The 144,179-nt window shown below is 38.2% G+C and overlaps 1 protein-coding gene across 1 annotated transcript; it reads left to right on the top strand.

The window, feature by feature from the left end:
* Window positions 1-43,263: 43,263 nt before the first annotated feature.
* Window positions 43,264-110,971, top strand: LOC149288904 (platelet-derived growth factor D-like). Its single transcript, XM_089491173.1, has 8 exons — window positions 43,264-43,348; window positions 51,926-52,114; window positions 59,028-59,232; window positions 59,949-60,129; window positions 88,791-88,850; window positions 97,747-97,945; window positions 99,796-100,010; window positions 110,840-110,971. Exons 1-8 carry the CDS (start codon window positions 43,264-43,266, stop codon window positions 110,969-110,971), a joined length of 1,266 nt encoding a protein of 421 aa, XP_089347299.1.
* The last annotated feature ends 33,208 nt before the right edge of the window (window positions 110,972-144,179 follow it).

Here is a 144,179-nt window from a genome sequence, read left to right as displayed (position 1 = left end):
ATGAAACCCAGCTGGAGATTCTTCTTTCAATATGCATCAAATCTTAGTATACACCAGTGAGCAACAACTGGGGAACAATAATTTGTGATGGAATAGACTCAAACTTTGGTCTGTACGTGCCTAAAGCAGAACAAATATAGTTATATGGTAACCAATGCAACTAGATTAGGGCTATACATATATTTCATGAGCTTAGTGGTATTAAGTAATATTCATAAGATATTTTGTTTTTATTAAAAAACAAATTACAAATATTTTATTGATATATATATATATATATATATACATATTTAAAACTCCATTTTCTGTTGCTGTTTATGTACAAAATACATAGATAAAGACTGATAAACACTTCATATGAAGTAACAATCATTATTGTTACTTCATATGATGTACTATGATGATGTACTATCCATGGAATAAAAAGTATCTATTATCTAGTATCTCGATATTTTAAGAGTTGGTGTCGTATGTGCCATATTTTTAGCTCTCTAGCCTTTTTGTTTTTTATAAACCCATTTCACATGATTCTTAAGCATAGTGAATGGGCACTAAGAAACTATGATATTTGCTGTAATTTGGCTCTTAGTACACCAGAGTAGTTCAGTAAATAAAATATCCTTTAATCTTCCCGAGTTTCCACCTTCTTAATAATTGCATTCTCCCTTTACCACATTCAGTTTAACAGTGTGCTCTTTATGCGAACCTGTTCATTAGACATTAGTTTTGTTCTTGATAGAAAATCATTAAAGTCACTATGCAGCTTCAAATCCTGGGCATTACAAATGCAAATTAAATCAATGAAATATGACCTTGAACAAAAAAATAGAAAAAAGTTTGTACCATGTTTTGATGAATCCTGAATAGGTCTCATTATTGAAAAGAGATCCTATGTAGACAATAATTACCAAAGTATACTTCAAAGTCTCTCGAAAACCAATCTTTATTCTGGTAATAGTAGTAGTACAATACTAATTATTTACATTAATGATACAAAATAAACATTTTTCCTCTAAATTGCTTTGTTTCCTGTTGTCACTTGCTGATCCCCCAGAAGTAATAGGGTTACTGTCTGACTTCTCGGAAGAGACCTGAGACAAAATGAGGGTGCTTCCATTACAAAATAAGGAGACTATTGTGGAAATAAACACATTATAGTTATATTAGGAAAAAACACAAATTATTATGAGAAAAATCAAAACAGAGGAGGAGACTATATATCAAAGGAGAAAAGATCTTAATACTTGACCGTTAGAGTTTTATGTGTAATGTGAACGATTTCTGGGTAAGCAAATGGCAATAAAATTAGAGTCTCATTGGGTTAAAATGCAATGCGGTCCAACTGATTCAGCATCTCGTTAAGCAATATAGGCATTAAAGTGAGAAGGAGACCCTTTATGAACCACAGGGCACAAAACAAGGAGAACTGTTTGCTATTTCAAGAGAATCCCAGTAATTACATGTTTTGGAAAATGAATTCAAAGTAATTTTACCCAAAGAAAATTCTTGCAACTGGAAAATAGTTCATCTTAAATCTATATTGTTTTGCTATAATTCTCAAATTATGCATATCCTGTAGCACTGACTTTACACTCTAGCTATCTGTTATTATTTGAAATCAAATTAAAACTAATAAACCATCACAGTGTTTTATTTAGTCATCAATCACAGCTTAACTGTGTCTATAAAATGTATTTGGAACCAAAAGTTAAACACATTTAACAGTAAGAGAAAGTTACAAAGATTATCAGCAATCAGGTTTCCTCTGTTACCAGGCCTTGACTTGCCATCTGGCAGATTGGGAAAAGGCCTGGTGATCGATGGCCGACAGTGCCACACACACTCACCTGACGTGGGTGCTGTAGCGTGAGACCATCGGCTGGATATGTCCGGCTGCACTCTACGTGAGAATAAAAATGTTGCATGCTTACCTTAAACTTTAACCTGTCTGTCACTATCTGACAATTCCAGTTAACTTCCAGGAAAGTCTTAATTGTATTTACTGGATCATGTTGCTGCTGTGCATACAATTCACAAGGCTACAATGGTGCTTTGCGTTATAATTATACCTGGGAACCCTCTCTGTTTCACCCAGTGTCTTTAGGTAAAGCATACATACACATACCCACTTCTAAAGTTCTAAAGTTGATCCAAAAAAAGGCAAAAAAAATGCAGTTCCTTTTCAGTGTTCCTGGGCTGCAGTGCTCAGTACCTATCAAACGTGGCCCAAGGAAGGAAAAGTGGTGAACCAGCGACAGGGTCATGGCCAGCCAAGGCTCATTGATGCACGTGGGGGGCGAAGGCTGGCCTGTGTGGTCAAATACAACAGACAAGCTACTGTAGCTCAAAAAAGTTGCTGAAAAAGTTAATGCTGGTTCTGGAAGAAAGGTATCAGTGCATCACAGTTTGTTGTGTATGGGGCTGCGTAGCCACAGAGCAGTCAGGGTGCCCATGCTGACCCCTGTCCACTGCTGAAAGCACCTACAATGGGCATGTGAGGATAAGAACTGGATCACAGAGCAATGGAAGAAGGTGGCCTAGTGTGATGAATCACGTTTTCTTTTACATCACGTGGATGGCTGGGTGCAAGTGCGTCACTTACCTGGCATCAGGATGCACCCATGGAGGCCCCACCTTGCAACGTACAGGACTTGCAGAACCTGCTACTAACGTCTTGGTGTCAGATAACACAACACACCTTCAGAGGTCTAGTGGAGTCCATGCCTTGAGGGCTCAGGGCTGTTTTGGTGGCAGCACAGTGTGACCTACACAGTATTACGCAGGTGGCCATAATGATATGGCTGATCTGCATAGGTACAGTAAATACGCCCCTTTCTTTTTATGATGTCAATGCTGGTTCTCCATATGGCAGTCTAGGCATGCCCCTAGGAAAAGTTAAAAGTGTTAAAGAAGAGTTAAATCTGAGCTTTGATGACATTGACTAATACAATGGACAGGGGTCCAACTGCATCACCAATCCTGTCACAAGGAAGAAATGCACTGGGATCATTATAAACGTAACAAAACAACATGTAACAAATGATGGTGGGTTTGTTTCTTTGTGCTACTTTTACCTTTTTGTTCCAGTATTAAGAACATGCATCAACCTGCCTTTTGCAAAATATAATTCAGACTGTGTACTGCTTAAAATTGGTTTCCTTAATTTGTTCTAGTGCCATCCATCTCAATTGGGAGCAATTGCATTTACTTCCTAAATCTATTTTCCTAATGAGCTATCTGGTTTTGTGAACAGAGTGAGAACTATTGCATGCCAGGTATACATTCTATTATGTGTTGTCTTAGGTTGTGTTAAGTATATGCCATAAACACAGGTCTATTAGCAAGATATTTATTTACAGAAAGTTTCCCTGAAATCCCTGGTGACACATGATAGATTTCTCCTCTGTATCTGAGATAGAGCTGAGAGAGCAGGATTCTGAAAAGAATAAAACCTTTAGGTTACCTTCAGTTTTTCTGCCCTACCTCAGGCCAAGCCCTCCTGGCAGGGGTGGGGTGATTTCTCATACCAGATGCCTGGGTTAGGCTGGTGGATCCTCTCACCCTGTGGTTCATCCTCTTCAGGCATCCCTTGGCTTTGTTTGGTCTCTGGACGTACTTAGGTTGCACCTGTGTTTCTGCTGGTATCAGGCAGATTGCACAGTATATCCAGGGGCCCACATCCGGAAGCCTTGTTTGGTCTGGAAGCACTGACGTAACTACTGCGACCCCTTCTTCCTGTCTCCTCGCACAGATCCAGGTCGGAATGGCCCTTTCTAAACTACTCTTGTCAGGGTTCCACCCTACCAGCTTGGACTAATGTGATAATCATAACATTGTCATGTCTACCTGCAGCCACTAGTGGCCACCCTTCCCTCTCAGGAGAACCCCTTTCTAATTACTTGGGACAGCTGAGCCACGTTACCTGAGTTTAGCCCTGCCCTTATATACCTGCTCTGCCCTTCAGTCTGGGCCTTTGCATTGTTTGGCTTGGGTTCCTGTTAGTCTGCTTGCAGCTGAAGCTCCGTGTACTTCATTCTGATTTCCTGTGTATGACCTTGGCTATGTTCTCGATCCAGATTTGTGTACCAGACCACGCCATGTCCTAGACTTACCTACACCTGCGTGTGCTCTGCCTAACGGCTTCAAAGCCGTGTGCCTTGCCATTCTGAGTTCCCTGTCCTCGCTACAGTTCCTCTGTCCTCGCCACAGTTCAGCTTGTTTCTTCAACTCCAGTTCTGCTTTAGGTTGTGTGCCTCAGTTTCACCTGTCGCAGTTGTGACAGGGCCCGTGCCAGTTCAAAATTATCAGGACCTGGGCCAGCAGGTCGGGTAGGAGCCCAGTTGCAGGGGATACCAGGGGCTCTGTCTGTACCCCTTGATGAATCATGACTGGTAGGTAGGTACAGACAGAGCCCCTGGTATCCACTGCAACTGGGCTCCTACCCGACCTGCTGGCCCAGGTCCTGACAATTTTGGGGGGTGAGATGGAGTGTGTATTAGTGAACATGAGTAACTGTGTGTAATTTGTAATTTTAAAATTACGACTACTCAGAGAGACATAAAAGAGTAATATAGAGATCATACATCAAAAGGGGATACTGATGATGTGCAGAGAACATTAAACATGTTGTCATATTCATTACTCGGTAGGTAGGGGTTTCAGTGATGATAACCGGAGTAATTTGTCTAATTCTAAACACAAATGAATCTCTCATTTGACTTTATGGCCCAATGTACAGTAGGAATTTTAAAAGGTTTGCATAAGTCAGATAATAATTCCCTTCAGATGATGTAAAAGAAGTTGGTTACCTTTTAAATTAATTTGATATGCAAAAACAAATCATATTTTTACTGTGGGCTTTAGGTGCTCAATTATTGATACCTTTTAGTCTCTCTCTGAAGTGAAGAATTTTATTAATCTGAGTGATTAGGTCTCCTGAGGACACATAAACATAACTTTTTAGTTTTTAGAAGCTGACTTTGATAAAATGATATTAAAGGTACAGGCTAATCTAAACAAGAATGCATATTACAGTACCCCTAGCTGATTACTTTAATATGCGTTCCTTAAAAAACAAAAAAATAAAATGAAAATGTAACACAGAAGAGGGTTCCCTGCAGCAGCCCTCCTTCTCCATGATCCGACTGTTCTTGCCTCTGACTGGCTGTTAAGCTATCAGTCACTGGTAGGAAAGTGCTCCCATTAAAATGTATGGCATAACTTGTCACACATGTGCATTGGGGTTGCCTGTGGGTGAATATATCTGGGTTAGGGAGTTCTGCACAGTTTTCAATTCCTTTTTTCTGTGGGAGACAATGAGAGTAACAACCCCATTTAAAGTAAATTAAGTTGCTAGAGACGCCACTGATAAAATGGATTCATGATAAGTGCTCCTACTTAAATATATACCTTAAAGAAGTTTTTTGAACTGTGATTTGCTAAAGGAACCCAAATAAAAAATGTAGCTTTAAGAAATATATTTATGCGTCAAAGTGATGGTCATGTTCTGATTTATGCAGTAAAGCTCCCAAAATGCATAAAAATCAATTACATCTACTCCAATCACCTCTAGTCTGTGACGCTTTGCAATAACATTGTAATTTGGGGTACTTTTGTGTACTTAACTAGTTCCCCTATGTTACCTGTTATCATAGGGAAATAAACTATATTTTTCATTTTAGTTTTGAAAATTCTATAATATTATAATATTTCTGTAATATTTTTTTACATTATTTAATGTATGATTCATAATAAATTTTAGATAATTCATATAAAAATGCCAACTATTTGTGTGTAGGCACAAGACATGAAAAGAGGGAATCAGAGTTCATCAAATATATTTCCTAAAACGCCAAATAGTCATTAGGACTCAAAATACTCTTGATCTTGAAATGATTTTGAGCTAAATGTTGACAACTCTCATTTATTAAAATAACAAGTGTACAAATGTTTACAGGAACATTCACCTTTCCGTTGAAGAAAATGTTCATCATTATGCGTGACTTCAAATTAAAATGCATAGAAGATGATGTTGAAATGTCTAAATGGTTTAAATTTTTACTGCTTATCCAAGACAACAGGATATGGCGCCTGTCTCAGCTGTGTAGGCCTTGGCATAATAATATATCAAGTAGGTATAATATATTAAAAACAAAGTACATGATAATTTTGAAAACATAAATTGTAAGTAGGATGTGAGATGTTTAGAATTGAAATCATGAAATGATATATATATATATATATATATATATATATATATACTGTATATTTGTTTAAGTACCCTCTTTACCTAATGTATCAGTTTGCCTTAGTCTGTCAATTATAGCTTTGTTTGCTAATCTTTGAATTTATATACTATAAGAAGTGCTGCGTAACTTGTTGGCGCTATTTTAATAAAAGATAATGATGATATTATCTTTTATTTATATAGCACAACACAATACATATATTCAAGGGGTATGACAAGATGGGAATTTGACAGACTAAGACAAACCGATACATTAGGTGGAGAGAGCCCGGCTCGCAAGCTTACAATCTTGAGGGAATGGAGTGACAAACGTAAGGCACAGAGAAAGGTGAGAGGTAGTGTGGTGGTTGTATCAATGACAAGGAGGTTCTAGGAGGTAAGATGGCGCGGCTTCTCTGAAGAAGTGGGTTTTGAGATGTTTCTTGAATGTTGGGAGGGAGGGTGAATGCTAAAGGTTCAGTGGAAGTAGATTCCAGAGATATGGGGCAGCCCGAATGAAATCTTGGAGACGGGAAAAGGAAGAGGTGATAAGCGAGGAGGAGAGCCTTAGCCCATTGGAAGAAAGTAGGGATTAAGTTGGAGAGTATTTGCTTATGAGGGCAGAAATGTATGAAGGAGGAGTGTTATTGAGGCCTTATATGTTAGTACATTGTTAGTACAGTTGTGGCATATTTGGCAGCCACACACAAATGCACCCTATCTACTCATTTCCCCAAAAGATTTGCCTAGAACACAATACAATGACCAAGAAAAGATCCAGTCAGGTAGCAATTTCTGCCTAGGCCTACTCTAGACCACCCCTAGCCAAAGACAGCGATTGGCTTCCTGCTCCACTTGCCTTCCAATCCCCTTTGCCTCCCCTTGTGAAACACTATGGTATACCCCTACGCTGCAATTAAACACACTGACCCAAAAGCTCTGATTTCTGGAGCCTCCAGAAGTTGTTTGGTATGCCCACGGCTATCTGTATATTCTCCTGTTCCTTCCGGGCTATATATTTTATTATTTTTATTTTGTTAAAAAATGTATTCTTCAGAATTTGTAGGACAATACATCAAAACCACTCACGTAAAGCCCATGCTATCCACCTTGCTTGTAAACATATAAACGTAATTTCAAAAAGCCCAGATATAAAAAAAAACATTAAGAAAATTAATTTAAAAGATTTCTTTTTAGAAGATTTTGATTATAATTCTGTAATTTGACTTTGGCATTGAAATCGGTATATATAATATTAAACCTTGCTGTTCCTGGTTTTATGTCTCAACACAGCGAGATGCATATATGTGTATATTTGTACATATCTGCTATCAATGTGTGAGAGAAAAATCCGATATACATTATATATTATATTATAAATGACATTCTAAGTTTCAATGCAATGGATTTATTGCCATTTCGCAGTCCATGTGAAACTTAGTGGGAAGAGATATTAAAAAAAATACAATATTGCAAGGGCAAAAGCTGTTATATCTTTTGGAGTCCACTCATGATCTTACTAAATCATGCTTAAAATGTACCCATTAACTCCTAAACACTATTTTTATTATATTTATCTACTGCCAAGTCTAAATAATTTGTGCATTTTCAGCATACTTGATTAATTTACTTTTATTTCCATGATGGAAACCGCATTATATGCTGAGAATGAAAGAGATGACCTTGGACCAGGTGGGTGAATAGTTTTGAATAGTTTAGCCACAAAATGCATAGCAAGGCACAGAGCATGACGCTGATAAGGTAAATGGTCCCTCAGCAATATTTCTTTGTATCTCTGTAAGACGGGGGCGAAGGTTTAAAATGTTACCTTAGATCCATTACTGAATAAATATTGCCATTTTGCAACCAGAGAAAATAGTATTCTTCATGGGTGTGATACCTCTTAGATATGTTCATATGTTTCCCTCTTCCTTCTATCTATCCTATTGTTGTCCTGAATACCTTGTCTCTTAATTAGTCATTTCACATACTGTATATGAAGTGAGAAGTTACATTGTAGCACTCCAGGTGTCAGATTTGCATATAAATACCCCAGTTGTATGATAACACTTTGTATATGTCTGGTAATATACAATCACATTAATTAGCAACAGATGTCATTAGGGTCACCATCATATAATCCGCTCTAAAATAGAAATATATGACAGCAGATAAGAATCATTCAGTCCATCTCGTCCCATTTTCCTTAAGATTCAGACCTCAATCACTCCTTGATTCAGGATAGCCATCCCATTCATGTTTAAATCTTTTCAATGGGAAGCTGTTTTATTTATCTACCATCCTCTTGATAAAGTAAAAAAAAGATTGTTGTGGTCACAGCTCTTGGGTACTCCCTTTCACTTATAGTCATGCCTCCCAGGTATACCCAATAAACCGCGGAGTCCTTTGTAACATACATGAGCACTAGTACCTATCATTCAGCTTGGCCATTTCATCAGTTGCCTGCCGCAACCATTAAACTGTAATTTGAATATCCTTCTTCTGACCCTTTAGTGCCTTGGTTATGGATTCTACACCTTGTGACCCAACACTACTTATCTTCCGTTCTTAACTTGGGAATTTTGGGTCAATGTGCTAGGAAGTTGGTTGTGTTTGTGGCTTGATAAAAGAAAACAACTTTGTACTTTGCTTCCCCAACCTGGCATTTTTTAACCCTTAGTCTAATCACTACCATCTCCATTTTTTTAGTACATTTTCAGTTTTCCATACATTTCATTTGGCTTTACTTAAAGCAGTTGAACTGATTGAATAAATTCCTTGAGCACTATTATATTTAATGTTTAACACAAAGGAGATCATCGTGTGGATAGCTGCTGGGAAGCAGAAAGCTGACTTCTGGCAGCAGGAAGCGCATAGATCAAAGGATGCAGTAATTGCATGTGCCAAAAAGCGTATGGTGCCCCAGAAGAATGCTGGGCCATTGCTGATTATATGTATTAAGCGTGCCTTATATATATTAAATTCAACAGTAAATCTAGCAACATCAAGGAAAGGTGGAAAATCAAAAAGCACGCAATATCCATTCAAAAGACTAATTGAAATTAGCAATAAATCATCTCCCACCATTTTTATTACTAGTGTGAAATAAAAAAAAACAAAAACGTTGTTTGTTTTTTAACATTCCTAGTTTCTGCATATTCTAATGCTTTCTGGTAGCTGCATGTTATCCATTTGTATATATCCTTCCTTATTATCTTTTATCTTAGCCCAATCTACTTGACACCCTGACTCCTTATCATACCGTCTGTGGGGTTTTTTATTTTTTTTTATCTTTAGTTCAAAATTTACTAAAATGGTAAACAAATAAAAAACTAATTATGACAAAAGCTAATTAATGGGCAATCACATCATCTCACTGTAGCAGACTGCATGTATTCTTCTCTGTTCCTGTCTATTAACAGACTGCTTCCTAACTGAAGACCTTTACATGTTGTTTTATTGCAAAACATGGCATTTGGGAGACATCATTATTTTGGACAAAAGAAACAGCTGATGAAAATAAATACCTGTTTCTTTAAGTATTATGTCAAACACAAGGCTGAAAATGTTTAGATTATTTGTTATTAATATTCTACCTGCCTATTGTTGGTAATATTTACAAAAAGTCCTTGCTTTTGCCTGTCTATCGAAGATACTTATATACTTATATATATATAGGCTGCTGGATATGATGGCGCTATATCAAACAATTAAAAATAACAGATACATAAATGGCAGAGCATCCTCGCGGAAGCTCTACCCCCACTTGACCCGGGCAGGCAGACACCGGCAGATAATATGCACATTAAGCCCCTAAGTGCAGGACTGAATTTCCTCATTATAAAAATTTAAATAATTGAGTAAGGAAGGCGGTAGAGCAGCAGCACTAGAATCTAACTCACTATGAATATAAAGTGCTGGGCAGAGCCGGCCTTAGGTGTTCTGGCGCCCTGTGCGGACTACTCCTCTGGCGCCCCCCCATCCCAAAAAAAGAAAGGAATAAAAACTTGTAACAAAACTTGTAACAAAACCCCAATCACTATATACTACGCCAAACATTGATGTGGTCTAGGCCTACCACTTCATTGTCTGGCTTAGTAGTAGGGATGCACCGAAACGAATTCTGGACTGAAACCGAAAGTGCAGCATTTACCTGGCCAAAACCGAATATGACCCCCCCACACCATAAAAAAATCTAACACTTTTATTTAAAGTAAGTAACACACCATAATAGGACAAAACAATTAAATTATATTATATATATATATATATATATATATATATATATGATTAACAGCAATCACATTCCTTTCATGCCCAGGCATACCCAGATTCCAGGATTTACTCGCAGACTTGGCATGATAGGAGTATGATTGCCCTATCTACCCCTTCTCACTCTCTTCTGCCCTATCTACCCCTTCTCACTCCCTTCTCCCTATCTACCCCCTTTCCCCTGTCTCACTCCCTTCTCCCTATCTATCCCCCTCCTAACTATCTACCCTTTCCCTCTTTGAAGTTCACTTACCTTTCAGGAGTCCTGCGGTGGGGGTGCAAGGCCTCTGCCTCCCAGCTCTGTATGGAACAGTATAGAGTGATGGGAGTTATGATGTACTTTTAGAGCATAATTAGATCATGAAAAAGACATTGGAAATGGTACAGCATAACAACCATCACTCTCACACATTTACCAATCCACACATATACCAATCCACACGTATACCAATCCACACGTATACCAATCCACACATATACACTAATCCACACATATACACTAATCCACACATATACACTAATCCACACATATATACCAATCCACACACATACCAATCCACACATACTAATCCACACATATATACCAATCCACACACATACCAATCCACACGTATACCAATCCACCCATATATACCAATCCACACACATATATACCAATCCACACTTACCAATCCACACTTACCAATCCACACATATACACTAATCCACACATATATACCAATCCACACATATACACTAATCCACACATATATACCAATCCACACACATATATACCAATCCACACATATATACCAATCCACACACATATATACCAATCCACACATATATACCAATCCACACATACCAATCCACACATACCAATCCACATTTACCAATCCACACATATACACTAATCCACACATATATACCAATCCACACATATATACCAATCCACACACATATATACCAATCCACACATATATACCAATCCACACACATATATACCAATCCACACATATATACCAATCCACACACATATATACCAATCCACACATATACCAATCCACTCTCACTGAATGCTTTCCTACCTTTCCTCTTTTCTCCTTACATCTCCTTTTCCTCCTCTTCGTTCTTCTTCTTCTTCAGTTCTTCTGTCTTCTTCCGGGTCAGAGGGCAGGGACAGCGGTGGGCGCGGCTTCAGTGTTGTGCGCCGGGATCTGACAAAACAACCCCCGGCGCACAGCAGCTGTTGCCGCGCGGATCACAAGGGAGCGGTATCGGAGGTCTTTAACAGACCTCCGGCTCCCTTGAGTGAGTTTAAGACGGGTTCAAGGGAGATCCCTTGCGAGCCTGCTCCTCCAGCGGCGGACATTACTGTCCGTCTCTGGAGGGGTGCCGGGTGCCCCCCTGATGAGCGGCACCCGGTGCGGACCGCCCCCCCCCGCTAGGTACGCTGCTGGCGGGAGCGGAACGTCACGGTGGCGTCGGACCCCGCGGCGGCTGCGGACCCCGCGGCGGCGCCCCCTGGAGTGTGGCGCCCTGTGCGGTCGCACAGGTCGCACACCCCAAAGGCCGGCCCTGGTGCTGGGTATCGTAATTTCAAGAAAGATATCTGCACAACCAGGTGTGTGGACAGCTGTGATTCCTGGGGGTTGAGTATGTTACCTGTCATAGAGAAAACCCGCTTGCTTTGGACACTGGTGGGTGGGCATGAAAGCAGCTGCTTGGCCACTAAGGAGAAGCATGGCCAGATAGCAGGTGCCTGGTCCCAATAACCTAGAAGATCAGTTATTGTGTTACGAGCTTGCACCTAAACTCATAAAATATTTGTTTCAAACCAATTACGACAACAAACCTTCAATAACATGTCATTTCTTCAAATTACCATATCAGGGGAGCTAAAGAATGAAAAAAATTGTGTTAAATCTAGGTTCCAATGTTATCCCCTCTGCCGACCAACGCTGTGACTCATGCACTGCTCAGGTGGTTAAAGGGTTTATGCTTATATCATTGTAATAAACCTGCATATATATCCTCAGGCATACATTCCAAAAAAGCATCTTTCTTAACGATATTCTAATCTATTCTGATTTTATTGGTTATTTAGAAATATTAATATCATGTTTATGGAGGGTTACTAGGTCCTTGAGTTCTGCTGGGTTTGTGCTTCTATTAAGAAGGAAGAGAACATGCCAGCAAGAAAATATTAAACCAAACCAGACTGACCAGAGAACGCTTTTAACAAAGAGTGCTTATAAGAGAATATTGGAAAACCTTAGGCTTTAATGTTAAGGACAGATTACTTAAAATGCAGAAACTGTCATCAGCATCCATCCGGAGTGAAAACATTTGGATAAGCACTAGTGTAAGGTTGACAAAGGCTGGTCGGAGGAAGATATACCAGAATGCGGAATGGCATCCTTCCCAAGTCAATTAAATCTTATTACTGCGGTATACTCTCTTTTTTTTTGCCTCCTAGAATTAAAACGTAGTCAAATCAAGCCAACTCTTTAAATGCAGAGGGCTGGAGAAGGCTGCTCATTCACCACAGTCCTTCAAGGGTTTCTATAGTTAAAAGAGAACTAAAAGACAATTGTTTTTTGTTTTTTTGTTTTTTTTTAACGACAACAAAAAATAAAAATACTTTTAAAGGTAATTTAGGAGATAAAATCTGGAATGTGATGATCAAAGCACAGCTGCAGACATGTAAATTTTTTATGGTTCTGTTGTGTAAAATTCAAACGTGATGGAGTAAGGAGATCTCATTGGCAAAGTTAACAGTGGGGGAGTGGGGGAGAAATGTAAAGCATCTGTTTATGAATGCTACAGTTCTAATGTGTAAAACTAATAAACTTTAATCAAAGTGGGAGTAGAACCTAATTTCCCGTGCACATGGCCGTGAATAGAAGAAAACCATGCGATTTAAAATTATATATTTTAAATTATATTTGTATAATTATATATTTGTACATAATTATATATGTATTATATTTATATTTGTTGTCCTCTAGTAAAATTAGTGCAGATGTGTACCTACGTTTTCTATATAATTAACTGACATAGTTTTGATTAAGCCAGAGAGGTGTGAAGCATGGAAAGCATTTCTTTGTTTAAATAAGCTTACTTCCTCTCTGTCCTGCCCCGTTCGGCTGAATTTATTTGACGGCTAATTGCTCAGGCCCCAGACCTCTTGACCCCTTCTCTCCACACTTTAAATGTAGATGACTTTAGGTTCATACTGTACGAGAACCATGCAAATTAAAATTAGTAATTGGAGGCTATTATAGTTAAAATGGATTTAGATTTTTTTTTTAACATAATTCATTTAAATAGTAGAATTCAAATCTTACTAACGTTTAAAGACCAGGGAAATGTGTATATTTTAGTTTTCACTAAAAGTTCTTCAACTTTTCTTCAAATCCTAGCAAGCAGCTTTTTTACATGTTTTGTATACCATCATTTTATACGTTACATAACATCTGTACATTGAAAGAAAAGTAGTATTAGTAGAATTAGTATATAACATAACAAGATGACATACAGAAACTACAAGTGAGGACCCTGCTCAAATGAGCTTACAATCTAGAGGGGGTATTTAAATAAAATAACCCTTTGGAAAAATTGTTATTCAAGATGCACTGCCATAAGAATTTAGAAAATTATTTAAATATAAAACGAAAACTAGTCCGGCCCTGACTGGGCCTATTTTCAGCTCCATCAGCCCCTACGTTAATCTGGCCTTGGTTTCAATGGGTTTGATTGAAAAGATTGATGGGTGAAATGTGGGCATGTAGACGGGAGGCTGAAGAAAATGTTTGCATATTTTGTGTGAAGACTCGCATTTACTTTTTGAGTAAGCCTACATAGCTTTATATATCATAATCGGTAGCAATTATGATTCATAATATTATGTAGTATTGGGAAATGTTGAGGTATAATCAGGGCTGGCCCAATATATTGTTCAGCCCTCCCTAACCTGCAACCACAGGTCGCTAGTCACCGAGGACAGTATAACATAGTTATGGAATTGTAGTCTGCTAGCCACCGATGGTGGTTTAGTCTCAAACTGAGCATATAGCCATAAAATATGTTTTGGAGCTAAAAATTATTGCAATGGAATTTTTTAATCAACTGAACACGCAGCACACAGATGCTGTTTCTGAGAAGCCCTACACCGATAGGTTGCAGAGTGATGTGTCAGCCAATCACTGCATTGCTTTTATACAGCAAGGAGCAGGGGAAGCCTCCACAAGAGGCAGAGAAGCAGCTTTCTGGCAAGATACCGCCCCCTGGCTATGAGAAAAAGCCTAGAACAGAAAGAGAAAATTAGTACACAAGAACACCAAACAGGAACATAATAACTGGAAACAACTCAAAATAAAGGGAGGGAGGGTGGGACAAAAACACAGGGTAAGCTGGTACAACAAACAGCCCAGAACCCCCTTTCACTTAACCATATATACCCCCCTCACCCCACTGAACTTTACATAACCCCCTGACCTAGCCCTGCTCCGCATCCCTGTCAAGGCCCCCTCTGGTCTATGCAGAACCCATAGCCATTGGTCTGCATTTTCTGGAGAGAGGGGAGTGTGGGTTGCAAAGGTCACTGATTTACTGCCCCCATCCTCCTTCATGTATTTAAGCCATAAATACATTTTTGGTAGGAGGATTTCTTTTTACATGACTGGTAAACCGTATAGAATTTATTTATATGTTATATAAAAATATATGTGCCACTTTAGCATGTGCTCTCCTGATTTTCGTGCCACCCGAAGCACTCCAGCACCTGAAGCAGCTTTGTTGCCACTTTGATGTTCACAGTTATTATTGCTCTTCTAAAATGATCTTCTAGTTGAAAGAACAATGCTGACCAAAGATTTCTATTGCTACATAATATTAAATGAAGAGACTGCCTTTACATTTCTCTGACATCATAATATGAGCCGATAGATACAGAGCCGTGCCATGGAGCTATCATGCCAGAAAATTCTCCTTTTATGCTGTCCACAAAAATTATTCTAAACTGCAAACTCAGTGAGAAGTGGTAATAAGTTTTTCCATTACACAGATTTAAATGGAAAACTTCATTGCAACCTCATTTTATGTGATATTAAAGAAAGTGTTTATTTTTTCGTCCTGGAGATGCCAACAAATGTGATGACTAACCTGACGGGAAAGTCTTCTGCAACCATGTTTTAACATGTGCAGGGAAGTTTGTACAGATATAGTCTCTGTTGAAGCAAGGCATCAAATTGTCAGAAACAAAGAACCTCCCATTCAAATAGATGAAGCCAGGTTTGCAGGTTGATGGAAATACAATCATGAGAGAAATTTAAGACATAATAAGTCCCCTTTGTACGAAGATGAAGATGCAGTAATTAACAACAACAGGAACCATGGAGCTACAATTGATGGATCATGGGTGTTTTGGCTAAAACAGGGAACAGACTGCCGCTACTTCTACATAGAACACTCTGGCAGCCTGATGTTGTTTCCCATTATTGAAAGGGAGTGTGTGGCTCTGTAATACACACTGGCATTCAGCAATTTCAATGCAAGAAGTTTCTATCAATTTACTGTCGATAACCAGGAAAACAACGTTGACCCAAAGACAGTAGCTCACACCCGGGCCATTGAGCAACTTTGGCTCGCGAAGAAAAGAAAAATTTTAAGGAAAAATTAGAGGTATAAGTCAACAACTTTTCCAATAGCATCTAGATAATTTGTGCTGAAACATTTTAAGAACTAGTCTGAATTTATTAATTGAAAGGCATGAAAACCAAATATGGTTATTAAATAAATACATTGTTCCAATTTTGGTTTTCTTTGGTGTTGTTGAAATTTGTGAAACAAATAGGTTGTTCCAATGACACATTTTCACGTACAATTTAAAGGTAAATGTATCAAGAAGATGAAGGCAAGTGGGTGAGGCCGATATAGGGATAAGGAACAAGGTAGTGTTATGTCACTGGGACCCATCGCCGCAGCAGGCTGGGCAGTCCAATCAGCTGAAGAATCCAGGAGGCGGGGCATATATGGTTTCAAATATCCAGAACTGCAGCTCCACATCACCCTGTTGTGGTCCTGTAATTCTTGCGTTTGGTGTGAGACTTCTGTTTTTTGGAGGTTTTGACACTTGACTTGCCTGACCACTCTCCTGGTTAGTGATTCTGCTTTCATTTGATATACCTATGCACCGTATCTTGCTTGTCTGACTACCTGCTTCATGAACCGATCTTTGGCTTTTATGATTACCTGTAGAGTACCAAACCTGTCTTTGTCTGACCATCCATTCTGTAATAACCTTTGGTATCCTGTGTCATCGGTCCGAGACGCCTGCCTGAAGTTTACCTATACAAGTATCTGGATCCATCTGTGCTTTGCCTATACACTTAGTGACAATCTTTACCTGCCTACACATGAGCCTTCTCACTGTTCTCAGCCTCTTGCTAGGTGATTTAGGACAGAAGAGCATCCCCAGTGAGTGATTGACGGTGACAGCAGATGTGACAGGTAGGTAGATGGACAAATATGGAAGAAGGGTGGTTGGGACTGAAGTTGTAGGGTGGAAGCAAGATGAGGCAGATATCAGGAGCAGGGAGAGAAGTTAAAGTAGAGATGAAGAAACAAAAAGCTAAAAAAGACTCCTAAATCACACCATGTAGTATAGCGCAGTAACAATATATCGGTAAGCACCATTATATTTAGGGAACCTAGCAACACTGCGCTTCAGTCTTATTCTTTGAGTCTAATGCAGATTTGGCAAAATGTTGACTAAAGTACAGAAATAGTCATAATACATGGTAATAGTACCAAATTTGCGGGCTTCATCTTTCTCTTCTTTTTTTAGGTGGTCCTAGGTACACCAGCGCAATTTATTAAAATATGTATTTTTTAAAATGATTTACTGTCACCAGAGGTTTAAACTGTGAAAGCTGTAGGCAAGGACATACGAGTTTCAAACCACATGTACTCATTTATAACAGGCACTGTTTAAAGTACTCAAAATATAATATAAGACATGCTAAGGTATGGAGGTAGATTTAAAATCTGGAAGCCAAGTAAAAATATTTTTTAAATCCCAGAGTGCAGTTTATTTTTAGGTACCCCCCCCATCATATAATTTTAATCACAGATACAGAATCTTAAAAAACATGAATCTAAACTTAGTAAGTGATTAATTGAAGTGGTGAAGATATTAGCATAAATTTACATGAGGAACTTACTGAAGAACCCGAAAGGTGTAAGGTGCAAATGTTTGACAAAAATATCTGTAAGGTTTTAAAAAAAAGATCCGCTGTGTAGACGCTCATGAATAAATATTGGGCCATATTCACTAAAACGCTGGTGCAGAACATTCCATTGGTCGCCATGGCAATTACCATACATTTGCAAACTTTTATCAAGAAATTATTTTAAGTATGTCCTTTTGTGCAGTATATTTTAAATCAAATTACAAATTTTAATTAGTGTTAGTATATTTAAAATGGGGCAAAATATTTCCAGATTTGCAGAATCCAAACAATTTCTTACAGGTTGTGGACATACTAAACCAATTGTACAGGGTATGAGCTTAAAATGGAATGAGAATGAAAACATAGTATATTTTAAAGGATTCCCAATCAGTATAAGACTACTGTATTGCCCTGATTATAGGCTGCATCTCTGATTTGGGGGCTTTTGGTCAGGGAAACAGCTTGTAATTGGAACAGAAGTTGCAAGTAGAAGCTAATGTGTAAATGAAAGGTTAAGTTCAAAATATTAATGCAACTATTAATGATATACTTTGTGTATGCAACAAGTGTTCCTACTGGAAGAGATGGACTAGCAACAAACAGCCCAGGAGATTCATTCAGATTGCCCAATATTAAAAATCAATAGGGTAGTGGCCCAAAAAATCTTCAAATCAGAGCAGTCCAGAAAATAAGTGGCCATTGATCCTCTTTTGCAGAACCAACCATTGGCCACAAAATTGTGGCTATCAATGCAGTCTGTACAGTCACATAATTCAGTGGAAACAAGGGCACAACACAAGCCCCAGCATAAAGTATAAGCCTTTAGATGCCAATCATGATGCAGTAGAAAAGGGCCTTCTTCAAGCTGTTCCTAAAAAGTTAGAAGCATAGCATTGTCCAAAATGTCTTGGTATGTCCCTTTACCAAGATATTTGAACAATGCTATGCTTCCAACTTTGTGGGAACAGTTTCGGTAAGGCTCTTCTATTTCAGCATGACTGCGCCCCAGTGCACAAAGAAAGATCCATAAAGACATTGTTGGATACGTTTGGTGTGAAAAAACTTGACCGGCCGCACAGAACCCTGACCTCAACCCCATTGAGCACCTTTGGGATGAACTGGAATGGAGATTGAGAACCAGGACTCCTTGTCCAACATCGTTGCCTGACCTCACAAATACTCTACTGGATGAATTGGCAAGAAATTCCCAAAGAAACTCTCCAAAAACTAGTGGAAAGCCTTCCCAGAAGAGTGGAAGCTGTTATAGCTGCAAAGAGGGACCAACTTCATATTAATGTCTATGTCTTGGTCAGGTGTCCCAATATGTATATTTATATACATTTATAAACATATAAATGTATATAAATATATAAACATTTATATACAAGTGTAATTTAGACAGGATAAAGGATATCTTCTGTTACCCTCACTGCAGGCTGCTGGTAGTGCAGTACTTTGTGTTAATATACACGTGCCGGCAAAATATGTGGTGGAGCATTTGTGGATATAATCACAGTTCACTCTGTAGGGGAGCTGGGCCTAGCTTCCCATGGCAGTTAACAAGGATGCTTTGCATTATCCACCAGAGACATATGTCAGGTTTGTCATAAGTTGTGACACCACAAATGCCACAATGTGATATACAGTAAATCCGTTTCTGTGAAAACATGAGTTTTAACAGGGGAGAAAAATGTTACTTTCTGCCTCATTTTTTCAGGCAAAATGTTTTAATGATTTTATACATACAACATATACTTAAAATCGTATATACTGATGGAAGAGCTATTTGTGTCTAATAGAGAATACACATCATTTTTCTTTTGATAACTGTCAGAGACATTCATTAGTATGTAAATATGTAAATGTAAGCATCAGAACTAAATTATTTAATTATGTAATTTTGAAGTTTCATTTATTTTTATATCTGGTGACACAGACACATTTCATAGATTAATTATTGTTACAAGTATTTCACCCCAACTGCTAATGTGACCCACCACAGTTAGAATTTTTGTATGCAAGAAATACTGTATATTATACATATATATATACTGTATGTTTAAAAAAATCTCTTTTTATCCCTATGGGCGGTATGTGTCTTCCTCAACCTCAGGTCCTTTGCTGTTCCTAGCACTGCACTTGTCTGGACAGGGTGTTCTGATGTTGTTCCTGGAATCTTTCGACTCTCCCAGCTTAGGAGTCACAGCCCCGAGTGCTCTTATGACCACTGGGACCACTTTGGCCTTCACTCTCCACATCTTCTCTAGTTCTTCTTTCCGGTCCTGGTACTTCCCCAGCTTCTTCCTGATGTTGCTCTCACTTGGCACTGCTACATCTATCACCATCGCTGACTTCTGGTTCTTGTCGACCACCACAATGTTGGGTTCATTTTCCAGTACTTGCTTGACTATCTGGATCTGGGAGTCCCACAGGATCTTAGCCCTGCTATTCTCCACAACCTTCTGTGGAATCTCCCATTTGGAGACGATTCCAGATACTTGGTTGTGCTGTTCAGTGTACGCTGTTGTTGCGAGAATCTTATACCCGGCCACTATGTGTTGGACTGTCTTAGAAGCCTCTCTACACCTTGGGTCCTGTCTGGCGCAGTAAATGCCTGTCTCAATGGATCTGGTGCTTGGTGCCTATAAATGAATATCTGTGTGTATATATATGTGTTATTTTCTACTTGTTTTAAAGTTGTTTATTATATACTTTCCATTCACAAAAAAGGCAGTAGGGAGGAGTCAGGCCAGGCCAGTTAGTCTTACACCTGTAGTGGGGAAATCAATGGAAACAATGTTAAAGGACAGGATTGTTGAACATCTGAAGTCACATGGGTTTCAAGATCAAAAACAACATGGGTTTTCCTCAGGAAGATAATGCCAAACAAATCTTATTGATTTTTTTGATTGGGTGACTAAAGTAATTGATCAAGGTGGTGCAGTAGACATTGCATATCTGGATTTCAGTAAGGCCTTTGACACTGAGCCACATAGAAGACTTATAAACAAACTGCAAATAAATAGATCCCAATGTTGTTGAATGGATCAGGCAGCGGCTGAGTGACAAACAACAGAGGGTTGTAGTCAATAGTGTATATTCAGAACAAGGTCTTGTTACCAGTGGGGTACCTCAGGGATCTGTACTTGGACCCATTCTCTTTAATATTTTTATTAGTGATATTGCAGAAGGTCTGTCTTTTTGCTGACAAAACGAAAATTTGCAACAGGTTTGATGTTCCTGGAGGGAGAAGCCAAATGGCAGATGATTTAGGTAAACTGGAAAAATGGTCAGAGCTGTGGCAATTGGCATTTAATATGGATAAATGCAAAGTAATGCATCTAGGGCATAAAAACCCAAGACAGAGCAGGGGCGTACCTAGAGTATTTGGCACCTGGGGCGGATCCTGTATGTGGCACCCCCCCCCCCACACACACACTTTAAAACTGCATAGCTTCTACCGTTATATACCGGCGCAGACACTGAAGGTGGTACAGCATAACACTTATCACTATATACCGAGGCAGAAATTGACAGTGGTACAGCATAACACCTATCACTATATACTGAGGCAGACATTGACGGTGGTACAGCGTAATCCCTATCACTATACATTGAGCCAGACATTGACAATAGTGCAGCATAACTCCTATCACTATATACTAAGCCAAACATTGATGTGGTGTAGGCCTACCACTTCATTAGTAGTAGGGATGCACCGAAACGAATTCTGGACTGAAACCGAAATGCAGCATTTACCTGGCTGAAACCGAATATGACCCCCCCACACCATAAAAAAAAATCTAACACTTTTATTTCAAGTAAGTAACACACCAAAATAGGACAAAACAATTAAATAACAATATTAATATATATATATATATATATATATATATATATATATGATTGTTAACAGCAATCACATTTCTATCATGCCCAGGCATACCCAGATTCCAGGATGTACTACCAGACTTGGCATGATAGGAGTATGATTGCCCTATCTACCCCTTCTCACTCCCTTTTGTCCTACCTACCCCTTCTCACTCCCTTCTCCCTATCTACCCCCTATCCCCCCGTCTCACTCCCTTCTCCCTATCTACCCCCTCCTAACTATCTACCCTCTCCCACTTTGAAGTTCGCTTACCTTTCAGGAGTCCTGCGGTGGGGGTGCAAGGCCTCTGTCTCCCAGCTCTGCCACTGTATGGAACAGTATAGAGTGATGGGAGTTATGATGTACTAGAGCATAATTATATAATGAAAAATACATTGGAAATGGTACAGCATAACACCCATCACTCTCACACACTTACCAATCCGCACATATACCAATCCACACACATACCAATCCACACACATACCAATCCACACACACACCAATCCACACACACACCAATCCACACACACACCAATCCACACACATACCAATCCACACACATACCAATCCACACATATACCAATCCACACATACTAATCCACACATACCAATCCACACACATACCAATCCACACATATACCAATCCACACACATACCAACCCACACACATACCAATCCACACACATACCAATCCACACATACACCAATCCAGACATATACCAATCCAGACATATACTAATCCACACATACGAATCCATATATACCAATCCACACATATACCAATTCACACATACCAATCCACACATATAACAATCCACACATACTAATCCACACATACCAATCCACACATACCAATCCACACATACCAATCCACACATATTCTAATCCACACATATACCAATCAACTCTCACTCACTGAATGCTTTCCTACCTTTCCTCTTTTCTCCATACAGCTTCTTTTCCTCCTCTTCGCTCCTCTTCTTCAGTTCTTCTGTCTTCTTCCGGGTCAGAGGGCATGGACGGCAGTGGGTGCGGCTTTAGTGTTGTGCTGTTGCCGTGCGGATCGCAAGGGTTGAACCCGGCTTAAAATCACTCAAGGGAGCCGGAGGTCTGCTAAAGACCTCCGATACCGCTCCCTTGCGAGCCTGCTCCTCCAGCGGCGGACATTACTGTCCGTCTCTGGAGGGGTGCCGGCAAGTTGGCACCCCCCTGATGAGCGGTACCCGGTGCAGACCCCCCCCCCGCCCCCGCTAGGTACGCTACTGAGACAGAGTAAAGAATATTTGATCCTAACCTCCACGTGTGAGGAAAGGGATTTAGGGGTAATTATTTCTGAGGATTTAAAGGTAGGCAGACAATGCAGTAGAGCAGCAGGTAATGCTAGCAGACTGCTTGGTTGTATAGCGAGAGGTATTAGCAGTAGAAAGAGGGAAGAGCTCATGCCGTTGTACAGATCACTGGTGAGACCTCACTTGGAGTATTGTGTACAGTACTGGAGACCATATCTCCGGAAGGATATAGAAATGTTGGAGAAAGTGCAGAGAAGGGCTACTAAAATGGTTTATGGATTACAGGATAAACCCTACCAGGACAGGTTAAAGGATCTTAACCTAAATAGCCTGGAAGAAAGGCGTGACAGGGGGGATATGGTAGAAATATTTAAAGGGAATCAACAAGGTAAAGGAAGATAGTTTATTTAAAAGGAGAAATACTACCACAACAAGAGGACATAACCATAAACTAGAGGGGCAAAGGTTTAATGGTAACATCAGGAAATATTACTTTACGGAAAGGGTAATGGACGCATGGAATAGCCTTCCAGCAGAAGTGGTAGATGTTAATACAGTAAAGACATTTATGCAAGCATGGGATAGGCATAAGGCCAAGCTAGATATAGGATAAGGACAGGTACTAAAGGAAAGTACTCAGAGGTTGGGCAGACTGGATGGGCCTACTGGTTCTTATCTGCCGTCACTTTCTATGTTTCTATGTTTCTTAATTATTCAGTTTCCATTTTAACATTTTATCTTGATTTAACATACCCCTTAGTCATATGCTACTTTTTAGCGACAATTTCTTATTTCTTTAAATTTGCTGGTCTTTTTTTGGCTATAATCAACAAGAAAAAAAGTTCAAGCTTCATTTACAAGGATTTTATTTTTAGCAATATATCTTATGAGAACGCTACTTCTAATAAAGTAATATATATTTAAATTATTGTTATTACTTAGACATGTCTCTAGTGGAATTAAGTAATACGTTCCAATTATACTCTTTTAGCTAACTGTTAATAACTAATTTCTATATATCGTGTACTATGGTAGTTTTTAATTAAGAGTTTATTGTTATCTTGTCTTTAAAATTATACAGAAGATGAAAAGAGATTTTGTAAATAACTGGGGTTGACTTAGTAAAACTTTCATCATCAGTCAAGGTAAAGGGTTAAACTTGACACAGTTAGTACATATTTGCATGAAACATTATCTGCTTTTGCATTGATGTAAGCGCATGCAAGTTTGATTAAACCTGATTACCAATTTGCATGCTCTCGACTTCTACAAGCAAATTCCCCAGTCATTAAAAAAGCTAAATATAAATAAAATGAGGAAAAATGATTGCCACCCCTAAAGTCCTTCAGCCCAATAGGTGGACCCACCTGGGAGGAGCACTTATTGGAGTGAAAGGTGTTCATTCAGTTGGACCAGTAGTGGGGCATTTGTTAATGTTTGTTAAGGAAGGTTACTTTAGGATTGTACTATTGTTGATTATGTGATATTTATTGATCAGTGTGAGCAGCCGTTCTCCAGTAATATCTTGCGTATAACACAGGTGTTCTTTGTACACACTACATATTTTTCTTCTTCTCTTGTATTTGCACCATGCTATGGGCATATCAAATGTGATCACAGGATGTGTATCTCCAGTTTTAGTTTATCAAAGACCAATAATATAATCAGTTTTAAGGGTAAAATTTGACTAGCCAAAATAAATCTTGTCCCCTTTCTGTGGTCTCCCTACCACTTTTGTCTTCACATTCATCTCCCGGCAGCTTCCTGGTTCTTTTTGATGCTCTTAATTTCATGGTATATTCAAGGACTGCCACAAAATCACCCTAAATAATTTTTTAAATGATGGAAAAGTTTCCTCTGAGTTGTGCTATAGCCCAATATTTTGGGATTTTTTTATCTAAATTTTTTTTCCTATTGATGATAAGAATGGATTTCATTTAGAGAATTGAATCGAGAATGTTTTATACATCCAATGAACATACCCTTTTTGTGGGGTTAGTTTCCTTCGAAGTTCTGTTTTATGTTTCTTATCAAACACAATGTTTTTGTTATTTAGGTGATTATCAGGAGGGTCATGTGAGGTTGATTAGTGGAATAGCAGTTGAAGGGCATCATTTAACAGAAGTCCTGCTTTAAGTTATTCACAAACTTGACATCTCAGTTCAACTTATTGTACTCAAGTTGCATTGTGATTAAAAAAAAAACCCCAAAAAAACGCCAACTTGGTTATTCATTGCCTCCAGAGTGGATGGCAGGTTTCATAAGAATCCCATTAGAATTTTATTTATTTGCTAATTAATGGGGTTATTGACCGGAGGGTTTTATTCTATTGTTAAACATTTATTCTATTGTTAAACAGAGCCAGGAATATTAAGAGCCCCCTGGCCAGTTATTTTATGACTCCTATCCTTCAGCAGATGAGAAGGGGATGGTCTGGGGGGTAATTGAGCAGCCCTTTGACCAGTTGATATTTCCCCAACACAACCAATGCTCTTAATGGAGAAAGGGCACAAGGTATTATGAAATTGGGCAGCTCATTCGCACACAGGCAAGAAGAAAGGGGCTATCATCTCTGAATTTTAATGCTCTACATAAAATTCTTAGAGTGGGATAGTGGAACACCTACAGACTGCATTGGTAAAGAGTCAACAGTGACAACTGTTTTTTTTTTTTTTAATAGTTATTTTTTTAATTTAAGAGATTCGTGCGTTGAGTTCAGAATTATACACGTTCGAGTTATATCTGTTGTGTTGACAGAACTATTGAGAGACAGATTGAGTTATTCTTTGGCCTTTAGTACATAGAGTCACAGCCCAGAATGAACTGACCTGATGATCTTTTCCTAGACAATCACAGCTGGAAAGATAACATTGGCTAGCGAAAACAAAATGCTTAAATACAATAAATTGCAAAGCAATTTATAATAATCTGATCTGGCGGTGAGATCAGAGCTCGATACTGATCTGCTGGCAATGAGATCAGAGATGAATTTGGATTTGGGCGCTCAGCACAAAACCTGTCTTTTCTTTGACAATTCTTCTTACTGGTGAAAAGCCAGATAGATTAGTTATCTCAGATCCGCAGAGGATGAAAGATAATTAATACACAGATTGGAGTGCATGGTAAATGTTCTATTTCGCGTTGACACTTTTTTTAAACAGGCGTTTTATACTTTAGTGCATGTTCCATGGATACTCACAGGCATTTTTTTCAGGTGGGACAAAGATGTAAGAATGGTTAGTGAGTCGGTAAAGTGAAAAAGATATAAGGTTTTTTCAAAGATCTTCTTGGACGAGCTCATGCCAAATATGCCCAAAAGGAAAGAGGGTCCTTTATGACCCCATGGCAGTCAGACCATTAACTGATGAGGCACTCATTGGTGATTACCTACATTGATGAACATATCTCAGTATTCTGGATAGACCTATGGAACACTGGTGTAACATATTTTCAGGTACCCTGTTAAACAGAATTGTAAGAGAAGAACTTGGGTGGAGAAGCTTGGGGGTCCCCAACATAAGTCGCGGTGATGTGGGAGGCATTTTTTGTTAGGCCACTCCTATGGAGTCTGTATACTTCAGTACTGCCATGACCTGTTATGATGGCCACCATATAGTATGATGGACACCGTATATTATATGTCTGCGTCTGGAGAGGCGGCGTAGTCACCTACAACTCACCTACAATTTAAAAACAGGTAATGTATCATTCCACTACACTTTTTTTTTCTAATGCTATTTTAGGGAAAGTCAAACAACCAATGCAGAGACAAGAATAATTCTATACTATAACTACAATATAGCTGCTATATTACTGAATTATAGGAAACATCTTTCTGTACGTGTTCTGTAAGTGATGCAGAAAATTGTCTTTTTTTTTTCAGAAAGATGGATATTTGAAAGTGTGATATAAATTGATAAATATTTAAGTTAATTTTTCTATTTCTACAAATGATTTATAAAGCCTGTTTGAACTTGATGCAGGGGCTGAGATAGTTGATATAAAAGTTTGAGTATCCTAGGAGGTGAATGAGCAAGACTCTGGCATCCTCCTGCCTCTGAAAGAGTTAAAGTGGTTTCCCTGCAGTTGTCAGCCCCTGGCTTTTTTCCTGTTTTTCTCTCTGCAGTAATAGTGCTGTTTCCTTCAAGTCTCACACACCAAGAGCCTTATCCTCATCTGGAGCACTGGAGGAACACGTTCAATCCATCTACAGTTATGTGCTGTTTCTGCAGAAATGCATGCATTGCAGGGGGAGCTTTGGAAATTGTAGCTACCAGCTGTATTAAAAGTCCCAGGATACACAGTCTCCTCCATTAAAAAGAAAAGAAGCACACGTCTGCAAAGACTTCTTGCCAGCAAGTTTTCAAAAAAAAAAAAGAAAAGAAAAAAAAGAATTCATTCTGCATTGAGTCCCTACATGCTGATGAGGTCTGTGGATGCAATAGAACCACTGCAGCATACCAACCTGTTACAGCTCCTGTCCTCTAATCTTCATCAGCAAGGAAGACACAAGAGATCCTGGATAAGTAGAGATTGTTTTGCAAGAAGATCTTTGCACCAAGGGCTACTCTTTTATTCCCTTTTTTCATAGAACCTTGTGAACTGCAAGAAATCCCAATGCAGTTGCCTTTGTTTTCAATCATCATCATCTTTGCAAACTTTTGCAGCCAAGGCAGTGGAAACCAGAGTGGACCTTTAAAAGTTATCAGACCTTCAAACCTAAAAAGAGATGGTAAGGATACAATTTATACAACAGGATGCATTGTTTCAATACATTGTATTTCTTTGTTGTTTTTTTTGTGGTTGTTGATCTCTTTTGTGAGAGCTTCTTAACTTTTTTAAGTTTATTGCAAGGCTGTTCTCATTAAGATGTCTTGTACACTAATTCCATGTAATCTAAATGTTTGTGCTTCAATGCAGATGTTTATCTTTAACCATGTAGTAACAGGAGCATTCCAAATCCACAATAAATTGATTTCTTTCTTAATGTAACTGATGGGGTGGGGGGTCCATCTTTAGTTACTTGAAGTACCCTTTATTACTTTTGTCTTGATATAATATTTTTTATATAAATTTAGTAGCTATTTCAGTGGGGTCTTGGACTGCAAGACCAGTGGGTACCAAGGAGTTAAACAAGTGAAGGGAATCCTGTTTGTGCATTTCTTCAGACCCCTTCTAGTAGTTTGTAGGAGTAGTTTTTTTTACCTCCTTTTTGCTCGGGGTTGGATCTAGGTGTAGGGATCTTGGGGTTTTATGAGTCATTATGAGACAAAAAAAAAGTAGAAAAAAAGCAAATAAACCAGAAACAGAACCAAAAATGTAAAATATGTGAGGGGGTTACAAACTCTCATGGTGATCATGTTTCAGAAGTTCCCAGGTATGCTAAAGAATCCTTGGCAGACCAAGTAGATCTCTTTAATTTTAATTGTAAAGGGTTTTTTTTTTGTACCAGGTTTAAATTAATGTAAAGTGCTGAAAATACTGTAGTTTCACATGACTGTGCTTTTTTTTTTTGTTCTTCATCTGCTTTTTCCATCTCTTAAAATGGAAACTCTCTTTTTTTTTTAATTTTAAGTTCTATGCCAAAAAAATCCACATATGGAAAAGATTCAGTAGGTGTTATAAGAGGAAATATTTTTTATAATGTGTAGAATGTATCTATCTAATGTAATCTATATATTCTATCCTGAATTACCCAGATCTATGGATAATGTATGTCAGTTTTATGGAAGGACATAACCTAAGTAGAATGCTTAGAAGGGGTTACTTATGATTACAGAGGCAACCTGGAAACACATTAATATTAAGTAACAATATAAATATTAAGTAATGTAGTTTATATCCTCTCTGTAACATGTAGGTGTCAATGTACATTCTGTCTTATGTTTGAGATGGCTGTGTTCCTGGAATCCACCTTTCCATGTGGCTGACTTTGCAGTCCTTTTCTGCTTGCGAATGATTCCTTCTGCAGATTTGTTTTACTGAGAATTAAACTGCATAGTCCACTGCTCTGATAAAACCAAGTATCCCATTATGCGTAGCATGGTCTTGTTTTGTGCCAGAAAATCCTTTTTTTTTTCCCACTAAAGATTTGCAGGAGGGCTGCAGTTTCATGGAGATGGCTATATATTGTAAGGCTGACTTTGGCAAGGTTTTTTTTTGACTGGGCTAGCTCTGTATAATGGATAATTTAAATCACTGAGATGTGTCTTTAAAGGGACATTCTAGCCATCACATTCACCCTTTATGCATATGATAGCTGAAAGGTCCCTTTAAAGTATGATGGTGCCCCCCTTGAAAATGCATGGGGGGGGGGATTCTTTAGAAATCCCCCCTCCCCGGCTATTTTCCATACATGACATATGTGCCGGAAGAATACAACTCCTACCATGTGATAATATGCCAATCAGCTCCAGGGCTGGCTCAAAGAACCTTGCCGGGAATATTATACTGTCTCTTTAAAGAACACGCACAGGATTAACTATGCATTATACAGGGCCAACAAAAACCAACTCCCAGTTTAGTGAATAAACTACAGTTCAGCAAGGGATGTTTGTTACATCATTAATCATTAACTAGCCTGTTTTAGTGATGGAGAGAAAATGCATCTTTAATGTGCACGCTCTAAAGAAATATGTCATCAGACATCATCTTGCCATACAGCCAGCCCTTCTCCGCTAAGCATTGCTCAGCATTCTAGCACCCAGCTGATGAATGTCTCTGAAGACAGTACAGCACCGACATAGAATAAACCTTTGGGGGTTACGGATGTGTTAAAGCCGTACTGGGTTATAGAGTTAATCCCAGACTAGTCCAAACTGCTTGTGAACAGCTGGTCATTGGGCAACTGTCTCTCCCCCCAGAAACACTTGGAAACATTCAGATACAGGTGTTTGCACAAGGGGCTTTTAAAAACAGATTTCCAGTTTTGTGTTTTTTTCATTCCATCATATTTTCTTCAACATGCTTCTTCAGATTTAAATGGAATTTATTTGAAAGTAGCTTCCTTTGGCCAATTCAGTCACAATTGTGCTGTGTCCTTGAAGAGAGTCTTTAGTGTTTGCTGATCGTGAAACTAAAACCGCTCTTTTGCTTTCTTATTGTGTTTGTCATGTAGAATAGTTAAGAAGCACTAGCGAGTTGTATTACGTTCGCAAGAGACAATATTTCTTCTCCCAAACTTGCTTTTTCAACTTTTTATAATTAAATATTGTGAGGGCTGACAATCTGTAAATGTAGCGGTTTGCAAAAATAAAGCTGTCTAACCCCAAAATGGCATAAAATTGGTTTATGATTGCGATCAACAGTGGAGCCATAAGAAGGGCTCATGGCACCTGGGGAGGGTCAAAGATCTTCTGGAAGTGGGAGCAGGGTACTGCTGCTGGGCAGCTCAAGTGTGCCCTTCACCTGGGGCAACTAGCCTGCTTGCCACATGGAAGTTACAGTCCTACTGAACAGGGTTAAAGATGAGTTCAGTAGCCATCAATATTTATTGTATTTTATTAGTTATTTGTAATGTGGTATTCTAGTTAGGTTATCCTAGTTTTGGAGATTATTTTTGTATTTCCAGGTGCTGAGTGGAGAATAAAGCCCCAATTTTTTCAGATGAAATCCAATATCAGGGCGTAGGGATATCTGAGTCTAAGACTTGAAGGATGTGACTTTTTAAGTTTTGTTTTCCTTTAACAGGTTTTCTATGTAGTCATGTATGCTTGTAAATCTGTTTTTAGCTGCAATGCCTTGGGCCATGTGTTTCAAATTCAACTGAAGTAGGATGTTACGTTACATTACGTTTATATATAGCACCAGCAGATTCCGTAGAGCTGTTACAGTGGAATAATTTAAAATCACACGCAATAACAAAATGGTACAAAAGAAGAGGGCCCTGCTCTTGAGAGCTTACAATCTAGTCGGTGGTTGAGGGAGAAATGAAAGAATAGGAGAGCTTGCAATGAACGCGTCTGTCTTTCATTACAGCTGAATGTGGATGACTCCAATATTAGGAGCTGCATACAAGTAGATCCCAGACCTTTGTACACATGAACATGTATACAGAAAACATTCCAGTATCATATATCCACCACTCTGTACAATGGATACATTGGACATAATTAGATTTACAGAAGCAAAAGGTAAGGATGGCCCTGTTCAACCAAACTTACATTCTATTAAAGGGGTGCATATATCCAGTCCCTGGGTGTGCAAAACAGGCACCCCCTTATCTGAAAACAAGGAGTTTTAGGTTTCTTTTTAGTTGCGATGCCTGGGCTCAATCGGGCAATCCAAAAATGGTGGCCTCTTAGAGCTAGGCACCCCTAAACTGGAAGGATGTATGGGTTTATTACACAAGAAATAAAAGTGCAGGTGCCTTCAAGTGCTCATCACAGCGCGTAAACCAGATTTACAATCAATCCCACTTTAAAACTCCATACAATTGCAGACATTTGATATAAATGGGGTGGCTTAATATACTGAACAACTTTTAGAGGATGACCATAGGTATACAAATATAGGTCATGATTTACACAAAGTTTATGAGATTAGTTGTTTTAGATCCCACTGGCCATCTGCTAAAAGATTTAATGCATAAAATCTAAAAATGTCATAGTTCCAATTCTGTTGACAAAATCAGGATTATTTTAATTTTATGATATTAGTATGCAAAATCATGCTGATAATGAACATGTCCTGTTATTCTCCCAACAGTCAAAGTGTTTCGTTCTAGTGTTTAGTTCTTTATATAGTATACCAAGGTGTTATGATAACATAATAGAAGCGAAATGACTAAGCTTCTAGTATTCTTATAAAAAACATAATACATTTCCAGTGGGAAAAAATATAGCTTTTATTCTCATAGGAACCCCCATACCCCACTACACACAAAATAAATGTATTCTTCCTGCGTTCATTGTTTTTTTACAATGAAATCAAAGGTGCTGCTTCAACAGCAGACCGATGTTACATACAGTATTTCATTATAAAATTTCCTTTTATAATGCCAGGCAGCTTTTATTTTTTGTGATCGGTCATAGTTGGGGAAGATATGTGATTGGCCTCCTGGGCCTCCGTTTAGCCGACCTAATATCCCATAAGTGGTTAAAACTCAAACTTATTCAGAGATTGTCTCTGAATAAATGAAGAATTGTCTTACTGTTAAGGTCAGCTTGGCCATGGGCAATTGCTTCACGTACACACATTTTAACGTTGCTGAGAATTTATTCCACATTCACAAAATATTTGCAAGAATGCGTTGACCTTTTTTATACAATTAGCCAAAAGTTAGTACAACATAATAATTATTCCTTCCTGGTTTGCAGCAGTGTACCTGCAACTTGGAATACCTATTACCAACACCTCAGCTGTTATTTTATCTGCTATACATTTTGTGTGCTGCAGATTATAGTCCGGTTCCTTTGAATGAAGATGAAAGCATTTTGTGCTCTCCAAAATCTATAACAACCTTCAACAGAAGCACAATCCACGTGGCTAAGCTGAAAGGTCTGCGGTTCTGCTCTTTATGCCATGACTAAGCTGTATCTGTGGGCTTTAGCTGTTTCTTTTTATAGCAGATGGGATTTTATCTGCAATGTGATTTACCACTATGACAGTTTTAACCCAACGGGTGCCAGAGGGGCAGCGACTTCTGTGTCGTTAGACTTGCACTAGTATAATGAGTCTTTTCTTAACAGTTTCAATACTGGACTACTCACCTTTAGAGATGGCCCTGGATGGGCCACTATACATCATGAAATACAAAAACAAAATGTTTTACATGAACAGATTACTTACCTTCCAACTGCCGAGACCCAGGTATTCATTCTGTACCCCTCCTATTGGGTCCCATGCCCCCCCCCCCACTCCACCATCTCAGTATCATGCATGGTGTCATAGCATGCTTCTAATCTTAGTGCCCTTAAGCTCTCTTGCCATCATGGACCCTTGTTCTGCAGCAATTTTACCCCCTTTCCAGGCAGCTTTTATTTTTTATGATCGGTCATAGTTGGGGAAGGTAGAGAACCACAATGCATGAGATCTGTGATTGGCCTCTTGGGCCTCCATTTAGCCGACCTAATATCCCATATCTACTCTTGAACACGTTCCTTTATTTTTAGGCGCCTACAAGCACATGCTGGTGCACAAGTGCCTTTGGCTATGGCAGAGATGACGGCTTCTGTTATTATTTATTACCAGGCATGTGCAAAGTGGCTGTTATCATATCACTGGCTAATTCTTGGAACCATATGATTATTTGCTCCATAATATAATTACACATATTGTATGTGAATACAATTTTTTTTTTACATGCGTAATGTTTGAGACAGTCATTTGGATCCAAAGCAGAAGGCACCTTCGACACAGTTGCAGTACAGTGCATCAATGACTACAGTTGCATCCATGTTGCCCGGCCCAGACTGGACATCTGGCACAGCGGGCCATGGTTACCGTTAGAGCCGCTTCGGGGGCAGAGCAGGCCATGCAGTGAGTGGCCTTGAGTATCCAGCTACCGCACGTATGTCACTTGGCAGCAGTTGGCCTTAAAGTGCCGTCATGTCATTCCCAGTCCAGCTCTTCATGTTACCATTTTTGTTACACAACTGTTCAGTATATGTTTGTATTATATGAAGTATATATGGTCTGTTAATGCACGCATGCTCCTCGATGTTATGAATTCTATCTTCAATAATAGATATATCTAAGGCACTTCTTAATAATATATTTAAGAAAGTACATGAGAAAACAAGTGTATAAGCATGTAAATATAGACACGGTAGGGACTAACATTTATAGGAGTGAATGGACTAGGGTTGAGTGGTGCTAGGCTGTGCTGAGGCTCTATGTGATTCTTAGCCTTTGAGAAGGTAAAATGTCCTAGGATGTCTGACATTCAGCTGTAAGACTTGAAAACTAGTTAACGTTTATATTATTCAGGATAATATTTTTGGGAAATATGTTGGAGACCAACCTCTAGTATTTATTTGGTTTACAAACAGACCACAACACCACATTGATTCAGCTCTTTGTTGGGCCATGAACCATGAAATGTTCTCTCACAACTAGTAAAGACATCAAACATATTTTATCAAGTTCACCAAAAGTCCTATGTGAGGGGATCCCTGATTTAATCTGAGTTGTATCAGTATGAGCATGATTTTTGCCTAGTAAATACCTCCATGTCCCCTACCTGCTTGGGTTCTCAAGGCCTTCGGTGAGAAGATTCCTACCCTATCTTTATATTTACATTACAAAATATCTGAAATGTTCCAATGTTGTTTTCCATTTGATAAAATCTCTTATTTCGGCATATGTCTTCATTCCGCTTCATTTACTCTTAACCCATAGGGCAGAATCTAGTCCACTAGAAATATCCTTTTGAATTCTACATCATGTGATGCAATATGTGATTTGGGGATGTAATATGTGGCTATAGGAGTGCTTGTGTTGTGTACGCTTAGAGCATATGTGCTATTTTGTAAGTCTGGCTATGGGTTTGAACCACAGGTCATGCTTGAGTTTATTTACACTGTTAATTCAAATTATCTCCAATTATACTTTACTTAAACTTGAATATCTATATATCCTTATTCCTTCTCCCGTTACCAATGGGTTGTACCTTTAGCTAGTGTTAAACCTCTATTAGGTTTGACAATACAGCACATGGCAAAGAAAATTTTATGGTATTCTTCGTATGGCTGCTTTCTGAAATAGTAAACTAGAGGAACACAAAGAATGTATCTATGATTAGAGTTATTCTGTATGAGAAGCCTGGTCGAAGGTTTATAGATCCTGACATATATCTAAAGGGAAAATATGAGGCTAAATTGTGTCTTTCGCTTTTACCATACAGAACTTATTGCACAGTTCGTTCCTCAACTGAACTGCGCCTTCTTAAAAGGACATAAGGTTGTGACTCAAACTCCCAATTTAGCTCAAATCAATATTTCATAATATAGGGCTTTAGAAACATCTTTGTTGGTAAGAATGCTCAATGTGATGTCTGCATTATGGGCCTTAGGATTGTCAAAAGGAATTAGGTTATCTTTGAATGCATCTCAAAGTGACCTACAAAAAATAAGAGAGTGCATCAAATGCATTTTAAAACTGTTGGTTTATTTCGGGATGACGGCTGAAGGTTACTTGAAATGTCTACTTTCATGGAGCGTGGTGTTTAGATTTGATAACCTGGTAAAAAATTGAAGCAATAAAGTCGCGTTTCCTTTACTGTTGATAAAACATGAATGTTTGAAATATGAGAATATATGGATTCATGCAATATAGTCTCAGGATGATGCACGGTGGATGTTTTTATAATGCAGTCCTGGGTTCACATAGGCATCACAGAGTGAGAAATATGGAACCCTAAGAGCTCACTACAGTTACAGTTAAAGGTGCTGTTCCATTGAGACAAGGGACACTCCAGCTATAATTAACATTCTTACCTCAATGCGAATGAATGGAAGGAATCCCCTTCTATGCTTACTTTAACTGCTATTTCAAGTCAGTCTCTTCTTTCATCTGGATATTTAACCGCATAAAAAACATAACAGAAAACGACTTCCTATCAGTGCCTGGTTTTGCGTCAAAAGACGAAGAAGTTTTCTCAGAAAAAATAAGATAAACTAAAATTTTACTGGATTTAAGAACGTTTTCTGGGAATGGCTTAGGCATTTGCTGCAGTTAGTTACAAAAGTGTTAAATTCACCAATATATGTGAAAAGGCACCTTGAATTTATTTTTATTTTTTAAATACGTCCTTGAAGACTTGTACTGTGCCAATTCAAAAATCGGAGAAAATAGAGGTAAGACAGATAAGTTATAGATAAAACAGACGGATCAAATTGGCCAATTGGCAAAAGGTCTATTTCTTGCCATTAACGTTGTACATGATATGATTAACTGGCGCATTTTTTTCCAAGATATACGGATACTCCTCTGCCAAGAACTGTCAACTCTTGCTACCTCTTTGTTAATTGTTAATTGCCAATTGATTTTGCTGTTTCCTTGGCTATAATATATTAGCCATTCTGTGACTCTATTGATAACCATTGCCGTTTTAGACTTAATTTCATTTGTTGACAATATATAATTTTTTTTTTTTTTAAATATCCCAGTGTTTAAAAAAAAATAAAAAATAAGACAATTCAGCACAAAAAATGCTTGAAATATTGAAATAAGTGATGACTGATTTGTACATATTGGTGCTGAACGCTTATACAAGAGGCTTATCTCTTCACTCAGGGGGAAAAAAACCAAGGTCCGCTCTACCCGATGTCCCAGTAAATCCCCTTGAAACATACTGCTGGGAGATGGGTTTTTCAGTATAGCCCTCGTCGAAATAGATGGGGGGGTTGAATTGGTTCCAACTTGCAGAAACACTCCCAACACTCGGATTTGCCATTTGATTCAGGTTATCCTCAAAGTGGGAATGACAAATTGTGCTCTATCAGTCCAACCATTGAAACCAATGTTGCATTGTTCACTAAGATCATATAGATAAGATAGCGGAGCAAAATATGAAGATTTATGTAAATAACCCAAATTTGGCCCAATCTGCAGACTAAAGACACCTATAAAAGCTGGCAGAAAATGGCAGTTCACGACATCGTACAGAATGTAACATTCCCTGTATTATTGTCACAACACACTTGATGGCAGTTGATGCACACAACCATGAAAACACAACTTAGAGAAACAAATTTTTTCGGGGTGGAATGTGCTGTTAGCTCTAGTGATAAGAATGATGTGTATTAGAATATAAGTGTAGACATGGCTGCTGATCACGTGAGGGAGAGTTGAGTTAATGCTAAAATTAGGAGATGTGGACAGTAACTCTGAAAAAGTTCCAAAAGTTTTCAGAATATCCTCACATCTTGTCTGAAAGTTCAATCGGCCGCTAATCAGTTGCTAATTACAGAACGAACTGATCGTTTGTAAAGATATCCCCAAACCCTTAATTGGTTGAGAGAGATTTGGAGAACATAGATGAAAAAACTACTGCTCTAAAATGTAACTATAGATTTTATACTCCTTTTATAGTTTTCATGTAGGCTTTTATATATATCTATAGTTACGTGGCTGTAAATGAATCAAAAAGGGATTTTTTTTTAACTAGTATTACTGATAACAGACGGTGAAGTAATGAAAAATGATCACACATCCAATGACATCAGTAAGAAGGCTTAGAAAGGAAATCAGATGACATGGAAGGAAGTTGCTATTGCACATTTAAATAGTAAATAATTAACAATAATGGGAAAGGAAGTACAGACTGTGCACAGATACTAATTAGTACCTAAATAAAGATCCTTTGAAGATAGGATAGAAGGTTTGATTTTGTAATTGTTTGAATTCTGCTTGTATGTTGTGGATTGTTAAATGATAAACTCATAATGCCGCCTAATGTCTTTTGGGTAATTGTATATTGAAGAGCTGCTTGGGTTATTGGGATGGTCGGAACGAAACAAGGTTAGTCCATTCTCGCACTCTAGACGGCAATAGTAGTCAAGGAATTTAAATTGTGTGTCTAAGCCGTGGAGTCCATGTAGATATGGACTGTCAGGTAGGCTGCCCAGAAAAACAGAATTTCTGCTGTCAAGACAGTCGAGATAAAATTGCAACAGCTGGCAGCTATGACATAATTCTAAAACACTGATTCTATAACAATGATAACACAGCGCAAAGGAAAGCATACTAATATATTGTTTCTATTAATGTTTAATTGAATCCTAATATTTTTTAAAGTGGATCAATACCCATTTTTAAATCTTGAATTTTGCCAATAACAACCCTGTGTAATATTGTTTACAGATGACAAGCAATGGGTGGTTAAAAAGTGGAACAGCTTCCCAGCAGAAGTGGTAGAGGTTTACGCAGTAAGGGAATTTAAATATGCATGGAATAGACATATGGCTATCCTGAATCATTGACTAATTAAAGTCTTTACAGCAGGAAAAATGGGCAGATTAGTCAGGCTGAACTGTTCTTATCTGCCATCACATACTGTGTTTCTATGTTTCTAACACACCTCATATGTGTAAGTAAGGAATCTCAGTTACCTTTCCTCGAAATCTGCATTGTTCCTCCCCATCGAGTTATCTCTCTCCGTTATTGTTGTTGGCTCAGGCAGCCTTTGGAATGATTGAATGAGGAAAAAGAGAGACAATGTTAAGGCAAGGAATTGATTTAGATGATGCAGGCCCTACAGCTGACTAACACAGATCTAAAGAACATCCAGAAGGTAAACTCAAATGAAATGTTCTCCAAGTTGTTTGCAAACAAAAAGCACAAGCTGTAGCTAGTCTAAATATACAAGTTTAGTGATTCCAAAAGCTGTGGCTTTATTGGGCACACTGAAATGGCCCGGCTCAAAGATGTACCAAATAGGGCATGGGCAGTGGATCCCCAAATGCCAAAGTTCAACATTGAAAAATGTGCATGCCCCAAATGTGGCCCTTTTGCCCCCAAACAGCCAGGCAAAATCATTCATGTGAGGTATCGCTGTACTCAGGAGATGTTGCTAAACACATATTGGGGTGTTTTGTGATAGTGACATATACCAGAACCTGTTTATTCATACCTAAAGTAAAATGAAAGTAAAAAAAATTACTACCATAAAGTTTGACAAAGGCTGATGGTAGAATTAGTGCTTGGAAAGGGTTAAAATACCAGCATTTGGAATACCCTGGGCTGTCTAGTTTTCAAAAATATATGATTTGATGGGGTAAATTGCATTGGCCGGCTTCAAAGATACCCGAAATGGCACATGGAGGGAAGAATTACCAGATTTGGAAAAAATGGCTTTGAAATAGCAAAACGCTACCTGTACTTATTGCTCCATAACGTGCAGAAAAAAGCAAAAAAACATAAAAACATTGGGTATTTCTAAACTCAGGACAAATAGTAGAATCTATTTAGCAGGTTTTTTTATTACCTTTTATAGATGAGTAAAAGATTTTTCAACTAAAAGTTAGAAACAGTCATTTTTTTCTAAATTTTTTACCATATTTTATACTTTTTTTAATAGTAAATAATATGATACAATCAAAACAATGTCATCTAAAGAAAGCCCTTCTTGTCCTGAAAAAAACCAATATCTAATGTGTGTGGGTTCAGTAAACGGGAAAGAAGAAAATTACAGATAAACACGAGCAGCGCAGAAATGTTAAAACGGCCATTGTCACGAAGGGTACAAAAAGTAAAATCAGCCTTTGTCACGAAGGGGTTAAGCAACATTAGAAGACAGCTTGTTATGTTGGCATTGTGTTGTCCTACTACAAAATAGGGCTGTCTACATTGGTCATGGCACTCATTATTGTCTTAGATCTATCTTAATACTTGTGAGGTGAACTCTTCCTGATGGACTATTTTGGACCACCGTAAGGATACTCTAATTCTGCCATCTCCCTCCACCATTTAAGGTCTCCAGATCAAGATGCTTTTGTTGGCTGGTGTGTCAAGAGGCAGGGATGACAGTGCCAATGCCAAATGTTGGTGAGATCAGAGTGCAGCTGCAGAGCACCAGGCGGCAGCCATGTAGGAGGTGCAATGGAGGTCTAAGCTCCAACAGCACAGACCTTCATTGATTCTAAAGCTCCATGGGCCTGTCAGGTGAGATCAGAGGATCTGTCTCTGAAAAGAGAACTGTTTCAGGTATGCTTTACTGCCAGTTTAGGTCAAACCTTCTTCCCGATCTCAGTAAAGCTACTGAAGCTAAGAAAATGTAGAATTTGAAAAAAATTTTAAACAAAATTGCTATTCCAACTCATGTGCAGTAGCAATTGATATAGTACTTGATATGTTTTAAACTGTCGGCAAAGTAGTCGGTGAAAAACCAATTTAAGATAAACCTAAACCATGAAAAGATGCATAATTTACAAAATTAATCACAATACACAAAATATCAGTTCCATTGATTGAGCAGATTGTTGGAAAACAGGAAACCGTTACGTAACACTCAAATTATTGTGTTTTTTTCCAGTCATCAGCCATGGGGTTTATCTTAATCCTCGCAGCAAATTATATTTTCTATGGGGGACTTAACTTCCAAGCTTCAACTGAAACACAGAACTTAAAATGACTCTAAAATCATGAGAATTATGTTCGTTTTTAAAGCCATTATAATGATCTGGATTAACCATCTGTTGAATTTAATGATAGATTTTTTTCCCGTGCTAATTACACAATTTTGTGTTGAGCTTCTGATATCTAAACATGTTTCTAGCTCCCTAGGTGTTCTATATGTCAGACACCCCATAGTGCATACATTTGCCTGCTAAAAAAAAAAAGTCTCACGGTGGTGCCTACTAGCAAGCTCAGTACCATGGCAAACCTCCTAGTGTCCTGATTTTCAGGAACTGTCCCACTTAGGGGCCTCATGGTCCCATGTTTGCACGTATTGAGGATCATGAGCCTGCTGGGGAAATCCTCTGACCCCCTAATTGCCCCAGGGAGCTGTAAGATCGATGAAAGCCTATGCAGCACAAACCTCATTATAGCTCCTCTGCATGGCTGGAGGTGGGTGGGTTTGCGGGCAGGGTAAGAGACAATCCCGAGCCAGGACTTTGGACTTACCCTGGTACTTTGCATCGCAATGAGGCAGAACGCCTGGGTATGAGCTTCAGTATATTGCAGTACACTACATTGGAGTTGTGGATAAGGTCTGTGCTGCAAAAGCACAAACCACTTTGGATTTTAGAGTCCACTATGCCATTGTACAGATGCAATATACAATATGATGCTGCTATATAAAACAATAAATCATAAAAAATGATAATAAATCTCAGTTCTCTAATGGGCACATGATTCCCAGTGCCCTTAAAAGTGGGTCAGCCCACAGGACAAGCCTCGGATAATTGGGACCATCCCATGGAAAACAGCATGGTTGGAAGATATAAAGTAACAATCGTGTAAATTCTGTCGTCAGGGAGTTAACTTTTTTTTAGTAGTTTCACGTTAGTGATATTAACTTTCATAGCATATTCTACCTTCCTGTGCTGTTTCACATTCATAAGGAAATGCAGCCAGAAACATAAGCCTTGGTCTTGAAATACCTACAAATTGCATAAACCATTAGGAATTATGTGAAACAGATATTGTTTTAGTCATCATTACTAAATTATCTTTTGTTTATATACTTTCTATCTTCCGGCTCAGATGTTTCTTTAGCCTTTAGATAAAGATAAGAATCCTGCACTAGAAATGAAAATGTAATCTAAACAATGGCTTAGTTTGAATCCGTATTATTAGTCATCTCATTTTAAATAACCCTTTAAAAAAACTAACTTGCACCATTTTTAAACAGTGGCAAGAAGTAAGGGATCCTTTTCACAGTAATGGTGCAAAAAGTGAACCGGTTGAACCTCCTTTGGCAGCAATAACCTTAAGCTCCTCCATATTGCTAGAATGTCTTGTGTGAACCGCTCTTCTGATGTCATTCCAAACATCTCTAATGGGTTTAGGTCTGGGGTCTGTCTGGGCCACGACTTTTTTGCTTTTTTTGGAAACCGTTGTATAGTATGTTTTACTTTAATGTGCTTCACAATTGTCATTATGTTTTCATGTGTTTTTACACCATACGTAATGCTGAGTGTTCTTCACAGACAATTCAACCTTGGTTTCATCAGTCCACACATTTTCCCCGTAGTGTTCGGGGTGTCAAGGTACTCTTTGGCAAACTTCAGGCAAACTGTGATTTTAATGTAATTAGTTAAATTGGAGAACAGCAGCTTCCTCTGTGGTGTCCTGCCATGGACTCCATGCATCAGTAAAATGATATATTATAGAATACACCCAGCAGACAATGTATTTTATTGAATATCATCCTTAATCGCTAAGTTAAGGTTATTAAGAACTTTTAGAAACAACTTTGTGATTGGGCCACATATAGTATATGTATCCATATTAGAACCTTCTGTTCTTATGAATGCTTATTGTGTCCCCCACACTCCAGCCCAGTTAGTGTATCTAGCCCCTCTGTCTCATCAGTAGTAGGCAGAAGGTCCTATTGGACGATCAGGCTCCTTGGTGCACCATTGCTTCATGGGTCGGCTGGGGAGAACCCCTTTATAACTGGCTTTTATACACTATGGAGGACTGTGCCAACCTAATGCAGCTTCCATAGCAAACATACTCTGCACCAAATTAACCTAGCGTTCTCAGATATGACATCATGTCTTGGCGCACAGCATAGAGGATAGCAGCTTCGGAGGTAAGTGGTATGGAGCAGCTTGGTCACTCCCCTGGGTCAGGCCTTGAGCAAAGTTCAGCCAAATTATGTTTTCTGAGCCAATGTATAATTCCCAGGGGCAGGTACTGTATTCCACCGTTAATTTCCTCAACATGCAGAAACAGATTATGAAAGCAGATAGGAACTGTCATTATTTATCAACAATCAAAAAACTAATTATTTTCTAATGATTGCTTTGTGTGTAGGACGTTGCATTTCTCGAGTGCCAGTAAGTCTGAACTTTTTTTGTGTGTGTTTCCTAAAGGTGTCTTTTTACAAAAGCATTAAATCTTCGCAATTGTACAGTCCTCAATACATTTATCATTTGATTGTTCCCTTGTGGAGTGGGAACTTCATGCTTCCTTATCCATAAACTTAATTTATGACAGGCAGCAACTCTGATGTGCACATGGCTACTAGGTTTCACTTTATTTAAATGTACCTATTTTATAGAGACAATTTGTGTCGTTAAAAGGAATGGAAATATAGGGCACAATTCAATGGACATGACTAAATCTTGCCGTGGTCAGTATGTACATAGCAGTTCAAAAATGTAAAAAAAAAAAATGAAAAGCAAAAATGCAGTAAGTGACCAAAACGTGTGCCGATTGCCATTACATCTAATTGGGATGGGAAACTTGCAACAACCTTTCCATATAACCCATATAAAGTTCTGTAACCACCAGTTTTCATTTTAACATATTAAGCATATTAAACTTTTATTTGAACAGTGTGATTGACGACTGACAGGGCATTTTGTTGAATGTAGACTTGTGCATCTGGATTTGTACAAATTGCTAATTTACAGAATTTCGTAAAATTTTGCGATTCGTACAAAGCCACAAAAACGAGGCCAGACCCCACACAAAGTGGTCAAAGCAAAAAACTGAATTTTTCACTCTCTCAAACTCTCTCGCTCTCTAAATGTTTCCCTACCTTCTCTGCCCTCCGCTTCTGCCGACCACTTCTGGTTCCGCATCTTCTTGTTCTTCATCTTCTCCCTTCATCCTCTTTCTTCTATTTTTGTCCGGATCTCTGCAGACATTACCTGGCACAAACTTCCATTTTGGCTGAAGTTCAGCTTAGTCCAAATTTGAGGCACTTTTGGTCAAATTCTCTCCCGTGATTGGAAGCGCCACCATTTTGGCGAAAGTTTGCACCTGATAATGTCCGCAGAGATACGAATGAAGATAGAAGATAAAAGACAAGTGGTAGAAGAGAGAAGATGCAGAGCAAGAACATGTGAAAGTGGTGAGTGAAGGAGAGTGAATGTGGGCCTCGGACAACACATTTCATTCCCGAATTAAAAACCCCCAATGATTTTTGGCCGAACCGAATGAGCAGGGAACGAAATCTGTTGCCCCAAAATGAATGGGCCAGAAACGGACGGGAAAATTTGTTAGAATCATTTTTTGGCCCATTTGCACATGTCTATTAATAAGGGGTGATATGTATATGCAAAGAGGTAGCGGTGCATTTGACAGTCATGATGTGACTTGTAAGAGGCTTGAGCACGCTTAGTGATGTGTAAGTAGTGCAGGAGTAGCGGTGTGTTGATGTCTTACGGTACATAACATGTGTTAGCTTTGAAAGGGTTTATTTTTGCTTGACTGCGCATATTGTAGGGTGTCTATATTAGAGATTGGATGTCTTCAATGTATGATCAAAAATGTATCCATTTTAGGTGCTTGGATATGGTGCGCTCTTCCTTGAATCACTTTTTTTGTATGATGCAGCACTCGATATATCAACTACTTTTTTTCATTTTATTGGGCAAAGTTATCTATATAGTTTAGGTGATATTGGCAGTGCCCTGCACCTGAATAGAAGTTTTATGCTTCTAAGATGCAACGCCAACTCACCAATGTGCTATAAAACTAAACTAAAAAGTAGATGGATTTGCTGAAACTACTTAGGTAGTCAACACTCTATTTGAGTATCATGACTTCTACCTTTAATGACCTTTGAATATAAGGAAGACCTAAGAAATAATAATAAAAACAAATATATAAGGTTCCATTTAATAGGAAAATAAATCTAGAAAGCAATGTTTGCTAAATAATTTGTAATTTGGAGTTGTAATTATTGGAGAAAAGGTTGAATCAGCTGAGCAAGATCAAATTTTATCCATTGAGTGATGATTAAACTGCAAATTCAGCATCATCAGTCAGCATCGTATTGTATGTTGGGAATTCCCCTTGAACCATACATTATGTTGACCATGTTCACACTCTTGACACACGTCTCCATCCTCGGCATGAATAATTGTAGTTATGATCCCACACAGTCTGTAGACTACCTAACATTACAATGGCTGCTGAACTTCCTCAACACATGATTCCTATTTACAGGATGCCACTTTACTATTATTATATCTTGAAGCCAGACGATTTATTGAGGAACAACTTAACAATAGACGATATGAGCGATGCTATTACTTCCTTTCCTGGAAATAAGTAACTTGGCAATGAATCAGTTCTTATGTTTAAAGCCCATAACTTTTAAATTGCTTTACTTCTAGATTCGCTTGTTGAACATTTGATTGACTTTTTCGTAAACCTCGTTCACTATTCAATAATAATTGGGCATTTAGTTACCCAAAAAAGGCTGGTCAAATACAACCCTCTATTTTGAGTTTAAGTTACCTATTTCATGAAATAAAATATCATCTTAATAACATTTATTCCAAAATCCATACTAACCTCCTTCTTTTGACTTGGTTTTGACCACTGATATTGGATCTACTGTGCCAATAATCCTACTCTTATAGCCTAATTGACCAGAAATATTTAAGCAGGCTAACACGCCAAGTCATATTTGTGTTTTCACACAAAGATTAATAAGAAAAAGGATTTTGCGGCATTAGCTTATTAGAAAATTTCTTTAGACAAGTTTATACCTTTTAGTTGGCCAGCATAAAAATGCTGTAAAGTTACATAAGCAATCAGAACATCAGATCCCTCTTCTTCAGATGAAGATGAATGGTCTCTTCTTCCATCTGAAGAAGAGACTTCTTGGGTTCAGAAATCTTACATAACTTTACAGCTTTTTCTATGGTGGCCCACCTACCCAGCCAACCACCTACCCAGCACTTCTTACAACACATATTTTCAAATGGTATAACAAAACAACAACTGGCATACTAAGACAAACCGAACATTAGGTAAAGAGGGCCTGTAACTACGGGGTACTTACCTTCCGTTCCCCGAACCGCCGTTCTACTGAAGCCCCTCGTCGCCTGTAGCCGCTGGCAGGTTTCCTGAACGCAGACTGCATGAACTCTGGCTCTGTACACACGCGCACCACCGTGTGGCCTCTTATAGACACTACACCTATGCGTTCCAAGCCTCCGTTTCATGCGGGGCGGGAAATACAATTAGTAGGTCTATTTAAACCTGGCTGTTGCACTAGCTCATTGCCTGTGATAGTGCCTTGTGCATGTTGGCTGTGCTTATTAAATACTTCGTGATTTTGGCTTCTGACCTTGGCTTGTTTTTGACGTTCCTGTCTATCTCCTGTGTTTGACCCGGCTTGTTTTTGATTATCCTGTCCTTGCCTACTCCCGACCTCGGCTCCGTGTAACGACTACTCTTTTGCCTGCTGCAACCAATATACTGCTCTGCTCCCATACCGGTGGATGATACCAGGTTCCTGCACTGCTGGTCCTCTAGCCGTGACAGGGCCCTGTTCACAAGCTTTTACTGTAGATGTAATCAAGTTCACATGATGAATCCAGAAAAGAATGTTACCGAGTTCACTTTAGTAAATGTATAGGCTTCCATTCAGCAAGCTGTCCAAACAGTTATTGGTATTAACAGTGTTTGAGATTCGACACCCTAAATGAACCCCTTAATTGTGATCTTATATTCAAGGTTGGGTCTGCTACAAACAGCTAGATTAAAATCAGTAGACTTCTTCAAGTCCACTTTTCACATCTCACCAATCATAAAGTAGAAAGAAAAGCAAATTCCACATATCTTAAAACCATAAATAAATACTCATTAACAACAGAAATACCACTAACTTTTACCTGTACCATATTGGCTGTAATGAGCTTCTACTGTGGCAACAACATGTCAATTAGAAATGTCCCTTTGTTAGGATGTGATAACAGCTCATGGTGGGCTGTGATTATGAGGTGCACTTGCTAATGTATATATGCTTTTGCAAGGATAGCAATCTTTTTTGGGGGGGCTTGCATCCTTAGAGTGCAATTGAATTGCAAATTGGCATTGAATTGAGCACATACTTTCATAAAAGTCAGATGTACATACAGTTATCATCAACTTTGAGAAAACTCGGTTCGGTTCATAGACATGATCACTATTTACAAGGCATTACATGTTTTAAATGTCTAAATAACGTAACAGGTTTTTACAAATAATTGTGTTGTTTAACAAATAGAACATTTTCACATACTTAGAACTATCTGCCTTTGGAATACACAGAATGGTCAGAAGGCCCAAAAGGATAAAAATAAGTTTTCTAAACAGGGGATTATAACAGCGGATAAGGTATTTCCTTTGCCTCAAATATGTATTCTTTGTTTAAAGAATTTAGGTGAAATGTCTCAGTATTACCGAGATATGAAGACAATGCTTGTAAAAGGGAAATGTTACTGTGCATTTAGCATGAAGTCATTTCTAGTTTATAGTAATTCAGTGTTAAGCTGGGCTAAAACGAATCAGAATTTTTTACCTAGAGCCCACCAGCATCCTCTCCAGACTGGGCGCTCATCAAATTTACCTTGTAGTGAGTTCTTCTTCATGCTGGTCCAGAGGAGGGCTGCTTTTCTGCCTCTTCGGGCGCCAATCTCTAGTGGCTGTCCTGTGTATTTATGGCATTGTATTCCGACTCTCTTGAAGTGAATGTGGTTCAGTGGGTTAAATGCCATAAACATCCACCTTAGGAGCATAGACCCCTTCTCCTAAACCCCAGTGGTTACAATGTGACCCATTAATCCCACATGTCACAGGTCTCAATTTGCGGTCCATATGGGCATGATTTATGGAATCTGTACCCTACTGCTGGTAGTCATCTCTGCTCCAATATCCAACTACGGTACTCCCAGGTTCCATATATGCAATTAAGTGAAGAGCACACAGGAGGACCATATCCAAGTTCCCAGATATAAGTGTGGCCCATACAGTCACAGCGACTAAAAATAATTTAGATGATAATAATTGACAAACATTAAATTGCTAATCTCCTTTCACTGTAGCACACGTCAAAGGTTCCCTACTGCCCTCAGATTGTATGCTGAAATTAGAGAAATCCTTTCATCGTTATAAGTATTTTTATTTTGCATTATTTCAAAGTCATTTAGAAAATGTCACCACTTGATAAATATATAACAATACAAATAGAATAATTCTAATTCTGACATTTTATGCTTTCTATAGACTCCAGAGGACGTTACCCAGCTTTAAATTACTCTGTAAATGAAATAAAAAATTTGCAATAGGTTTTCTCTACGGCAATTCACTTTACAGAGGCAATTATATTTTATGCATCTTTTATACATTTGAGACTCAGACACATTATTATTCAGGTTTTTTTTCTCTTTTGGAATTCAATTATTCTACCTATACCCTCAAATCTTGTAATCATCCTCCCTATTTGTGGATTCTCTCAGATGGAATAAGCGTATAAATAACACATAAGAACATATATAATATGATGATATGACTTGCACATTAGTTTTACTTGATTTATCATAGCTCCAGACGTTGTTTTCAAAGCTTAAAAAAATGCATTTTATTTGTAATAAGTCTGTGTTTGGGAATCTGTAATACCTTTTTTTTTGTTACCATGACATTGGCATATTGGCAATGAATGTAAGAACTGGACTGACCAATTTTAGCCTCGTTGAGTGCATTAGTATCAATAGACGCAGAAAACCTGCCATGCCAGGCACAATTTGGGTTTTCTTTTATAGCCACCCTGGTAAGGTTTGCAGTTTACAGAACTATCAACCCAGATAGATTATCTCGTGGGAAAAACCTTGTTACCACGTCTGAATTTCTGCCGCCGTATACGCCACGGGAACACTCACAATGTCAGAATGTATTTGAGGATTTTAAAAAATTATAATTTTTTATTGTTTTATATAGCGCCATCAAATTCCGTAGCGCTGTACAATGGGTGGACAGGACATAACAAGTAGTATGTAACATAACAATTTGACTTACAGAGACAACAGGTGAGAATGGCCGTGCTGAGATGAGTTTACAATCTAGAGGGATTTAGGGTGTATTACACAATAGGTAAAAATGCCGTTGTTGGCGATAGGAAGCGCTACATGCAGTGTGATGTCAGTAGACAGAAACTGCCTGTTTGTTCGCACTTTTGTGTTTATAAATACTTTCACAGTAACTCATGCAAATACATTTTGTTACTATTTAATCAACCTAAAGTCATCATCACGCATCAGGGCAAGTTTAGCTTTGGGATATCAGCGAGCAGGCGTGAAACCTAAGCTGAATCGGTATATATATATATTTAGGCAAAGACTGACTCTCTGAATGGATCCTTCTCCATCACAGATCTGTTACTTGCTCCTTCACATAGCTGAACTGGACAAAGTATACTACTACGCATAGTATGGTCACTAGAGGGCAACAGCGGTGGAAATCAATAATGGAAATGAAGAAATTACTTGATTGAAAGATTGGGGCAACCTTTAGATTACAAGCTCCTTGAAGCAGCCTTAACGTTCCTTCTATTATATCCTTAACCACATTAATATTGTGCCTCCCCATTGTATAGTTCTGTGAAATAATTGGAATTTGGTAAATAAAGCATATATTATTGACAACAATATAAATCAAAATATTCCAGGAGTGCCTCTGAAATATCTAAAGTGGCATCCATGTTTCCAAGACTATTTGCATGGCATGCTTATGTCTATTTACTTGCTTGTTTTTGTCTATGAATTCCCGGCAGATGTGAAACAGACATTCAAGGAATGTTCTAAGGAAGCTAGCGTTAACCAACATAAAGCTGGCAGCCAACCAATGCTGTAACCGATGGAAAAAGAGGTTGTGACTTTCTTTTACACTAATTAGGCTTTTACGCATAACGCATATAGAAGAAAGAGCTTCTAGTAAAGTCTGGTACATAACTTACTTTGTCAAAATCCAAACAGGTAGATACATTTGAAATTATGAATTGGGATCTTCAACATTTTAGCTGATATCCAAAAAAGAAAACCGCACTGAACTTTTATAATTGACTTTTTTTTTCCGTTTTGGAGGCTTATGACTTCTATATGTCTTGGTTTTTTTTTACAATGTACTTCTATAGTAGTAACATTTTACGAACATTGTACAAACCCCCAAGAAGCGAGTGCCTACCGCAAATCTTGGTGAGCTATTTGAGCCATATATTCAAATACCAGACCACACAGGAATCGACCAAATGAGTTAACATCAAACAGAACCATGAGCTTTCTAAATGATCCATCCCCATGTAATTTATAGAACATTTCACTGCCATCTGCCGCTTATGTTTACCAACTCAAGGAGCCTGTTTACAAAAATGTCTAAATAATTAAGAAAACGCAAAAAAAAAAGAAAATGTATACACGTCTATGCCCTGAAACTTATTGCACTAAAACATTTTGTTCTAAATCTATACCTGTTTCATTACTTAGCTAAATCTGGAGATTTTATGTAGCAGTAAAAAGATATATATTTGGTGCTAGTTACTTATTCATTAATATTGTCCTCTTTGCAGAAAAATAGACGGAGAATGCCATAATAGTGTTTTTTGACAATACCAGTACACACATATAAAAAGATGTATTTGTGCTGTTAATTTATACATTTTTCTAGGACATCGCCACTAAAAAACTGGGAATTTAATGTTTTAGGGAAAATTTGGGTTTTTATACATTTTATACACCGTTCATCGCTTTTTTTTTTACGGCAAACTTAATAGAGTAAGTTGAAGTTGAACTCTAATCCTTGGTACTATGAGGGAGCAACTGTTCAACCCCAAAAACTCCTGGGCTAGCGAATGCATAATTAATTACATGCGACCATTTTGGAAAAAATTTGATTGGAGGTGATAGGGTTTATTCAAGTAAATTATGAATTAGCAGGAGAGTTGAAATGTTCTACTCTCCTGTTTTACATTTTGAAGGTAGGGTGACCACATTCAGCCATTTTCCAGGATATACAATGAAATTAAACAGTTCAATATCTTAGTCGCTCTTGCAGAGTAATTTGCCAAGGATTCATATTGTAGTGAGTTCAGAGAGGTGAAGTCGTAACTCCCCATTTAACTCTTCATTAAACTCTTTATGAAAAACTATAATTAAATAGATTACTTGTTTTGCATGTATTTTCATTGTTTTTTTTTTTACATTATTTCACTTTGAAAAATAAGAGACTTATAACAGGCAGAGTAGCAGAGGACATGATTATTTGAAAAACAAAAGAGAAATAATGCAATACTAGGCAGGACTAGCAAGAATGAAAAGGAAACATAATCCAGTTATCGGAGAGTCAAAAGGCTTCGTTATTAGAAGACGGGGGCTAAATGGTTAAAAACCTGAACATCTACATCAGCCTCGGTAGAATATAAAAAAGACGATTAAATATAATAATTCTAAGAGGAAGCGGGCAGAGTGAATAACAGTTGCCGGAATAGCTCTATATTTTATGGCCATTTATCTTTAGTTTAAGATTGTTAGGCATGTTTTAGATTACATGCTACCTCTTCACATGCTCTGTTTAGATATCTCCAATAATTGGCATTTTGTTACTGAAAATGCACTGCTTGCACAGGACATAACAGACATATTTCTCAGAAACGCTTGAGGATAAATAAAAGTGCCGATTTAAATCAACAATCGGATTTTTCTAAGAAGAGGTTTGCTGATGAGGTGCTGGAGACCGATGAATCACAAGCGGAGATGTTATGTGTTCTTACACATTTCTTTTGCAGGTGCTAATGCTACACTGGCAGAAAACAGGTAAATAAAAGAGAAAATGTATTATATATTAAGGAACACTTCATTTGTAGCACAACTTTGTTTAACAAATCAGTGCCAATCGCACATAGTCAAGGTTTAGAAGAAGCATGAGTTTTTATTAGATGCTATGATTAGGGACGAATTGTACTGAAAGCAGACTAGGCACATGCAGCCAGGGTCTATTTGTTCCTTTTAAACTGTTTTTTTATATGCCTTGCCTGTTTTTAACAATTTTTATAACAAGTGGCTTTAATATCTTTCCATGGACAGTAGAAGACTACTTAATAAAGTGAGTATTAGGAATAGGTGGGATCCTTCTTTATTTTAAATATGCGAATACTAACTTTTTTTCTAAAAAAAAAATCTGCTCCCTGGAAGGAAATGCCAAGAATATGTCTTTCAGGTGTGGGCAGGACATTAGTCTAATATGGGTGGGGTGTGATGCAATATAATTACACAGTTCTTCATTGGCTTTATGTGAAGTCACGTGTGACCACCACTCGCATTAAAACCGCAACTTGGCAACTATTTTCCAAGTGTGTACAGGAATCACAGCGGGGACATTGGTTGCTTGATCAGGTTATTCATTAATTTACCTAGTAAAGGGATCCCTGACCTGATCCTCACCCCCAATAAGGGGAGAGGTGACATGACCAGGTTGGATATGGGGTGAATATAATGGAGTGACAGAGCTTGATGGGGGACAGTTATGTGAGTAGGGGATGGTACCGTATCTTTATGTCCTCCCCATGTGAAATAGTATTTGAAGGGTGAGGGCAGTAGGCTCAGTCCTTTGTAGAATTTTGAATTGAGTATCCCACCCACTATCCCTGTTTTTCTTTGTGTAGGTGTAACCGCGTTTGGTGAGGAGGTAGTTGAGGAGTCCCCATATTCATTTTGGGTGCAATCAGATAAAATTGGCTTGGTTATTAGTGATTTGATAACCATGGCAGTTGAGTCTGGATGTGGGCCCAAAGGGAAATATGAGAGTCCAATCCATCTGTCGGTGAAGTGCTATGGGTTGTGGGGAAAAGACGGTACCATAGTTGTTTGTGGAGGGCCCCTTGAGTGACCAGCATGGCGGCCCGTTACAGGGCAAGCTGCCCATAACTGCCCATATATACATGTTGTGTCACAGTGTGGGTTTTCCTGTTCAATAAAGCGATGTGGGCTACACACTCCAAATGATTATGTTCTACTGTCTTTAGTGCTGTGAGGTTATATAAAATAATATAAAAAATAATATAATAAAATAATAAAGAGTAGATGGAACCTGATGGACAATACCTGGGGCGTGTGAGAGTAAACAGATAATTGGTGGAATCTCATACCTCCCCTTTTCCTCAGGTTATTCAGAGAGGCTTCATCTTGGGCCCCAATCAATATATAAGCCCCCATTAATCCAAAATATACAGTGTACATGTGCTTCAGTCATCACAATGTATACATAAATATATTCTGGGAACAACCCTGTTAAATTTTGGATCAAAACACATTTGGTACACTACCTAGTCTCGTCATCAACACATTGGGGTTTATTTTCTAAATTTCTAATAATTGAGATTTGTGGAACTTCCTGAATTCCCTGTGCATTATAAAGGGTCAGTCCTGGCATTTTGCATTAGGAGTGGCTGAACTGCCCCCGATAACGGAATAGTTCACTCAGTGAGATGTTTTTTAAAAGACTGTGTGCATTTAAAGATGCTCTATACAGAGCCATCCAAGCAATCGTTGCACAGAAGCTCGCCAGGGCTGGATTTTTGATAATATATAGTTAAGTCAAATCCCTTATAAGTAACATAGCCCAATGGTCTGCTGAGGAAACCCATGAAAGATGCGCAAAACAGATCAAGTCACGGTGTCAATGCTAATGCTAGATCCCTCCATAGCCATGTGTAGAGAAGCCTGTAGAAGACAATAATCAATGGAAACCTTCCGCGAATGGCCTACAGCCTTCAAATCAAAGTAGCTTAGAGGGCTTTTTCGTCTTGGCTCCCCTTTCTAAACATTTCCATGAACAGGGCCGGTCCTTGTGCCTGGGCTCCTTTACCAGGGTGGAGGGTACTGGTTGTTACCCCACAAAATGCCCCCTGCGTGAAATTATATCTGCCCCCTGTCAGGAGCGCAACAGAAGCCTCTGCAATGAATGGGGGGAGGTGGACACATAAGGTCTATGCGTACATTGACACTGTAGGTGAGTGCAACAAGGGCACAATTTTCTTGGGATGCTATATGATTATGATATAGACCTAGCCCTGCCCATGAATGCATTTTCTATTTCTAGGCTTATCATATTCATATATATATATATATATACAGTAAATACATGTATACCGTGTGTGTGTGTATATATATATATATATATATATATTAATCCAGCAGTACGCTCAAGCCTTCTTTATAGTTATATATTATAGAATTATGTTAGGTATAACATTGAATAGTAAATTTCTGAAATATACTGCACTGCTTAATTCATAAGGGTAATAGTAGTAACCTCTTCTGTGCTGTAATTATTCATAAGAAATACAGTTGTGAAGGCGTTTATTTGTTTCTGTACACCCCCCCTGTTGTGTACAAAGAATTTGCCTATTTTCCCCTTCATTGAGTCAAAATATTTTGCATTCAAAGGATTATTGCTTCACAACACCATTTAGGTGCTTCAGCGGTTTCATGATTTCGAGAACAGAAATGTTTCCACAAACCAGAACAAACGCTTTTAGGAGTCGAGTTTAATTAATGAAATTGCATTTTCTTTAATGGAGATAATCTCAAAGAGAAATGAATTCAAAATATGAATGTATTTTTTTAACAGTTGACTGAAACATAATATTCCTCCCAGATTTTACATGCTATTCCTACAGTACAATATGTTGCTCAAATTAATTTTTTTTATGTTGTTTTTTTTAAAGAAACATTAAAGTTTTGCTCCTTAAGGATAAATTCAGAAAACATTAGTAAAATGTTACTAAAATAATTGAATCTTGATATAATTAGTGGTGATAATGAATCAGTTTATGAATAGGTGTAATTCGTCACAGGTCTGGACTGGCTTTTGGAAATACAGGGCAAATTAGAGGGGTCCCTAATCAAGCCCAGATTGGCCATCTGGCACACTGGGCCGCTAGCCAACAACGTTCAATACTCACCCGATCTGCTGCTTCCACTGGCTGGATATGCTCAGGTGCCCACTGCATGAGCATAAGGGCATAGCCTCTCGTATCCAGCAGTCGGTCATAACTAGATCATTGGAGGCCGCAGGCCTTAAAGTCATACCTGGGAACTCTCCGGGTCAAACCGCTGCTCCTCCGGTTATCCGGGTCAAGACCCGAATCCTCCGGGTCGCGGGAGTGGGGTCTTGACACGCCCCGCTCTCCGCCCATTTCCCCTTTAAATGGGGGTGTTTCCCGCTGCTGTGAGCAGGACCGCCCACCAACGTCCTGACCGCGTCCCGCAAGGGAAGGCTCCAGGTAGCCGGAGCCAAGAAGTTTCCAGGTATGCTTAAAGTGCCAGCCACTTACTCCTGACATTAGTTCTGAATGTAACGTTGGCTCTCTGAGTTACTTAAAGGTTCGGTTCCACCTACACTGCTGAATTTAAAACTTTTGTAACTAAATGCAGAATTAAAAACATCATTGTAAATTACTAAACCCTTCCTAGAAATATTTACTTAACCATGTAAAATTGTGCTTGATTCATAATTTTCGCCATGAACACTTATGTAACACAAAAGCAGGCTCTGGCAGGTGGTTGCCATAGAAACTATAAAAAAAACTTTATAAACGGTATTTTTTTTGTGATTAAACTTTAGTTTCTATTGAACGAGAATTGCAGCTTCACTATTCATTGGTAGGGTCTAGCCCTGGCATTTTTCTCATCGTAGAAGAGTTGTGCTGGCCCTATACAATGTATAGTTAGATATCTATGGCAACTTTCAAACTGTGAACTTTCGTAGGTGGGGATTACTTTAAAATCATTTGGTTTTGACACATAATCTGTTATTTTGCATACCACTTAAAACACATGAGTTTTCGTATTGTCAATACAGTTGCCATTCTACTACAGAATAATAAATAAATTTTTTTCAAGGCTACAATTATGTACATTCTTAGAAATTGTAGGAACAACAACAAAGGATTAAATTCCAAACCTTGACAAGATGACGGAGGAAAATGTTTTTGTGGCGGATAAACATTGCATCAATGAAAACCTAAAAATATGTATGTTAATAATAATACTTGATAGTGGAAAAAATATAATTAATAATAATGGATAATACATTATAAGAATAATCTCATTATACTAATTCTTACATATTATACAATATAAAAGTTTCATTAATGCTTCAAGGCATTGTAGACCAGGCTTGGACTGGTCATTTGGTTTGCTGGCCAAGAGGGCTGCATACCATACCTGGGAACTCTCTGGGTTTGCCCGAAGATTGCAGGGTGAAGCACCGCTTCTCCGGGTCAAGACCCGAATCATCTGGGTCACGGGAGCGGGGTCCTGACACGCCCCGCTCCCCTGCTCATCAGCGGAAACGCTCCCGACGTCAGCAGAAATGCCTTGAACATCAGCGGGACCTCCCACTGACGTCAGCTGGACCTCCCACCGACATCACGGGACCGACGTCAGGGGGCAGTCCTGGCCGCGTCCCGCAAGGGAAAGCTCCAGGTAGTCGGAGCCCAGAATTTCCCAGGTATGCCGCATACTTACTGATACTGCAGGGGCGAGCACTTTATGTGGCCATGAATATCCAGCCGGGCGTCACATACACGTCATTTAGCGGCTTCTGTCTTTCAAGTGCTTAGTCATCCCCAATCTGGGCCTATTATAGACTATAGTTTCTTTTTGTGAAGTTTTAAATCTTAATTCAGTGTTGTCATTCTGTGTCCCTTTAGTACATTTTAAGGAAAACCTTGTCAGATTATGTGTTTATTATGTTGTTCGTTATGATTTATTTTCTATATTAGTGTGCCTGTGTTTAGATACCTCTATTTAAACATAAAGTATTTTCCCTTCATGTAGCACAGTATGTTGGGTGAGTGAGAGGCTAAGGAAGGGAGTATGTATGAATGTATGTATGTGTGTTAGAATGAGAATATATGTATAAGTGTGCTTTAACATGAAGTGTTTGCATGGACGTGTATGTGCTTGTGTGCTATGGATGTTGTGGTGATGCTTATTCTCAAGATGACTAGGTATTTGATGTTTCTCTTTTTTTTCATATGTATTTTCCATTTTATAGTCTCAGCTAGCAAATAAAATATAATTCTAGAATGTACATAATAATTATGTTTCAAAATGACATCCTGTATATATTATTTTAATTGAGTTTAGTAACAAATCATTTAAAACCCGCTGACTGAATGAACGTGCTAGCGGAGGGGAATGGAAAATACAATTCTACTTTGAATATATTGTGTTATTATTTTGTTTGTTTGTGGCTAAGCTTGGTACAAGGTATTCCTGGATCATTCCGACTATGAACATTGCTATTACTTGCCCTCTGTGCACTGTAAAAGTCAGTGTTACGTTTATGATGGATTGCATCTCTCGCACCGTGAATTTTATTTCTGCAGGTCTTGCTATAAAAAAAAAGTCCTGTGTTTCAGAAATGCATAATCCATGAGCTGCAGTTTCCGTCGATGCAAAAAAGAAATGTCTCTGGTACTGCTAAGAAAACGTCATGTAAATCTTAAAACTGATCTCATTCATGGTGTTTGCCAGAAGTAAGAGCCACGCAGATGGTCTTTTTAAAGTGAGCTGTGGATGCACTCCATACTCTGCTCGCTTCCGACCATGATCAACCCCCACTAAGCATTTTTGGGCAAATTCTTATAGCTTTAACCATACCTGGGAACTCTCCGGGTTTGACCCGGAGATTGCCAGGTGAGCACTGCTCCTCCTGTTCTCCAGGTCAAGACCTGAATCTTCCGGATCGCGGGAGCGGGGTCCTGACACGCCCCGCTCCCCGCCCATTTTTTCCTTTACATGGGGATGTTCCCCCGACGTCAGTGGGACCGCCCACCGACATCAGTGGGACTGCCCACCGACATCAGTGGGACCGCCAACCGACATCAGTGGGACCGCCGACCGAAGTCAGTGGGACCGCCCACCGACGTCAGTGTGCAGTCCTGGCCACGTCCCGCAAGGGAAGGCTCCGGGTAGCCAGAGCCCAGAACTTCCCAGGTATGGATATAACCTATAGCCCATTTAAACAAAAAGGAACATGGGGCATGGGGTAATAGCCATTAATCTTTGCATCTAGGGGCTTTTAGAATGATTCAATTATGTTTTATGGACGCAGTTGGCTCTTGTACTGTAAAGAGCTGCTGGGGAGGAAGAAGAAGGTGTGAAGGAGGAAGACTACATCGCAGCCCTAAACTCTAAACAGCTGTGCATACCTTACTTATAAAATAAATATGATTTCCTTAATTAATTTAAATGAAGTTTAATGACACTTTCATTTCATAGGTTGTCAATCTACATAGGTTGTCAATTTAGTCGAATCTTTACTATGTCCGTTCTCATGTGTTGGTCAGGCAAGATCAACTGGACTTTGGATTTTCCATGCCCACCCTAGTTATTAGTGGGATCCAAAACAAAAAGCAGGATCTGAGAGGGAAGGAAAAAACAAAATCTTAGAATGTCATTAATTACAATGATGCTGAATTGCTTTTCATCTTGGAAGGGGGTTTCTGGGCTGTCTATGTAGTCTTGTTGTGTTTTCCGTATACTGTGCATCGAAAACAGGAATAAGGAAAATAAAGGGAACGGAACAGGGATATTATTATGACTCGTTATTAGAGGAAACTCGGTAAGATGAAAGGAGAGCCTTTCCTTTCTTTTGTTTAGGCTTTTAATTATTATTGTACTTTTATTATATTGCTGTCTGGGTGATTTTAAATATTTTGGAATATTGTGACTAAGCGCATAAAAGTACAGAATGACAACATTTCTGAAAAGAGGAATATTTAATTTCTTCATTGACCAAACTTAAATATCGAAGCCGACGCAAAATAACACTAAGGGAAATCAAAGTATCCATTCTGTACCATAAGATGCTTTCTAATTATTTCTACACTGGACTCAAACTAGCAAATTTTATATTTCCTAAAATAGAAAGGCGTGTATTTTTGTAAGGTGGACCAAACTACGCAAAAAATAAGTTTTTCAAATTAATTTCTTTTAAAATGTATCTTTAAAAATTGGGCCTCTAGTGTATTTTAGTGTTTTTCCACACCTAAAGGCTAGATATTCTAAGATAAAGTAGGGTTGTAATCTAAAAGTTTTCTGCTGGATTTCATAATGCAAATAAATCTTTCTCAACTAATTGAATAGCAACCAACACATGCTGGCCCAGATTTATTAAACTTAATATAATATTAAAAAAATAATAATTGCAGTCTATGGGAGAATTAAATTCAGTCCATTATCTGGTATACACAAGTTTGCTTTTCTGATCACGAGTTTAGTAGTAGGACATAGTGAGTTGCATGTTGGCTTTTTACTAAAAGAAGCTTTCCAGCATCTACAGTGAACAAAATATAGAAATTACCAAAAAATATCTTTATTTCGGTATTTTATACTGCAGTGCCATGTATGCATTTTGTGGCTGGACCATTTACAATATTTTGGATTTGTTGTATTGTAATTATTATTATTTATTGTTTTATATAGCGCATTATTATTATATTATAATTGGACATAGAGGCACAAGATGCAAAGCGGGCCCTAATCAAACGGGATTACAATCTATCTTGTCTCTTATCTACCCATACACTGTAACAATTTATAGCTTTATACAAAAAGATCATACTTGTCAGCAGTGATTTCGGTTTTTTTAGGAATACTTTCCACTTTCCAGTTCAAATGAGGTTAATTAGCACATGTTAGCTATTTCCTATGTAAAATGTCCATTCAATAATGTTGTTTTCTTTCTCATAGAAAGCAACCTCCTTACCAAACTGTACCGGAAAGAAGAAAACATTAATGTTGTTGGAAATGGTTGTATAAGTAGTCCACGGTTTCCGAACAGCTACCCAAGGAACCTACTACTTACCTGGAAACTTAACTCTGGAGAGAACACAAGGATACAGCTTACTTTTGACAATCAGTTTGGATTGGAAGAACAAGAAAATGAGATATGCAGGTAAGGAAGACTAGCCGTACCCAACTTTTTCCTAAAACTCCAATTGTTTAAATGTTCTTTGAATGCGCATCACTTCAGGAAACCCTATCATATCCATCATTAGGTCCATAAATAAATAATATATATATATAATAATAATAATGAACTATACATGTTATTTAATAATACACAAGTTTGCAGTAATGTGTTATAATTATCTTCATATCCAGCAGTACTGCTATATGAACTAATGTGCACTAATGACACATTTGAATATTAATGAAGAAAAGTATAGAAAGGGATCTCCATTGAGAATTTAAACTTGAAAATAACTATATATTATTGTAAGTAATCCTAGAATTCATTAATCGTGTAATATTTGATGACCAATCTTCTTAGTCACACAATGCCGATGGCGCTTTGCCATAAAAAAACCCTGAAACCTTCATTGTCTCCTTTTAAGGGCAAACTACCACATTCCAGGAGACCTAGTCCCAATTCCTACAGTAGTATACAATAAATTAATTATATCATATTGTCGTGGGACTGAGGAATCATGGGACACTTGCATAAAATATGTAATTTTAGATAACAAGGAAAATTTTATTCAAAAATTTAAAAAATGAAATGTTCTTTTAACAAAGCAGACTTGTTCTTTTACTGTTCTTTTATGTTGCATAAAAGATGTAAAGAGTTATAGGATATTTAAGTAATTAATGGATATTCCACATTTTTAGATATGATTTTGTGGAGGTGGAAGAAGATTCTGAAACAAGCACAGTTGTTCGTGGACGGTGGTGTGGACACATGGAACTTCCACCAAGACTTCTATCCAAGAAGAATAAAATAAAAATCACTTTTAAATCAGACGATCATTTTGTGGCTAAGCCGGGTTTCAAGATTTGTTATTCTCTTGTGGTGAGTAGCAATTTATTATTAAACTTCTATGGACTGATCTGGCTAACTTTTTATGGGGGTTTACTGGTACCTTTATCAAGTTGCTGGATACATTATATAGGGACAAGCCCAGTGACCTCCCTCCATAAGGTTGAAGACACTTGGTAGGAAACGTTGCATCCAAGAAAAAAAAACGGTTGCAAAACAGTGCCTTATTCTTATTCTTGCAATTTTACTATAAGTTATTTGTAAAATTCTGCAACACAAGTATCACTTTTACTAATACCACCTTAGTGCTACAGAATCCGCTTCCATTCTATATATAACATGTAATATGAATCGCCTTTTCAAAAATATTGTGCTGTTTCAGAACAATTTTTAGTAAATATTTTTCAGACGGGTGCATTTGTATATGTTATAGTCCAGGAAGCTTAGCCCAATCTACTACACTAGCCTTGTGCCTTATCACATTGTTTGATGGTAAACAATAGAATAGCTCAGTCTCAATCACCCAGCCTGACAAATTTATGGAGCAAATTATTTATGTAGAGAAGCACTACACCTACATTTACTACACTTTACCAAATCGCCATTCACTCTTTAAGATAAGCAATGACAAGCTTGATTATTCCAGGTACCAAAGCTTTCAATTTTATCTGACATTAAATATTAAACATAATTTCTAAGAGCACTTTGCATGTTACATCATCAGTAAATACAATGGAGCGAAGAAGTATAAAATGCCTAATAGATACAGAGTTACATAAGTGTGCTCAGAAACATCATAAATAAAAATACTACAAAAAATTATACAAAAGACAAAAAGTGATTATGAATTAAAAAAAAAATGCAATTTACTGTCCTGTGATTTGCTGTAATAACCTTTTCCTGGGGCAACAACCTGCACCGACTTCATTTAAATATGTTGCTTTTATCTAATTAGAAGCTTGGTGGTCAGGGCATGAACACAGCGTGTGCTGTGTCTTTGAGATACTAAACATCTACAATCATGAGCAGTTAGTGATCGCTTTTGATCTGTGTCCTGGAAGTTGAATTGCTTACTTGTGTTTGTTTTCAAAATCTTCATTTTACAACAGTCTAAATTTTTTTCATCAAATCAAGACCCAAATACTGACTATTTAAAGTGTGCTTAAGTTCTTCACTATATATTCCTTCAATAGGATCATTACTGTAGTATAAGTTAGATTTTCGCTGACATACCAGGGTGGGACAACCCTATTCACGAGCAGATTGCCGAGAACTTCAAAGGTATTCAAGAGAAGTCTTTGGTAACAGATGCTGCTAGTTCAGTTGTGGATTCTCTACTGACCTCAGCACCACGGACCATGCTAAGTTTACGTCAGGGTCGTCCCTAATCATAAAGGGGCCTTGGACAAGCTTCCCCTGGTCCACCTCTTAATTGTCCCAAAGTGGGCTCTTGCCCAATGACTAACCATCTCAGTGATACCTGCTGCCAGTAGACTATACTAATTAAGAGAGATTGTGTCCACTAGATTGGTGGGTAAAAGTCTTGTATATTACATTTTCATTGTATTAGATACAAGGTTTGGGGCTGTGTTTAATGCTTGACCCAAGGGTCAGCTGAGCTATAAACCCATAAATTAAGCCCTGGCTTTTCTTGTCCTGCATTAAAGATGCCCATAGCCTAGGTATAACTTGGCTACATGCACATTCTAGTGAATACACAACATGATTCATTGTATAAGAATCAGAACAATTTTGGTAATGAACCTCAAAGCACTTTTTTTTTTTTTTAGGTTTTACTTACAACCAGAGATGATCTAGTCCAGGACATGATTATGCATTCACTGTTCCGTCTTTGTGATTGTTGATTTTAAAAACCCATCTCGCTTATCCAAACATGTTTTGAGAAATTTTTCTTAAGATAGCTTCTCAGTGTTCAAGCCGAATAAAAAACAAAACAAAACAAAAACTGAAAATCATGAGAAACCCATAAGAAAACAAGTTCTGAAAAATAAATAGTAAATATTTATTCCAAAAATGACTACACATGGCTAGATAAGCAGCTACCTCCCTCGAATAAGAGTAAGAAGTACATATTAACATCTTATTCGTCTTCTATTTAAATATTCACAGTGTTTTACAAAGAGAAGGACATTTCTGTTCTGCGCAATTTATCATATTTGAAATGGCTTTAACCTGGAAGTAATGTTTCATGCTTGCTGTCTTCTACTATAATTTAGATAAATAGTAGTCTTAACAGAGTGCAGTAAAATGATTCCTCTGTAAAAATATTTGCCTGGTGCTTCTACTGCGTAGGGAATACAACTTATTTCTCAAAACTCTAAGGTGGCGGGGTTATAAAATTTAGGACTGAGGGATTCACTGCTTCTGGACCAATGCATGTATTTATGTATAATGAAAATGTATGTGTGCGAGAGTGAATGTATATCATTGAGACGGCTCACAGCCTCCTAGATAAAAAATTACCACGCCTCAACTACCATCACTTCCTATGTCCATGATCTTCTTGACAGGCATTGTGATGAATGAGACAAAGGTTTCTTTTATTTTTAAAAAATTTGGGTTTTTTTCAATTTTCAGGAACCTTTTTTTTTTTTTAATATTGCTAGTTGCAACACAGAATATGGCAGATTAATCAATAATCAAAAAAAAAATGAGGCTTTGGGCACTGATATTTGATGACCGTGCCACTTTAAAGGGAAGTCCATGGTAGCCTCCTGGTCTTCTGATAAAAGACATTTATTGGAACAAAGTAAGACACACCATGTTTTTGTCGATGCCGACCTACATTCTTATATATCCTACAGGATTTTATCCTCAAGGAGAAAATATTTTTTGCCATGAGAAATTCCCCTTCAACTTCTTATACGATCGATGATATAAAGATCCAGCTCTTTACAAAAAACGATTACCAGTTTAAGTTTAAAAATATAAAACATCCCACTCCGTTTCTGATAACACGTAAGCTTTTATTCCCAATTTCTTGTTACTGCTATCGAGATGCCTTTTGTTAAAGATTGTGGAAAATAATGAACATTTGTTTTAAACAATCACAATACCCAATTAAAATTAATGATATCGAAAACCGTAATCTGTACATAACATTAATGTGTAGGCCATAGAAGTTTTGTTTAATCATTGTTGATTTATATGAGGTTTTGCTTTTATCCTATGTATTGCTAAATAATAATTATTTTTAGCATAGCTCTGAACAGAGCCGAGGTCTTTAATCTTTTCAGACTTTGTTGGCGGCACGTAACAGACATCTGTTACTGTCATTTCATCTCGTCTTTTTTTTTCTGACTTAATTATGTACTCGGTCAATAAATGCAACGGTCGTCTTTCCCCAACTCTTTGGAAGATTTTAATGCCAGTTTATTTGATTGTGGTTTAGAGAACTTTATGAGAATTGTTAGAAGCAAATTGCGACAAGGCCTAGTAAAAATATACGGGATTTCTGGCCACGTTGCCAAAGTATCAACAGGGTGACCCATAGAGCGTGAATAACCCATTTCCAGTTACAGTTCTTTGCCGAAATATTTCTACTTTCAATTTTGTATAGTTGTAAGTGTTTAACGGGCCTTACGTACCACAATCCTAAAAAAGAGACAACAATAGAAAATAGGTCTGTCTATGATATAATTATTCAAATATTATTATCCCTGCTTTAAAGAAATAAATTCTAAATAGCTAGTGTTAAAAAATATTACAAAGTATTATGTAGTATTTTTCCAGATTTTAGAAGCACCTTTAGAAGCCCACTTTAATCTATTTTGATAATTACAAGGCAAGTACGTGAAGATATATATCACTGTTTCCAAACTATACATTTGTGTCTTAGAAACATAGAATTTGATGGCAGATAGCTTAAAGACTTAAAAACCATCTGACAAAAGTATATGTTTCTGAAAAGTGGAGAAGTGTCATAGTATGTGGTAAAAATAAAACTGCATTTCTGTACACCCTTTGCAATTTATCTAAGGAGTTCTTCCACAGGATAGGTGCGACTATATCAATTTTTGTTTCCGAGGACGTGAAAGAATGAGCTGAAACTCTCCCTTACACTATATAACATTTTTTAATACTTTTGGCCAAAGTGACAACTTCAGGTATTTTTATTCTTTAAGTAATTTATCTTTGCAGGGAGTAGCGTGGAATGTGTGGAGTCTTAATTACATTTGTTCGTTTTTTTTATTCTTATAAAAAAGCATTGGATCTTTAACTGGAGATCACCTTGAGTTCTTGGTAGATACCAGGTATCTCACTGGAAACACATTAATACATGACATTAAATCACTGAGATCCCTTTATAAATTCAGGTTTATATTTATTTAATTTTTATTTTCCTTTTTTTTTTTTTTTTTTTTTTTTTTTTTTTTTGAGAGAAGAAGGAACTGTGGTTCCCCCACTTCCTACTCTGATCTCTCTGCTTGCTTCCTGATTTCATGTGTGCTTAGCCGTCAGAGGATCATTAACCTGCTCACCATTTTAGCACTTTATCTGCCTCTCTCCAAATTATGGAGGACAGAGGTAGAGGTTAATACATGCAAAGGTGCTTACTGGGGGTCGGTAAAGGCTCATTGTACCTACTCCATTGTCTATGTAAAATCTAAGCTGGTTTTCATTTATGGAAACTATGTCCTGGTTTCTCTTCTAAAAAGAAGTGATGTAAATAAATGAGATCAGAGCAGTCATAGGATTTAAATAAAACAAAAAAAACAAATGATATAAGTAATCTCTGATCCTCATATCATATCATATTGTACAGTGCTTCTGAGTGTGATGGCGCTATATAAAATAAAAAATAAAAATAAAAATAATAATAATAATATCATGAGACATATCACTAGATTCCAGGTAAAACCATAGCATTATATGAACATCTCTTGGGTCACAAATATGTGTTCTGTGTCTCAATCTCATGTGATCACTGGAACATTCCAATATATTTATGCAATGTGCTGAATAACACATTTAAAAGTCCAAATGTTCTTTGGTTTTTCTTATTTTTCTGATGAGACGTTCCTTGCCCATGACTCATCTCCACAAACAACAAGAAAAGAACACAATAATAGTAAGAGCTTTATACCAAAGTTCTCTGGTTTGGTTGGGAGAAAATAAGCTTAACTTCGTAGGGGGGGCATTTTGCTGGGAACTTAGTTTAGAGTAAGGAGGAACAACATTGCAGTTTTACCTGCATAGGTAGAACTCAACTATAAACTAGTTTTGGGTACTCAACATAGTTCCCAAAACTAGAGTTTGGCACTAAGAGAATAAACACATGTACGTTGACACCTAGTAGAGGGGATTCATGAAAATAATACTCAATAGGATTACATCAAATTGATTGTTGAATTTAATGAATTATCTGTGACAAATACAAAATAATGAAATTGTGTGGGGTTGAGATAGAAGGAATAACAATTATCCCATTAACAAGTAGCCATGTTGAATCAACGTGACAGTTGAGCCCAATTGAAAAACTGCCCTAGTTATCCCAAACATACTCAATGCTTCAACAAATCAGATACTAAGCAACTCAACACATTTTGTTAAAAACTAAGAAAAATTGGCATCTCAACTTATTAACTAAAGTTTTTTGGTGTTCTTACAGGTTACACGTGCAATTTTGACAACTGACTTTAGTGAATAGACCTGCCAATATTTGTTATAATCATGCAAATGGCATTATACATATTGTTTTTACATTATACACCTCTATTCTTATTGGTTGTAATACATAGCCATAGTCATGAATTACATCATTTTTAGCTTTTACAGATGCAATGTGCAAACACATACATAATTTTTCCAATGATGGATACCGTTTTACATATAAATATTTAGCAGACAGAGAATTTCCATTAAACCTTTGACAAGTAATTAAATTGTTGCAATGCACAGTTTATTTGAGATGTTGTACCAACCACATTGTCTGAAGCAGAACTGTCTGGAAACAATGCTCGCAAATTCTAAAATCTCCAATTCAGAATAACGTATATTTATAGTGCGGCGATATTAACTCAACATCTATATTTTTTTTAAAGTGGTTTATATTGATGCTTGTCCTTACTTGAAATTTTGTATCAGCATGAGGCATATTCTGAAGGGACAGCAGCTGTGCTAATGATAATTCACTTGAGAGAAAAATTTGTCCACACCGAATTTTTATTTTTGGCAGGTAAATGATGCGTAATGAGAATAAGTTCTGTTTTCTTCTTTTACTGAAAACTTCTTTTTCGTGTATTTTATTACTTTGTAACATTTCAAATCTATCTTGCTCTCAGTAAACAAGGATGTTAAAGGGACAAAAAAATATATACCGTATTTGCTCGATTATAAGACGACCCCCCAAATCTGAATATTAATTTAGGAAAAAAAGAAAAAGCCTGAATATAAGACGACCCTAAAGGAAAAAAGTTTTACCAGTAAATGTTAATTCATATAAACTATTTTTTTTAATAAAAGCTATGATTGAGAAAAATATTTTGGTTTTATTTCATTCTATTTTCCAACCTGCCCCCCCAGTTATACACATCTGCCCCAGAAATGCCTTATACCCCCTATATGCCACTGTGCCCCATGATATGCCTTTTAACCCTATATGCCACTGTGCCCCATTATATGCCTTTTGACCCCCTATGTGCCACTCTGCCTCCAGAAATGCCTTATACCCCTATATACCACTTAGAGGGTTAAAAGGCATATTATGGGGAAGAGTGGCGTATAGAGGGTTAAAAAGGCATTTCTGGAGGAAGAGTGGCATTTAGGGAGTTAAAAGGCATTTCACAGAGCACTCTGCCTCCAGAAATGCCTTATGCCCCCCATTTAACACTCCCCCGCACCCCCCCCAACTTACCGGCACTTCTGACTTCCCTGTCATGTAGCCCGGGCAGCGTGTAGATCCCACGCACTTACGCTGCAGCCGGAAGGAGGCGTGGCTAGCAGCGGGGGTTGTCTGCGTCCATCGAGCAGACCTTCCCCGACTGTCAGAGATCAGAGTTCCCTGCACCGGTGCGGAGCTTCACACCGGGGGACTCAGAAGTACCGGTAAGTGGGGCGGGGCGGGGGGGGTTGAGAGACAGGAGGATCCAGGTCCCCTGCAGCTGCGGGGGATCTGGATCTTAGTCCTCTCATAGTCAGACCTATTTGAGGTCTGATTATAAGACGACCCTGATTATAAGACGAGGGGTATTTTTCAGAGCATTTCGAGCAAATACGGTATATATTTATTTTTTTTTTGTCCCTTTAACATCCTTGTATATATATTTAAAAATAATTTTAAAAAAAAGCATCAGGGAAGCAAACTCTGCCCAACGTCACTGTTGATGCCCTTCATTGACGTATCAGGGAGGCCGGAGTCAGAACCGTGAGCAGAATCCAACAAATCAGACAAGTCAAGTTCAGAAAAAGAGCACCAGTGTGATAAGCCAAAGGGATGAAAAAATGCCACCCTCTGAGAGACTAAAACTTTTTGAGCGCCTACTGGTAAATGGTGGATTAGGAAAGTATAGGGAACCATGCCTTTCCCTAGACCTGTATGTTGCCAGAACAACTCGTGGCACCCAGAAGTTACACAAACGATTATGTTGGCTTCTATGTCGACCTACGATGGTATACTTACGACCTACGACCCAACATGACAATCCCTTAGCGGCAGGGTTTAGGAATTGCATGATGCCGGCGCCCGTTCATGCCGGTTGCACGCTACCACCTTGCTAAGAAGTATGTATCACTTACTACAAAAAACTATAAAACATTTGAAACTATCTTAAGCCCATATCAACCTCTGTCGAGCTCCGTCGAGCGATAATTCATGATACGGAATAGCAATAAGACTTTACAGGATGTAACATAACAATTTGCTATCAACATACTGGTTGATAACACTTCTAAAAAAAAAAACCACATCAATGTGCAAAAGTATATGCATTTGGGTATTATTTTGTAATAAGGACCTATCTATGAAATAACATACATAGGATATGGCTTGTAGTACTTAACAGCTTCACGTGAGTCTGGCAATATACCCATTTCAATGTATACTTCATCAGGAGGGTAGACACAGGCAGCATATAATAAACAACCACATTATACTGATATAAATTATTGGGTCTTCTGGGTGTCATATCAGATGATTACGTACCTTTTCTTAATGCAGAAGAGAACTCCTTATATCGGCAGATCGGAATTTCTCTTTGCTGCCTGCATCCAGAAAATCTCATTTGTTTCTAGGTGTTTTATCATTTAGCTTCTAAATGAAAAACCAGCACTGTGTCAAAAATAAGGGCATTCTAGGTAACACAGCAATTTTCTTATATGAAAAAATTAGAGTAATTTATCACATTTTCAAATGTTCTCTTGTAAGGCGGACTTGGAACATTTAATGCAATAAAGGAGGAAGTTGAAATTGTCGAATTACGTACGGTAAAGAAAACTAATTGCGTTTAACACTTTATTGAGCCAAATTATCAATGTGATTATGTGTGTATCATTATTATTATTATTATTTGGTTATGTGTATAATATTGATATATTTCATGAATAATACATTAGATCCTTATAACCACTTAGAGTTACTGAACACAATTGCAATTCTCTACACCTTTTGCCCTGTGATCGTTCCCTCCCTGGCACCTAAAGGGTTAAATGTATTCACACAAAAAGTGAAATTGTTCTGTATTTTTTTTTTTTTTTTTTTTACTTCTAATACGGACAGTCTTCCTTAACAGCTAAATGCCGGTGGGCAGATAAGGCTTCATACTTACCCCTACTGGGTCCTCAGTGGTAGATCGGGACCTAATAGTGTGCAGCCAAAGGCTGAGTGTGTTGGGCTGCAAGCCGTGAGAGTATAAAAGCTTAATGCGCAGCTGCACATACGTCATTTGTCAGCTGCTGGCCTTAAAGTGCCAGGGGCACTTAATCATCCAATGTCCAGTCCTGCTCCTTAGCTCCCTTGAAGGATTAGATGCTATAGACTTAGTTTTAAAAGGGGCATCCATAAAGGATATTATTGCAATGATCACTAGCTCAATAGATTGACCCTTAGTCTGAGACGACTAGGTCAAGCCCTGACAATGTATTTTGCTTGTAACAGTCGTGTTCTTGTTCAGTTGAGCCTCCAGGCACCATGACTGTCAGGACTTCAGCTACTTATGGGCCAAACCTAACTCCGAGTCAAGAAATAGGCCAAAGGGTCAGGTCAGGCTGAGTTTAAATAAAGTCACAAGGCTGTCCGATGTCAAAACCTGGGTACGGAAAATATTATTGCACCCAAAGATCACTGAAGCTGGCTAACTACTTGGCCAACTAAAATGTAATATAAAAACCCCATCAAGGGGCAAAAGACTAGGTGCATAGGTAACAGTTTGGGGCCATGACTATAATGACTTGAATTTAATAATGAAAATAAATGCTGACCACATCATAAAAGCAAAAAGTGGGATTTTATCAAGAGAGTAAATGTCTGTACATAAGGCTGTATTATTATTTTTTGCTGCAATATTGAAAGGACTGAGGTTTTTAGTCTTCCATTATACTTTGGCAGCGTGACACAGTCCTACAGTGTATACTTAGTACAAAGTTAAACAGAATCCTTTGAGAGAGGACTGGACAGTGTTTAAATAAATGGACTTTCAAAAAAAATCAATACACAAGCAATTGTTAGTTGGTTCAGACAAGGACCCATTACTTTGACTATGCAACTAAAATACCATAGTAGCTTGCTGCAATTTTCAATTATAATGCTTCACTGAACACCTTGTAATTATATGTATCTATCTAGGAGGCTATCTGTTATATTTGGTATATGGAATTACGAAGGAGAACAAGTCTTATCATAATATGCAATATTAATTCATAATAAAAGTAGAAGGATTTGGCTTAAGACCCTTTGGATAGGATGGTCTGCATAAAGATTGTGACATGAATTACAAGGAATGCATAATAAACCCATATGTTGCATAGCAATGACCTTCTTTCATAAGGATTGCTGTCACACATCAATACAAATTGATTTTTTTTTCAGGGACTTTTAACTCTGCAATCATTTTTGCTGATCCACCAGCAATTTTGTGCTTCATGCCAGGTTCCCAAAGTTTTTTTTGTTTTTTTTAAGTTTAAATAGGATAAGCTCTGAAAAGTTATAGAACGCTTTAAAGCATCAATATCCATAGATGGGGTAAATGGATCTAGTCTGGTGCTGGAAGTATTGTTACAAGTTGTCCACTCCAATTTCTTTTTGCTGTGAAATGGACCCAAAATGACTTATGGATTTGCTAGAAGGGCATTTTCCCCATGTATAAGACGCTCCCATGTATAAGACGCACCTTCATTTTGGGGCCTGAAATTTGAAAAAAATGTATTACATAGTTATTGAACTCACTCATACTCATCATCCTCATCACTCCCATCCATTAACTGCCCCTAAATTAACCCTAAAGAACCCATCAACCATAACTGCCCCTAAATTAACCCTAAAGATCCCATCAACCATAACTGCCCCTAAATTAACCTAATTGATATATAGAAATAATATATATATATATATATATATATATATATATATATATATATATATAGTTTCAGAGAACATAGAAGGTAGGCATCACCAGAATAACTTAATACATAAATCCTAAAAATCTTAAGCATGACAAATCAGAATCTGTTCTTCTTACTTTAATTCTTGCAAACAAAACATCCTATTTTTAAATATAGGTGTGTGCTTTCCACTCCACTTTAAATGTTGCCACGATACAAATGTGACTTTTCTACTTTAGCATCCCTCCCTTTATGCTGCAATAAATGAAGAATGGAATCATACACTTGCTTATTGAGTATTATTTATGAAGAAGAATAGTAAAATAGTTACATGATCTAATATTTGTAAATGGTTAAAGTGTAACAGTATTAACCATTTGCTGACGGTACTAGCCCAAAATAAATTACTGTAGCGTTATTTTTTATTGGGGTAACATATCACTTTGGGCTAGATATTTTCTTTTCCCATGGATACTCAAGGCTTTGGTCCTTTGTCAATGGATACAACATATATAAAGCAGATTAGGATCACAGGCTCCTAAGAAGTTTTGGCATTTGTTATGCAAAGGCATAACTGGTGACCTTATATGGGATGGAAGAAGTAATCTTCTTTTTACATGGTTCATTAAAATGTCAATGTGGTGTATCGCGTGTGTGGTCCCAAATTCCCATATACTATCTGTCTAATGCCAAGAAGAACAGATGAAGCAGCAAGAGGAGATGGCTACCAGGTGATTTAAGGACACAGGAGTGTTAAACGGATGACATACCTGCTGTGGTTGACCACTTTTTATCTTGTTTGCAATTATTCACTGCTATTAAAATGGCATCTTAAAATTAGTCAGCACTGCAGCGTTTATATGATGTAGAAGTAAACAGTGCTTCTCATCATTTTAGCTTATATCGCATCTCATGTCAACTGCAAAAAAATATACATCTCTAATGAAAGATGCTGTACTTGTCTCTTGTGCGCTGAATATTTAATTTAATACAGTTGACCTAAACCATTTTCTAAGTCTGGTTTTCAGTTTGTGATTTTATTAAATCTTTATATTATACAGTAGAGTGGCTTTGATTTAATTGAGAAGGGGCCACAAGTAGACCTTATTTGTTCTCATCTAGAAAAGCATTATTATAACTGTCTTGTATGATAAGGCTGATGCGACAAGGAAGGAGATATCAGAAGAATGGACATCATGCTGGAAACCAGAAGAAAACCCCTACATATGCCTATTTACCACTGGCATCCCATGCTTCTGACAAACCTTTAAGTTCTATTTCTGGTGGAACATCCCGAATTTTAGGAACTCATTGGGAGGTAATTCGGTTGGATTCTTTTGAGATACGTAATAACCATAAAGAACACCCATGCCAACACAATCCCAAAAGTAAAGTTTATTGAATTCCCCAGCTTCAAATACAAAGGCTGGATGTGTTTTGTGTCTCTTAAGGGGAGGTTTTTTTTTTTTTAGACATGACCCAGTTGTTGGTAAGCTATTTCGTGGAGTCCTAGCCAGTGACCACATTTTAGTAAATGTTCTGTATTGTACAAGCCACTGTACAGCTGGCACATCAACCATTTCACATAATTAAAAACTAATTTTAGTAAAACAATCCAGCGTCCTCCTGTACACTCTGGTAAAAAGTAACCAGGAGAAAAAAATGTCTCCTGACTTAGGCCACTGAAAGGGTTAACAAATTAAATTCATTAGCAGTGTGGATGTGGATCCATGGCGTATATCTTCACCATGAAATCTTGAAAAGGCCGATAAATGGCAAGAAATAATAACGAAAGGGCAGTGCGGTTATACAACGGGAAAAAATTATAGAACAAGCGAATGCACACCAGAAATTGTAGAACCAGTAGCCCGGGGCGTCATGACGTAGGGACAATCCTACGTGCTTCCTCCTCCCTCCTCCCCTCTCTCTCCTCTCTCCCTCCTCTGCCGGAATTCGCCGGTCACAATCCAGGTTTGGTGGCTCGGCGACTCGGCGGCTGAGTGGTTCGGCGGCTGAGCGGTTCGGCGGCTCAGCAGATCGGCGGCTTGGCTGCTTGGCGGGATGCCGATAAGACAACACGCTGGTGCGGTGGTATGACAATACGCCGGTAAGCTGATACGATCCGGCACGTCATCACGGCAATACGCCAGCACGGCAGTCTTCCTGATCTTCCTGAATCTAATCCACTGCAGTAAGATCCGGTATCACCGTCTGTTCCATCATATGATATATCTATTTGAGCTGGTGGTGAGCTAATCTGATTACAACTGCAATCCCTGCAAAAGGAGTTAAACTGGAAGGCTAATGAAGTGTTTGTTGGGGCTTATTGTTTAAATTTCTGTTCAGTTATAAAATGTACTGCGGTCTGGATACTCTTTTACCTTAGATTATTTCAATCAAATTCAATCCAATTTTAGACTGGAAGTCTATATATTTGAGAACAAAGTAAAAGAACAAGGAGAAGAGGGCTTGTGGCTTGAGCTTGCTCCTGTGAGATATATTAGTAGGACACTGCTAAGAGACAGAAAATGCCTCCTAAAAATCCAAACCGGAAGTCTGCAGGTATTACCTCTCCAAAAGGGAATATTGTGGCAGGTAAAATTGAGAAATTCCTTGAAGCCTCCCCTGTTATGACGAAAACCCGCTCGGCTAAAAATGTGCCCTCAGTGGAAGGAAGAGAAGATACAGATGGGTCAAGATCTGCATCTCCCCCAGAAACGGAGAACTTTGGGGGGGAGTATAGTCGGCTAAATGAACCAGGACTCCTTAGCACCATTCTTAAAGAAGTTCAAAATTCCAATCAAGCCCTAGTGGAGCTAAATTCAAAGGTAGAAAGCTTATCGGTTGAAGTCTCCTTTATCAGAGATGACCTAAATAAGATACGAGAAAGGATTGATAAGTTGGAAACATTGGTCCCCTCTTTGGATAAAGAAATGGTGGGGATAAGGAACACTACAACTTCTCTGAATACGGACATGGGGAAATTGAAAGAGAAAATGAGAGATATGGAAGATAGATCCAGAAGGAATAATATTCGTATTCTGGGCTTACCAGAGGGGGTGGAGGGATCAGATTCTAGAATGTTTTGTCAGAAATGGATTGAGGGGACTGTTGGGGTACAAATACTCTCCCTGTTATTTTGTGTGGAAAGGGCCCATAGGATCCCGGCAAAAGCCCCTCCACCGGGGGCTCTAGTCAGGACTATGATCAGATTGTTAAATTCATCAGATCGTGATGTAATTCTTAGACGTGCAAGGGAAATGGGTACAATTACATATAATTCGGCAAAGATTGCCATGTATCCAGATTTCTCCATGGAAACACAAATGCAATGAGTGGTGTTTGGGGAAATTAAAAAATGGCTTAGACTGGCGAATATTCCTTATTCTTTGTTGTTTCCCACAAAGCTTCGAGTGTAATATAAGTCAGGGACTTTATTCTTTTTAAGTCCTCAGGAGGCGACTAGGTGGTTGGAAGAAGAGGGGTTGTAATTTCTAAATGTCTAATTTATTTTGTTCTAGGGATAGAGGGGGGAGGGAGTAATTATGACGGTGTGTAGAGATACGTGTGGAAATGGTCCAGCACGCATCACGAGATGGGGGGGTGGGATATGTGTCTGCAGGGTTTGTTTTTTTTTTATTTTTTTTGTTCTGAATGCAAGTTAAAGTCTTGTTTTGGAATGTGAGGAGAACGGGAGAACGTAGGAAGAGGGTAGCTATATTTGATCGTGTTCAGAAACATCTTCCGGCTATTATTTGTTTAGTGGAAACACATACGGTAGGAGAGACTCAGAGGAGGTTGACAAGAAGATGGGCCCAGGTGGAACTACACTCCTCCTATTCTAATTATTCGGCTGGAGTTTCACTACTTTTCCATCGAAATATTCCGTTAGTGATTAAGAACAAAAAAGTTGATGGGAGAGGTAGATTCATTTTTGTACACTTAACAATATATAACCAGGAGATGATTATGGCCTTCTTTTACGTCCCTCCCCCTTTCTCCCCACACCCAATAAATAAATTAGTTCAATTTATTCGAGATAAGGATCATCTCCCATTATATTTGTTTGGAGATTTTAATTGTATACTGGATTCTGCGAAAGATGTGATCCGAGTGGGTAATATACGGAATACTAATGTAAATACTCAGTCCCCATTAGCAAGAATAATGGAAGAACTAGGTTGGAATGATCCATGGTGTTTAATGAATCCTGCTATACAAAGATTTTCATGTTTCTCCGCCTCGTATCAAACCGCATCTAGGATTGATTTAATTTTATGTAATGATTTGGGGACTAGGTTTATTCATAAGATCGTATATGAGTCGAGGTCAATTTCAGATCATGCACCACTAGTGGTCGATTTTTCATTGAGGGAGGAGAGGAAGAATGAAGGGAAACCTTTTAGGTTCAATCCCCACTGGCTGACACTACTTGATACCAAAGAAAAGAATATTAATTCCTTAAAAGAGTTTTGGGAGATAAATAAAGCATCTGCAACTTTAGGGTTGGTTTGGGATACACTAAAAGCATTCCTGCGGGGGTTGCTCCTTAGGGATGTGGTTATAAAAAAAGTTTTTTCCAAAAAAAGAAAGATATAAGAGAGAAAGTCCTTAGTAGCGAAGTAAATTTTGCAAAACACCCTTCAAGGGATAATCATAACCAAATGAAAGAATTACAGGATCAACTTGCAGCTCTGATGATAGATAAGGCACAACATAAGTTATTTTTTAGAGGCCAAAGGAACTTTGTTGAAGGGGGTAGGCCGGGGAAATTACTAGCAAACTTGGTAAAGGCCCAGAAAGATAAAAGTGATATCCTAGTAATTGAAGATGAAGATGGTAAGATGGTAAGGGAACCAAGTAAAGTACAGGCTGCAGTTGTTAATTTTGTTTCTAAATTATATCAAGCAGATCTAGTAGTAAATGAGGGAGATATAGTGGATTATTTAAAGAAGTGTCCTCTACCAATGATTTCGGATGAACAGAAGGAAGCATTAGAAAGGGAAATTACGGTGGATGAGATGAGGGTGCACTTTTTTCTTGTGCATCCTCATCCGCCCCAGGAGGGGACGGTCTCCCTTTCGGGATTTATCAGGAATACGCAGGTGTTCTCTTACCTATGTTATGCTCAGTTTTTACTGAAGGTCTGAAAGAGAAGCAGCTACCAAGTTCTATGTTGGAAGCAGTAATTATTCTTATTCTTAAAAAAGATAAAAATCCAGCAAAAGTGGAATCATACCGGCCGATTTCCTTACTTAACACTGATGCGAAAATCTTAGCCAAAGCGCTCGCTAGAAGATTGGCAAACTGTGTGTCGGATCTGATTGGAGAAGATCAGACAGGGTTTGTACCAGGAAGATTATTACACTCTAATCTTGAAAGAGTTTTTGCCAATCTCCAGTTGGGCAGGAACTCTTCCCACTCCATCCTGTCTCTGGATGCTATGAAGGCTTTTGATAGGGTGGAGTGGAGTTTTTTATGGCATACATTAACAGCTTTTGGTTTTGCGGAGGGTTTTTTGAGCTGGGTACAACTTATGTATAGATCTCCAGTAGCAAGGATAAACTTAAATGGTAAGCTTTCGGACATTTTCCCGTTAAGTCGAGGAACCCGGCAGGGATGCCCACTTTCCCCTCTTTTATTTATATTATATATTGAACCACTAGCTCTTAGTATTAGGAAAAATACATATTATATGCGGATGATCTATTATTATTTTTGGAAGATACTGAAAAAATGCTCCCAATAGTGATAGACAGGGTTGAGAACTTTGGTAGTCTGTCAGGTCTTAAAATTAATTGGGATAAATCAATACTTCTCCCATTGAACCCAGTAAGTAGCCCCAAGGTTCAGGGGGTTAAGATTTTAGGTCAGGGGGATCCTGTGGAATACTTGGGGATTAAAATCTTGAGTAAAGTTGATCTTTTTATGAAGCAGAACCTTATCCCATTAGGTAAAAAGATACAAAAGAAGGTGTAGATCTGGGCAAAACTCCCATTGTCGTTGGCAGATAGAGTGAGTCTAGTAAAGATGATTGTTCTCACGCAGGTTTTGTTTGTTCTATCTGCCTCACCAGTGTGGATTCCGGATATATGGTTTAGAGGACTAGAAGCTACATTGAGCAAACTTTTGTGGGGAAGAGGAAGAGTGCTTATGAAATATGCCAAGTTTACATCACTGGAGGGCGAGGGGGGTTGGGCATTACCGCATTTCAAATTATATTTCCTGGCTACAAAGACCCAGAATCTGAGGTTAAATGGATATGGAGGACTAATACGGTTTCTTTTAGAAACTAGTGGGACCTCTAACCCCATTGAAATGTTGGAGACAGATTTACAAGTGGAAGGGGAAGTTGATTACACAACTTTGGTGAAACTATATAGGAAAGTTTGGCAAGAAACTAAACGTATTTGTAAAATTGAGGGAAGTTTACCCCATACACGAATATGGCACAATTTAAAATTTAAGGAGTTTCACAAGGGTTTAGGGAGTGATTTTTGGATTAAAAAGGGTATTAATTTTGTTGATCAGTTGTTTACTGCTGGTCATATTAAGGATTTTGATGAGTTTAAATCTGAATATGGCTTGGATAATGGCCATAAATTTTGGTACAATCAATTAGTACACGCATATAATCACACGGAAAATAAGAAGATTTTTGAACTTGAGACACATGATATGTTTGAATTTTTACAGAAAAGGGTCATAGGGAAAAAGACACTTAGTATTATTTATAAAATATTTCTTGGAGAAATGGATATAAGGTTCTGAGATAAAATTAAACGGAGGTGGGAAGAGGAGATTGGGGCTATTGATGAGGCCTCATGGAACCGTATTCTAATTAACACAGGGTGTTGCACTGTAAATAAACAATACCAATTCACTCAACTTAAAATTATTTATCGGTTATACTATTCTCCGCACCAGTTATGGAAGGTTAACTGTAGAGACAACGCAGACTGTCCCAGATGCGGAGTCCTTAATGCAGGTTTATTGCACTTATGGTGGCAATGTGATATGATAAAAAACTTTTGGGACGACATATTTAATTTTTTGAAAAGGAAATTTAATTGCAATGGTGTAATAGATCCAAAGGTTGTGATCCTAGGAGATGTGGAACAGTTTGGTAGGTTAAAAAAACTCTTCAGGGAAAAAAATTTTCTAGGGAGACTATTGATCTTGAGGAAATGGTTTGATAAAGGAGCCCCCGTATTGACCCACAAAAAGAGGGACTTCCAATTTACTTGGGGTCTATGGTGATATATACTCCTTTTTTTTTTTCTCTCTCTCCCCTAGCAGACACAGGGAGGGATGGGAGGGGATGAATTTGTGAATACTGTGTATTTGCTTTTATTGTATTTAATTACTTGATAAAAGAAATAAAGAGTATTTAATAAAAAAAAATTAAAAAAAAAAAATTGCAGAACCACATTCACTCTCAGAGGGTGATTACCTTTAGCTCACCTATGGAGGATGCCAATAACTCATGCTTCACGTTATACCAAATAAAATAATGTGTTCAACACTATTTCATTCCCACTATGATCAGTTGGGTGTCTAGTCTACTCAAATATGGTCTTATTAAATAAAGCAGCATCATTTTGTTACAATGGCTGACTCACCATATATTGAGTTCTGCTTCAAGAAATGCTCAAGGAATGTTTTTGAGTTTGAAAATAAGGCATTATTTTACCTAAATAATCCCAACAGTAGCAAATATGGCAAAACCAGTATATCTTATGAATTTCTTCTCCTAAAGGGCTCTCCCTTCTTCTCATCCTTGCGTAGGCAGGCTGAACCAATCAGTTTCCACCAGAGTGGTGAAATAGCTTAACAAAAAGGAGACTACCTTAAATTGATGCTCCCATGTTATAGACATAAAATCCTTTCAAAGCACAGATTTTCCTTACTTTAAACGGCAAATATGATCCATATGAATTCATGATTTAAACTGAACAGAGACATGTAGAATTTGTGAAGACGAAGTACAGTGTTACATCTATCCACATGCTGCATTAGAGATAAAGGCTGACGTGACTCACATTCAACGTGAGACCTTTATCATGCAATTCCATGTAGATCTTACCAAACCTTTCCCCTTCAATTCCTTTCTACCTGATCAGCATTGGGTTAAGCTACCCCGTGCCTAAATATACTGCTAGTCACGGAGAAGGAACGGAAACTCATTTTGTCAGCTGCCTTCTGTCATTTTTACATGCTTTCATGTTTCATCCATATGTCACGGTTTCATGTTGTAAGCTTGTTATTTGAACTTGAATAGAATTAATGGCAATGGGACATGTGGACTGAAATACCTTACTGTATGTACGAGCTGGATGATACATCTGTAGCTGAATCAATAGAAATAGATAAATCTGTAAGAATGTATTCTCGGTTAAAAGCCAATGAATGGTTTGTAAGGTGAGTTTCATAAATTTAACAAGAAAATTTAGCAACTGTAATTCATGTAAACCAGCCAACCTTTTGATATTTTACCAAAAGGCAGCACTTATAAGCAATAATTTGTCACTAGATACACATTTAGTTTTTCTTATCTTTACGTTTTCTTTATCTATATTCCATTAAGAGGAATTAACAGAAGTAATTAATTGCCAACTAAGTTGTTTGAGCAGGGCCCTCCTCACCTCTGTTGTCTCTGTTAGTCAACTTGTTATGTCCTGTCTACCCATTATACAGCGCTACGGAATATGATGGCACTATATAAATCAATAAACAATAATAATAAATCGGGTTGTTAGCCAACGCATTGTTAAAATGGATGGTAGTTTACTCAGCTCAGGTTACTTTTATCCAAGGAAAAATGTTGCTTTTGGTTATTGTGGCCAAATGACTTTTTTCCCAATGGCACTTGATGCTTTACCAGATACATCCCTGGATATAGAAGAAATGCTGTCTGTCACGGAGCCGGAGAGTCTGACCGACTACCTCAGCTGCCTGGGACACTCTTTCTCCGGTTTACCTCCCAGAGACAGTAGGGTCAGTAAAGGGATTAACAATACAATGGGGTCCCAACCTCCACTATCTATTACTGGCCAAAATCAGTTCCAGGGATGGATTGGCCGGGGGAAAATGTGGGGGGTTGACTTATATAACATATTAGTACACCATGGGGGGGCTGACATATACAACATAGTAGTGCACCATTGGGGGGGTGTCTGACATTAAACTAAAACAATGGTAGACACTCCCTGGTTGCATATCTTGGCTGTCTGCTGGAGATAATCCTCTCACCAAGTAATGAGATAAAATACTTCTGGGGTAAAGAAGTCTTTACAAAGCCAGGACACATAGTGGATAGGGAGGAGGCTGGCTGTCAGGCCTCTCCGGTGGCCCCAGTGATGGAGGGTTCCTTCAGATTGTCACCATTATATATAGGATATACAGTGTAAGAGTTGTAACATGTGGATTTTGTTTAATGTGATACCTGTTCTGTTAGTTACCATGCGCCAGGATGAATTTTCTTATAAAGGTAGCTAGTCTTAGCAATGTACATAAAAGCAGGTTTCATAATAAATGTTATTGAGTTCAAAGATATGGTTTGAGGGTAAACTCCATAGATGTGTGGTGGTACCAAGCTTAACTTCAAACAGCATCTATTTCATGGCTTTAACAATGAACTCAATAGTACCTAAACCTATATTATATCATTAGTTATCTAGTGACCCCTTAAGCTCAGAACTACTGGAATCATAAAATAGTTGCTCCATAGCTTAGTGAATAATTTCTTGAGTATTCTGCCCAGAACAACCATTTTCTCCAGATCAACGTAAAGTTCACTCTATATATTTATAATGAAACACAAACCAATATTTGGAATTTTGGAAGGAGAGGCCACCAACAATATGTGTTTTTTGTATGGGAAGAGATTGTAAGGAAGAAGGAGAAGCAAGGCAGCAAAATAATTAGAACCAAAGTTCCTATTGGTTGCAAGTTGTAAGGAATTATACTATAAGTTATGAGTTTTAGACTGATATCATGTAGATATTAGAAGCTCTGTGTTCAACCTCTTGAAAGGTTGGTGGAAACCATATAACACCACCGATATTTTTATTATTACTAGAAGAAATATGCTTTGTCGACACTGAAGCATTAGCATATGTGATAAAAAAAGCAACAGTGAAAATTGCATAACAGCACAAAAGCTAAATACAGATTTATTTGCATATAGCTTTGAAATTAGTATAATGACATGCTTAGTAAAGCAGAAATTCAGCTTATTTTATTCCTTCCTGTGTGTTTTTTCTTTATATGGAAGCAGCATATTTTGTTTATTTTTATGTTCCATTTCCCGAGACGAAATACGGCTCGTTTATGCACCAGACATTGGACAATTATCAGCAATATGTCATATTTTGCTTTAAACAAAAAAAAAAGGGATCAGACAAAAATTGTGAATATCCATTGGGCAAGGGGAATTTTCACAGCATATGTGTTATGTTCTCTATTTTAGCATTTAAGAATTTTAGCTTCTATTTCCAGCCTTATGTAATAAATAAAGTCCAGTTATCAAAGGAGAGCATTAAAAAGAGGAGCTTTCACTCTTCTAACCAAGTTAAGCCATCTGTGTTAGAACTCCTTGTTATCTCATCACTGACCTGGCTTGGACTTTGATCTTAGCAGGACTCCACCTGACCTTCCAGCTTGAGTACTGGTTTTGACTTTGGATCAGCCTCTGATATCTCATCATGGGTTATTTTCTACACCATGGGCTTTGTTATTTCTAGGATACCAACCAACCAATTTCCACCAAAGGAGACGAATATCTATACAATAAGAATATCTTAATGGTGAGACACAATCATGTGGATCACCAGAACAGAAAATTAAGATGGCTTTCCCCATGGTATGCACATAAGGAATCGGTGATTTGCACATAAGAAAGCAGTGGGAATAATCATGCAATGTTAGATGGCTGGTACCATGGCATTTACATAAGGTAGATGCACAGATATTACATAGTTACATAGTTACATAGGCTGAAAAAAGACATGCGTCCATCATGTTCAGCCTTTCCTATATCGGTTAATTTTTTGCTGTTGATCCAAAAGAAGGGAAAAAAACCTCAGTTTGGCTCTTTCCAATTTTGCACTAACTAGGGAAAAAATTCATTCTTGACCCCAAAATGGCAGTCCGATTTCTCCTTGGATCAATAAGCTGTTTCCCAATAATTAAAGATTATATCCCTGAATATTATGGTTTTCCAAGTATCCATCCAGTTGCTGTTTAAACATCTGTACAGAATCTGATAAAACTACCTCTGCAGGCAGAGAATTCCACATCCTTATTGTAAAAAACCCTTTCCTCCTTTCTTCCAGTCTGAACGCGTGACCACGTGTCCTATGCATAGTCCTGTTTATGAACAGATTTCCACACAATGGTTTGTATTGGCCCCGAATATATTAATATAATGCTATCATATGCCCTCTGAGGCGGCGTTTTTCTAAACTAAACAGATTTAAATTAGTTAACCTTTCTTCATAACTGTAGCGCTCCATTCCTTTTATTAATTTTGTAGCCCGCCTCTGCACCCTTTCTAGTGCTATGATATCCTTCCTTAGAATAGGTACCCAAAATTGCACAGCATATTCAAGGTGCGGCCTTAGCATTGATTTATACTGTTAATATAGTATAATGGAAATTCGGAAGGATCAGCTATTTCACGATATGTATAAGGATGCATATTTAGCCATCATATAAGAGCCTAGTGCACCCGAAGTGCAGAGTACACATAGATATGGCTTCTAAGCCTGAACGGGATAAATTATGGCTTCCAGTATGTTCCGCAATTCCATTTTCAAACAGCCACAGAATTCCAGTCTTCATGATTTTATCATGCTTGCGCTTCAGTTTTAACCAATTATGGAATTTTACTACGCTGAGATTCCTATGGAAAATAGTTTTTATGAAAGTAGTTTAGCAGATATGGGTATGTCCTACAAATAGAAATACATCGACACAGTACGCAATATTTTGATATATCAAGCAATTTTGTACGTTACAAGCAAAAGTTATTCAAGAGAACTGCGGATGCTGGTGGAATGAAGAGTTTTGGAGAGCCATAAGGAACTTATTTTTTTTTCACTAATGCTGAAATTGATGAGCTATGAAAAAGATAACTTACATTCCACAAGCAGGTGGTGTCCCTCATCATCTCAACTATTTGTAAAAACAGTTAGTGCTTATCAAGTGTGAATCACACAAGATAAGGTTGTGCCATGACCAAACATAAATAGAAGATCGGTTACATGTGAATTTCGTGTTTCATAGTATATTTCACCTTTTACCTCTTGTGTAATACACCCTAACTCCCTGGAAGCTCGGTTGAGCAGGGTACTCCTTTCCTCGTCTTTCTGTAAGTCAGATTCTTATATTATTTACTACTTGTTATGTCCTGTTTATACATTGTACAGCACTGCAAAATATGATGGCGCTATATAAAACAATAAATAATAATAATAGCACATCAATAGACTTAAGAACAAGGGTCATCAACATATTGGCATAGAAAAAGTATACCAGAACTAACAACGTGGAAATAAGTTAATGCTAAATTGTGCTGGCAAAAAATGAATTTTGTTTACACAATTAGGAAAAAGCATCTTTTTCAACGTGCCTGTTTTGTATCGTTATTGTTCTAAACTAAACAGAATGTTTGGAATTCCTGAATCCGTTCATGCGGCAAACACAGTCTACACTTAAAAAAAAGCTATGGTGTTGGGAAAAATGCACGCTTCCATGCATACATATCAGATGTAACATGCATATGTTAATGTATGCACATAATTTTGCCACCATCTGGGGGAGATCTCAGCTTTCCACCAAATTACATAATATGTGTGATTAATGCATACCCAATTACGATCTGTTACAGCATTCTATTTAATCCATATGGGACCTGAAAGCTGACAAGCTGACTGACAAGTGCCTTCAAAAGAGTACTGTCACTTTTCCTAAAGCTTGGTATTCTAAATAAATCTTTGTAACTGTGTTCATGGATTAAAGTCAGCGATATGTAAGTATTAGACACCACTCTTTATATACTAATGGATTGTAAACTCGCACAAACAGGCCCTCTTCTCTTTCTGTACCAGTATCAGGGCCGGCGTCACCTACAGGCCGCACAGGCAGTGCAGGCTGCAGGCGTGAGCCGCGGTCATTCAGTAAGCATGGGCGCGGCTCGCGGTCACTATGGGGAGGAGTTGGAGCAAGTCAGCCAGTTAGGAGGACCTTATGAGAGCAGCACGGGGAGGGGCTTGTGGGGGTGGAGCCAGGGGGCGGCAAAATTATATTTTGCCTAGGGTGGCAAAAATCCTTGCACCAGCCCTGACCAGTATGTTTTAACGTGTGTTAAATTTGTGTTTGTTAGATATTTTCGCTGGTCCCTATTGTAACACCGTTATGGAATCTACTGGCGCCACATAAATACATGTGACCTACTATGGTAGCAGCTATCATAACCTTCAAATCTAAAGATCGTTATGATTATTCCTCTCCTTTGTTATGTCTTCCTAGTTTTTTCAGACCCACCTTCTACAAGAGGAGTGAGAAGAAGGAACATAACCTCAGGCAGAAAATCAATTAGATAATGCTGTTTCAAATTCTGCCACAGATCTCAACTTCCTTAAGGCAAAATGATCGCTTAATTTGAAACTATCCCAGATATTTAGAATATTGGCAAAACAAAAAGTATAAACTATAGTTATATAATTGTTTATAATGTGTTTCATTGATATCTTGGCATGTTCATTGCATTATGTTACAACATGTTGGTATTATTATTATTATCTTTTATTTATATAGCGCCAACAATCTACGCAGCCCTTAATACAATACATAAATTCAAGGGGTATAACAAGACGAGAATTGACAGACTAAGACAAACCGATACATTAGGTGGAGAGAGCCCTGCTTGCAAGCTTACAATCTTGAGAAGCTTGCATCTTTTAATAATAGCTGTAACGTGATTTGCTTCTTCGGAAAATTTTGCCTGTTTCCATTTAACATTTAAAACATTCCCTATTGAGATGAATTAGACATTTGTGGATTTGTGAATAATATCCACTATATTATAAGAGCAGTTGCACACGATCAATAACTTTATATCTTATATATATATATATATATATATATATATATATATATATATATTGAAAATTTGGGGTATTTGAAACACCAGTTGAATACACCAGTGATGTCCTATGCCGGGGTGTCCAAGTTTTTTCTGCAGTGGGCCACTTCATCAGAATTGTATACGTGCACTCATTTTTCACTGAGAGAAAATATGGCCTTTAATAAGATATGCAGATTAAAATAAAGTAAATGACACAAAACCTTTACTTTTCCTCTCACTGATTTCTGGGATTTCTGGGCCTACAAATTCAGGATTATGGATAAGTAAAAATAAAATAGTTCTATTTATTTTAGGGATGCACTAAAATGAAAATTCTGGACCAAAACCAAAAATTCAGGGTTCACTTAGCCGAAACTGAAAATGACCCCGCACATACTTTTATAATAAAAGTAAGTTACACACCAAAATTGTACAAAAAAATTATATATTATGATTCTTAACAGCAATCTCAGGCATACCCAGATTCCAGCATGTACTGGTTGGCTGGTCATTGTATTTTTTGTCCAATTTTAGTGTGTAACCACACTTTTATTAAAAGTAACACACCACAATTGGACAAAAAAAATCAACAATATGACTTGGCATGATAGGAGTGTGATTGCTAACAGCAAACACACTCTTTTTATACCCAGGCAACCAGTGAATGCTGGAACCTAGGCATGATGGGACTGTGATTGCTGTTAGCAGATTGCTGTTAGCTGTTAGCAATCACACTCCTATCATCCCAAGTCAGCCAATACGTGCTGGTACAGGGTGGCTGTAAGTGCAGACCCCTTACTGCTGGCAGCATCAATACACAAGGGGGCAACTAGCTAGGTTTCAGCATGTACTGGCTGACTTGGCATGATAGGAGTGTGATTGCTAACAGCAAACACACTCTTTTTATACCCAGGCAACCAGTGAATGCTGGAACCTAGGCATGATGGGACTGTGATTGCTGTTAGCTGTTAGCAATCACACTCCTATCATCCCAAGTCAGCCAATACATGCTGGTACAGGGTGGCTGTAAGTGCAGACCCCATACTGCTGGCAGCATCAATACACAAGGGGGGCAGCTAGCCAGGTTTCAGCATGTACTGGCTGACTTGGCATGATAGGAGTGTGATTGCTAACAGCAATCACAGTCCCATCATGCCTAGGTTCCAGCACTTACACATCCATGCTATCACACACACACAAATTCATTCATTCACAGAATCATTCCCTCAATCAGACATACTCATTCACACAACCTCCCCCACCCCCTTACCTGCTCTACAGCGCTCGATGCCGCTCACAGACTTCAGCAGGGGGCGCGGCCTCCCTCGTTCTCCCCACAGAGGAAGCGGGACTGAAGCAGAGAATAGACCCTCCCACAAGTAAGCAGGGCTCTTGTGATCCTGGCTGCCGATCTCACTCGGGCCGCACCTCGAGGTTCCGCGGGCCGCATTTGACCCGCGGGCCGCATGTTGGACGCCCCTGTGCTATACCTAAAAGACAAGATAAAATAAGCAATACATTTTTTTCTTATATTGATTAAAATTTTTTACATTGTTTTCTGTTACAAATCAATTGAATATAGATTAAATGGTCATGTGTGTTGATGTCTTTTTTCGCTATGAACATAAGGAATAACTTCAAAGTATTCATTTTCTACCTTTTTGTTAGTTTTTACAGAATTATGTATATATTAGTGTTAACAGATTTGAAGGTAGACATTTCCTAGAGTTCCATATTTTGAGTTGGCTCCTTGGTGGTTGATGCCCAGTTGGCTTTATGGTAAACATCAATTCTTGGATTGACTATGGTTGTTGAGTTTGTCTTTATCTCTGACTAGTTCTGGGTCAACTCCACAGGTTATGAGGTGTCAGGTTGATTTTGTCATGTTAGAACCTTTTCAACTCATCCTCTATCCTCAAGAAATCTAATCAAGTTACTCCACTGGATCAAATTCCCAAGATACAACAGTGGTAGTTAGAACTACATTCTCTGCTTCCAATGATTCTTCAAGGCTGGGACAATAAATACCTGTTATTGTTTTCATATTGTTTGCCACAACAAAAAATGAATACAGTAGTGCATTTTTGGATTAACACTCTATGGGCCCTAGGTAAAGTACCAATTACTCTCAATCTCTGATAAACAGGACATTTGTGGCACAAGTACCCAGCCTTTAACCTTCTGATCCTGAGCTGGGATGAAATCTGTGGACAGCACCCTCAATGTAAGAGTCCCACACCAACGGCAAATCACTCACACACAATGGATGGGCTTAAGTGAACCATCCAGGGCCCTTACATATATGTATGATTTATACATATATAAATTAAAGCTATATATATATATATATATATATATATATATATATATATATATATATATATATATATATATATATATATATATATATATAGTCATTATATATATTAGCTCTGAAGTACTTTCATTTGCATTCATTGTTGCTCCTTGGGACACAGGAGTGTCCACCATGTTTGCAGCCTTTATCATCTGTTGATGAATGGCAAGTTTATATTTAATGTCAAAGACACTCCCAGTGGTCATACAAGACACTCAATTCATTTACTCATTCAATCATTCATTCATTTGATAGAAGATATGCATCGCTGGAGAGCTCAAATTTGTGCTTTCTACATCATATCTAAACATTCCAGAATGACAGTAACAATCCTAAACAAGGAGCAGACATTTACAACTTAACACAATCTTACAATGGGATCCCACTATAATTGCATTGTATTAAAATGAGCCTTGGGGGCCTGATTTACATTTTTGGATATTTATCATGATATAGAGCATACTTACCAAAACACAGTGTCATTCACTTGACAATAATTGTACATTTTATAGTGGTTTTTAGACATATTACATCTTCAGTGGAAATTCTCTGCATGTGCATTATTGAATTTGCATAAAAATGCAATATCATGCCAAATATTTCATATTCCCGTTGCATGCAATCATATAAGACTTAAGCTGTTTTCCACTGCTGCTTATTTTCTTGTTGGATGATAATGCCTAAAGCAAAGAGTTTTCTGGAGCTGTTGTATGGAATTATTTCCATATGTGATACTTTGGTCACAATAGTTTTAACATTTGAATAGAAATTCTCCATTTAATTTAATTTTTTAATTAGCATTAGTTTACTGGAATGACTGTAGCAGATAATATTTCCATGGTAATTAGGTTATATGTTCAGGTAAAACTTGTGTTTAATGCCCCCCCCCCCATTTTCCCTTGCGTGAAAGTGTTTCCTGTTTTCTTATTTTCTTTTTTAATTCCCCTCGGCATGCCCTCCAAAATTTCAGATGTCCAACTCAGAATACATATGTTGGAGGGTGTTACAAGAGTTGGGTAGAAGTGGGGCCAACATCAGAAGCGGGTAGGGTCAGATACATCCTGGACAGCGCGTGAAAACCAGGACTGTCCTATGAAAACATGGACTGTTGGGATGTATGGGGCTTGTTCACTAAATGGTGAAGGTGTGCTGAAGGTGGTTGCACCTTTGTGTTAGACTGTAGGATCTCCAACATGGTTTTTGTAAAGGAGATCTTCTAATCAGAGCATAAATCAGTGGTCCTTTCTGAAAGATCTTCTACTGAATTAGTATCTTATGTTCCTGAGAGGAGATCCAACAAAACCTTCCTTATTTATGAATCTACCGTAGACTTTTATCTAGCTTGGTGTGTCCTTTTCAACTTAGAACACATTTGTAGCCATTATTATTATGATTTTGTGATTAAAAAAACATAAAAAAAATATAACAACATTAAATCTCTTTACCAATGAAGTCATTAATGTGCTTTTTGGCAACACTGTGGATACATATCTAAGGTTAGCTGCTCCTTGCCACTCCTATGTATTCTGCTAAGCGGAATGCATATTTCTCACAATGCTGAACCTATTTTGATCTCTTAGGAGCTCTTACTGCTACTCTTAAACCCTATTATTGTCTTTTCATTGTTTTTTTTTTTTATTTCTGTTTCAGAATGATTTTCCACCAGCTGCATCGGAGACGAACTGGGAGTCCGTGACAAGCTCTGTCTCAGTAAGTCTGTTTCAAATAATAGAGAGGTGTTAGGTAAAATCCACATACATGCAACTTATTATATGTCTTTGGAAAAAAGGTAGGCATTTCATTATATAGATGAAAATGTAAAGGATAGCAGAACACAACCTGCCCATTAACCATTATTTTGAGCCTATTAAATTCCCACCTTTAGAAACAGAATTTGACGGAAGAGAAGACCCATTCGGCCCGTATAGGTTGTCTATTTTTCCTGTTGTGTAAGCTCAAACCTTAATCAGTAGTTTGAATTTCTATGTAATATTTTCGTTAAGTGTTCCTCTTTAGATGGGACAGACTCTTTTTTGGAAGCCAAATCCCTCTGTCCCCCTTTTCCTATCCCAATGTGTATTAAAGTGTTCCACAGCAATAAAACTTTCTCAACATATAAGTCATCAAAAGGTCAGGTAGATACTTAAACGTCCCCATTCTGCCACAAGGGCTTCTTTATGCAGTGGTAAGATGGGCTCCTACTTCTAGCCTCTAAGTTCTGCTGCTTACCAATCTCCCTGACATTTGTGGTCTTTCCAGGTATAAGTAATGCCGGGCATTTGGATTTGATTTCATATCTCAGAGCTGTGCCTCGCTTACCCTATAGAAAGGATAAAGGTGCTAAGCAAACGCATCATCATACCAGGGAACTTCTTTACTCAGGCCACCCGGAGCCTTCCCTTGCAGGACGCGGCCAGGACTGCACACTGACGTCAGCGGGACCCCATCAGCGGAGTTCCCGCTGACGTAGGAGGCGTTCCCACTGATGTCATCAGGAAACACCCCCATTTAAAGGGAAAATGGGCGGGGAATGGGGTGTGTCAAGACCCTGCTCCCGCGACCCGGAGTATTCGCCTGTTGACACGGAGAACCAGTGCTTCACCCGGAAATCTCCGGGTCAAACCCGGAGAGTTCCCAGGTATGCGCATCATGTCCCAGCAGGGGAGGGCTGGCAGCCTAAGGCCTGGGGGGCAAGTCAAGTCAAGTGGCCCTTTGTGCCACCGAATCAGCCCATCGTTTCCTGATTTTCTAACGCATATTGATTATAAAAATACAAATATGATTCAAATGTGGTTTAACATAAGTAAATTTAATAGCAACAAAGGATAGTAAAAAAAACGCAAAACCTAATGTCCCCCTGATGCTCAGCCAGGTAAATGTCCCCCATGATACTGGCTGAGAATTATGGGACGTATAGTACACAGCAGCAGGGAAAGTGTTTTTAAGGCTAATATGAGTACCCTACCAGGATCAGGTGGGCCCATACACTCGCAAATATTAATTCCCTGGAAGAGCTGATTGGGGACAGAGCTGACACTGGAGAGCTGAATGTGGACAGCAATGACATGGGGGTGCTGAATGGGGACAGAGGTGACACTGGAGAGCTGAATGGGGACAGTAATGACATGGGGGGCTGAATGGGGACAGAGGTGACACTGGAGAGCTGAATGGGGACAGTAATGACACAGGGGGCTGAATGGGGACAGAGGTGACACTGGGAGGGGCTGATTGGGGACAGAGTTGACACTGGTGAGCTGAATGGGGACAGCAATGACATGGGGGGCTGAATGGGTACAGAGGTGACACTGGAGAGCTGAATGGGGACAGTAATGACATGGGGGGCTGAATGGGGACAGAGGTGACACTGGAGAGCTGAATGGGGACAGTAATGACACGGGGGGCTGAATGGGGACAGAGGTGACACTTGGAGGGGCTGATTGGGGACAGAGGTGACACTGGTGAGCTGAATGGGGACAGCAATGACATGGGGGGCTGAATGGGTACAGAGGTGACACTGGATAGCTGAATGGGGACAGTAATGACATGGGGGGCTGAATGGGGACAGAGGTGACACTGGAGAGCTGAATGGGGATAGTAATGACACTGGGAGGGGCTGATTGTGGACAGAGGTGACACCGGGAGGGTATGATTGGGGACACAGGTAACACTGGGGAGCTGAATGTGGACAGCAATGACATGGGGGTGCTGAATGCAGACAAAGGTGACACTGGGAGGGGCTGATTGGGGACAGAGGTGATACTAGAGAGCTGAATAGGGACAGCAATGACATGGGGGGCTGATTGGGGACAGAGGTGACACTGGAGAGCTGAATGGGGACAGTAATGACATGGGGGGGCTGATTGGGGACAGAGGTGACACTGGTTGGGGCTGATTGGGGACAGAGGTGACACTGGAGAGCTGAATGGGGACAGTAATGACATGGGGGGCTGAAAGGGGACAGAGGTGACACTGGAGAGCTGAATGGGGACAGTAATGACATGGGGGGCTGAATGGGGACAGAGGTGACACTGGAGAGCTGAATGGGGACAGTAATGACACAGGGGGCTGAATGGGGACAGAGGTGACACTGGGAGGGGCTGATTGGGGACAGAGTTGACACTGGTGAGCTGAATGGGGACAGCAATGACATGGGGGGCTGAATGGGTACAGAGGTGACACTGGAGAGCTGAATGGGGACAGTAATGACATGGGGGGCTGAATGGGGACAGAGGTGACACTGGAGAGCTGAATGGGGACAGTAATGACATGGGGGGCTGAATGGGGACAGAGGTGACACTGGAGAGCTGAATGGGGACAGTAATGACACAGGGGGCTGAATGGGGACAGAGGTGACACTGGGAGGGGCTGATTGGGGACAGAGTTGACACTGGTGAGCTGAATGGGGACAGCAATGACATGGGGGGCTGAATGGGTACAGAGGTGACACTGGAGAGCTGAATGGGGACAGTAATGACATGGGGGGCTGAATGGGGACAGAGGTGACACTGGAGAGCTGAATGGGGACAGTAATGACACGGGGGGCTGAATGGGGACAGAGGTGACACTTGGAGGGGCTGATTGGGGACAGAGGTGACACTGGTGAGCTGAATGGGGACAGCAATGACATGGGGGGCTGAATGGGTACAGAGGTGACACTGGATAGCTGAATGGGGACAGTAATGACATGGGGGGCTGAATGGGGACAGAGGTGACACTGGAGAGCTGAATGGGGATAGTAATGACACTGGGAGGGGCTGATTGTGGACAGAGGTGACACCGGGAGGGTATGATTGGGGACACAGGTAACACTGGGGAGCTGAATGTGGACAGCAATGACATGGGGGTGCTGAATGCAGACAAAGGTGACACTGGGAGGGGCTGATTGGGGACAGAGGTGATACTAGAGAGCTGAATAGGGACAGCAATGACATGGGGGGCTGATTGGGGACAGAGGTGACACTGGAGAGCTGAATGGGGACAGTAATGACATGGGGGGGCTGATTGGGGACAGAGGTGACACTGGTTGGGGCTGATTGGGGACAGAGGTGACACTGGAGAGCTGAATGGGGACAGTAATGACATGGGGGGCTGAAAGGGGACAGAGGTGACACTGGGAGGGGCTGATTGGGGACAGAGGTGACACTGGGGAGCTGAATGGGGACAGTAATGACATGGGGGGCTGATTGGGGACAGAGGTGACACTGGTTGGGCTGATGGGGGACAGCAATGACATGGGGAGCCGAAAGGGGACAGAGGTGACACTGGGAGGGGTTAATTGGGGACAGAGGTGGCACTACCTTTTTTTTTTTTTTTTACCGAATACAAAAGAATAATATATAATTTGTACAAAGATTGGTTTAATAACCTTCTTCCACTTCTTCCACTTCTTCGTCTAGGCCTCCGTCTCCTCGTAGCTGCAGACTGCCGTTTCTACTTTGTGTCACTAACATCCGGTGCTCCAGCAGTCTGAGCGCGAGGGGGCGGAGCTTTCACTCCTGACGCTGCTCCCATCATCACTAGGCGGCCAATCTAATCTAAACGGCCGATGCGTGCTGCTGATGCCGCCGGCCGGAGCTTCTTTAATACTTTTTTTTTTTTTAATTTATTATGGCAAGCCAATCCGGCTTGCCATATTAAATTTAAAAAAAAAATTAAAGTAGCGCCGGCCGGCGGCATCAGCAGCACGCATCGGCCGTTTAGATTGGATTGGCCCCATAGTGATGGGAGCAGCGTGAGGGGTGAAAGCTCCGTGCGAGGGGGCGGAGCTTTCAACCCTCACGCTGGCACTGCTCCCATCACTAGGCGGCCATCGCACACGGCCGCTGGGTACTGATGCTGCCAGCCGGCTCTGTTTTAATACCTTTTTTTAAAGGATCGGCTTGCCGCTTGCCATAGTAAGTAAGTAAAAAAAAAAGTATTATAGTAGCGGCATCAGCACCCAGCGGCCGTTTAGATTAGATTTCGGGCGGCCTGGGGGGCAATTGCCCAGCCCGCCCCTGTGTCCCAGCAACTGCAAAGCTTTTTGCTTATTTTAAGCGAGGATACCTAGTTATTACTATAATAACCTAGTACACTAGGAAAAGTTACCCAATGTCCTTGTTTAAGGGGTCCATCCCCCAATTGAGAACCCTCCTTACACCTAAAGATGAGAAATAGAATGGGGTTTTGTTTTAAAAATGAAATCAGCTTAACCCACTTTGCCCGCAACCATATATAAAACAATATGTGGAGCTATTTGCCCACAGAGCAATATTGTTGCCCTTTTCACTTGATATTAAAAAGCCTATAGGAATAGAAATAGTCAAGAAATTCAGGAAATAGTATATTATTTATAATTGCTCTATTGGTTTTACGTTATATAGAATTCTAACAAAGCCAAAAAATATTTTATTGTTAACATGTTATTTTATTATTACATGTTTTGATACCCTAATATTCACTAATCTGTTGATCTGCTTACTTTTAACCACCATCGCTTTGAAGCCACCCTTTTTCTTGTTTTATCTTTTTAACCCAATATTGTACATACAGCGGTCGTTGCTTATGTGGCGTTATCAGCTTTAGCTCTCTGTCCTCCGAGCTTACTGCATGTTGAGCTTCAGTATAAACTATTACATGTAATTAGTATCATTTAGCATCTGTTAAATGGACAAATTATCTCACTTTCCCCTATGTAGAACCAATCCAAAGGCTAATTGCCCTCAATTTATTACTCGTATGGGTTTGCAAAGTTAAACTGAAATTAATGATTCCTAAAATACTATCAGATAATTAGGAAAAATCTACATCACTTCAGTATAATCTTGATGAATGTAGCTTCGACTTTGTGCTGGTAAGTTTACCAGTAGATACTTTTTCATTTAGCAGTTTTACACGTGAAAAAAAAACAAAGTTTGCTTTTTAAAGCTATTAGTGCTGTAATTTTTTTTGGTAGCTGTATAGTTATTTCCGTCAATGTTCCTTTATGTTAGAAACCCTCTGGGCTTTTGGTTAGTTTGTTTAATGTACACACATGTATTTTGTATTTTGCCAAATTCAGAACAGATTTTATGACAAACCATATGTTCCTTATTTTATTGATTTTGTGTTTTATTAAAATAACAATTACTTAAGTATTTTTGTTTTAATTGTGGATTCAAAGTATTTTACTATTTGTTAGTTTTCTTCCTAAAACAACAAATAACGACAACAAATATAACTACTCATATAAGTAATAATGTATACTTAAAAAGCATACTCGGTTTGACCCGGAGTCTCCAGGGGAAGTCTTGCCTACCCTGAGTCTCTTGGTCAGTTTCTTTATTCTGAATGGTAGGCGAGCAGTGTTTGGCCATGTCCATTAAAGACTATATAGGGTTAATACCGCACATATATGCACCTAGCACAGCCCCTTCCCATCCTAGCGATCCATGTGTTAAAGGCGATCTGCCCCTAAACTCCCCCCAGTGTTGGAATTGGGGGGGGCAAGTTAAATGTTAACTGCATTATCATGTATATTATGCAGATAAGCCTTCGCAGGTGTTCTATTTTATTATTTCTTCTGAAGGTTTAATAAAATAAAAACAGCACAAAAGCTTTTGAGAACCTTTCTTTTAGTTTCTATGGAAACAGTCAATAATTGTCTGCTTTTTTTGTCACATGACAATTAAGTATTCCCAGCAAAAATTATGAATGAGGCAAGATTTCATATGATTAAAAAAATATTTCTGGGAAATTTTTATGCATTAAACAGTACTAGGAATTATATTTTTAATGCTATATTTATTTACACGTATTAAATAATAAAGGATGTAAAATTATTGAGCGCATCCTACCATCATATCATATATATCCAGCATAACCTTGGCATTGTGATGTCCTAAAACAGTTAAATGTGTTATTTATCATATGCTTTACATTAAGTTGCTATTTATTTAACTTATGCATAAAAAAACAAATAGCAATTTATTTTTATATTATTATCTTTTAGGGAGTATTGGGCAAAAGGAAAGCCGTGGTTTAGTCTAAAACATGGAGTCTTTTCTAAGTAAAAAGATTGTTACTAAGATTTATTTTTTGCCATTGAGTTTTACAGTTTTTTGTGTAGAATCATTTCCATATTTTTTACATTTTTTTCTTTTTATAATACAAGTCAGACATATTTTACAGATGAATTCTCAAAAAGCCTACATTTCACACATGCATCAGAAGAATCACAATAAATACTATCACAATAAGTAAATGAATATATTGAGACTATCTATAGCTTTGTACCTTTTGTTCGTCAATCGGTGTAATTAATTGGAATACATTTAGGTTAAAAATTAATCTTATGGAACCCAATGTCAGGGGCAGCCTGTGGCAGTACCAGCATTATTTAATCATGTTCCTGTCCTGGTGTTATCTCCTTTCTCCACACCCCATAATGACCAACATTTCAAATTGCCAAAGTCAGAGTGTTTAGTGCAGTAGAACACTGTGATCCACTCATACCCATCAATATTCTGAGGTTGCACAAAAGATAGTCATTAGGGGAGGAAAAAATGACTTATTTGGGCACAAAAAAGAGTCTTCCTTTTCTAAAGAGGGGCATTTGAGAGGCTTTCCACCAGGGGAGGGCTGGCAACTTGTGGCCCAGGAGGGAGTAGCCCCCCAACCCCACCCTGTAACTTACACAATAGCACACACGCTTTCACTCACTCACTATAACAAATACATACACTCAAACTAGCGCACACAATCATACTCCACTCTGTCTCTCTCACAGTGTTTGAACATTCGCAATTTTAATGCGACGTCACAAAACGTACACAATGTTACATTACCCCATTGCGCTCCCACCTCTGCGAGTGTTGCCCCCCATGCCAGCCTCTGTCTGTCACCCATTGTGGCAATGGCTACGTCAACAATCAACAATATGACAAAAGCACAAATATGGAGGAATACCCAGGAAGGTCATAAGAAAGGGGGGATAAATATCGTCCTCTGTAATATATTGGGTGGGTTTTACCGTATATTGCTTATGTTAATTAATTATTGTTGGATTAGTAAGAGTGACGGGTGAATGTTTTAGTAGCATGGTGTGTGTGTGTCCAATTACCATTCATTATATTTTTTGTATTATTTATTATTATTTTATGTTACATCACATACAGGAAACAGGAATTTTAGAGCTAAACTTTTTATTAGCATCCTTTTTTTTTTTTTAAAAGCATTTTTCCCAGCTCTTGTAAAATGGATTTAGTATTTATTGTGAGTTTAGCTTCAATTTACAGAACAATCCAAACAGAGGTGGGTGTCAGACTGTCGGACTATTTCTGTCCTGTATATTAGTCGGCTTGGCAGCGGCGGCGGAGACAGATGTATTGGCAGTCGCGCAGCTGTCCTCCATGCTGTCATGTGAAGTAGCCTGTGGGTGTCTCTGACGTGTTAATCGTGTACGTTGTGCTCTGATGCATCAACAGATTTGTTAATTGCATATTGACGCTTTTTTTTGTTAGATATCCTAAGTCATTTAATAAATTGAATAATAGTTTTTTTGTTGGCTGTATACAATTTAGAATGTAATTCTGGGAAACAAAGAAGCAAGATGGTAATAAATGAGAACTCACACAATTTCCAGGATTAGTGTCATATGAGGTTCCAAATAAATATATTGTGTTTTCCGTTTCTGGTTTTTAATGTAATATAATGTTTTCAGGCAAATGCATATTAACCCGTCTATAAGACAAACACCCTGATTCCTTATCATGCTGCTATATGGTAAATAAAAGAATGGATCAGTCTTAATCACCAAAAGGACACTCTGGTTAATTAAGTCTATGGAGTATAGGATTTAATTGGATCAATAGAACATATTTGGCATTGCTATAACAACAATCAGCTCAATGCGATATCTGAGCTGGGAAAGTCGCCCAAAAGTCTCAGAGTCTCCAGATATCGAAATCTGTGGAAGAAATTTAAATAAAACCAAGCTTTCTGGAATGCTAAACTATATGTATTATACACTATCTAATGATCGGAGAAAATTATTTTTCTGGGGGGATTTCTTTCAAAAATGGTTGCAATTCAAATTAAATGTTTTTTAAGTGCATATGTATATGTATGTGATAACAGTATAGATCAGAGATTTGGACTTCGGGCCTCAAGGACCACAAACAAACCAAGGTTTCAGTAAATCCTTGGTTTGAACTCAAGTGATTTAATTAGTTTAGTAATTTTGGGATATCCATAAATCCTGCCCCGGATGTGGCAATTAGGACTTGGAGTTGAACATCCCTGATAAAATATTCTCTGACGAATACATATTTACTATGCCCTCTCTTCCCTATCTCCTCACCATTGGGATGGGGGATTAGGGTATTAAGGCAAAGTTAATCATATGGAGATTCAGAGTCCGCATTGTTTTGTATTATTGTCCTACACAGAGCACAGGTATGGAGGGAAGGAGAGAAGCCAAAATGATAGAGACATTGGGTAGACATGGTGTTTTGTTTTTTTATCAACTCAAATGTTCCAGTTGTGCTTGTTTGCATTGATAATTACATAAAGGAACATTAAGCCTTTACAGGAAATATTGACTTAAATATGTGATTATTGGTTGTACAATGAATTTTCTCTCTCTTAGGAAGTCTCCTATCATTCACCTTCAGCGACTGATTCCACTCTTACAGCGGAAGCCCTTGACCAGACTATTGCTATGTTCGACACTGTTGAAGAGGTGCTTAAACACTTCAATCCAGATACATGGCAAGTTGACCTCGAAAATCTGTATACAGACACATCACAATTTCGAGGAAGAACTTTCCAAGAAAAAAAATCTAAAGGTAAGAAAGTAGAATAAAAAAAATAAAGTGTCCAAATTCTTTGTATTTTTTTTTTTAAAAAGAAAAATCTAGATTACATGTTTACTCCAGACAGAAATAGCAATTTACCAATTCATGCACAAAAAAAATCCCTTTTTTTTGTCTATTGTCTATAATGATTTGTCACTCAATTTGCACATGCAATTTGGCACACTGCTTGATGTTGTATAATTACACGTAAAATAAATAATTTTAAATTTAATAGAGATGCTAAGATCCTTCACTAATGTGATAATTGGCAATTTATAAAAAAAAAAAACAGAGGGATACAAAAAAAGTAGACATTTTCCTTTAAACATGCAGTCAAATATAAAAATAAAATAATTTATTTATTTAGATTTATTGAGCTTAGAATGTGATAAAAAAACATTTAAATACTTAAAGTGATTCAACAAAGTACAGGGGCGAAGTTTATTTTAAAGGAGGAGAAATGTTAGAAGAAGAGGTCATAATTTAAAATCAGAGGTCAGAGGCTTAGATCTAATGTAAGGAACTTTTTACTTTACAGATAGGGTGTTAAGGAATGGAAATGATCTTCCGCATCAGGCTGAATGGTTCTTATCTGCTGTCAAATTCTATGTTTCTACATTTCTAGAAAAGAATGAGAATGCTATGTAAAATGTCACTGCCTAATCTAGGAAATATATGACGGAGACAATCATTTGCAACAGTTTGAAAATTATACCAACTAGACTGGCTGACCTTTCCTTATTTGCCTTCACATGCAATGCTATGAAGATCATAAGAATTGTGTAATGCTGCCATTGGTCCAATACAATAAAACTTCTGAGAATTACAACACAATATTTCAAAATGGGTTTTAGAAAATATAACATCCTGAATGTATGTATTGGGGTTTTGACTTTTTTTATTTTTATTTTTTTTTTATAATTGAAATTTATTAAAAAAGGAAAGAAATGCATTTAACCGATCGCCAGTATGTTGCAACACCCCGTCAGACAATGACTTCTATTGTTTTACACGCTCACGGTTCAAGAAACAAATGACTAATTTAATCCAGATTTATTGAAGAACATGCAGCATCATTTATGTCCCAGGAATAAATGTACCCTGTACTCATTACTACCTATGATTTGGTTTAATGTGCCTGTCAAGAGTACAATCCAATGCATAGCCAAGCTTAAAGCTTCAAAGTAACATCTTCAGGGTAGTCAGACATTTTGTACACTTAAACAATGTAATAGAGAACATCACTTGCTCCAAACCAAGCCTAAAACAGTCTGAATCTAAGACAGGATCAAGGACTCATTAAGACCAGAGTCTTACATCAGGAAAAATGTAGAGACTAGGTGGGTCAAATGGGTCTTATCTGCAGTCAAATTCTATGTTCCTATGTTTATTTATTTCATTTTTTTACCGGTGGCCTGCAAGAATGCGGTGAACTGATGATGAAGTGGTGACTTTAACAAAATTCAGCTTGTTCTTTAGAACACGTTTTTAGTAGGGGTGTAAAATAAAATTTATGAGTTGGGCTTGTAAAATTCATGAGATACAGGCTAACAAAGTTAAATAATAATGATCAAAGAACATTTGGAGACAGTCTGGTAGTTCTTCAAAGCTTTATAGCATGTGTAATGTAAATCATGTTTGTCAGGACATACAAAAAATCCAGAGTGAAAGACCAAAACTGATCTTCTAAGAGAGAAAAAACAATGCAACAGAAAATAACCTCAATTCATTATGGCTCAAATATACCCACTAGTCTTATATAGGAGGAATAGCAACAGCAGATGTCCCAACAAATGCATTATATTATGAATCTCAGTAAAGTAATATGTTTTGTCTTTCAGTAAATTTGGACAGGTTGAACGATGATGTGAAACGCTACAGTTGCACTCCAAGAAATTTCACAGTGAATTTAAGAGAAGAACTAAAGATTACCAACGCGGTGTTTTTCCCCCGCTGTCTGCTTGTTAAGCGGTGTGGGGGAAGTTGTGGATGCGGGACGCCAAACTGGAGATCCTGTACATGTACCTCAGGAAAAACGGTCAAAAAGTACCATGAGGTAATATATATGACATTTTACATTAACCACTTTGCTAATTTAGGACTAAGCCGTGGTCTGGTGGCATGTCAACCAACAGAAAAATGGCTATGGCTATGTCACGTGTTTATCTGGCTTTACGAGTAGTACTTTCAAGGAAGGTAGATGATTCAGGTAAATGGAAAAACCCATGAGATCTGCTTCCATCTGTTTGTGTTTTTTACTTATTTAGTCCCATGCATCATGTAGGTTCTTCTTCTGGATGAGGGAAGTGCATGACATCATATCTGCATGCAATCTCTGTGCAGAATAGAGAAGCAAACCCCAGCTGCACCACATATCTCATACTACTTTTTTTGTTCTCCCACTTACTCAAGAAGTACAGAAGGGGATGAAAGGATGTGGGGAGGTGAAATTATTTCTGCTCCAAAATCCTGGGAGTTTACAAAACCATTTAATTGAAGGAGAGCGGTAAGGTTAGTGGTAGGAGATTGGGATTTAAAGATCTCTGTAAAGGTAAAGCTATAAAAAGTAATTGAGTAGGAATCATCCCATAGGTTGGACTATATATGTTTGATATCAAATGTATTTCTTTTTCAGGATTATATTCAGGGATATAATCTTTAATTATGGGGAAAAAGCTTATTGATCCAAGGAGAAATTTGACTGCCATTTTGGAGTCAAGAAGGATTTTTTTTCCCCTGGTTAGTGCAAAATTGGAAAGAGCGGAACTGGGGTTTTTTTGCCATCTTGTTTGTGGATCAACAGCAACAAATTAACAGATATAGGAAAGGCTGAACTTGATGGACGCATGTCTTTTTTCAGGGAGGATTCCTATTTAAATGAATCAGTGACCAAATTTATAATCATATGCATTAGTTCTTATTTTGAACATTGATTGCACATTGTTAGAAACATGAAAAGCTCAAAGTGCTCAAATATTCTGTGGTTTACAATTCTGAATATTCTGTAATAGCTTTCTCATTATAAGAGGTAAATACATCCTAAAACAGCTTATCCTGCATACACTACTGTGAAATTTCCTTCCATTTTTCAATTTTGATACAGAATAAATTATACATTCAATGCACCTCTTGGTGACTAAATACAAAACCATTATATATATATATATATATATATATATATATACTGTAGAGAAGTCTTAAATCTATGAATATCAGTGCTGTGATTGCCAGTCAAGCAGTCGATTTTCCACTTTGTTCAAACACTCCTCTCCTGTCTTGTCACAGAAAAAAACTGTTTGCCAATTCATTTTTTCCCTCTGCTCTTATCTACGCAGCCCATATACCATGCTCATGTTTTTTAATACAAAACACAGGGAAAATCCCAAAGCTGTCAGAGGGTTTGTTAACTTAAATGCTGTCCAAATCTCTGTTCTCATCCAAAGCTTAGACTTTACTTTCCTAGAAGAAATAGAAATTCCATCCAAGATTTTCCCAGCTTGTGTCGGATTTTTCATTTTTTTATTTATTTTGTTTTATATACTATATTTGTCGTTATTATATTAAGGCTGAGTGCCAGATGCCTCCCAATATATGTCCATTTCCCAGAGAGAGAGATGTTCTGGGGCTTATAATCATGGCTGATACTTTATCAAGAGGTTTTATGAAACAATTTATTTATTTATATATATATATATATATATATATATATATATATATATATATATATATTACTCAGTTAAAAAAACAAACAGATATTAAATATATAGCTATGGGTTAAATGTACACAGTTTAACTTATGAACCCATTCCCTGCTGTTTCTATACACATTATTGTGGATTTTGTGGGTCTATTTTAGAACTGTGATACATTGATCAGCAAACATTATGAGCTCCTAGAAAAGAAAGAGATCAGGGAGGAAAGAAACAGAGGTATTGGGTACCAAAAACAAGCACAAAATATAGGCATAACAAATAATTATAACCTATATTTTATCCTTTCAATACTGAAAGAGTAAATCATTAGGAAAATTAATAATTATGATACTTTGTGTATGGAACTTGTAAGTATTTTGAAAAATCTCACATTTAACACTGGTTTTAAGAAGACTAATGTCAACACTATTTTTAATTCAAAATAACTGCTTGTCTAATCATATCAAAGCAAACTTCTGAGCAATAAGCTAATATTAAAGTAATTGTTTAATAAGATTCTGTTAAGCTAAACTAGTCATAATAATGTGTCCATATCCCCTTGATACAAACAGAAATGTATACAAGACCAAGTTTATTAAATCAAGCCCCTTGTTTCATATGCAAAACAGAATTGTATATTATTATTATTTTTATTATTATTGACCATAAAATATTCTGCTAGGTCAGGAATTATATTTATCAAGTCATCAGGAGAGATGCAGTGTTGAGGAGGCCAATTTACTTTCCAATTGCTCGAAGAACATAATAGATCTTCATCAGATCTTTTTTGAGCTGTTTTATAATGAAGAAAACCAACAGCATTAAATGATTAAGATGAGTTTTGGGTGAAAGATGAAAGTAAGAACTTACTTTGTTGTAGTTTGAGCAAGACATTATATCTTGTAGTGTTTTAATTCAATGTTATTGCTTAATTAAAGGGAAGGAACCTAAACATACCCGTTCACAGGGATTCCATACTGTGCTTTCCCTGAGATGGGAAATAAAATAATTTCATAATTTAGCAAGGGGGAAAGGGCAAGCATTGTCAAAACGATAGATGGAGATATTCAATATATAGTTATTACTTAATGTTCTGGGCTTACGTTTTTAAAAAGTTTATTTTCAAGTTCTAAAGATATAATATTTATTATTTTTATTATTATTATTATTAGTTATTGGTAATAAAAGCAGCTGTCATTCTCATTAGTGGGAAACAGAGAGGCTAATTTTAATCTTTAAAAAAGAAAAAATTTAGTACAAAAATTACATAAAGGGATTCATTGCCAAGAAGATCAACATGAGAAGGGACTAATTTGGCAAGGCGAAGTGAAAAAAAGTCCTGTTACATGTGCACCCATCCAATGAGATGGTAATTCCCAGCCAACGCCACAATTATATAATAATCACATGGAAGGATAATCATGCATGAAGAAGGTGATTAATACATTTAATATACTAAATGCGTGTGAAACATCTAAAACAATTTAAAATTGGCTCAAAAGACATATCCATAAACATTTATTAGTAAATGAGTTAGAAATAACCAATGGAAGAGATGTAACTTGTATGAATAAAGCAGCTGTTCCAGCAATATATATATATATATATACATACCGTACTTAGATACATACACACATACAGGATGCAGGATACTATAAAATACTTCATGGACTTTGGAAAATCATTATTTTGAATAGTCTTTATATTTTTTGAATAATTTTTTTTATTCATTATGGGTTTCCAGAGTGTTCAAAAAAGCAAAACTGAAGAATAAAAAAAAATAAATGTAAGAGTTTAATGATGACAAAATACATGTCTGATAAAAACACAAAAATTGCAAAACCCAGCTCTGAATATTCCAGCTATATAAAAATGTTTTTTTCAAAAAGGTCATTCAGACACGTGACCCTAAACGAAATTGCTAATAACTTCACTTAATTCATATTGTTATGCCAAACTAACACATATACTCAGAAACATGACCGTGTTTATATATTTATACAGAAAGCAATCAGTTCTTTCTTAAACTGAACAATTTCCATCATTAGTCAATCGGTTTATAATTAATATGATTACAATCAGCCTCTAAACAAGCATAAAAATGTGGCAATTCATTAACATATAAAACTAATGACACCATCACTCTTTTATCGGTGATCCCAATTACAGAGTGTGCCGGAAATAATGGCGTTGCCAGGGAAATGAGAATGGCATATGGAATATCAACAAGCAAATGTATGTTTCCTGAACATAAACTCTGACAACTTAAGGTTTCACAATTTCCATTATCTCTTGCCTTTCATATCCGAAGATCATTAAAGGCATACGTGAAAATCCGATAACTCTTCTTTTCTACAACTCTGGTATTTAATTCTGTTTTGTGTAATAAAATGTATGGTATATATTCCCATTGTACAGCACGACAGACTATGATGGCACTATATGAAAAATTAAATAATAATACTTCCCATATATGTTACTATAACACTAATGCATATGTCCACCAGTGATTACATTGTGGTTTGGACGCCTATGGTATTACTCAGCGCTAGATTAAGACCCCTAGGAACATGCATACAGTGGCGTATACTGTCCCAGGCCTAAGGCCTAGGTCTAAGCTAATACGGTGCTTGATATTTACATAGATATGCAACCGCGTATGTTGCATACATTTACTAAAGGGAGCAGACTTTTTTAATAAAATTATTTTGTTTTTGTTATTTTTTCCATTTTGTTTGGAGAAAAATAATGGCAGGAATTATGTTTTTTTTTCTGTTTTATTGCCACTGTATCACGCTATGTTATAAACAGTTAGCTCTGAATTAGGTATCTACGAATAGTGTAACTTGGCCTGGAAAAAATATAGACTCCCCTAGTTAAAGTGTAAGTACCTAGTGTAAAAAAAGAGTAAATTACATAAATTAGATTTATACACAACAAAGCAAGAGATTGGCGCCCACCCAGCAAATACTATTTAACAATGTAAGGTGACCAGTTATGTGGTCGCTGTGACCACCAATCACGGGGATTGTATGCATCACAAAAATTATGGTACAGCGTAGTCTCAGTCATTAAAAGGTTAATGAAATGTTTCACATATTACTGTATATTCTTGGCATATACATATAACTCCACTGATGATAATATGTATGCCAGGAAAGAGGTTATCTTAAAAAATGCACCAAAGAATTTCTATTTCTTTTGAATTTAAAGCCAAAGGGAGGTCGTCTGTGAAAGCCAAGAAAACGTCACAATTAATAAAAAGTGTCAGGCTGCTAGAGCTAACGTTCTAAATAAAGAAGGAAATTCTGGGAGGAACATGAGCGGTGAAAGATAAAGAGTGTGCCATTTTTAAGAGGAACGATCTGGTAATGAAAACAAAACGAGAAAGATTTATATCCGGGAGAAAGAGACTGTATAGTAACGATATAACAGCTACATAGTAATGTTTAGCACTTAAGACATTTCCAGGGTGGTTCTGAAGTTGTAAAGCATCATGGAGAATTTACAAATCAAGACAAATTCCAATTCTATTGGCTTTGCTTTCAAGAATAATGTAGAACATATTATGAAATTATTACTCAAGTTTATTCTTATTTGTGAAATACATAAAAAAACAAAACATTTTCCTTTTATGCTATTCTATCAACAGAACTTATAATGTGAAGTAATGGGCTGGTGTCTTCTCTACAATATTTATTAGGAATAAAATATATTTGGAATTGTTCCTAGTCTTTAAAAAACGCAGAACCCAAAATAAATAGGCCATTTTTGCACGTTTGTTTCACTTTTTTTTTCTTCTTTTCTTTCCTTTTTTGTAGACCTGCTCTTTATGATGGAGCGGTACAACATGATCAGAGATCCCCTTGAATTTTGTAGACCTCTGCTCATGCCCCTTCATATCTGTATCATCCACTTTCATTTCTTATCTTTTGGATTCTAAGCCCATTTTGTTTTTGTTTGTCCATATTGTTATGTTATGCCCTACTTGTTACGTCCTGTTCACCCATTGTACAGCGCTACGGAATACGATGGTGATATATAAATCAATAAATATAACAATAATCATTCATCTATAAACATATGCCTAAACAGTGAAGCAGCACAAAATAAATCTATTGACTAATTTATTATGCCAATCCTGTACGAAAAAGTCCTTTAAAAATAATTCAATCTTCTTAGGTGGATGTATGTTAATCAAAGATGTTCTTCAAACGTCAGCTATATTATCCTTATGGCTAGTTTTGTATGGATGATTAGAATTCACAGCACTGAAAGAGTCGGCCAACGATGGAACTGCTATGTGATTTACATTTGCAAATGCAATTTCAATGGTTTCCAAGTGTCATTTTCTTGATTGGGTGAAATAAGACAGGACCTTTGACTTTTCAAAATCACATATAAATGTAATAACCTTGCTGTGTTTATTTCTCTGTGTTCATAGAAGAGTAGTCTATGGACGCGTAGGAAACGCTTTAAAATAGGAAAATACATGTTTGGGTTTTTTTCATGCTGAGAAAGTTCATGTTTTATATGCTACATTAGTTTACTACAGCATCAAACCCACCCCCTCCAAATACTTATGCAGCTAAGCAGTTGCCATATAATTTATACAAGGGACGCACAAGAATTAGAGTTTTCAAGCAAAATAAATAAATATATATTGTCACGTACAAGTAGTTAGGAGACACCGTGGTCAGGAAGGACTCCAGGACAGAACAGGTCAAACAAGCCGAGGTCAGGTTTCCAGAGAGCAGGATAGTCATATAACGTAGCCGAGGTCAGGATTCAGGAAAACAGGATAAACGTAAACGTAGCCGATGTCAGGAATCAGGAAATCAACGAAGTCAGACAAGCCGGGATCATACACGAGAATACAGAATCAAAACGCTATCTGGGTACTAGCACAGGGCATAGACTTCCAACAGAAGGCAATGTCAGACAGAACTGAGGAGGTTTAAATAGGAACCGCAGAGGAAGTTCAAATCTCCAGCCAAACCTCATGACGTCACTTCCAATGTCCGGGAATCGCCACCATCATGGTTGTGGCGTAATCTCCCCTCATGTATGCCTGCAGTTTGGGAGTTCGCCACTAGAGGGCGCGCGAGCGCCGAAGCCGGACGCCGTGTTCAAGGAGGTTTGCCTCTCCTGCGCGGCAGTTCAGAAGACGACGGCAGAAGCGGCACCGCGTTGGAGGGCGGCCTCCCTCTCCTGTGAGGCGGCTGCTGCGGTCGTAGCCGTGCGTTGGAGGGGGGTCTCCCTCTCCTGCGTGGCGGCTCCGGTGGCCGTGCGTTGGAGGGGGGTCTGCCTCTCCTGAGTGGCGGCTCCAGTGGTCGAGAGTTGGAGGGGGGTCTCCCTCTCCTGCGTGGTGGCTGTGGAGGCAACGTGGGAGCCGGGGGCAGGTAAGTAACATATATACATATATATATATATAAATATACATTGTACATTATATATACACTATATTTTGAATATATATATTGAAGATATATATTGAATATATACATTATATATATATATATATATGTACAATTTTTGTATAATATATAATATATATAATATATTTTTATATATATATAGTAGAGTAGAGGTTGTAGCCGTATTAGTCCAGTAGTGTCAATATCAAAAAACAGATGGAATAAGTATCTTGTGATAATACCTTTTTTATTTGGACTAACAGAATTTTGGAATGACAAGCTTTCGGGAGCTCTTCTCCCTTTCTCAAGTCTAAAACATTTCTGAGCAAAACGACACATAGAATTCAATGTTGTGTGGCAGGGGAGGGGGGCTTACTACCCAGATCTGATAAGAGAGGGTGAGATGTTGTAAAAGTATGTGTCCCTCCAGAGGGTCATAAATGTTCTGAGTGGGGAATTTTGAAGGGGGGGTTAAGCACTGCTGAAGATAAATTGACACAAAAAAAAAATAACAAAATACCATAAGATGCTAGTGCTCACATACAGGGAATAGGAGTGCAGTGATGAATATAGGGATGGGAATGTATATGTCTACACATGTTGTCATATATACAGGTACATATAGATGAACATGGTGCACTAAAAGTACAGTACATATAGCAGGTGGGGGGTTATGTAAAACCTGTGTAGTGGGATAGGAGACCCAAATCGGCATTGAGTCCTCTATTCTTGCTGTTGAATAGTTGAATCATTCTGACTTCAAATGTTTGTCTTTCTTTGGTATTACTGAAGTCCCCTTTCAGTACTTTGATTTTTAGGTCCTTGATAGAATGGTCATTTTGGGTGAAGTGGTGTCCCACAGGGGTGCAGTAGGAATTTTCCTTGTGATGTTTAATGGAATGTCTGTGCATGTTCATTCTGCCATTTAGTTGCTGGCTGGTTTCTCCAATGTTACAGGTATGGGCACACTCACAGAACAGCTCTCAGGACTGGTCGAAAACACGCTAAAACCGTTTGTCATTAACACAAACAGCTTCATAAAAGACACCACTGACTTCCTCAACAAACTCAACCAAATCGCCAACCTCCCTGCTAACACCATCCTAGTAACCATGGACGTGGAATCCCTGTACAGCAACATTCCACATACAGATGGCATTAACGCCTGTTCACATTTTCTCTCAGGCACTGACAACCAAAAATACAACCCCCGAATCATCACAGAACTGGTAAAATTCATCCTCACACACAACTATTTTGCTTTCAACAATGAGATCTACCTACAAATCATGGGGACGGCTATGGGGACGAAGATGGCACCTCAATATGCCAACCTTTTCATGGCTGACTTAGAACAGAGATTCCTTGAAACACAAGACACCAAACCACACAAATATTACAGGTACATCGATGACATCTTCATCATTTGGACGGAAAGCGAGGAAAAACTGAAACAATTCCATGCCTCTTTCAACTCATTCCACCCGTCAATTAAACTAAAAATGGAGTACTCCACAAAATCCGTAAACTTTCTGGACACTACAGTAAGATGTACCAATGGTACAACCCACACCTCTCTTTACAGAAAACCCACAGACAGATGCAGCTATCTCCACAAATCCAGCTTTCACCCCTCCCATACTAAGCGGGGCATCATCTACAGCCAAGCAACCAGGTACCATCGAATATGCTCTGACCCCAACGACCGCAACCTGCATCTAAACGACCTCTCCAAATCTATGAAACAGAAAGGCTACCAATCAAAAACTATCAACCAACAAATCAACTCTGCTCTCAAAGTTCCACGCACACACCTGCTACAATATAGAGAAAAAAGAATCTCTACACGTGTACCACTTGTAGTCACCTATAACCCAGTGCTTGAAGAAATCCGGAAAGTCATCAAAGACCTACAGCCTATGCTAGCAGAAGATGAGACACTAAAAAACATCTTCCCTGAAACCCCCATTTTGGCCTTCAGACAACCCCCAAACCTGCAACAAAAATTAATTAACCGGAAACTACCCACCGACAGAATGAATAAAGAAAAAGGGACCACACCGTGCAAAAGGCCCCGCTGCAAACTGTGCCAACATATATGCACAGACAACATAGCCACCCACAACAGCAAGACCTACAGTATTAAAGGATCATATACCTGCACATCCAGCAATGTAGTGTATATGATACAATGCACGAAATGTGACCTAGGATGCTACATTGGAGAAACCAGCCAGCAACTAAATGGCAGAATGAACATGCACAGACATTCCATTAAACATCACAAGGAAAATTCCTACTGCACCCCTGTGGGACACCACTTCACCCAAAATGACCATTCTATCAAGGATCTAAAAATCAAAGTACTGAAAGGGGACTTCAGTAATACCAAAGAAAGACAAACATTTGAAGTCAGAATGATTCAACTATTCAACAGCAAGAATAGAGGACTCAATGTCGATTTGGGTCTCCTATCCCACTACACAGGTTTTACATAACCCCCCACCTGCTATATGTACTGTACTTTTAGTGCACCATGTTCATCTATATGTACCTGTATATATGACAACATGTGTAGACATATACATTCCCATCCCTATATTCATCACTGCACTCCTATTCCCTGTATGTGAGCACTAGCATCTTATGGTATTTTTTTTTTATTTTTTTTTTTGTCAATTTATCTTCAGCAGTGCTTAACCCCCCCTTCAAAATTCCCCACTCAGAACATTTATGACCCTCTGGAGGGACACATACTTTTACAACATCTCACCCTCTCTTATCAGATCTGGGTAGTAAGCCCCCCTCCCCTGCCACACAACATTGAAGGAATTTCAGTTTATCTAAACTAAATTTCAGTTGGTTTTAAATGGATAAGAAAAGAAAAATGTCAGTGCGCTAAGCTAGTCTCAAATAATACAAATGTATAATATGAGGCCTACCAAACAGTGTGAGCATGCTGCAAATACAGTGTGTTGGCTGTACAATGTATACAAAAAACAAAATACTGTCTGCGCTTCTCACCCTAATAAAGTTGGCAACAAATATATAAACATAATATAAATGAGAGGTTTTGGTTATATGAATTGGCCAAAGCATAATTAACTCACCCACCACTTCAAGGCACACTCTCAATAGGGTGAGAACCTACTCTCACCTCCTACATAGTGGGCACACAAAGCAGTTTATACTGCTACCAAAACCAGATTAATCTATTGGGGGATTAACCAGATTGATGGATAAAGTAGATTTAGTAAACTATGTAAAAACGATGGTAGGTGACACCAGAAACTCTCTAAGAAAGAAAACAAATAATAATCTTTATGTGACATTTATATTTGTCTTATATTGGGTTGTTTGTCTTATCAAGTAAGCAGCAGCGATGGATTGTTACACATTTTTGATTTGGTTATGAAGATTGTTAGATTATTGTGTTACAGATTAAATATCTACTTTTATGATTTTTTTTTTAAATTCCATACAAGGGGCAAAACTCTTCTTAAATATAGCTGTATTGGTGCAGACATAAGGTTGCAGATTATTTTGAAGACTATAAATAAAAGATATTGGAGTCGAACAGTTGAACATTCTTGTACTGATGTATTTTAATATATCTTTAATTTAAATTGCAAAAAATATTTTATACAACTAAATAAATAGTTTCTTAGAGGGTATATTCCTGTTTTTGAAATATTTAAGTAATCAGCTTTAGGAGAGACAACAATTCTTACACAAGAAAGGGATGGTCTTTCATTATTATCAATTTTATTTTGTAGGTGCTGAAGGTAATTCCGGAACCGGGATACAACAAGAAAAAGAATAAGACCAAGAGTATGGCCATCGTAGATATCCAGCTTGAACATCACGAGCGTTGTGATTGCATTTGCAGTTCTAGACCACCCCGATAAGAAGCAAACATTGGGTTTCTTCACGTCTCCCTTTTCAGAGCTCTGTGGACTTATGTTTTCCGGTCAAAATAGACAGCACTAGTAATATAATTTTTTTTGCAACAAAGGGTTTTGTTTTTGTTAAAATTGTGCTACAAAAAAGCTTTGGGCAAAATAATAAAATGTATAGTCGTGTTGGCCAGTGCTGGAATTAATGCTCTAGACTAGCAAGAAAGTAAAACACAAAAAACAATGATGCCAACATAACACGTGTTAACATGAAAAGAAGTTTATATATAAAAACCATGATGTAAGAATGCTAAAAAAAATGGTAATTTAGGGAGATATAACAGACCAAGGACACTGTGTTTTAAGGTAATAAATCCAGGAAAGGTAGATTATGTGCAGGAAAGGTTATTGTGGGGATGTACAGTATATGTACTTGCTATACTCAGTACATTTTATTCATTTGTTTAATAATTTTATACATTTTCAGTAATACATTTTGCTTTTTTTAAAATATATTAAAGACCTTTTTTGTGTGTTTTTTTTTAAATTCATTATATCAATCAACATCTCAGTAAAGCAGAAAAAGTTTGTATCATCTAGAATCCAATGCTGTTAATATACAGAGTTCCAGCCAAACTCCCCTTGCAAATAATTTGTGGAATGAATTGTTTACTGCACCTAAAATTATATAATTTAAATAACCTGCTTTAACTTAAGTAGCTTTGCTGTATAGAGCTTAGTAGATTGCGCTTTATTTATGTTCTAAAATTAAAATATTTTTTTACAGTAAAAAAAATTCTAAAAACGGCAAGTCAACAATGTAAATGGGCAGCAATATAAAGGATAACAGAGTTACAGATCGTTGAATAAACACAAGCTGTTCCTGTTCTTTTCCAGTGTTTTTCATTTCATTTTCACATATATTTTACTGATTCATTGTATTTCCTAAAACTAAAATAAATGATAAGAAATACAAATATACATGGTGTCATTGTTTTGCAAAAGAAATAAAAACAGACGTTAAAAGTCTTTAATAATAGAATATATTTGCATACCTGACATGGATTACTATTAATGTACATTCAGGGTCGGCCCAAGGCAAAATGCCGCCTGGGGCGAATTTTAAAATGCCCCTTCCTTATCTACCCTTCCTCTCTCTCCGTCCCTGCCGCCCCCCCCTTGTACTTACCTTTCAGCAGTCCTGCGGCGAGTCTCCCTGTTCGGTCTCGGTGCCGGCTTATAATGCTGAGCGCCGGAAATCTTCCGGCACTCAGCATTACAAGCCGGCACCGAGACCAAACAGGAAGACTCGCCGCAGAGGAGAGAGGGGCGCCGAGCGGGTACTGACAGCTTGGTAAGCGAAAACCACTCGGCGCCCCTTTCTCTCTCTTTCGCTTTAAAAAAAAGAAAAAAAAAAGGTGCTTGGGGCGGCAAAGTGCCGCCCCTTCAAAAGTGCCGCCTGGAGCGGTTGCCCCACTCGGCTCCATTGTCGGGCAGGCCCTGTGTACATTTTATACAGTTTTATGATCCTTGAAAAATTGGTGTCTATAATTTGTATGTAAGTTAAGTTTTGTATGGTCTACAATGTTGTTATATATTATAGTCAATAATGTATATACTGTATCAAAGGTTACTCGCTGATATGCCATGTATACTAAGGTCTGACACATTCTGAGGAGCACACAGAAATCTCTAGCTGGAATTCAAGAGAAGAAACTGATCTCCATCAAAGAGACCCATCTGGTAGATGGTCCCTAGAAGCAATGATGCGTTCTGATCGAGTCAGCACAACCTCCATAGAGCTTTACACCGTCTGATTAGTATATTAAGGGATTCTAAAAAAAAAAGTGATTGAGATATCAGGAATTATGGACAATGGAGACGGTGAACAACTTGTCTTGAAGACACTGAGCTTCAGATCACCATCCAAGAATGCCTTTCAGAAAGACAGACAAGTTAAATCGGGATGGCTGGGCGGGAATGTAAGATTACCTTTCACCCTCTCTTCTATGGGGAGCAGTTCTAATTTTTCAACACTCTTCCGCTAAACTGTCCTGTTTTTGCTGGCAATGAGGACCATGGGTGGTTTAGACATCAGAGAATCTCCCACGTACCCAAATGAAGGTGCACCAGTAACATTGGAGGTTACAACCTGGCAGAAAAATTATCCACCGCTCCAATAGTTATAGTGATGTTGCATGTTCTCAAGTTCTGTTTTGGTCTTAGGTGGATACTTACTAATAGGATGTAGCAATTATAGAGAAAACATTTCTTAAAAATTGTTGTGGCTGAGGGAGCAGCCATATTTCCTGGTCCCAACCTAAGTGTCACAGGTTTAATGTTACACTCAAAAGGGTTAAAATGCATACAATGGGGAGAGGTATTGACACCTTTGTTTAGAGTCTGATTGGAAGATCACCAGTTGACCATTTCTTAGATAACGTGACAACATAATCATGGGTAAAGATTATCCTTCTCAACTGCTTTCATTGTATTTAGAAAATGAGTTGCTGTGTGTGTATATATTAATAAATTATATATATATATATATATATATATATATATATATATATATATATATATATATACACATATACATACAAACACACACACATGCAGAGTACATTTTCTGAGTGATTATAGTCCCTAAAGTTTGTCTGGATGCTGCAATAATTTGGGAATTAGGGGACTGGATTAAAATTTCCAAAGTAGACTCTGGGCAAAAGGGTCACAGCTGCTGCCTGTTTTTAAAACTAAAATCTCCTTCTTAGTCTTTCAAAGTCTTGAGATGTCACCATAATGAAATGTTTAGAATGTGATTGGATTCCCCAGGGCTACCACAAGTGGTTACATAAAAACGCAGTCTTCTGGCTACGTACGCTGAAGCCTGTCGCACAGGGCTGTTTTTAGAACATCCTATTCTTGTGTAATTAATAACATTTGCGCTCGCTGAGTTAGAACATTTCCCCAAAAATAATAAAACATTTCAATATTTTCTGGACAGTACTAACTCATCACAAATCAAAATGAGGAAACCATTCACGACAAATGTAAAGTCGTGAAGGTTACTAGGTAGAGATATAAATACTTTTTAATTCATATAAATCCATATTAAATGCTTAACAAAAAAAATATGATGTTTTGTGCATCAATAATTTTCCCAAAAATAGGGTTAAACTATTACATTACATGAAGTTAATTGCCGAAGACCTCTACAATGAACCTGAAGTATGTACACTACATATGTGTATTTGTGTGTGTATGTATGTTGTGCAGAATTGTTAAAATCTATGTCTTTATTTAACTGTATTAAATGGTATAGTCCATACAATGTCAGATGCCACTATACTTGGCCAACTGCATCCCTGGCTTAGCAGCCTGAACTTAGTAGTCAGGTGACTCAAATAACTATTAATCACAGAAACATTGAATTTGGCAGCAGATTTTCATGATGGGTTCCTGAAGGTCCCGGTGACATTTATTGTAAATAGCGACTACTTTGATTTTTTTTTACCCCGTGGTCTTCATTCGCCATAGATGGTTGGCCTGACCGTATGGGGGGGACATCTTTAATGCTTTGGCACATTGTTACTATTACCATTCAGATTTGAACACTGTGCAACACTGTGTACCAAAAAAACATCAGACAATATGTGACAACGAGAGACCTGTCTTGCAATTGTAGATATTGCAATATTTGAGATCCTCCACTTATAGAGGACCTAAAATATAATAGAAAATCAAAACCCTAAGCACATGTAAAAGATATATAAAAAGCAAACTGGATAGTACCGTATGTGCATTAGAGAGTCATTACATGCTTACCATACAAGTAATGCAATATATTTACATTTATTTGTCATAAACACCAGTCCTTGAATTATAAATCAGCAGCAACTTGCAGAGTAATTTCATTCTTAATCGCCTTTTTGCTTTTAGCCATAAATCAAGCTGCTTGTTACAGCGTTGGGCTTAAATACCACAACTACACATTTAATAATTAATGGAACCAGAGAGTTTAAAACATGAAATAATATTTCATGTAAGTGAGCGTGCAAACACTTAGCATAACACTAGTAACAAGGGATTTTCATAGCATATATTTTATGTTTTTATGAAGAATCATGAAATGGTTTAGTTGAACATGTCTAATTATCACATTTATAACATTATCCTTTGGAATCTAGATTCTAGATAGGGTGGAATCTAGATGTATTGCTTGGTGTGTATATATGTATATATATATATATATATATATACTCACACATACATACACATAAATACATACACACACACACACACCATATCACCTGCATTAATATAAACGCATATATCATATTAATGCAAATTAAATATACTTGCACAAAAAAAAAAGCAAAAAACCAAACAGTTAAAAAACAAACCAAAAGCTAAAGGCATAAAATAAATAAAAAGGCCAAAATATATGGAAAGCGACAGAAGAGCTTACCCAGACCAGTCCGAGAAAAGCCTGCTGCCGAAACATTGGGTGTGCCTCCATGGAACAGCTCTCCTGTCACTTTGCATATTTTTGTGTTTTTTTCATTTTTTTGCCTTTAGCTTTGATTTTTGTTTTTGGACTGTTTTTTTGTTTTTGCAAGTATATTTCATTTGTATTAATATGAAATAGGATTTTATGATTAAAATTATTTTGTACACTTTTATAAGTTTGTGCATCTCCATTTGTAATTTGTAATTGTTGTCTATGTTGCTGGAGTCAGCTTAAAGTCATCTTGAGAGCGTTGCACTTAACACTTATTTTTGTACTTTTTTGCTTTAGGTGAGTGCCTCTCTATACTGTTAATGTTGTTTCATGCCAAAACTTAAGGTCAGGGCTCAGTGCCGGCCACTCAAGTTCCTCCATATCAAACATGTCAAACCATATAATTTAGGGACATTGTTGTGTACACTGGGGCACAGTCATGCTAGAACAAGAAAGGGCCTTCTCTAAACTGGTGCCAAAATGATGGAAGCATACAATTTTCTAAATTGTCTTTTACTGCCGTAGCATTAACATTACCCTTCACTGGAACTAAGGCTTTAACCAACCCCTGAAAACCAGCCCTTGGCCAATATCCCTCCTTCACTTTACAATAGACGCTATGCATTCCAGTAGGTAGGATTTCCCTGGCATTAGCCAAACTCAATTCATTCATCAGACTTCTGGAAAGTAAAGCTTGATGTCAGAGAACAGGTTTCCACTCCAGTGGCGACGTGCTTTACACCACTCCAGATGACACTTGGCATTGTGCATAGTAACCTTCAGCTTGTGTGAAGCTACTCAGCCATTAAAAACCCCATTGCATGAAGCTCCATATGCACAGTGCTTGTGCTGATGCTACTTCCACGGGTAGTTTGAAACACTGTAGGGAGTGATGCTACAGAGGAAAGGACATTTTTTTTCTTCCTTGCTAAATGCTTCAGCACTTTGTGGCGCACATTTTTTGTGTATGAATATATATGTATATATACATATATACAGTAATTGGTGTTGATGGTGCTTGAAAATATGACTTGCCCTTTAACTACATATGCCCAAAATCAAGCTTGTGGTTAAAGAATCTAGAATGTGACCAGCATTATACCTGGTTTTTAACACAGGGGATGGTGCCTTTAACCCGTCTGCCTCCAGGAATTCCCATGTTATGTCAGATCTTTGCTTTAATCACCAATATGAGCCATCTGCCTACACACCACCAACGGGGTATCACCTGAAATAATTGTTGAGATCCTGCAAAGAGGTGAGGTTGTCACAATATATACATTCATACACACACACACACACACATACACAGTATATATCCAAACCTCCTGCTCTCGGCTATTCATATAATGAACCAGTCACTTACCTGGGTGCCATCCAACCAGTCATGCACAAATCCAAATAATGGCTCACTTACAGGGTCTTAAAACAAACATAACAGACCACAACCACAAGATGACCAACCAAACACCTATATATATTGTAGAGCAATTAAGAAATGTGCACCTTGGGACTGAGTAAGCCCCCATTCCATAGCGATATAACAACTTTTAATACAACATTTGAAACATATGGTGCAGAGGAATTGGAACACCGTAGCACGAGATAAAACCTTACCGGCAGTGTTAAGACAAGAACGTCTTTTTGTTATAAGAGAGGTACAAACTTGCGTGACAGACTTTCCCCTTCAGATCCGCAACATTACTACATCAGATCAAGGTCAGTTAATGAATACACCTGTAATATAACCCTGCTGTTACAGATGTATAGATTGGCTAACTTGCTCACTTCTGACACATATTTCATACAGCGTCGTTTAGGCAAAAGGTTCAGGATAAAATATGGAATTACTTGTACCACAGAGAGTGTTGTATATTTAATAACTTGCAGAAAATGTACAAAATACAAAACAATCTAAAAAGCATAAAAGGCTTGCTGCTAAAATAACAATGACCAATAAATACACAAAACAAAGCAAGAATTCAGTGCATACCCAGCTAATACCATTCAAAAAAACACCAATTTAAGACATAAATATTAGGGATTCATCACACTTAATGGGCATATATTGTTTAGCTCGCCACTACATCAAAGTACCCCAACGTTAGCGAGTCCTATAAAATTGTTCATGGCTATATTGCTTACCAATAAGCTAAAATACTTTGCATTTTAACCCAAACGAGACTCTTAAGCAATTTAAAGCCCTCTCTGCACAGGCGTCTCATTAAAGGTGTCCAGATACTAACAGCTGTCAAAACTTGTAATAAGGTTACAAACTGTATCGCCTCTATCAGATGCAACAAGGTTGCAGTAAATGGCATCTCAGATGTATATTGGGTATGAAAATAGGAGCAATTAAGAATAAAACTACCATATAGATTCCCAAACACCCATGAGGCTGCTTCAAGAAATATTTATTAAGAAATATGTTTAAAATCCTCCTATATCTTGAGGCTGCTTCCTTACAAACATAAAAGTATATCTGCTATTTCATTTATACCATAAGATAGCGTTGGAAGAACTCCTTTTCCCACGTTTGATACAAACAATCTAGGTCTCGGTACGGAAAGTGTATTATTCAATCAGTAGAGATCACACAAAACGCGAGTAGATTAATTAGCCATTTAAAGTCGGATTATTCTTCCCACAAGTGGATTTTGAAGAAAAGTGCAAGTTTATTTTTAAAATATGAAAGGAAAAGAAATAACCTTTAGCTGACATTGTTGACCAGAAAGGTTTTACAAAGCAGACATAAACTAGTTTTCCCTGATTTGCTGCATACATTAATCAAACAGAAGCAAATTACTAAATTAATATAGAACACTCAGAAAGTAAATTAGAGCAGGGATTCTTCATTTCTACTGTTTTTTTCCCCATGACCTTCTGAAAGGTAATACATTTATCAATCATCAAGCATCTTGCTGAGGTCATGTATTTTCACGCTTCTATTCAAATCCCAACCAAGTAGCAGCTGGGATTTGTCAGAATGGTAATACGAAAAGGTCTTCACCTCTTTAAATAATTTTAAATGGCAATTTATTTTTAACCATATTTAAATATTAACTTAAATATCACATCAAGTGGTTTTGACACACACACACATCAAACTGGGGCTTAATTTATAATTATTCTAATAATATGATTAATAATAATACCATGTGCTACAATTTTGACTTAATATGTATTATACTAAATAAAATATTATTTACAGAAGTGATCCAAAACTCATTTTAGAGCTACTAATGGATTACCTACTGCACACAGTAAGGATAAGGTAGGGTTCGTCAGTGGCAGACAAGCCTAAAATAATACCAGAAATTAAATTTCTATGGCCAAATCCACAAATCCCGGACCAGTCAAACCAGTGAATCCATTTTACTTCCCTATTACACAAACTAGAGTCAATTAAAAAAGTGATACATGCGCTTAGTGTGAGCTTCAAGTAAAAAAAAGGTAAAACAAATAAAATAAGGAAAAGCTTAGATGTCAATTTGCAGGCACAACTTATATGTCTTATTAATTAATTTCACCAAAATAATTAATTTCACCAAATAAATTTAATAAAAACAGCATTTAGTAAGTCTTTTTAGATACATAATTGATTGATTAAAGCTTGATGTAACCAGGCTTTCAATACATATTGTATTTAAGAATTTCTAAGAATAAAACCGAACAAAGAAAAGCTAGTATAGACTAAAAGATGAAAAAATCATGTTTTCTAAGCCTTACATCCATCTTGTCGTGCAAAGTATTTAATTAATTCTAAGAATGGTAACATTCAAATGACAGTCTGATGTATTAATGAGGTAAATAGCGTCCTTTATATATTAGAGCTGTTAATAATATTTCATGTACGTATAACGAATGATAATTAGTTCCCCACTCCTCGTAGTAACCAGCCACGTGTCCGATATCCATGGATGATACATGTCCAACATTGTCCTTGTTCCCATGATAAACTGGGCTGCACTTTAGGTGTACGTAGCTCTTTCAATAAGGATATTTGTTGAAATGGACACTTCAGTGCACAGGCAGCCTCCTGAACAATGAGAGAAGAAATGGGATAAAAGGCAAATGCATATCAGGGGGGATTTGCATTTGCAAGGGGGACATTACAGAAATTTGAAGGCACCACTCGGCTATCATGTACACACTGTGTCCCTTCAAAATGAAGCTTCTGGAGTTGCCCCCACTCCTCAGGGAGGGAGTTGGGCTCCTCAGGGAGGGAGTTGGGGTCCTCAGGTAGGGCTACACTTCAGCAACCATATCTCTGAACCAATCTGCTCACCACATACAACTAGGCCCCAGATCTCCTCACCGTGAAGGGGCAGCAGGTGCTCTCAGCATCTCCTCTGCTGCAAAAGATCTTACCCCTGTAACCAGGAGGCTTACAGAGACAATAATTAAAAATATATTTATTTTCTTTTTCAAACCTAATACCCATGAATATGCATTCTATCTGAGATCTCAACTGGGAGATGGATTGCTGGAATGTCCCTGGGAAGGAAACCCTATCAGTCACAGACATCAGCAGAGCTGCTGCATGGCAGCATGTTAACGGGCGGTGGGTAAATGGTAAAGGAAACTTGATAAAGTAGAAATGAGGAACACCACAAGGCTTTGAGCTGCCTGGCGCCAAGGATGAAATGGTGCCCCCACACATCCATTATGTTAAAGTAGGCCCCAGGAGCAATGACAAATTGTAGTGCAGCGCAGCAGATCCAAGGTGGTGGCAGTGCCCCTGCCTTAATACTGGGGGAAAATTACCCTCTTGGAAGATCAGGTCCCTGGTGTTCCATTACTCAACGGGCTGGTTACAACGTACATTGCTGATCTCCCCTATAGGCTAATTACACTCAGGATCTCTAGACTGTACAGCCTCCATAGGATATTTTAAAATGTGCACTGCGCCTGTAACACATGGAACACTGGTATATTACATTATAGACCTGTGCTCTGCAGTGAGAATGGCGGCTACGAAAAAAACCCACAATTTTATAAAACAAAAAACGAGACAAATTATGTGAATAACTTATTTAATAAGACTGGAACTTGAAAAACCACATAGATTAATTCCATCAGAATAGTTTATTAATACTTTCAACGTTTCAGTTCATAATGTTTTATTTAAAGAAAACTATAAAATCAGTTTTCACTAAATCAGACAAAGTCTACACTTTCAACAATTTCACTTCCTTAATATTTCAAGAATACATACTACATAGTTTATTAAAAAAGCACAATCATGCTAAAAAAAATAAACATTTTTATCCAGCAGTAAAATATTTTATAAGCCGTGTCATTTAATTATAGGGAATGTGGCCATATTCAGAAACCCTAAAGCAAGGCAAAAGCTTCTGCCAGATAAAGCCACATCACACTCCAGTGTAACAAATTAGGCCCGTGCATATTCATGTTTCATTCATTAAAGTTTTAAGTAAACCCACAAACTATTTGCAGTCTTGCAAACATTTTCACATCTTGAAAACAGAACTATGTCACAATCTCTCTAAGTGTCTTCATACCATCTCCGCCAACTGTTTCCGTATCCCTGGCATCTTTGCTGCAGCTCTGCTTCTTCTCCTGTCTCTTCTTGTTCCTCCCCATGTCTTCTTTCTTCGCCCACTTCTCCATGATCCTGGCCACCCAGGAAACTTACCCAGAAGGGTTTTAGGCTCATCCTCTCCACATGGTTCATCTTTTTGCAGAAGGGCACAGAGAGGCCAGAATAATGCAGATAGATTCATGGAGAAAGAGAAGTGCAGAAATGTTGTTTCTTCACAAATTTATCCCGAAAGAACATGCCTTTGGGCAGCAAATTGTCACGCCACTAAAAGTGCTGCCAGGGTCAAATGGACCCACCAGGACCGATGTAAGGGCCTGATAGAAATATGTACAAAATATATATTTTTATATTTTTTTTTTTATTCAAGTATATCTATTTGTAGAGTAACATTTTATGAAAGAAAAGGAAAAAATAGTACAGCATTGAAGTTAAATTGAAACCAGATTTTCAATTCATACAGACGTGTACGTGACTTTAGTAATCAATATGGGGTGCCTGGTTTCAATTTACCGCAAAACTCAGCTACTGCTCTACCATTCAGATAACACATTAAACCATATCAGACATAAGGCCCAACTGCCACCGTTACAGTGACTTAACACAGTGGCACAGTCACTGTGAATCAGATAGTTGCTTATATAGCACAGCCGGACATACAGGATCATGTATTAACTTTGATGTGACTTGTTAGTCTGTAAGTTACCGTTGCTCTTTGTCGCATCCACTCAGCACGATAAATACCATCGGATTTTATTGGTTAAGTGATATGAGAGCATCGAGACCAGTTGGCTTCTCTGATGGATGCGGACATTAAGCGCACGTTTTCCTTTACTAGAAAACTCTTCTATGAATTTGGCGATAAGCCGGGTAAGCTTTTGGCGAGAGCGCTTAAAGTGCGGAAAGCGTCCTCTTATATTGCTAAAATTAGGGAGCCCTCGGGCTCTTTGTGTTATGAATCCTATGGCATTGCTCAATGTTTCCTCTCCTATTATGAATCCCTGTATAATTTGCCTACCTTACCCTATGAGGATCCCTCCTTTTTGGAACGGGTGAATTCTTATTTGGCCAACTATACTACTGTACGCCTGGATGACGCGGCTAGAGATGTTCTAAATGCCCCTGTGTCTTGTGACGAAATCAAGGCAGCGCTTCAAGTCACCCCTCAGGGTAAGTGCCCGGGCCCGGATGGCCTCAGTAGTACGTATTATAAACGCCTCTTTGATGCCCTGGGACCTCACTTGGCCCGTTTCTTTAACTCGTTGGCGGAGGGTCAGTCCCCCCACCCTCAGTCGAACCTGGCTTACATTGCGTTGATACATAAACCGGGTAGGGATGCGGAGCACTGCGCTAATTATCGCCCTATATCTCTTATAAACTCGGATATGAAGCTGTTGGCTAAGGTCATGGCGATGCGATTGCAGTCTTACGTCCCCTCCTTGATACATGGTGACCAGGTGGGTTTTGTCCCGGGCCGAGAGGCTTGTGATAACACTATTCGAGTGCTCAATCTCCTGACGCTGGCTCAAAGCCGCAGCTCTCCTTTCGCCTTGGTCTCTATGGACGCCGAGAAGGCGTTCGATAGGATTGCGTGGCCTTTTCTATTCCGGGTGCTGGACCGGATGGGCATTCAGGGTAGTTTTCGCCGTCTATTGCAGGCGCTATATTCTAATCCTTCGGCGCGGATTCGGGTGAATGGTATTCTATCCGGGGCTCTGCAGTTGAGGAACGGCACGCGGCAGGGCTGTCCCCTGTCTCCCCTCTTGTTTATTCTTGCCATGGAGCCTTTAGCTTGCGCTATTAGGGCGAATGTCAACATCTCGGGTATTCAGGTGAAGGGCGTCATTCATAAGATTGCGATTTATGCGGATGATATGATGTGTATGCTTACGGAGCCTGTTTCCTCCCTCACACATGTGGTCCGCGAACTCGAGATTTTTCGGGGCTTTTCGAATTATTTAATCAACATTCAGAAATCAGAGATCATGGGGATCAGCATCCCTGATGACCTTAAATCGGCGTTGCTACAGGTATTCCCCATGAAATGGCAGGATCGCTCGATTCGCTACTTGGGTATAAACATTGCGGCTGATATATCTCTAACCACGCGTTTGAATTATGACGCCTTGTTGTCTTCGGTCACTTCTGATTTACGTAGGTGGGCAGTGCCGCATATCTCATGGTTTGGCCGTATTGGGGTGTTAAAGATGAATATTTTACCGAGGTTTTTGTATCTCTTTCAAAGTTTACCTATTTTTCTCCCCCGGGCATATTTTAGGGCCTGTCATAGGGTTTTCCGGAGGTATGTGTGGGGAGATAGGGCCCCAAGAGTAGCTTTCTCTCATCTGGTGCGTTCCAAGTCTACCGGTGGCCTGGGCCTCCCCAATTTGGAATGGTACTGGATGGCTGCCCACCTGCGTAGGGTGGTTGAGTGGTCTCTGGCTGTCCCAAAGGTATGGCTTTCTCTTGAAGGCTCCTTTTTTACTTCACACATTTCAGCGGTTCCTTGGTTGCCTGCCTGCCATCGTTACATGGTGCCTAGATCTCACCCCACGATTTCGGCGACCCTGCGGGTCTGGCGGAAAGTCCTATCACAGCGATTGCTCGCTACCGAACCTGGTCCGCTTATGCCCCTTGTCCACAACCCGGACCTGGATTGTAATGTCACATCTGGCCTCTCCCATTATCTTACCCCTAGTCATGTTAGATTTCTCCGGGTGTGTCATGTGCTACGTGGGGCTGCTGTCCGCTCGCTTGCGGAACTTTCGGGTCGGGATCCCTCCCCGTTCCCTGCGGTTTTTGCGTATCACCAACTTAGGCACTTCCTCACACCTCTGTTATCTAATCCCGTGTTGTCTAGAGAGCTCCTGAATTTTGAACGTTTGTGTGTGGCGGATAGAGAGCCTCCCCATCTTCTCTCCGCTATATACTCTCTTCTAGTTGACGCGCATAGCTCCTCTACGCCTTTCTTTATGTGTCTTTGGGAACGGGATTTGCGCAGGACCTTTGAGACTGCGGATTGGTCTCATATGTTGCAGCTCACACACAAAGGGGCTTTATCGAGCAAAATCCAGGAGAACGCATATAAGCTCCTCTCCAGGTGGTACAGGGTGCCTTTTGACATACATCATTACCTTCCTCAGGTCTCGCCGCTGTGTTGGCGCTGTGGCCTACGGGATGGTACATATGTTCACCTATGGTGGGAGTGTACCCGGGTGCAGCCCTTTTGGAGGGTGGTTGTGGCGGTCATACGTGAGGTTGGGGATCCCGATTTCCGCGCCTCCCCTGAGACATTATTGTTGTTACACCCTCCCTCCTCTGTTGCTGCCTTCAGGAAGTCTTTGACCCTTCACCTAATCCAGGCAGCTAAAGCGATTATTCCCAGGTATTGGAGGTCGCAGGACTTACCTTCTGTTGGTGCCTGGATTGCTAAAGTCAATTTTATTGCTCATATGGAGGATTTGGTCGCTTCTTCTAGGGGAAGGGAACATAAAAATGACCTTAAATGGTTGCCGTGGACCGCTTTCGTCACTTCTAGTCGTCTACTTGACTTATGCGGCACGGACGGGTCGGGATTTGTGACATTCACACCTGTCTTGACTGCGACTTGATATTAGGTATTAGGTACCGTACCTCTCGCCTTTGTGTCTCTTCTATCCTCAGGGTGCTATGTATCTATATGTATCTACTGGTGTTGTACCTAGGGCAATTTTTGTTGTATGTTTATGTGTTTGTTTTTTGTTTGTTTTCTCTTTCCTTCTTGTTTCCATGTTCTAATGTGTCATTTCTCTATATATGCTGACACTTTTGGCAACTGTCTGTCCGAGGCGAGGAGTTGTCTTGCTATCCGGGTGCTCTGTTGCTTTCAGATTACTGTATCTGTGTTTTCTACAGCTCCATTCTGTTTTGTTGCACTCCGGACACTTTTGGATTGTATTATGATGTGTTCAGTCCATGTCATTCGATAATGTGCCTGACTGCATTTTTCTACTGAGGTACTGTTGTATTGATGTTATGCCATCTTATATACAATGTGCCACTGTGTTGTATTATGTTTTATTACTTTTCAATAAAGAGATTTGAAACAAAAAAAAATAAAAAAAAAAAAAATAATCAACATAATTTGTTACATTGTTTCCCAATAAATTACTTTTGGTTTTCATTAAAAAAAAAAAAAAAATAAAAAAAAAATATGACAGTCCTTCTCAGAGTTTTCCTTGAATACCATATGAGGTTAATAAGCCAGTTTAACATTCTGCAGCATCACAATGTGAGTTAATAATAACTAAGCACCATGCCTTGTTAAAATCTACGAGAAACCTAAGAGAATATCTTCTGTTTTCTTAAAGGGACACTCCCAGCCATCATATGTACTTTAATCATGGAAAAGAGACAGTCCTCTTAATCTTATAACGTGCATACGTTTAACTGCAGGAGAGCAAGTTGATGCAAGTAACTGGCATATTCATAAACCCACAAACATCTTGTGAGCAGCAAATGCCCCTTGGACCTTCAAATCAGCCCTTCCTTGGACAGATATAATAAAATAAAATGAAAACAGTAATAGGGGTCCTAGGGACCCCTTATTAACCAAGTGGTTAATGGAATGGAGGTAATAAAATTAAAAAGAACCAAAAGTACCGTCTACCTTCTTGGAAGTCAATGGGTGCAACCAGTGGCAAAAGACTTACATCTACCACTTCCTTAACCAACGGCAGGAGGTATACAAAAAACACTATTTCGCACCTTAATTGTCGTGCCTTAAATCAACATGGAAAGGACCAGGTGGTATGTAACAGGGATGGCAGAATGAACAGACTTTGTAGACTTGATGTATTAGATATTATCAATCAATAATAATAATCAAATTGTGTGTGTTTAAAACTTTGTTGGTTTTTTATCATTATAGAATGTAATAGAATGTAATTGCATAATAACACATTTGCACAGTTTAAAATTCATGTTCAAAAAGCTTTACTAAATCATATTCCTTTTTACACGATAGCCTTGAACTTGCGGTTTAGTGTATATTTCAAGTATACCAATTACTGGGCACCAGGCCATTTAACATGAACAAGCAAATTGGATTCCCTGCGGCTGTCCCTCTGTCCGTGCTTGGAAAGATGAATCCAAAACCTTAACCTTGTGAATGTAAGAACAAAGTTTTATATAGCGTAATCTCAGACTATTTATTCTCATGGTGCTTTGGCTTTTAAGGAAAATTTCCTGTAAAGTGCTTGTAAAAGACGTATCTACTATGCAGAAATTGCAAAATTGTTGGAAATGTTAGAATTTCGCAGGAGAGGGTGCCCAGAGTTTTTTCTCTTCTGGAGTAGTGGCTTTGCGAGGGGGCAGGGCTAGCCAGCAGTATAGGGGTGGGGCTAGCACCAAATAGTCTTGGGTAAGAAGGAAAGTGGGTGGTGGGTAGGCAAGCTGCTTCGGGGGGTGGCAGAAGTAGCACAGGCAGGCTGCTTCGGGTGTGCAGAGGTCTACCACGCCAATGTCTGGTTTATAATATAGTGATGGGGATTATGCTGTACCACCATCAATGTCTGGCTCATTATATAGTGATAGGATTTACGCTGTACCATATCTGTTCAGTAAATGTTATATATTTAAACTTATTGACTTTATTTATGTTTAATCATTTCTAGTTTTTTTTCCAGGTGACGTACAGGTCACACATTTGTGAAATACTCTTGCCAACATTAAACGTTTTGTGTGTGTCTTTACATTTTAAAGTCGGGGGTGCCAAATACTCTAGGTACGCCCTGCTTTTAGGTGTCTTTCTGTAGCACAAAATAAAACATTTTATTTATATGAAATTAAAATAAACATTTTTATAATCTTTGTAGACTAATACCCATCACCTAAATCAGAATGTAAATGAGAATAACAGGACTGGTATGTATTATAGGCGCACAATGGTTACTATACTTTTCAACACATGTGCCTTCTCTGTGTATGCTATTACCTACATTGTCTGTGCCATCTACATGTATGTACAACCACACCTATTGAGTTTCAATATTTAATTTCAGTTAATTTTACTATTTTGGCATCTACTATTTTTTCTTTTCATTTTTTTTTATTTTTATCATATCATGATAGGATGCACTGGTTGCCCTTAACTAGATATCTATAAACAATTTACATTGGAAAAAGTGTTTTTCCTGTAGGTAAAGTAGGAACTGTTTAAGATTATTTGCAAAATGTAACTAAAGTTCTACTATTGGATATGTTTTAATCTTTTATTTCCACTTGTAAGTATGCCAATGTTACTGTACTTGTAAACTCAAGCTCTACAGAGTTTAGTTTTTTAAGGCTAGTTATCTTGCTTCTAGCTTGTCTTTCATTAAGTGTCTATAGTAAAATGTGTCAAACAGATATTGTTTGAACTATTTCTCATGGAATGTAAATGCTTTTTTTTTTATTTACTTATTGGTAGCCAGGAAGTCACTATAAAATAAGTGTCATGAGTAAATAACCAAGTTGAACACTGTTTACTTATTCTTTCTATCTCTGATCCACTGAATACGTTTTTTTTGTTTTCGCACTACGTGGGATTAAGAGAAAAGCCATGACTCCGCAATGTCAAAATGTCAAATTTAACTATAATAAAAAGTCATAGAGGCATGCTGGATTTTGATGGCCACGGTGTCTTCATAAACACAGTTTTATTGTTTACTTAAATATGACCATATTAACTTATCACCAAACTGTTATTATTATGACATGAGACCCTTTAGAGTACTGACATAAGCGTAATATTGATCTTGGTAGGTGGCTACTAGCTGCTTCGCTAGTGCCACACAGGTTAGCTGTACCTCAAACAGAAAAGTCCTGTATTGATGTCAGACCTCAAGGACCTGCGCAACAGCCACTATGCATGACACCTTGTGCATAATTAGCACACCTCAACAAACCCATCCTTATCCTTAGCCAACCAGGCTGGTTATATTCCACAACTACAGGTCTTGCTCCGGTCAATACCATAGTTTGTGGTCAACAATAATAACTCTGTTGTAAATAATTTTAGCTTAGCTCACTTCTCTAAGCTTTTACGGGACTGCCCGGTAGTTATTTTAGTAAGGTTGTGAAATCACTGCACACCAAATAGCATTTCAAGGTTATAGCAATCAAAATTACTACATGTGGTAACATCCAAAATTACAAAACAGAAATAAAATAAGCAAACGAGCCACTAGTGTGAACCACTAGCCTGAACAGAAAGACCATTTGATCTAATGGTAATAACCAAATTGTCTATAAAAGGACAGGATATGTCAAAGTGAGGGGACATTAGCAGTATTTCACACCAAGCCCAGCTTAAAATTAATAAACTGAGACCGCAACACGACATTCAAACATTAAGGTGCTGCCATGACTATAGGTGAGGGCCAAAGTAAAGTTGTATATAACCCAAATAAGACAGTTCTGGTCAGAACACTAATAATCAGCCCGTATAAATAAGATATAATTATTACATTCTTTCCAATAAAACTTTGTCTGACAAGCAGTAAATGGCCTCTTATCTGTAAATAATACAGCCAGCAGGACTATTATTATTATTATCTTTTATTTATATAGCGCCAACAGTTTACGCAGCGCTTAATACAATACATATATTCAAGGGCAATGACAAGACAAGAATTGACAGACTAAGATAAACCGATACATTAGGACTAAACGAAATCACCGCCTGTGTGGGCCTAGATACCATTAGACAGGCTTTACCGAGATGTCACCCGAAAGGGACGGACTCAGCAATTAGCACAACATTAAGCAAATAAATGTCCCTGTATATGGAGAAAGTGGACCTTACATAGAAAAATACACGCATGTGGTAGATCAAGGTGAGGTTATATACATATAACACTTGTCTTGCATTTTAAAATGAAAGGTATATGGAATTATTGTTGAAGCACACCAATGCCCACCTGAACCCCATTAATGCTAGGCACAATACAGTTGCTAAATCAGATGTACCCATAGTTACTACTCATTTATACAGTGAGGTATAGACCCGGGTCACCCACCTATAGCCGATTTAGAGGGACATAATGTAAAAAAGTCAAAATTTATGATGGTTTATCATTCCGAAAAAGAATCTCGTTTTTGTACAAAACAAATCCACAATGTGGTTAATAATTTTATCAGATCTTCTGGTTTAATGGTGCGCAGAATTTGTAGAAGCCTTTCAGTTAAAAAGAATGTAAATTCTGTCCATGTAGCTGCATAAACATTATTACAAGGCAGCCATGTTTATAATAGTTGTCATTTTGTTTGAAGACAGTATTATATTGCATTTGCTAGATGTACTACCCATATTTCAAACAGTTTTAGTAATCGTATTCCATCACTAAATTTGTATTTAACACTTTAAATAAATAAAACCGCTTTAGTGGCTTGAGTTCAAGAACGCAACACGCTTTTATTACTTTTGCAGGATTGTGACCTTTTGTGCTGTATATCAGTTTTCTCTGATTACATACTCCATCACTTCCAACTCATGGATATTCTGAGGAGACCTGAAACATGCCCGTAATACATAAAATACTAAACAAGCAACTTCTAATTTATTAGTGCTTCACTTAAAAGTGGACTCCAGCGACACAAGGGAAAAAAAAGTTCTGCTTGAACAATTTTGATATAAATCAATGCCGTTTTAAGTTCAGAAGCAATGGTTTAAATATGCTCACTCTATTTCTAGGTAGAGCAAAAAAATTAGTTTTTTATTGTCTTATAAAAATAGATTTTAAAAAAAATACATGTTAGTATGTACATATAAATAGATAACTTTTTTTTTATTCGGGCAGGGAGAAAAACGTGCAGAATGGACGAGCCAAATTGTTCTTATAATTTTTTATCTTTACTTTTTTTCTAAAATAGCCGAAACAAAAATCCTAAAATAGCCAAGAATCAGACAAAAACAAAGCAAAAAGCTCCAAATTTTTCTCCGAAATTCAAGGGCCAACATTCACTCACACTCTCATTCTCATTCATTCTCTATCTCTCACACTCTGTTAATGTTTTCCTACCTTCTCTGCCGACCATTTCCGCTTTTGCTGACCACTTCCGCATCCTCTTCATCTTCTCCCTTCTCTTTCCTTTATTTTATCTACCTTAATCTGCTATTTTCTTTCTTCGTTCGCATCTTTGTGGACATAACCCGGCTCCAAGTTGCCTCCTCCATGATCCGCCAATCAGGGAAGAGGACATCACAGCAAGCACCGCCATATTTCCCTTAGTTCACATGAGGGCAAAATGACAGCGCTTGCAGTTACGTCTTCTCTCCTGATTGCAGGATCAGGGAGATCAAAGCACCGCAAGCACCACTATATTGCCCTCATGTGAACTAAGGGAAATATTAATCATTATTGGCCCGTTTGCACATGTATAGTGAATAATATTGTATTCTTGATTTTTTTTTTTTTACGTAAAGTGGATAACACCCACATTAGAAGGGGCTTCCACCCAGTTACATGATACATAGCCAGGAAGCAGAAATATATCATAAATAAACATTGTGCTCAAGATCTTGGGAGCATCCTTGCCATATGAATATTTACCAATAAAATAAAATACCTGAAATAGTAGGAACAAATTGTCCCCTGCAAATGGCAAACTTGTTCTGCATATTTAACATCATAACTAAAACATCAACTAAACATCAACTAAAGAAATATATACAGTGTATCTAAAGATCACTTATCTAGGATGACCTTTAGGTAAACCAAACATGTCTCAGCTTACCAGGTGTAAAATATGGGAAGATGTCTTATGTGAAATGTATGTCATTTTCCTTAAATGTCATATAAAGTTCATCATATCTTGATGTTGTATGTGTCACAGCTTTGCTGTAGCACACTTAAACATATATAAGCTTCTAAAACCTGTAAGCAGAGATTAATAAACCTTGGACATTGGAAATAGCCAAAACAGATGCTTCTCCATGATTTGCTAGTGATAGTAAAATATAATAAAACCGAACTAAGCATTTCAGATAGAGAAAGATAGATTGAGGTTTAGTTTATTTGGAAACTCACCAGGAGACTGACTCCCTGCTGCTATTGGGAAAACCAAAATTTGGTAAAAAATAGAAATCAGGTCTTCTGTCTTGGTAATTGCTATATAAAGTATTGTCTAAACAGTAGGAAAGAAAAAGGAAATATGGATGTCAGAATTATCACAGCAGCATTAGGCAAATCTGATAGTTGGTAGGTATTAGTGGATACTAGCACCCTCGTAGGAGTATTCACCAATCTCTCTCTTTTACACAATGAAACATGCCAATGGGTAGAAAACTGGACAAAAATAAAAAAAACAGTAAATGATTGAAAGTGGGCCGAACCTATTGTTACTTCAAAAATAAAGAGACAAATAGATAAAGTTAAAAAAAAGAATAAAAAAATTCTAGAAATTGTACCAACATTCCATGCAACCATTCCTATTCTATTAGGTAAAGTACATAGCCAACATAAAGTGCTGTTTAATATCTTCTTTGATGTTTGAGGTTTATTTATGTAAATATTACCCTACTATAAAACATGGAAACCATATAGCAGAGCGTCTCGCGGCAGGTCCCCTTAGGCCGGCACCTATGGTCCCAACTGAAATCCATTTCATTGTAGTTTTTTTAACATACAAAATAATAACTTGCTTAGGACCACGGCTGTGAGGCTGTTCCCATAGTCAAACATGGTTTACGCGGTTAGTTGTTTATATAATGTTACTATCTTGGAGGACAGAGAGAAAAGGCTTATTTGTCATTTAAGGAATGGGTGCCTCAAACCTCCTTAGAGAGATTTATGGGAGTAATTAATCAGCGGGAGGCTTCACTTTGAAAAGTTATTAGATATAATAATTAACGTGAGGGGTTACATTAGACTTTAGAGTGTTGACTTAATGATCATTAAGGAGGACAGTGAAAACCAATTGTAAGCATTTAAGACAAACGCAAAAGTAAATTAATGGTGATTATGATTTATTAACTGGAAAAAGACACAGTCAATACAAATCAGAATCACATGGAGTTAGGTTTATTATTATTTTTGCACTTTCTAGTTTGTGTACAGGGAACGAGGACTTTGCTCATTACAAATAATTCTGCTTACCATGTTACAAAATGAAAAACTAAAAAAGAGTCATGAGTTTTTTGTATTATATGGAGATTTAATTTAATGGAGTACTCATTGAAGTGTATTAACAACATTTCATACTTATATAATTAAGTGTGTTCATTTGTTAGATTTTGTTTTGTGTGCTTCTTCCTGCCTTTTTTGCTAATTTTAATAGAACACCACATGTTAACAGAACTTAAACATAAATAAATATCTAAATAACTACTTACCTCTTCTGTGGTCTGAAATCCCACATCCCCTATTGACACAATCAAGAAACACATGCACACAGGAGTCTTTCAGGTTCCCCTCTCCCAGAAAGCTCATTCATCCAATGCTGGAGATGACTGATAGCAAATATAACAATTGTAACTGCAAGTAACTGGGGGGGCACCAAAAGTAGTTAATACATATAGGGGAATTCTACAATGGAGGGGAGGGCTGGCCGGGGGGGGGGGTTGCCTTGGTCCAACCTGGTGATGGGAACAGAATGGCCGCTTGAACTGTGCACAACAAACTATATAAAAAAGGATTAGAACAAGGTGCGACGACGTGAGGCTGTTTTGGTGTGAGTGTGTATAAGCGAGTGTTTATGTGTTATAGTGTGTGTGTGTGTGGTGTGTTAGCGTGTATGTGAGGTGCCAGCCCTCCTCTATACGTTAATTATTTTACACAAAGGCAAAAATGCAAATCGCAGTTGTGGCACAATTGGACCACTTTTATAACTGATGTTCTTTTATACTCACCCCCCAACTATGTCTGCAATATATATTGACCTTATTGTTAAAGAAATTATATTCTCCAGAATATTTATATAGTAGAAGTATTTTCTTGTGTGTCAAAGCTATTTGCAAAATAAAATTGTTGTCTTTACCAGTTTTAGTGTAATATATTGAAAATGATTTACTCTGATATTCAGGAATTTTTTTTCGTTTTGATAGCAGATAAGACCCATTCGGCCCATCTAGTCTGCGCATTTTTCCTGCTGTAAAGACTCAAACCTTAATCTGCCCTTTGGGAATATGTATCGTTTTGCTTAAGTAACTGGTATCAGAGAAATATACTTTTTAGTTATTTTGCAATATAGTATACTTGGATATGGGATATGATGCTTAGTGTCTGTGCTTTTAGTGTTTTGAAAAGTCCAAGAAAGGCAGACATTTTCTTTCCATCGTCTCATTTTCTGGGGTCTTGAAAGCTTATATGACGCCACATGTTTTTTCTATGTTGGTCCACTAAAAGGTATAAGCTTTGACTAAATAATCCATCTGGATGTATCATACAAGTCACGTTACATAAATATTACAAAAGCTTAATATATACTCATGTAATTGATCTATGGAATATCTAACACATAGTTTAACAATGCCCTGTACGTTGGATATAACGTTACCATTTGATTCCTGGTTTCTGCGATGAAGTGTAAGGAGAAGAAAAGGAATTCTTTTTTGAAGAGTATCTTTAATTGCTGCTATAAATAAAACTCCAGGGATCTTAAAAGGCCAACATGTGAACTCATAGGAACTAATCACAAGCGTCTGGTTCATTTTTGATTCAAGTAGATTAATGTACCTTGTTAATTAGTGTGTTCTAGGACTGACTACACTATTTAATGCAATTCATTGAAAACAGCTGATCTTTTACGTTTCTTCACACGGAAACAGCTGCAAATATTTTCATATCCAACACACTTGAGAAACCCTAAAGAGGACAAATATTATTACCATAATTTAAAGCGTATCTATAGAAAAGGATTTTTAGCTCCTAAACAGAAGAACCCCTGTCTGCGCAGTCATACAGTATTATTCGAAGGAACTCTCTCTTTCAAAGCTGTATTATTCTATACACCTATAGTTTGTGCATTTTATGGAAGTTAAGATCCATGACACTAGATGGCAAATGTAGCATATCAATAATATATTATATATAATATTTATATATATTCCATTAAAACTATTACATCATTGAGTATAGTGAACTACAAAATGGAATATTTGGGAAAAGTGATAGATCCATTTTACAGTTTATGCGACTCTGAAGGGTTCTTTATTACATCTCTTAAGGCTTTATTAAGTTTGAGCGTTATTACGTTAACATAAAAATTATTTCTAGGGCTAGTTATCATTATCATTAATTTACTGTTTCAGGTTAACGTAATTTTACATTTATTAATAAAACACAAATATTGCTTTGATTTGAGTGATTTGTAATAATAGAAGTTATCCTACTTTGACCATTCTGGTCAATGAAGATATTGTAAATACACTCTTCTAAAGCACATCTTAAAAAATACATTTTATTCTTTGCATCATGCTTCATTTTTATAATGTATGACACAAAAATTACATCAGGGGATATTAGAGGCAAAAAGCTATTTGAAAGATTCTGCAATATATATATATATATACACGCACTCGCTGGCCTCTTTATTAGGTACACCTGTTCAATTGCTTGTAAACACAAATAGCTAGACATTGAGCATCAGAATGGGGAAGAAAGGGGATTTAAGTGGGCTGGTCTGAGTATTTCAGAAACTGCTGATCTACTTGGATTTTTATGCACCACCCTCCCCAGGGGTTTACAGAGAATGGTCTGAAAAAGAGAAAACGTCCAGTAAGTGTCAGTTGTGTGGACGAAAATGCTATGTTGATGTCAGAGGTCAGAGGAGAATGGGCAGACTGGATCGAGATGACAGAAAGGAAGCAGTAACTCAAATAACCACTCGCTACAACCAAGGTATGCAGAATACCATCTCCGAACACACAACACATCGAACCTTGAAGCAGATGGGCTACAGCAGCAGAAGACCACACCGGGTGCCACTCCTGTCAGCTAAGAACAGGAAACTGAGGCTACAATTCACACAGGCTCACCAAAATTGGACAATGGAAGACTGGAAGAATGTTGCCCGGTCTGATGAGTTTCGATTCCAGTTGTGACATTCAGATGGCAGGGTCAGACTTTGGCGTAAATAACATGAAAGCATGGATCCATCCTGCCTGGTATCAATGGTTCAGGCTAGTGGTGTAATGGTGTGGAGGATATTTTCTTAAGCATTGTTTAAATACAACAGCCTACCTGAGTATTGTTGCTGACCATGTCCATCCCTTTTTGACTACAGTGTACCCATCTTCTGATGGCTACTTCCAGCAGGATAATGCTCCATGTCACAAAGCTCACATCATCTCAAACTAGTTTCTTGAACATGACAATGAGTTCACTGAACTCCAATGGCCTCCACAGTCACCAAATCTCAATCCAGTAGAGTCCCTTTGGGATGTGGTGGAACGGGAGATTTGCGTCATTGGTGTACAGCCAACAAATCTGCAGCAACTGCGTGATGCCATCATGTCCATATGGACCAAAATCTCTGAGGAATATTTCCAGCACCTTGTAGAAAGTATGCCACGAAGAATGAAGGCAGTTCGGAAGGCTAAAGGGGGTCCAAACCGGTACTAGCAAGGTGAACCTAATAAAGTGGCCAGCGAGTATATATATATATATATATATATATATTCACACACACACACACACACAAGATTATTACTATAATGAAAGCATATTTTTTCTCACTCTTTTGGTTGAAATTGGCTTATTTAAAAAAAAGTGTCACAGGCCTTTTAAATATAGAATCTGTGATGTTTGATGATTATCTAATAATAGGATGATCAGCTATAATGTTCAAAGTGAGGAATGTCAAAAGGGTTTTTAATCTGTAACAGTTTAAAATTCCATTTTCTACAATATTTAAGTTTATGAACTATGGCTGTATTAGCATTGCAATGAATAACATAATAAATCAAATAACCCTGAGGTCTTTTTCAATCTATTTCATTTTTTTTCTGTAGATAAACACTGAATAAGAATACTGTATAAAATACAGAGACGTTTCTTTTTAAACGGTCTTAACTTGCCATGGTTATTAAGTGGTTGCCATAAGATACTGTGACTTTATGCCACAATTTTAGACGTTTGGAGATGGTATTTAATTATAATAATGCCTTATATGAAAAATACACACATAAAAAGTAAAAATGCTTACTTCAATTTGGAGATAAAAATAATTTTACACCATTATGCAAGAAAAAAATCTGGCTTTTTTAGTGCTCTGAATGGGCTCTATTATAGGCAGATTTTAACATAAAACAATCCCATTGCAGAGCACTGTGGGAAATGATGCAATATAAAATCAATAAATAAAGGGACTATAATGACTAAACAACAATTTTAAAAACATTGAGTTAATGTTATATTTTGCATTATATTGATTATGTGGATATGTTATATTTTATTGAAAATGATGATTAGATTTTTTTTAATGCATTTTCTTAGTGATATTAATATTTTGGTCTTCCTAATGTGATTATTTGTTCTATTTATAAAAGATGTATGCACATGGCTCTAGAATGTGGAGAAACATTTGCTTTTAGCTATTATTCTGCCCAGTAACTAGCAGACTAGGGAAATAAATTGCTGACGTCTGTTGCAAGTTGGATATACATGTTTGATGTTCAAGACATTGTTGGGTGACCCTAACAAAATACACAGGGGAACCAAAACCACCAGTTATTTTTTCCCTTTTAATTAGTCTGTTGCATTGTTTGTGTTATGTTCATTCAGATTTATTTGTATCAAAAGAATGCATTTGTAGTTAATCATCTTTGTAATTAAATTGCATCTTGTTGCCATCTACCCCACTGTGATAGCAAGTAGCTGAGTTCCATATGAGATCCTTTTTATTAAATATTAATGTCCGTGGTTTAAGTTGATCTGTTAATCTTTTGTTCCAGACACCGGAGTATTAGCATTGCTGAAGTGCATCTTGTGATGTGAGTAAAAGCGTACTTTCAGCCTCCAACCTCAATAATTATGATTGTCAAAATTGTCAATGATTGTCACCTTTAGGATGTGGTTGAACAGGAGATTCGCATCATGGATGCGAAGCCGACAAATCTGCAGCAGCTGCGTGATGCCATCATGTCCATATGGACCGAAATCTCTCAGGAATGTTTCCAGCACCTTCTAGAAAGTATGCCATGAAGAATAAAGGCAGTTCTGAAGGCAAAAGGGGGTCCAACCCAGTACTAGCAAGGAGTACCAAATAAAGTGGCCAGTGAGTGTATATAGCCAATAGATAGAATTATCATATAATTGAATCACAGTAGATCACTCAGATACGTGTCAGGGCCAATTATCTCACTAAGTCCAACCTGGACTCAGTATGAACTTCTAGAACTGAAAAAAAAACCAATGTAGCTTAGAACTCTTTTTAAATATACTTTCCAGACTATTATTAGCTCTAGCGTTTCTTGAAAACAGTGACAAAAATAATTTAAAATATATATATATATTAGTGCTTCAAAAGTACATTGCCCTAAAGAAGACATCTCAGGAGGCAACGGGAAACATGGGATAATTTTTTTTTTCAAATAAAATATTGGCTAAATGGAAGGTGCTCTTTTCTGTAAGTCAACCAACCAGCCGCCTTGAATGCAAATTTGTGGACCTTGCTACAATTAGACAGACTTTACCTAACTGGCCTATATGGTACACTACACCACACATAGTTTGCCTGAAAGAATTTGACTTTTTAACGATTGCAGATGAGGACTGCATTGTCCCTTTAAGTATATGAAGGATAGTATTTCCCCTAAACACTACATTATTCTGTGGCATTAGCAATAGTTGGTTGATGTGTTTAAGTGCATACATAAAAACAAAGAAAATAATTACATAAGTCAAACTGAATTTCTTGCATTATCAGAGTATGTTTTGGCTATGTGCTTATTTTTCTCTCTTTCTCTAGTAGGGAGTTAGTAAAACATTCAGTAGCATAGCTGTACTGTTTGCGTATTTGTAACATTCTTCACAAAGTTTTCTGATCAAAAAGTATGTCAAACGAATCTTACATAGAGATCATGGTTAATGTTTTCCTGTGTGTTGCAGTTTACATAGGACAGAGTACTTTCTGGTTCACAGCAATGTTAATTTCTCCAATTAGATTATATCCATATGATATATGTCTCTAAATTAACTGAGCATCTTATCCAAGTGCGTGGTATTACACTTTAGGCTGTTAGAATTATTATTTTTAAGGTCTGAATTCAGTTTACCTTTGCATGTGTAATCTAAATGTTCAACTTCCTCTCGTCTTCCCTTAGGAGAATGCATCGAAGTGGCCGCTGCCTGTTAAAATGGAGTGTAAAGATGAAGTTGGCCATCTAGTTGACATTTCTGATTTCCTTATAAAAAAAGGATTTAGCGCTTAAAGAAAGAAAGTTTGGGTTTGTTGCAATGTCTTTATTTTGAGTTTTTATATTTTGAAGCAGTGTAACAGAATACTCAAGTGGCGTCTTATGATTTATACAGTAACACTGGTTACGATGCACTGGTTACGATTATTACGTTTTAACCTTAGTAATGAGGGGAGTGAGAAGAGGCACATGCAAATAAATATCACCCTCTGAATCCCTGTATGTGGAAAACCAAGGTGAGGTGATATTCGTCTAATACCCAAATGGTAGACCCATAAAATTAAAGGTATAGGGAAAAAGTGGTCAAGCATACAAATGCTCACCTAAACCCTACCAATGCTAGGTACGATAGCATTGTAAATCTGGTGTACCTATAGTAATTACTCATCTCCATGATGTCCTCCCTTGTATAAGTATAGACCTAGGCCCCCACCTATAGCCAAGTGCACTACCAGGGACATAGTCCCAACTGTTAAACAAAAACATCCATTCATGCCACCAGGCAAACCATATCACTTCCACCGGGACTCAGTCCACGGGGAGAACTTGCACACAACCCACCATATATCCAGAGTAAGCCTTACAACAAAATGATTTCCTTTTTGCTGTTTACTCAGCTTAAAATAGCTACTAGTGGATCCTGTATGTACAGTAGCAGCACAATACTAATGGTACCCAGCCAACGAGGAGTCCTGCAGGTAGACACCACAGCTACTGCTGCCTGGGTTGGCCTCCCCTTAGGGAATCGATTGCCGTATTGGAGTCAGACCTCCTGAGATGAAAACTCCTGCGTGGTTTCCCATCCTGAGGGACTTCAACATATAATTACCTTTAAACAATTTGCCTAGCAGGGACATGTGCATGTACTTAAAATAGAGATTATGTCCCATAAAATTAGAAAGTTTGATATTAATGGCTCTGAATACCAGATAAATCAGGCTATCTACCATGGGCGTAGGAACCGGGGGGGACAGATCCCCCCCAGTAACTCATGCGGGGGGGACCGATAATGAGGAAATCCCCCCCCAGGGCCGTAGGAAACCCCCCAATAGAAACGCCGCAAATGCGGCCCGCAAGACCTCGAGGTGCGGCCCGCGTAAGATCGGCAGCCAGGGCAACCAATCTTAAGCGGTCCGCACCTCGAGCCCTGCTACTTACCTGTGGGAGGGTCTTCTGTACTGCACAGAGGAAGAGGAACTCAGCAGAGGTCACGTGACATCACATCACATCCTGCTTCCTCTGTGCAGTACCAGAGAACGCAGAGGGAGGCCACGCTGAAGTGTGTGAGCGGCATCGAGGAGCTGCAGTGCAAGTAAGGGGGTGGGGAGGGTGTTTGAATCAGTATGCGTGATTGAGGGAATGAATCTGTGAATGAATGAGTATATGAATGAATGAGTGTATGATAGCATGGATGTGTAAGTGCTGGAACCTAGGCATGATGGGACTGTGATTGCTGTTAGAAATCACACTCCTATCATGCCAAGTCAGCCAGTACATGCTGAAACCTAGCTAGCTGCCCCCTTGTGTATTGATGCTGCCAGCAATATGGGGTCTGAACATCACTTACAGCCACTGGCTGTACTGGCTAGCTGCCTGGGTACGATAGGAGTGTGATTGCTGTTAGCAATCACACTCCTATCATGCCAAGTCATATTGATATTTTTTTGTGTCCAATTGTGGTGTGTTACCTACAAAAAATGTGAGTTTTTATTATTATTAATTTTAAAGGTGGGGGGTCATTTTTGGTTTTGGCTAAGTGAACCGTGAACGTTTTGGTCCAGAATTTTCATTTTGGTGCATCCCTAGAATAAATAGAACGATTTCATTTTTAATTATCCTGAGTCCTGAATTTGTAGTCACAAAACTTTCTAGGCCCAGAAATCAATGAGAGGAAAAGTAAAGGTTTTGTGTCATTTACTTTATTTTAATCTGCATATTTTATTAAAGGCCATATTTTCTCACAGTGAAAAATTAGTGCGCCCCGCGCACGTATACAATTCTGATGATGTGGCCCACTGCAGAAAAATCTTGGACACCCCTGGGGTAGACAGTGAGAAGGGGGGGTAGGGAGAGGGTAGCTGGTGAGAAGGGGGGTAGGGAGAGTGTAGCTAGTGTGAAGGGGGCGGTAGGGAGAGGGTAGCTAGTGAGAAGGGGGCGATAGGGAGAGGGTAGCTAGTGAGAAGGGAGGGTAGGGAGAGGGTAGCAAGTGAGAAGGGAGGGTAGGGAGAGGGTAGCTAGTGAGAAGAGAGGGTAACTAGTGAGAAGGGGGGTAGGGAGAGGGTAGATAGTGCGAGAAGGGAGGGTAGGGAGGGGGTAGATAGTGTGAGAAGGGAGGGTAGGGAGGGGTTAGATAGTAAGAAAGTGTGAGAGGGGGAGAGGGGGTAGATAGTGTGAGAAGGGGGAGAGGGGGTAGATAGTGTGAGAGATGGGGAGAAAGTGGGGATCTGATGGGGAAAATGCTGTCCCCCCCAGATTTTTAGGGGTTCCTACGCCCATGCTATCTACTACAAAACTGCTTAAATATAAATAATTTAATCACAGAGCACTGGGTTGTAACTCAATACTCCTTAAACCGTCCTGCTAGGTCAGCACTAAGCAAATAACTAGTTAAAAAGGGGAAGAAAAATAACCAGCAGCTGACCTTAAATACTGACAAATTTTTTATTAGTAGAATACTAAAATCAGCAACTTAAACCAACAGGGCAGTTATGTTTTACTTTGCAAAAAAATAATCAGGAACTTCATAAGGAATACAGCATAAAGTGAAGCTGTGCCATGTGCCTACTACTACTTTTGGCAAAACAGTGCAATTTAACATGCGGTGCACTGATAATGGAATGCATTTGCAACACAGCGCAGGGTGTAAAGGTAATGCTAGAAGGTAAATTAAAGGCACGGACTTATTCCATCACTGTTGGACAGAACTTAATGCATGCTCTAAATAAAAGGGAATTAACTGTGCAATGCCAGCTTTTAGGAGAATTATTACATAAATGGCAAGGAAACTAATCTTCCTACCAGAACTTAAGACGTGAACATATGACAGAAACTCTCATTTCTTTACTGCAAACCTGGGATTTGGACTATAAATTTCCTATACTAAAAGGTCTTTTGGCCAATACAAAGTCCGCCATTTTCGCAGCACTTTCTGCTTTACTGAGTAATGTAAAATCATCAGCCATTACCATTACCATATTCCTTTAATACTCCATTAACCCTATCCCCACTTCATAGGGGTGAATGGACTAGCCTCCTGCTATGGCACATGTTAGGCCTAGCAATGCTTAGCAAAGCCCACATGGAGGTAGTGAGTGTTGTCTTTGCAAGAGTTCCTGCTATTGTGCAAAGAGCACTGTGCTCCTGGAGATCTGCCATGAGGTACCGATCCATACACCCAGGTACCTGGCAAAGGCCTTGTACAAATAAGCTGGATCGTACTGCAGGGCATCTTCCATCCAAATAGGTGCAGCTAGGGCATTACCATACCTGGGAACTCTCCGGGTCGTGGGGGCAGGGCCATGACACGCCCCGCTCCCCGCTCATTTTCCTTTAAACTCCCCGGACGTTGGCGGGAACTCCTCTGACGTTAGCGGGACCTCCCACCGGCCAAAAGTATGCAGAGCCATTCTACTGCCAATGTACAGAGACGGCTGCCTATGTGATTTTATACACCTGCTAGCAATGGGTGCGGATGAAACACCTCAACTTAATTAGGGGGAATGTCCAAATACTTTTGGCCATACAGCGTATCATGCATCCAGGTTGTGGCATTTCATTGAAAAAGAAAGCAAAATCCCCACACTTCTGCTACATAATGGGGAAAAAATGACATCATAGCTTTTTATATTGTATGACTGCAGTTCTTACTGCACCTCTGGTTATACTGTAAACTATAAAGAGCTAAGTACATCTGTTAAAGCTAAGCACAGAAAATAAATACGCACAAATTATTATTCTCATTTTCCGCATACTACTACTCCTTTTTTCCCATGTTGTTCTTCTTGTTATATTATATATAATATATATAATGCATATTATGTGTCAGTTGTAGGCATACGTGGGAACTTCCGAAGGCAGGCTACCCGAAGGTCTTTTTTTTCTGGGGTTGTGGCTTTCTAAGGGGTGAGAGTTTCCAGGTATCCAGAGCTGTAAACGCATATGGGAACTGCAATACTATTTATCACCTTGTACCTTTCTATAGGGTTGTGCTGCATTTCACTGGAATCATATATTATCCTTTAAAACCTATATTACAATGTGTGCTGTGTTATCATTTATCATCGAAATGTATTAGATTCCACAGAAAATTTGCATTCTCATTTATCACAGGTGTCTCAGCCGCCTCATAAAACTATTAGCAAAATGTTAGTGTCTAGTCAGAAAAAAATAGCGCACAAATTTTAAGCAACAAATAATAATATATAGGCATAATATGTAATACTGAAAAAATAACATTAATTATTTTCACTTTTTGTAAATATTAAATCTAACACATCTGTTAATGATTAAAATACAATTAAAGGCACAGAAACCAGGTAACAAGCACCAAATAGTCCAATAATAAGATCAAAAGTCAGGACTATGAATGAAATTATTCTGAAATTATTTTATCCAAAGAGTAAGAGGACTCAAGAAGGTATAAGGTTGCATGTGCACAAACTACAGGGGAAGGCTGAAAGAGGGATGGGAAATTTTACGGCAGCATTTGCTAGTTAAATTGGCAATTATGGATTGGACAGGGCTGGATTACATGCTGGGATTCTATAGAGGATTGCGGGTACACTTGCACACTCACATCCCACCCACATCTGTAGTTCTTATCTATGTGCAAACCTGGCAACTCTTGTGGTTGGACTCAGAGTCTCCAAGTGAATCACTCTTTCCCTGGGCCTCTCTAGGTTTTCCAGGCCGGGGAGGGGGCGCTTAGCTACACACACTCCAGATTCAATTCCCTTCCCACTCCAAATCCATTTAAAGTCAGCCTCACCCTTGCCTGCAGCTAGTCCTGCATCCTCATGAAACCATACCCACAAAAGAGGCATAGCTCCGTGTAGCCAAACCTGGGAAATCCCTAGGTATGTCTATGTGCCAGAATGTTGATAGACTTTCACCAATGCAAAACACAATATATAAGTGAAATTTGACCCACTTTTTCATCTGTTTGATGACATGTGCATTGAATTGTTTGTGGGGCCTTCTTCTGTGTTAAAAGGGCAATGCTGGTGGGCAATCTGGCACTTTAAGGCCTGTGGCCACCTGATGACCAAAGAGATGACCATGTATGCAGCCGCACACTACGTTTTTATATAGCATCCCCACCCCCTTAGTAAATGTATCCAATGTATATGGTGATGCATTGATGTAGATTGCACATGCAGCCAACGTAGGTAACTTTACACAATATAATGCCAAATTTAATGTGCATCATATTTAATTCAAATCACTGTACAACTTATGGAGTGATTTATAATGATGTCACAAGCCAAAGAAATAAAATCGAACAGACTAAAAAAGTGTGCCAACCTGGTAAACCTGTCAGAGTTCTCCCTCATTAAAATAATATATATATATATATATATATATATATATATATATATGGGAGAAATTATCCCAAGACTCCAGTTCTTACCATTCAAGCATAAACGATTCCATAGCTACATCAATGAATGACTACAGGAAATTCAAGTGTGGTGGAAAATCACAAGTATAAAGAAATATGTTGAATACAATTCACATATTTCGAGTGGCTTAAGAATTGACAAATTACCAATTTATGCCA

The sequence above is a fragment of the Sceloporus occidentalis genome, unplaced genomic scaffold (assembly GCF_023333645.1).
Source record: "Sceloporus occidentalis isolate IW3139 unplaced genomic scaffold, rSceOcc1.0.p SCAF_49, whole genome shotgun sequence".
Lineage (NCBI taxonomy): Eukaryota > Metazoa > Chordata > Lepidosauria > Squamata > Phrynosomatidae > Sceloporus > Sceloporus occidentalis.
The sequence above is the reverse complement of the archived record's forward strand: the minus strand, read 5'-3'. Positions and strand labels throughout refer to the sequence as shown.

Excerpts from the sequence above, each read along its gene's own strand:
- LOC149288904 (XM_089491173.1), top strand. The coding sequence starts at position 43,264 with ATGTCCGCAGAGATACGAATGAAGATAGAAGATAAAAGACAAGTGGTA. Across the intron at positions 43,349-51,925 it reads AGCAAGAACATGTGAAAGTG|GTGTAACCGCGTTTGGTGAG; the intron begins GTGAGTGAAGGA and ends TTCTTTGTGTAG. Across the intron at positions 100,011-110,839 it reads CGGTCAAAAAGTACCATGAG|GTGCTGAAGGTAATTCCGGA; the intron begins GTAATATATATG and ends TTTATTTTGTAG.